Source organism: Crotalus tigris, unplaced genomic scaffold (assembly GCF_016545835.1).
Source record: "Crotalus tigris isolate CLP2741 ecotype Arizona unplaced genomic scaffold, ASM1654583v1 scf7180000024434.1680833, whole genome shotgun sequence".
NCBI lineage: Eukaryota > Metazoa > Chordata > Lepidosauria > Squamata > Viperidae > Crotalus > Crotalus tigris.
The window spans coordinates 590608-734786 of record NW_024100602.1 but is presented as its reverse complement, the minus strand read 5'-3'; the positions used below and the strand labels follow the sequence as shown (position 1 = coordinate 734786).

Below are 144179 nucleotides of genomic sequence, written 5' to 3'. Positions count from 1 at the left end.
AACTCTGCAAAAGAAATCAAATCTTTCTTTTGGGTTTCTTTTAACTCTTAAAATTAAGCAGTTATTTCAGAGTTGCTATGTCCACCCTGTACTGTCATTGCCATAGTTAAATTTCAGGCTGGGATTTACATGAACAATGAAGAAAGGAAATTATTACTCCTCTGCTTTTGCATATACACTGTTCCAGATCCACATCGGAAACCTGCATGTGGACAAAAACATATCTGAAGCACTGCAAGTAGCATTCTGCCCAGAAAATGTGAACGATTGTTGCCATAACTTTCTCTACTGCTTTGAATTTTATGACCCCCCAAAGGGCTCTTGCCTTCTCTTTCTTTCATGCTTTATTTACTCAAAAGTTCTTTTTTTTTTTTTTACAAACATTGAAAAAAAAAGCATTTCAAGTATTTCATGACACTTAAAAAAGCTTCTTGCTAATTGAACTGGCCAGAACTCCTTCATGAATTCCTTCTTAAAATATCTTTTTCTTCTGGAATGGTATACTGACCATTCTAATTGGAATTAAAGATTGATGGAATCTATATTATTCTCTTCCTCTCACCTCACCATTTGTAAAAAAAAATACTTTATTTTATTTAGATCAGGATAATACAAGAAAAAAAGTTGAGACATATTTCTGAGGCATATGCACTGCACCTTTTTTCTGAGCAAATTAACAATTTTTAACCTGAAATTGATTAAATCAGATTTTTTTAACATAAGATGAAATTCATTTGAGACAGGTCATTTTCAAGAACATGAATGCAATCTATAATACAATTTGACACACATCTATCCACAAATAAGGTAATATACAATCCAATAGTTGCTCTCAGATGCTCTCTGAGTGGCACTGATTTTACCTAGTTAGGTAATTAAATATTTACAAACAATCAAGCTTACAGAACACCAAGAATTCCACAGTTCAAATCTGAATTACGGATATTATCTTCCATTAGAATATATCTTTCTTGAAAGCCGAATGTTCAGTTGCACATACTTTACACTGGAAAAACAACGGCTTTTAATAATTAGAAATTTTCTGTTTGGAAATTCAGTTCCAGAAGCATAACCTTTAAAAAGTCAATGTTTATGTGTTATAAACCCCCCATTTGGTGTTACAAACCAAACCAAAACTGAAGACACAAAAATGGAGAAATTTGTTAACAAGGGTCCAACGCGAAGAATTATTTAATGTAGAAATTTCACATTAACAGATAGGGCAACATTAAAAAAAGTATTATTTACAATATTGCATTGCATTGGTAAGTGAAAAGTTCTCCATAGCACAGATGAAGTTTAGAATAAAATGTAACAGTTCTTGGAGGCAATTATTCTAGCTATGTTCTAGAATTGCCCATTCTAAGATTAAAGATCTGAATTACAAATGAGCTTAATATTTTAAGCATTTAGGCAATGCTTTTTCGGGCAGTGTCAAACAGTGAATTCCTTGCATGTGACAGAGCAGTTCACATATCACTAATAAACTGCACATTCACTTTCTCCTCCTGCACAGCACGCTTAGTTATTTCATGGCTTGTACAGGACTACACTTTACAGTTATATCTGAACTAATGAGGTATAGTTTGCATTTTTCCCTCCAAGAGTTTGCAATTCTGATATGGAGGAGAAGATACCAACTAGACTTTGCCAGTCTGAATAGCAAATAATTAAAAAAAAATGGTTTGCCACAATGTAATCACTCATTTGCAAAGAGCGCATAAGAAAGATTATAGTTAAGTATAAGAATACAAATACCAAATAATGGCTTGGTATTACATAAAATATGAGAGTGATTTGTCCATGGTGCACAAGAAAACTTTGCTTTCAAGATTTGGACGGATTTTTTGATATCTTTTTGTCAGATTCTTCTCAGTGTAGTAAAACATGACCAAGTTAAGGTAAGAATGAGAACTTAAAGAGAGTTCCTCTCTAATGTTTCAGTTGTTTTTGCGTAATTTCAGCCTTAACTATGAACTCACAATGTTAGCAACCATTTTATTGTTTGGCTCAAATTACTGACAAGTAGATTTGTGGGTATTGTATTTTTAGCCTGCTAGAGAAAACCTGGTATATATCAGATTTAGAAGCCTACCCCTTTAAAAGAGAAAATATCAGTCCTTATATTTAAGGAACCCAACTAGACACCCAATCCTAAAAATCAAACCAGACTTTGTTGCATACCGCTTCACTTTTTGGGAAAAAATAACTTACTGAAATTTAAAAACAAAATAAAACCTCAGCATGAAACAAAAGACAACACATATGCTTTTCTTTGGGGGGGGGGGGGTAATGAAAGTCATGTTACAAAGCTTTCTGACAGCAATGTGTTTTCTGGTAAGATGGCAAAAGTGTTCATCTAGCTTAGTGCTGATTCCTGATTCTTCAAGAGCAGGGAGAAACTTAGCAGTTTCAAGCAGCTGCAATATTGCTGTAGTCTTTTATATATTTTTTTTACTCAAACAGCAGCACTGCTGTATCAGTGCATCCTCCTCCCACATGTGTTTGTCTGTTATTGACAAAAGAAAAAGGAAACATTTCTTTTAGTAATTTGACAGCCTCCCCGCCTTCCCAGTGAGCAAGTCAGCTGCCTTCCACATTAACAAGCTCTTCTGCCTTTTAGTATTCTTCCAGTAGATTGTTAGTCATTAAACTGTCAGCTCCTTGGCCCTGCCTGAAAAATGTGAGTCAGAGCCTGGATTGCAAACAATTGAGATATAATGGTGGTGCTGGGGAGCTTCATCCAAAATGTTTTCTCAGCACTGAGGAGAAAATAAGAATGGCACTCTCGGGACAAGTACATTTAGCAATAGAGTCACTAGTCCTGTGAAAGGAGAAAGATATAACTGATTCAGAACACTGAGTAGAATTCAAATCAAGAGACCTGTTATATTTTGTTAGTGAGGCACTTTCTGGAGATTGTGCACAGCACAATTTCTCCACATTTTTGTGGAGAAGATAGCTCAGGGATTGAAAAATTGGTGTGAGAGTGGCCCCAGCAACCTGTGGGAGATAGTTAAATGTAAGACTCCTTTTCCAATTCTGGTCTTCCAGGATTGGAAGAGGAGTATTACATTTAACTATCTCCCACAGAATTGCCATTTCCAAAGGTCACAAGAGGAACGTAGCTGCAAATAAGAATTAACTATGGTGGATGCTAATGGGAACTGCCAGATTATTAAAAAAAACCACAGCCCTGCTAAAAACAAGCTTCACCAGTAAACATGAGCATAGGTGGAGGATGCAAACCAAGTCTCCAACAGTTGTCAAAATAGTGAACAGTTGGTAACAACAATAATACTACTACGTAACAACAATAAAGAGAGGCAACACTACAAATATCATCCAGTGCATCAACATATGGACAGACAGAAATGTCCTTATGAAAGAGAAAGACTTGTTATTCTGGAAGGCACATAGCTGTAAGCTCCAGCAAGTGAAGTTAGAGGCACCTAGGAGTCCTGACACTTAGCTCACAGCTTGGAGTGAACAGGTATTATTCAAAGGCTTGCAATTTTCTTTGGGCATATACACCATCAGCTCAACTTCAATACTCTTGAAGTTCCATGAAATCAAGTATTTTTAGAGGCATCCTAAATCAGAAGAAAAAAAAATTAACAGATCTGTCCCATGCTTCAAAGGACCACAGACACACATAATAAAAACACCCTTATGAGTTAGCTTTTACTTCCTATTGTAAATACACCTGGGGCACTAATGCATATACATTTTTTAGTTGTATGGGACAAGTTCACATGCAATTACAGGAGATCAATCTATCCAAGATACTTATTATAAATATGAGTGTGCATACAACTCCTTTACATATTAAAACTCTCACCTCTTTCCTATGTTCAAGAGATTTCAGCTTAGCTCGTATCATGTTAATTGCTGGAGAAGAAGCAGGTATCTGCAATTAAACAAGATGCAAACTGAGACTCTTCGAACTTCACTATCACCTCTAAAACTAAAACAGTTTTAAAGTCTCCTCAATTATCCTGACCTTAATTTAAATTAACTTATTTAATCAATTTATTAGTTCCCTTGGTTGCAAAGCAGTTCTTTGCATTGATTTAGCTGTTGCATTGCTTTACACAACAAATCATGATCATATCAATCCAATAAGCTGGGAAATTTTGTCCTCTCAGGAAGTCCAATGAAGTTTACTCTAGCATCCCCCAAACCCCAAACTTGCGCCTTAAGGTACATTAAACCATAGCTGAAAACTTCGGTATTGGCCAATAACTCTAGGAGTTGACCAAGGCTGTTTTATTGTGAGGAAAATACCTAATTCCAAATATATTAATAAAATAATATAAAAGTTTAAAATCTAACAATTTAGGAATGGGGAAAACACTCTTAACTACAAGAGGAGAAAAAAAAAAGAATTCAGGAGGGCAGAGCAGAAGAGGGCAGATGAATTTAATGTTCATCCATTAAATGATGAGCTACATAATTAAGGAACAGCTGTATAATGTTGGTAAGACACCAGATATATTACTAGGAGGACTGATATGCTGGTGAAATGCCTCAAATACAAAGCAATTGGACAATTCCCATTGGAGGCACCATAGTTGAAGCATTATTATTATCTCTTTAATCCATAGATATAACATCACATCTGATGTACAAAAATTCCCTTAAAATTGCTCTATGGTCAACTAAAGAACTTGGAAATTCTTGTACCATAATTCATGTTATTCAGTTTAAAACTACAAATACGCCACTTTTTGTTATTGTTTGATGGAATTCGGTGGATTGCATTTATTTTTCCCACTATGGCACAGCGTAAAACTGTTTCAGCTAGTCTTAGGATCAGACATTTCAAGACAGCTTGATGTTAACTGGGCTCAATTACTGTTTTTCTTCTGATGAGCCTCTCAATGTACAATAGGAGTTAGAAGTTGTTGCTTTTTGTCTGAGCCCATGGGCTGTCAAGGAAAAATTGATTGAATTCTCAGACTAGGATATTCAAGATCTCAAGCACATTCCAACAGAGCTGCTTGGGCAATATCAGAACATAGGTGATTTTTTATTTGTACTATTAGACTTATCCATTTGGAGCACTGCAATATTATACATATCTTCCTTTTTGAAATGTGCTTGCAACTTATCCTCACTTAACAACTATCTTGTTTAGCAAAGTTACAAAACACTGAAAAAAATAACTTTATGATTGATTCTCACACTTACAACCATTGTAAGATTGGGGTTTTTCACAGCCAGCTTACAACAAGCAGAGTTAATGGCAGGAAAATTGCAAATAGTGCTCATGTGATGTCTCACTTAATGACTACAGATGATTTATTTAACTACTATAGTGCAAGTGAGGCCATAAGTATGCTGTGCTCATGTGAAGTCACACTGTGTCACATAGCAATGGAATTGCCAATCCCAGTTATGGTCGTTAAATGAGGGCTACTGATATTCTTTCCTTTCCTTTCTGCTACATTTTCTCCTCCAGTATTGGCTGAGTACAATTTGGATATGGAAGCTATTTTATGGGTGCACTTCCAGCCCCTGTATAACTAAAGTACAGGATTAGTTGGTGTATAATTTATTTATGCCAATAAGACTTCTAAAAAATAGTACTCATTCTAGACTCTCATTCTCAGGATAAATTAAGGAAACAGAATAATGTAGATACACAAGATAGGAGATGTTAGTAAGATCATATGCCATACACAGAAATCCTCATCTAGCAACTGCGTCATTTAGCAGCCATTCAGTTACAACTGGGATGAAAAAGTAACTTGGTAACTAATCATCACATTTATGACTTTTACAGATTTGTAAAACAAAGAAAAGCTGACGCACGTTCATGAGCACAGTTGCTGTTTTGCTTAGTGACTGAGTTGTCAATCTCAATTGTGGTTACTAAATGAGGACTTCCTATACACAGTTCTTTTAAACAAATTTCCTCTTGCCAAATAGATTCCATGGGTTAATATAGGAGATCCTTCTTCCAGCAAACCTTACCATGCTGATATTCTCCTTGCTGCCATGCTTTGAATCCTGAGTGCCTGCAGGTTCTGTAACAATATCGTTTTTCTTTTTGTCTAAAATCACTTGACTTCCCAGCACTTTACGCTGCATTTGGAAAAGAAAATTATTTTGAATTGTGATAGGGAGCAGGAAAGTAATGGAACAATATTTATTCATGGAAATTTCCAGCATAATGGGAGGTAAGTTTCTCTGGGTAAAACTTCAGTGAGTTTTTCCCTATATTTTCTGCAGAGATGTTTTGACTCTGGATCCCACATTTGGTCAAGCAATAGGATTCCTTTGTGCAAGAAGATGAAAGGTCTTATACTGCCTCTCTACACCACGGAAAATTTATTAAAATAAAGTCCTATTACTTCTGATGAAGAAGTGGAAGACACGGGAAAAGAAGACATAATAAAATGAGATGGAAGAAAATATTTTCAACTTTCTTAAGTGCCCTTAATGCAGCAGCATCTAAGGCAGGCGTGTCCAAGCTGTGCCCCACAAGCTGTGCATGCAATCTTGGATAGCTAGTAACGTAGCCCCCCAAATTTGTAAACTTTTAAAGGAAGTTTGTTCTTTATATACATTGACTGGATTATATATTATATGCAGCCCAAGATAATTCCTCTTCGCTCAATATGGGCCAAGAAAGCTCCATAATGTTGGACACCCATTATCTAAGGCAGCGGCTCCCGACCTTTTGTATACCCCGCGCCCCTAGAACACTTCTGATATAGTCTCACACCCCTTACAAAAGTTTGAAACAATGGCAACGAATTATGCAAACACACTACAGTTTTGAAATCCCAAGTTTTCACACTCCCTGGAATATCGTCTTGCACTCCTGGTTGGGAACCCCTGATCTAAGGTAACCAAGACACATCTCATGCAATGCCTTCCTTTACATCAGAACATTTTGGTGACAGTAGAATGGATTTTACCTTGATTAGGCCGCTGAAGGAACGAGTTCGGGCACGTTTCTGAATCTGTGTGGATATAGCTGTCTGAGGAGTAAGGGCTTCAGGATGCTTCTGAAACTAGAAGAACAAAGCCTAATAGCACAGTTCATTCCACGATGATGTCCATGCCAAAGCCCAGTTCTACTTTCCACTCATGCCTTTTTGCCCCAAAATCTTTTACAAAGGTTCCCATGCTTTAATCTCTCTCATGGAGACAGAGATATCTAAAGATTGCTTTTTCCCACACATTACCTTGAGCCTGAAATATTCCTTCTGAAGTCTGCTGCCAAGGGGACTAAGATAAATAACTGCCAGATAGCTTTCTGCATGGATGTAAAGTTGCTGTAAAATGCCTTTCTTAGGAAACTCATCCTATAGGATCAATCTGATACAGTATTAGATGCCTTCAGGTCTTTTAATAAAGCTGTGATCTTTGTTATTTGGAACCACCATACAATATAGCCTATACCAGGGGTAGGCAACTTTGGCTCTTTTATGACCCGTGGACTTCAACTCCCAGAATTCCTGAGCCAGCCATGCTGACTCAGGAATTCTGGGAGTTGAAGTCCACGGGTCATAAAAGAGCCAAGGTTACCTACCCCTGGCCTATACCTATATTATTGTAAAACTGTTTTTATGGCACTCTCTCTTTCCTGGGAGCAGTCTGTTGCATTTGCTCTTTCATGACATGGTGCGTTACCATTATTTTTATTTTGTGAGATGAGCCATAGTCTAAATACCAATATCAAAAATAATCATACCTGCTGAATAAGCTTCTTTTTCTTGGCGGAGTCTGGCATATTATGAACATGGCAGAAAAGCTCTTTCAGTGCTTCTTCTGTATGGTGCTGTGTGTCTTCCAAGTGGGCAGAAGGATCTAAGAGCCCTCGCTTCTTGAATTTCAGAAGCTGAAAGTCTTTGAAATTCTGGGGCATTGGCAAATCCAGGTCATCCTTTGGAAATTCAAGCAGGCCATTAGGCTGTTGGCTCTAACTAGCTTGATTCTATAAAGCTGGTTAATATTCCAGTGAAAATCTTCCATGAGAATATTTCCAATTCGAACCTTAGATTCAGTAATAGAACAATATCTGCCTGTCCCGTCTGGGGCCTGATCCTCCTTTCTCCTCTGTTCAAATATTGTGCATTGTAACCAAATTCTGTAAAATGGACTCATTTGGTTGATAGTTGAATAAAAAGTTGTGCAATTTTCCAGAACCTTTTTCCCAGCTCATGAATGGGGAATATATTTGTTATTCCAAAATCTCCAGAATGGTTTTCAGCATATGGCCATCCCTCACTCACCCCGTAACTCCAGCACACCTATCATAGAGCTGCCATTGTTTATTTAGGCCAAGGTCTGAAATCCAAATATATTTATTAGATTTATATTTTGTCTTTATTTTGTACAACTCCAGGCACTGTACATAATGCTTCCTCCTCCTATTTTCTCACAATGATTTACGAGGTTGGTTGCGCTGAGGACTTATGACTGGCCCAAAATCATCCAGCCGGCCTCCATGGCTGGATAATACAATACATGCTATCCTGGTTTCTAGTGAAGCACCTTAATCATTACACCAAATTGGCTCAAATCCAGAAAGGTTGTCTAGGCTGTCATATATACATACATCAGTAGGTGGCTGATAGCTGTCATGTGTATATTGGATCTCTCATTTTTAATCTAGCACCAGACAGCTTTGGGATTAAAAAAAGATCACCCATCATATCATATTTTGTAGGAGTATACAGATAGTTCTCAACTTACAACCACAATTGAGCCCAACGTTTCTGTTAAGTGAGTTTTGCCCCATTTTTCGACTTTTCTTGCTTCACTTGTGTTTTTTTTTTTGTAAAAAATTTTTATTTTCCATTTTGCAATACATTACATTCCTAAAAATACTTCAGATAAAAAATAAAATAAATTGATACACACAACTTTCAGTATTGCTCACCCATTTCCCCCCAAACCGCATCCACCCTCTAACCTACTTCCCTCTTTCCCTCTTCTTCCTCACTCTCCCCCTCTCCCCCTTCTCCTCAACCTTCCTACTTGCTTCTCCCCTTCTTCCTATCTTCTCGCTCCGGATGCGGTCCAGGGGAAATGCCCGTTGCTTCACTTGTTAAGTGAATGACTGCAATTGATAAGTTAATAACTCAGTTGTTAAGTGAATCTGGGTTCCCCTAGACTTTCCTTGTCAGAAGGTCACAAAAAGTGATCACGTGATCTTGGGACACAGTAACAGTCATAAATATGAACCAGCTGCCAAGCATCTGAATTTAGATCACATGATCATGGGGATGCTGCAAAGGTTGTAACTGTGAAAAACGGTCACAAGTCACTTTTTTTAGTGCTGTTGTACCTTTGAACAGTCACTAGATCAGTGGTTCTCAACCTGTGGGTCGGGACCCCATTTGGGGTCGAATGACCATTTCACGGGGGTCACCAAACCATGCTGTCCGCCATTTTTTTCCCTTTTCCCTAGCTGTTCTACTCCCTCTTATTGGTGGCCACACCCACTTGGGGGTCACCACAACATGGGGAACTGTATTATGGGGTCATGGCATTAGAAAGGTTGAGAATCACTGCACTAGATGAACTGTTGTAAGTTGAGGAGTACCTGTGTAATGAGCTAAATGCTAAATCTAAAATTTAATTCTGCCATTTCCGTTTTCTCCAAACATGGATCTCCACAAGACTCCATTCTCAGTATTTCGTGTTATCATGAAGAAGTCTGTGATCAAAGTTCTATTCTTCCTTCCATAAAAGATGACAACTACGTACCTTTGAGGCATGAGTTCTGGAATCCAAGTAATGTAGCCTGGCATATTCCCGGATATATACTGGAGCCTTACAGTGAAAATGAAAAAAAAAAAGACAGGCAAAGATGAATCAAAATGTTCTTGATATTCAAAGAGACACATAGGAACTGACTAGAGATTTCCAAGGATCCTGCTGATTATCTTGCTCCTTGAAAGAGATATCAGAGATGGCTCCAATTAGTTCTTCACAAAGAGCAGTTTCGGTTTGACATAATTCCAATATGATCAAGAAAGGGATTCTGTGGCCTGTAAGTCACACACAACGCATGAGCCTTTGGATCTCATCTCCAACCTTTTCTCCTTCACTTTATTTCCCCTAGTATAGCAACTGGGCTTAGAAAAAAGTGACTTTTCTTCCTACTTACAAATCAGAACTTAATTTTTCATAACCAGAAATGTTATGTGGGGTTACCAATTTTAAGGAATGGTTGGCAGTTACAATTAATATTTTCTTCATCCTTCACACTGCCATATCAGCCTGCTGCCATTGGTTTTAGAAGTAAATGGAGGGTTTTTTTTTCTCAAAATAAAACTTCTGCAAAGTGAAGGGGAAAATGAGAAATGAAGGTGATTTTAATGACTGTATGTGGACAATTGCACACAAAAAGTGACAATTTTCATTTTCCCCTCATAAAGCAATACTTTCTACCCATAAAGTAGGGATGCTAACATCCAATTCCTTTGCAGCAAATATAACTTACAGATAAATCTGGAAAATGTTGCCCATCCTTACTTCATGGATAGAAAACTAATATTTTTAATTACATTTCTATTGAAAACTTTACAAAGAACATTAAAACTAACACAAACTATATGGGGATCAGAACTTCTGTTGCTAGTGATCTAATCATTAGCCGAGTCGTGCCTGATTTTATGATTTTTTTTGCCATAGTCATTAAATGAAACATGCATTTGTTAACTGGATTGGACTTTCCCATTGATTTTGCTTGTTGGAAGTCCCTTGAGAAGATCATAAATAGCAATTATGTGGCCTCAGGATGCCACAGCCATTGTAAATATATGCTGATTGCCAAGCACATGAATTGTGGGCACGCTGCAATAGTTATTAAGTGCAAGGATTGGTTGTAAGTCACTTTCAACACTATTGTAACTTCAAATGGTCTTAAATGGTTGTTAAGTCAAGGACTATCTGTAATAAAGTGTAAACATAAGAAAGAAAGAAAGAAAGAAAGAAAGAAAGAAAGAAAGAAAGAAAGAAAGAAAGAAAGAAAGAAAGAAAGAAAGAGGAAGGAAGGAAGGAAGGAAGGAAGGAAGGAAGGAAGGAAGGAAGGAAGGAAGGAAGGAAGGAAGGAAGGAAGGAAAGATGGCAAAAAGTGCAGGAAAAAAGAACAGAAAGAAATAGAAAAAAGTTTCTAATCCTTTTTGTAGCAATCCTTTTTACAGCAAACTTTATTCTATTCAGTTTCTTTTAATCATCAAAACCTCAAATCATAAATGCATTTTTCATTTTATGCAAAAAATCTATAAGGGTTTCCAGTCAGCCATAAATGTCCATGCCAAAGCCCAGAATCCATTTTTTTCTAATCAAAAGCTTAATTTAACTATCACTTCAAGTTCCATTGTCTTCACTGCTATTCCTCTCTGGTGGCTAGTGTCAAGCCTTTCCACTTTTAAGCATATAATATTAAAAGGCCCATTTCTCAAAGAGTTCAGATCTGTGGTGTACTACCGTATGTATTGTATACAGCCAGATGCTGTTTAATAAATAAGTTTCCTAGGAAACTTTAGCCTAACTAAAGACATCATATATCATCCCCCCCCCCAAAACAGAAAAGTCTTTAAAGGCCTAATAACCAAATCAATAACTGATAAGAAAGAGGCATAACAGGACTGCTTAGTAAATACAGAGTTTAGGTCCATCAAAAACCCTTAACAACAATGAATATTACCTACTGTATATCCTGCATTCACGTGTAGAAAATATTTTTTTAAATTTCCACATGTGAAAGATAATTTTGTAAAAATATATAAATGCTAGAGAGCTCAGCAACAGAAACAAGTAACACCTCCAAAGCAGCACCTCCAAAAAAGCAGAGTATCTCACAGTTTGTTCATAGCCACACTTTCGCCCAATGTGTAATGCCCTTGGACAATTAGGCAACAGAGTTGGAGATTAGTTCCTGCCTCTATGTGATCTTACTTTGAAGAGTTTTTGTGAGTGCTTGATCATGAAAGCCATTCCATTATTCAGTTTGTTAATGTTTTCCTGCAGATCGCTGGCAGTCACCTAACAACAGATGAAGAATGAGAACAGGTTAAGTGAGTTGCAAAATCATAGACAGAGGAAATCTTATTTTAATAGCGAATTCCAGCAGTCAAACTATTGGGCAAATCCATCCTTCCTAGCCTGACCATCTCCCCCACGCTCCCCCTTTCACTTTTATATGAAACAAAATACTTACATTTCGGGGCCACAAAATATGAGGTGAAAACATAAGAGCAAGGTTATGTGCTGACATCTTGTTCCTATCCTGTTTCTTGGCTGTTTGATAGAGCAGATCCAATAGCAATTTGAGCAGATTGCGATTGGCAGCTGGTAAGATCAAGAAGAGCAATTGCAGTGCTTCAATTTGACGCTCTTTATCTGGAATAATGGTCTTGTTGCCCTTGTCATCAAACTGCATCAGGTCTATAATCCAGGAATCAGGAAAATATCTGTTAAGCATCGCTGGCTAAAAGAAATCTCAGCCTCAGGAATTCTATCCAGTTCTTAAAACTATTTATTTTCAATTTCTGATTACTCTTTTAAAAATCCCCAAAACATATTTAAATATCCTTGCCATTGGTTTGAACTGGGAAATATCAGGGTCTCCAAACTTTTTAAAGCACCAGATTAGCATATGGTGTTGTGGTTAGAAAACCACAATCATATTGCAGAGTAGTAGTTTGGCTCACCAAAGTACCAGCCCTGTTATAGGATGCTTGCACGCTTCCCAAGGTGTGCCCCAGGAGGCTTCGCACCAGAGTGAAAGACAAGCGGTTCTTCCTGCTGTGTTACTGATTGCCCTTTTCCTTCCTGGAGCTGCCCCGCAGACGTGTGCTGCAACCAGAAAGGTTCCCAGCCATCAGGAATCTGCCTGCCTGCACAGAGCACCAGCTTGTCTCCCCACCAAAGTGATATCTATCTATCTATCTGTCTATCTGTCTGTCTATCTATCTATCTATCTATCTATCTATCTATCTATCTATCTATCTCTATATCTATCTGCATAGAACATGCTTTCAAACTGTTAGATGGACAGAAGCTGAGGCGAGTGACAGGAGCTCACCCTGCCATGCAGTGCTTGGGCTCGAACCGCTGGAGTTGAGACCATTTCCAGCGTCATTAAGCCACCGAGCCACTGCACCTCCAACCACCAGATGAATTAGAAAAATAGATATTTTGAAAGATGGATCTCTTTCCAGGGTGCCTGCAGGAAAAAATACATACTTGATAAAATTGTCTAGTTAATGTTGATTACCTGAAATTTTAAGGTGTGCATGGAAATGTTTGTGAGTCAGCAAAGGCTCTGGTAATTCTCCCAGGAACATCTTCAACAAAGTGGCCACATCATTGGAATGAAACTCGCCTGAATCCAGGTCAATTTCTGTTCCGCTATTCAAAGCTTCTTTCAGGTTCTGTTGCCTGGTACTGTTTCCTGGCACTCGGAACAAGCCTTCTGTCCGCAGATCTGCACCATGATGGGAGGGGTATTAAACATATGCCAAATACAGTAACTGCTACTATTCTTAATTTTGAATCTAGATCTTGATCTAGATCTAGTGATTGTCTGATTTTTTTTGCAGTCCAAGATATGATGGCCCTATTTACATCTTTCTTCTTCTTTTTAAATCTCTTCAGAGCCCTAATAGAAGAGTCAATGAATTGCACAAAAGCAAATAGAAGTAATCTGGTTATCTTTTGGGGGTTCAAGATTACCAAGAACAATAGAAACTATGGAATGCAATGAAGGGATTTTTTTAAAAGTCTAATTTAATGACTAATGCACTCTTTCTTGAGTGCAAACATTTGGGTGGAGTTCACTTGAATCCTATTATTCCAATGGCACTTGAAAGAAGCAGTCCTGAAAATTATGAAAAGCTGTTTTTAAATATTTACTCCCTCCAACTTGTTATTAGCTAATGCAGAATTATAGTTTTATTCATTTACCTTTAATATACTTTTGTCATATCTCATTTATAAACATTTTTGTGGCTGAGCCCATACGTTCTCATGTTATATCACAGAATGATTATTTAAATTTATTTTCAGATTGTGTTCTTTTTTAGTTATGACTATTAGTTTGTCAGAACAAAAGAAACATAAAATAGAAACTATTTTCAGAAGGAGAGATGAAAATGTTCAGATCTAGAAGCATATGTAGAAAGCTTTTATGAATCAAATTTGTGCCTCAGATTATTCCACAATTGCTAACTTAAGAAAGATAGAAAGACCTCCAAAATTACTTACTTTTATGCAAATACTCAATGAGTTGAGATATTTGAGCAATGCCTTCTTCAGTCAATGGTGTTCCAAATACCACTCCTTTCTCTATAAATTAAAAAAAGCAACAAATTATATGATCAAAGAGAATATTAACTGTTTTATTGAAACTCTGATTGATTTCTTCACTATGCCAAAACGTCAGAAGTAAAACTTGGGCCAGAATATATGTTCATTCAGTATCCACTTTCAAAAAATAAATAAAACCTTACTCTTATTATTAGTGCAAAAGGCATCAGATTGGAAAGAGATACTGTTTGTTTTCTATAAAGGAAATTGTGTCACAAAATAGATACTTTTTATCTATATTTATGCCTGGGACTTGTTCACATTGTAGTATTCATATTGTGTACTTTATTAAGGAATATCAGCAAGATATTTTTTTCTAATTAAGATAAACATCTATCTAATCTAACATTCAACTTCTAATATTTGGTATTTCTGGGTACTGATATACAGAACATTAGTTCATAGCATCTGGGATTCATAGAAATATTGCATCTGTATACGGGAGATGCTTTCCAGTACTAGATCATCTTTCAATATTTTAACTAATTGAAATTGCACTGTACTTGGAAAATGCTATCTTGCTTACTTTGGGGCAGGTCTTGATTCTTAGTCATCTGCTAAAGGCATCATAGCTAGGAATAATACTTTGGTTACCCAGATGTGAATTTTAATCTGTATCATTTTCACCACCCCCACCACTCCAATACTTCCTCTAGGTTATTTGAAATGGTCCACAAAGTTTATTACCCCAAAAGCTTCTGCATGTTCAGTGACAAGAAAATAACTTTGTACTGCCATCTTCCAATCTACAGAAACGTCTGATGATTTCACAGACATATGCAATTTCCTTGGCATCACTATGGAACGGTTCTCACTCCACTTTTTCGGATGTTTTTCAACTTCCTAGCTGGCTTTCATCTTCTTCTGATCCTCTGAGTACTGACTCAGTCTTAACTACTTAGCTTGGATTCTAGACAAGGTTGGGCAGGTGCTGCCACCTGCTGAAACTACATACAGTATACATATACCCCACTTGAGTTCAACTCCTGATAAAAATGTTTTTTGAGATAAACATAGCAATAACAAGCTCTTTAATCAGAAAACTTCTTCTTTCAATCACTTCTGGAACAATAAAAGGGAAGGAACAAATCTTATTTCTCAGGGAAATCTATTCTACAAGACCAAAACGACAACAAACAAACTGCAGTTCCAGGCCTCCATTCCCCTTTTCTTCAAGAAAGTGGAGCATGATCAAAGCTTATCCAAGCCAGAACGTATCAGGCAGGCTGATAAAAATAGCAGAAAGTAGTCCTGTAGGTACTTATAAAGCACTTTATGGCTTGGTGTCCATCAAAATCAGTACTCTGAATTAGAGCCCAAAACCTGTCCGTAACCAGTGGTTGGTAAGAAACACAGGGATAATATAATACTGGTAAAATTGCCAGTAAGTAGGCTATTGCATTTTATACCACTTACTAGATGGTCTTTAATAGCTTTAATAGTGAAGTAGTTTAGTCCAAGAAATGACTATTGCAATGTAAAACTAAACCAAGATTTTTCTAGTTAGTATTTGTAATATTGTGACTACTTAAACATCACTTAAGCAATCTAAAATGTCAATTCTTAAATGTGTCTTTGTCATTATACTATGGGAGAGAAAAGAATGGAACTTCTAATTACACTGAGAGAGGATACTGTTGCATATTTGAATTCAGTTTGGAATGAAGTCTAATTAGATTACAATGTGATTCCATAAACATAGCAAAATATAAGACAGGATAAGAATTCAGGAAAAGAATGCAGAACTCATTTTCTAGACCAGCGGTTCTCAACCTACGGGTCGCGACCCCATTTGGGGTCGATCGACCATTTTACGGGGGTCGCCAAACAATGCGATCCGCCATTTCCCCCCCTCAGGGGCCCCCGCCGCGCATGTGGCCGCCGCCGTGCATGCGTGCCGCGCATGGGGCCGCGCATGGGCGCTGCGCATGGGGGCGGCGCCGCGCATGGGGCGGCACCACGCATGCGCAGCACGTTCATGTGACGGGGGTCGCCGTCACACAAACGTTGAGAAACGCTGTTCTAGACTGACAGAAACATTTCTTTACTATACCAAAAAGAAGATATAAGAAACAGTATAAGAAGTTAGTAATTAGTGGTCAGCTCCAAAGACATAGAATGCTACCTTGCCAAAAATGTTTTACAACTTCACTCTGAGATCTGGACATTTTTCCAAACCTAGTAACCCAAGAAACATCCAAGATTCTTAAGCCGCGTGATGGGATAGCAGGTAGAATGAATATGCCTACCTATAACAGAAAGTATTAGATAGCTGTTGGATGTAATTTTGTCCATCTAGTCTAATATTATCTTCTTTGAACTTTTATATACTTAAAAGAGCTGTTGTATCACTGAACTAGAGTTCTCCTGTTCTAAAAACATAAGGAACAGGATGACTTTACTCCTAGAAACACCTTCAATACTGACTTATTTTTTTCCCCAATTGTGTCATCTGTTATTAAAAAGAAACATTACTATTCTTTAATTTCCATAGGGAAAACTAAGGGTTGATTGTAATAGATATATTTGTAATGCTGCTCTTCTAATTTTTACTTTGGAAGTTTGTTAATAAAGTTATGGGTTTTACTGTAACAGAAGAGCCAGTTTTAGGGACTCATTTAAATAAGGTCAGAGTATGAATGTATGAATCTTTGGGGAGATATTATTTTATCAATTTCTTTGAGCGCGGTAGCCCACAAGGTTAGGCCACTGGGCTGATGATCAACTTGTGTTCAAGACCCAGTTGCTGCCATGGGATGGGGTGAGCTCCAGTCACACATTCCAGCTCTTGCCAACCCAGCAGTTCGAAGGTAAGAAACTGCAGGTAGATAAAGGGGTATCACTTTGGTGGGCAATTTAACCAGGATGTGGAAGGATCCCCCATCTGGCGTCCCCCGGACAACGGTGAAGTCACCATTCAATCCTTCAACCCGGAAGCAATTTGGCGCTCCTGACTCGATTGTAATAATAATAATATCAATTTCTTTGGAGACCCTGTCAGTTATAAGGGTCCAAGATATCACTTTATCATTGAAAGCCAACAGAAAGCACTAGCAAACACATCATGCTTACCTTTGCGTTTAAGAGACATCAAGGACCGGAAAAAACCTGAGGAAATGCTAGGCCCACCAGGCAACTGGGGCTCTTCCTCACCCATCAGTTGAGCAAGTTCTGCTCCAGGCAAGTCAATCAATCGGGTAATGTTGCTGACCACAAGTTCTGTGAATGCCTCAGGTTTCTCATGTCTCAGCTTCTCCACAAAGAAGTCTGGATTAAAGATGATCTGATGCCGCTGAAAGGAAGACTCATTGCAGATAACAAAACTGCAAATGGCATCACTGTGGAAAACAGTCATGCATTACTTCATGAGAGACATGCATATACAATATAGGAATAATCTTTAGCCATGCTGGTAGTTAAGGTAAAATGGGTTTAAATTGTAGAGATAATGTTTTTACATAATCTTTTAAGGATTCCATTTTACCCATTTCTGCAATATCGCAACATATCAGAATACTGATCATGCTGGCTGCATAAGAGAGAAACTACAGAACAGTAATTTGCATGTTACACTATCCCAAAGAAATACACATTCTCCTGTCAAGTGAAACAACAAACTGTATAATTGACCGACTTTGGGCAATTATAGTTTATACAAATTAATTGATATAGAGCAGCAGTCCCCAACCTTTGTGGCTTGGTGGCCCGGCTTGTTGGGGGGGAGAGAGGAACTGGGCCACATGAGCAGCAGGCCAGCGCACACATCCACACATGCAGCTCGACTTGCGTGACCAGCATGCCGGCATGCATGTGAATGTAGCTCTACTTGTGCAGCGTGCTAGCCTGCCACTTGTGCAATTCAAGCTGCACTTGTGTGTGTGCCGGCCTGCCGCTCACGTGGCCCGGTTGCAAATTGGCTACGGCTCAGAGGTTGGGGACCCCTGATATAGAGAACATTAAATGTAAGATTTAATTCATTCAATCAGCTTTTAACAATCTTTTCTAATATATCCATAGAAACATTTTTTAACAAGAATAATATTCTAAAACAGTAAGAACGTTTGGAAATTATTCAGAACAGAGTTAGCATGGAAGTTACATCAAAGGTACGTACTGTAAGTATATCATTCTGTAAATATCAAATATTTTCTGCTCTTACTGGGTGGAACATTAGGGAAGCATGCAGTAGAAATATAATACAGTTCTTTTCTTAGTGGAAAGTTATGTGTCATTTGTTAAGTTATATGCTATATAAAAAATAATGAGTTTCTGAAATACACAATGCATGCAGAAAAAACTGTCGATTGAATTTATCCTTTTTTTGAGAATTCCAGTAGTCCAACATAGTGGAATATTTTTATCAAAATTATTTAGAACTACCCTAGATAGACTATATTTGCTACTGTGGAAAATTGCAATAGATATTTTTTTGCAGTTCCAGCCTAGGGTTGAAGTGGCTAATAAATCTGCGCAGAGAAGTTGGCAAAATCACTCCAAAAGCAGTAAGCCACAGAAAAGAACAGTTCTCTTCATCCCTGAGCGAGTAAGCTGCCAAGAATAATCTAATTCCAGCACTGCTTCATAAGAAACCCTGCCATTTGATATGCTTAACAAGCTGAAAACAAGATGGAGCCCTTCAGTTCAAGCAGCTGGGGATGAATGTTGATTGACCTCATACTTGTCTCCATTACACTTTTAACATATGCAAGTCAAGCAGGACAACTTAAATATGACTTATAAGCTAATCATGGACCTAACATCCCCTTCTAAGGAAGACCAATGTGATGTCTTGCCCCAATGAAACTGCTAAGTCTGCATAACATCTGTGTCACATATTCAAACTCTCATCCCTATGTTCTAGAGTTTAAAGAATCCCTAACCAATTTTCAAGGCATAGTTAATAGCTAGTATATACCTGCCTATTTCAGTTCTTAATTTCCAGGAACCCTCAAAGCAACCATTTCTGAAATAATAAGAAAGACAAATCTCTTACACAAGTGCTGAAAGTTTCTGGCGCGGCATTGGGAAGCAGAGATGTAATGAGAAGAACTCATTCCTTGTTTTCAGAAATAGAACTGCCTGCTCCAACACAGCCTATGCAAATTCCACACACAATAAACAAGACAAAGACTCATTTGTTGGCCCTCTTCTCACAAATAATCAACTTTCATTAATGTCAGAGCAGAACTCAGATCAACCAACTTGGTGCTTTACATTAAGGAGTAGTAGAGAGTAGACCCCATCCTTGAAGAGCTTACCATTTCAATTGTCCAATTTATTCAGGGAGAATCTAGTATTAAGCTCCCAAAGTTTAAGACGAGATTTATTAATACTTAACCCAAGATTTATATGTATTCCACTGGTTTTATCTTCTCTTTTAAAATCTTCTTTCATGACTTCCTCATTTGATATCTAGTTTATGAAGCCAAATCTTATAAGAGGTTTTCCTTTAAAAATATTCCCTTCTGATTTCTAATTTTTCTTGATGCATAAAATTGAGCTGTAAATTTTCTCCTCTTTCCTTTACGTCTAATATGTCTTCATCCTAATTAATCTTCAGAGTATGTTTTGTTGTTTGAAAACGTCAATCATATATAATAAGCTGTATTGTGGAGTATTGCTGTCTGCTTTTATACTCACGTTCCCATTCCTGTTTTATGGTGAACAGTCTCACAGTATGAGCAGCCCCTAACTCTTTACTGAATTCTGTGCTAAACATTACTAGGCTTTGTAATTTTGAAAGGTCATTTTATCAGCAACACTCCCTCGCACAAAAATATGCTTGGTTATTAATGACACTAATGAAAGTCTGAACTCTTTTCAAACAATTCAGTCACACACTATCCAAAGGTAAGGAAGAATGTGAGCTGCCCATTCCCATTTGCATACTAAAAAGAAAGAAATGGGAAACCGGAGAAAGATAGACAACTGTATATCTGCTTTCATAGACATATTTGACTAAAGAATTAGTAAGCTAAAGATTTGCTCAAGTTATCAAGAAGAGAATGGCCCCATGGATATGAGATCCTATCAAATAGAAAAAGGAAACCAAGTTCAAGGACAAATGAACAAAAGCCAGATTGGATTGGCTTCATATCTAAATGTCTAATAATTTATGGAGCAAGCTATAACCAATTATTTTCCTTAACACAGGATAATGCTAAGGAGCAGGCAAACTTTGTTCTGATTTTATGGAGCATTTTCCATTGGTGCTTTCAAAGGGAGGCTAAGTATCAGATGACATCAGCCATTCCCATTACCTTACAATTTATAATTTTATACAAGTGTTAGAAGTAAAGTCTTCATCCTGGTTCATCCAAGCCGGGAATAAATAAGCAAACATGGCGATTGCTTTGGGAAGAAGGTTACAGTTTATTGCAGAAAGATGGTTCTTCAGGGGAGGAGGAGAGGAGAAAAGAACAGAGAGCGAGATTGAGCACATGGGCAGTAGGTTTTATACCCCCCCTAGCCTTTTGTTTGGAATAGTTTCCTGTTCCTGTGGCATGAACCTTGAGGCTGTTTCTGAGTGTTTGTCTAGACCTTGATATCTGTGGTTTAATTCTATTATCATATCCTGCTTCCCAGGTGATGGGGCTGACTCCTAGAGTTTGGGTGGGGTATGCAGATCTTCTCCTTTGTCTTCTTGATTGCTCTGGCTTCAACTTTCTGATGGTTTTACATTTACATTTGTATGGGCCTAGCTCTTGCTTGGGGCAGAGAGATAGATTTGGGGCCAGGTTTGGTTTTAAAAAGTCCTTTTGAGGAAAAATATATTTTTCTGCCCTTTTTAATATTTCTTCTCTGGGCTAACTTTCATCACAAGCTAAATATAATTTTACTTCATAGAACTGTTTAAAATGTATTTAGCACACTTTTGAAAGAATGCAAAATGTGTTTTGAAAAGTAGCCCACAAAGACTTGTAATGTACTCTATAGCAGGGGTTCCCAACTTCTAGTCTGTGGACCAGTACCGGGCCGTGGCATGTCAGCAACTGCCCGCACAAACAAGCAAAGCCCCATCTGCAGGATGAAGGCAGCACACAAAACCACGCACCCTCCAGTCCATGGAAAAACCTTTCTCCACGGAACCAGTCCCTGGTGCCCAAATGGTTGGGGACCTCTGCTCTATAGGCTGGTTTAACTGCCTGGTCCCAGAGCCTGGGAGAGTATCCAGGTCTTTAATGCCTTACTAAGGTTTAGGGCCATCCTGATCTCTGGCAGGATGCTGTTCCATATGGAAAACTGGGAGAGAGAAGACACAATTCACAGGACCCAGAAGATGACATTTCCTAACAGAAGAGACCTGGACTATGCCAACCCTGCCAGTTCTGATAAGCTGAGCAGAAACGATAGGTGACAGATGATCCTGCAAGTATCGTGACCCAATGCCATGTAAGTATTTATAGATGATAGCCAATACCACCTTGAAATGCACCAAGAATATCACTGGGAGCCAGTGCAGCCCCCCAAACAGACATGTCATATGTATTTATCACAAAGTGTCCAAAAATGCCTATACTGCTGTATTCTGGATCAGTTGCAGCTTCCAAATACTCTTCAAGGGCAATCCTAAAGTATAGTAATCCATCTGGAAAGCAACTGAAGCATGAATTATCATAAATGTAGTCTTACAGCTTGTACTTGTATTTACTTGTGAGAGGAACTTGTACTTTACTTGTACTTGCGAGAGGGACCTCGGAGTCCTAGTAGACAATCACCTAAATATGAGCCAGCAGTGTGCTGCAGCTGCCAAAAAGGCCAACCCAGTGCTAGGCTGCATTAACAGAGGGATAGAATCAAGATCAGTGAAGTATTAATACCACTCTACAATGCCTTGGTAAGGCCACACTTGGAATACTGTATCCAGTTTTGGTCACCACAATGTAAAAAAGATGTTGAGACTCTAGAAAGAGTACAGAGAAGAGCAACAAAGATGATTAGGGGACTGGAGGCTAAAACATATAAGGAACGGTTGCTAGAATTGGGTATGTCTAGTTTAACGAAGAGAAGGACAAGGGGGGACATGATAGCAGTATTCCAATATCTCAGGGGCTGCCATAAAGAAGAGGGAATTAAGCTATTTTTCCAAAGCACCTGAAGGCAGGACAAGAAGCAACGGGTGGAAACTAATCAAGGAGAGAAGCAACCTAGAACTAAGGAGAAACTTCCTGACAGTGAGAACAATTAATCAGTGGAACAGCCTGCCTCCAGAAGCAGTAAATGCTCCAACACTGGAAGTTTTTAAGAAGAGACTGGACAGCCATTTGTCCGAAATGGTGTAGGGTTTCCTGCCTGAGCAGGGGGTTGGACTAGATGACCTCCAAGGTCCCTTCCAACTTTACTATTAGTATTATTATTCTTTGCAAGGAGAGAGAAAATGCCACTTTTATGCTGGAATAGCTGAAGATGACTATAAGCTGCCTCCACAATAAAGCGATAGTGTCACAGGGGGAAATGAGCACTACACTTCTAATGCTTCTGGATTGAAAGGATTAGCCAGCTATAAACTGTTGCCCAGAGACACCCAAATATGTTAACAGCACTCATTCTCTACATAAGATCTACCACCCAGCTGGCATTGCCCTGCCTGCTCTTCTGCCTGCTGTTCGCAGAGAAGAAGCAGCATACAGAGAAAGACTCAAATTGCCAATATCTCTAGACTCTCTATGCCCTACAACCAACTCAGCAGAGACTAAAATCCAGGAAAAGCTTCCTTAGGTCGATGGAAGACTTAGAAGAATTTGAAAGCAGAATGATCTACGGAAAGCTACAAAGAACCAACACTGGATGGAATCAACAGAGAAACTGGCACCTGGATCTGATGAAAGCTGGGAAGTATGGAAAGTATTGAATAGACAGCACATGGGTACAACAAGATCCAGAGACACTCTGAACAAATGCGGCTATCCTGTGGCTTCTGTTTTTATTGTGGTGACATGCAGACAACACATCCTTGCCCTTTGTGTCCCGATCAGTGTACAGTTGAGGACCTCATGGCAGCGTGAAAGAATGCAATTAATGTTGCCAGTTTCTTGACAAGATCTGTTTAATTTGTACATATTTTAATCTTGTATTTTATATTTTATGTCATATAGTATCCTTATTTTAATTGTGATGCTTCTGACATGAATAAACAACAAACTATAAGGTGATAATAAAATCAAGATAGTCACAAGAATATGTCTTTTAAAAAATGGCTATGACACTAGGGCGTTTTTAGGCCATGGTTAATGAAATACAAAAATGAGTCTTATAACTAAATATAGACCAACCCATACCTTTATTTTTGCTTTATTATTTTAATTGAGAGGTTTTCAAGCTGCTCAAATAAAACTATCATCTAAATATGTTTCTTGTAACAGCACTATTTTGACATTTTAGTCCAATTTCATCATTATACCTACATTTTGTATTTAGTCTGCTAGAACTATAATTCTATCTGATCTTGAACCCCCTCAGAATCTTTCTCTCCAAATCCCCAATCTAGTGGTCACCCAAGATTATTTCAAACTCATGGTCCCTAGCTATTTTCCTCTTTGGGTACCAAAATAGTTTTCTCCACTTATGTCCTATTAATATATGATTATTATACTCAAGCACTATATTGGCTGAGATTAAAGTTTATGTATCATATTTTGTGGGCAACTGGCTAGGAAGGGTGATCAAGACAATGGAAGGAAATACTTCCATCTTCTTCCCTGCCCTCTTTGATGCAGCAAATTTGTGTATTAAAAAATGATGGACCTACTCTCAGGGAAGCAGCATAGTTATAAAACAGCTATATATGTTAGTATTATAATTCAACTGCCACACAGGAAGTTGTTTTATAAGAAATTGCATTGGCAAATCATCTAATCCCATTTTCTTGAGAAAAACTAGCTAACGTTACACATCTTATCAATCCATGGTTAACCAAATGACAATTTACCAATTTATCTGTGTGCTGAATTTCCATAACACAAGTAAACTAACACATCATCTTGGTTCAAACAGTATAATAGGGTAACATGTGCTGTAGTGGAGTGTGCAACCACAGCTAATCTAGTTTATGGAGAGGGGGGAATAAAATCATATAGTATTCTAATGAAATAGGAGTGTAATTATTTAACATACTGGGTGGGCTCATGACACACACTGAGCCATAAGCTAGTCATATGCATTTTAGCCTATAGTACTACTGGTACAGCCACAGATATTGACTAGCAGTAGTTCTCTGTTTAAAGTTTATTCTTAGCTGAAGACCCCAGGGATCACACCTAGCGCTTCTTTCACACAACTTATCTAGTTTATTTCTGAAATATAGTGACGTGTGGAAGGGACTAAGTAGAAAATATACTGCTGCTTTAATTCACCACTAAAACAACCACGGAGGCCATGTCTATTCGTCCATTCGAAACTCGACTCACAACATCTTTTCTACCGTACTCCTACATCAAACGCTACCAAACCGCTTTCTTTATGCATTTCAGTGCCCCCAGCCCTTTCCAGGAGGCCGCGTTATCTCCGATGGGCGCGCTTTGTCTTACCTATACGTTTGCCCAGCTGCACCTTTTCTCCCAGTCAGTTCCGTCGCCATTTCATATCTGCCGCTTTGCTTTCCCATAGGCCATTCAATCGCAAAAGTCAATTGGCTATTACCAGAGCAGCCTGTTTCCCCCACCTTTTCTTCATGCAGCCATTGGTTTGTTCGAACGTGGCAACAGCTTAATGATTTCTCGCGGACCAATAGGAAAACCGATAAGAAAGGAGAAGCAAGGAACTGTATTGCGCTAAGTTACTTGGGATTTGTAGTTTTGAGGCGACGTCTATAGTCCCTATGGTCAGAATCGATAGAAGTGGCTGTTGCATTTTTAATAAGAGGTGGACATCTGCGATGAAAGGACTCACGTGCAAGCCTTATATGCTGCATTTAGGTCACTAGAAATATTTGGGATATAGGAGCACCCTATCCCCAAAGTTAAGATTATAGGACTTGGATTGCCCACAAACCATTACAAAAGTTATGGAGCAATGTCCAGTTGAAATTAAGGATTGCGCCATCCCTTTTAACATTTCAGAAGTTACTTAAGACTAAATAAATAAACTTAATTGATTTTCTGGGCTTTTGTTATTTTACTTACATAATTTTGTCTACTGGTTAGTATATATTTTACTGTATGAAATTACTGATTTCATAACTTTTATCATAAACCATGAATTTTATCATTCACCTGCAATGAGTCTTTATAGATTTGGCAGTGCAAACAGAATGAATAAATAATTCATGCAAAGAAATTGACAATTTTATATAGAATGGAAATGAAGTAACAACAACATAAATCAACTGGCTGGCTGGTTAATTCAGTGCTTTAAATTTAAAATAGCACAGATTGTATTTCAATCTGCAGAACATACTACATAAAGAATGAAAGACCTGCAGATCCAGCTGAAAGTTTAAAACAATGTAAACAATGTGGCAGAAAAATTATGCAGATTAGATTTTAATATACCATATTGAACTTTATTTTGACAAAGTGTACAATGCAAAAATTATGACATTGTAGGAAAATGAACTGTGAAAATTAGAAGTATGGCTTCTGTTTTAATAAAAACATGAGTTTTATAGTATAGTGTTTGAATAATTAGAAATGTAACCTTTTTAGAAATTATAAAGGGACAAGAAAAATTGAAAGGTGAAAATGAAAACGTAGAAAAATTAAATATGTACAGTTTAATACTTCTCTATCAAATGCATTGTTAATTTATAAAATGTATTATTTATTATTGGTTGTTGTATTAAAGTATAGTTAGTATATAAAATTGAAAAGTATATTTTGTTTAAGCAATTATAAACTAATAATGTATTTAATAAAATGTTTTAATTTTTTTAAATGGAATTACAAACTGTTGAACCCCAAGGATGTAACTTACCTGCTTTGGAGGTATGTGGACAAAAAACAAAAAGAAATCAACTCTGTAGTAAAACAAAGAAAACTATATATTCTAGATTTTTCCACCAATATCTCAAAAATACCTACAGAAAGCAGTACTTTTCAGAATAAAGCAGAACATGTTTGGCGTTGATTTGCCCAGCTTGTCATTATTTGGAATTCTATCACTTAGCAGCTTCTATTTTGATTTTGATAATTTTCAGGGACTCTGTAAACTGAAGCTTTGAGTACCATATTTGCCTTTTACAAAATTATTTCTAGACCATTTTCCACATCTTAAACATTTCACATTATTGAAAAATAATATATTAGGAAAATTTCATAAGTTTTAATTTTTTAGAGAAAAAATGAAAATATTTTGAGAAAAAATATGGGTTATGTTTCCAGTTCTTTAGTGAGGCCAGAAGTAATTCTCAATGAGAAGTAAATTTTAAACTGGGCAGCAATTTAGTACCATGTTCACATTATTTCACTTTGCATCTTTTTTTAAAACAGCTTAAGAAAACCATTGAACATTCCATTTTAGAATAATTTTTAATTGACAGTACAAGAAATCATTTTGAGAAATCAAACTTCCATGAGCATGTTGGCCTGCTTAGCAGATGGTAATTTCATACTTATAATTGTTTTGAGGTTTTGGTATGTTAATTAATGACTAGCATTTCTGGCTTTTGGGGGGAGGGGTATCTTAAATTTGCCAGAATAGATTTGTTAAATTCCTGTACTTCGATTTTTCAGATAACATTTTTTCTGCTGCAAAAATTAACACTGGAGTTAGGTAACGAATATAAATAAATGCAGTACATTTCTACATATCTCCCTCCCTCTAACTATACTGATAGCTCAATTAATTTTCCTAATATATACTTTAAGAATCCATAAAGACCACACAATCCTAGTCTGTAAAAGAAATCTTTCAGGTGTCAAATTGCTTCCTGAATGTAGCACTTTGATTTTCAGAAACAGGAATGATAAAACTGGACTCCAGAGCATGATTAATTACTGGCTTAATTTAAGCTTCTGGCCATAAGACCTAGTCCCCTTGTAGATCAGGGGTGTGGATTCTGGCTGGCTTATCAGATGCCCCTATGGATTGAAATGACAAAGTGAAGATAATGGTAAAACAGAAAATAATACTGATAGCTATAGACTCTCTGCAAATGTAACAATTGACATTTGGATGTACAAACCCAACATATTTGGAATATCTTTTATACGGTGGTGGGATTCAGCTGGCTTGCACCGCTTCGGCAGAACCGGTAGCTAATTTTTTGCTGCCCAGGTCCAAAATAGATTTCCAGAAGCAGCATCCACAGAGAACTGATTGTTCATTTGTTTGAATCCCACCATTGCTTTTATAGTATAGTGTAGTATTGCAGAGCTTTTAATGTCCTTCCCTCAACAATCTAAAGAAAGACAGAAAATTGCCCCAAACAGTGCATTGGACTAATTGTTAACAGAATGGTCCATACGCACTTAGTAAGGGTTATGCTACTTTATTTAATTTTATTTATTTATGCAATAATTGCAGGCCACCCTGGTCACTTAAGACTCTGGATCAGTGGTTCTCAACCTTTTTAATGCTGCGACCCCCAACAGGTCATATGTCGAGAACTACTCAACCGGTCGTAAGTCGAGGACTACTCAACTGGTGCAGCACCGTTTGCAGAATGGGACTTTTGGCAGGCTCAGCAGGGCAGAGACAGCCTGGACAATTCCTATTGGCTTTTGAAAGTCGATAGAATTAGATTCTATTCAAGAGAGTCTATTCTATTGTCTTTCAAAAGCCAATAGAATAAAAGGGAGTAGCACAGCTAAGGAAAAGGGGGAAAAAAATGCCGGACTGCATTGTTTGGCGACCCCCGTGAAATGGTCGTTTGACCCCAAATGGGGTCCCGACCCACAGGTTGAGAACCACTGATCTGGATTGTGAATTACAAAGCAAAATATGAATACTACCAAATCAAAACAGTACAATACTGTACATGACGAACATCCACAGCAATCAGTTTGAGGTAAACACATTGAAACAGTATGACTGTAACTACATTAGGTGTAAAGTGGAAGGGGACTGTCCAGAGTTGTTTGTGTTGTCTATTGCAAGCATGAACTGAAGTATTGTTCAGTAATTATAATAAATTGAACCTGAGTATTTTAACATACCTGTCAGCCAAGTTCACATACTATTTAAGGTGACTTCTATCTACAGAATTCTATCTATACTAAATATATTTCTAAAACAGAATGAAGAACCTGTGGTCTTCTATGTGTTCATTTATTCAGTTGTGGCATTATAATGCCTAACAAGCTTAACAAGCATGACTAATAGTGAGGGATCTTAAGAGTTGTAGTAGCAATATGTGGACGCTACTAATTACCCATTTTTGCCCCAAGCAATTGAAATACATCCAAAAAGGATGTATATTAACTGCCACTTATTAAACCAGATGCCCTGCAGAGACATTTCTTTGGAAAGATGACGAAGAAAAGGTACAATACATTCACCAAAATCTTATTAGAAAGGGTCAGATAGTACAAAGTTCGCAAAGCCTTGTAGAACATAAAGTCTACAAACCAGCTGAAAAGAATGTCCCCTTCCTTAGTCAACCTATTACTTCTGAACTTTCTTTTAAACTTCCCTAAAACTAGTCGCAGTGAAGATGGCTTAGAAGTTCGGATAAGATCAGGAACGGCACAAGCTTGGAGTGTCTAGTTTTTATAAGCACATAAGCAGATCTAGCAAATACCTTACATGAGGGATGGGATAGATAATGCTTAGAAGTTTTAATTAGTTTTATTCATATGCAGGATTCACATTTATCAAATAACTTCCTCTATAGGGAAATGGAAAACTTCTAGGCACTATTCCAGCAAGTTTTTGCTTTAAACAAAATTGGAAGCAGCTTCTGTTTGGAGTATAGTCAGATTCAATTAAGAAAATAAAAAGCTTGATTGCTTCCAAGCTTAATTAAGAAAAACACAAGCAGATGGATAAACGTGCAGATTTTACTCTTATGGGGGAAGGCAAAGTGCTGCCGACCAAAACTTACGATAATTCAAAATTACAAAATATATACCCTTGGATTCTAACTTAATTTTTGCTTGCTTGCTTCCTTGAAAACAACTGAAGATATAAAGAATATAATCTACATAACATTTTTATGAACTGAACATTTATTATGCTAATTTCTTAGAACAGCGACGCAGTCTATATATTTCAGTCACCCCTTAATGTTTCATCGACTTTTCCAAAGCTTCTTTGTTCCATAAATGGGAATAATTACCTAGTCAAAAGTCTAAAGAGGCCAGTGCAACTTTTTGAAGATGTGGATGGTCTGCAGAGTTCCATTCCTGTTCTTGTTTGGATGATGGCATCAATACCAGCAGTGATACTCATCAGCAATCCATGACTCATTCTACATTATTCCAAAAATCTGTAATTCCTGAATGTCAAAATATTGTAGTTTTATCATTTTTAAATAAGTTCTGCCTCTCAAAAAATCTTTTCAATGTTTGTGATCTCAGTAGAAAAACATTTATTCTGTATATATAGATCTTAGTATCAAGGAATTAGAGGAAAAGAAAAAATAATTTCCAGTCATTATTAGGTCCTTTTTACTTTATTTTCTCTGAAAACAGGCAACCTCTTTGTTATTCCACCTTTCAGTGGCCTCCTCCCTGTGAAGTCAGTGCCAACTAACTCAATCTGAAAATAACAAGTGCACAGCTGCCATGCAAGCTGTTATTCAGTTTTATATTAAGCTTTTTAACCAAGTTGATGTACTCCAACAAAGAATATCCTCCCAAAGAACGTAAGGTTTCCATAGCAAGCAGGGAGTGAATTAGAAGCAGTTGTTCAAATAATTCCAAGCACCCTCAAACACCTGCAGAAATCCTTCCTCTTGAGTGGAGATATCTTTTAACCTCTTTATTGTTCCCAAAAACTAGAGGGCTATTGTAAGTCTGCCCCTTTTATACAGTATTATAGTTTTGATCCAGAACCATAGTTCTTCTGTAGTTCAATACAGAGGAAAAATATATAGGCTCAACACAGAAGTCTCTACCTTCCTGTGTGGCTAACAGCTATCTGTGGACATACACGTATCAGAGACTAACCAGAGATTTTGGTAAAAAATTAGGGGTGAAAGTATTAAATTCCTCTCCTTGATACCGCAGCAGTGAAACATAGCCACTAGGAGGAAGTAATGAGAAAATTACTTCATGCGTCATTAATAGTATCCAAAACAATGCCCAGCATACTTTGAAAGCACCATCCTATATCTAAGGTGTGCTTTTCTCGGGAGAAATAAGGTTTTACATCCAATGTAGCATTTGTCTCTGGTTGGGAGAATTTCTAGACTCTGATTCTTGTGACTTGCAATAGTGCAACCAAAATAGACTGTGGTTGACTACTGGCGTATTTTCTATTCTAGGTCTCGTATCTCCAAGAAGGTAGCTTAGATCAGCGAAATAGCTGGAAAAGTCTAAATCTGCCACTGAACAGTTTCAAAGTCATCCTCAATGCCTTAGATGAAAATGGAGAATCAATAATGGAATTTTACATTTCCTTTTTTTTCAATATAATAGAATAGAATTATTGCCACTGGTCACTGTTTTCATGTTTAGAAGGCAGGGTTATTTTATTATTTTTGCATAGAACAAATCAGAAAATGAGTGCAAAACCTAAATCACACATTTGGTTGTAGAACTTATCTTTTCCATATGACAGAGTCTCAGATCTGGGGCTATGATCAGAGTTTTCCAATTAGTCTAGTCTTGTCTGATAGTAGCAATAGAAGTACCAATAGAACTATTATTCAGAAGCTAAGATCATTATTCACCGTTCTAAGTTCTCCTTGGAAATAATAAATCCTTTCTTTTGTTTTTATTACTATGAATCATTTGTTCTTACCTACTACCAAATAAATCTAGACTTCTTGGAGAATTTCTAGTCATTACCAAATAAACAAGTTGCTTCAAATAGAGAAAGGCAATAGACAGAAAAGCAGGTTTCACAGAACCAGTGGCTATATTATACTGAAGAAACAGAATTTATTATACTATGAATTGCTCAGGTGTTCATTGGGAAGCAATAATCAGTCTCTTACCCAAATTTCTAGATTTGCTCACACTGCTCATAGCTGTGGAAGGAACCAGAGTAACAACTGGCAAGAAAACCCCTATTACAAGGATCCATAAATAACAAAAGGGAGGATGTATAGATTTTTTTACTACTTTTTTTGCTGAAAATAATATGTATAGCCAATATGCAGGAATAACGAGCAAATTCCATTTTTTAAGAATTAACTCAGACTGTGGAATAGCAGCAACAAGATCCACAGCCCAATGACATAAAGGGACTGCTTTCCGGGTAAATTCTGAATGGCCTTTTCTCCTTCAGGTATGGGCCTGCTTTTTGAAGAGTCTCTTGCCTGCTTGGGCACCTCGCTGAGCTCCCTTCATCAGATTCGTGTAGTGTCCTTGAAGTTTGGCTTTTTTCCTACCAGAGAGAACAGATGATAATCAGTACTGAGGCTAATCAGTTTTGCCTACATTTGATCAGATAAATGTTTAAGGGAGTAAAAAAGGAATTTATGTATTTGAAGATAAAATATATGCATTATAGTGAGCCATATAGAGTTTTGGGTTTTTCTGAATCTGGAGGTTATCACTGGTTGCTAGGTTTCTAGCAACCTTTTACACTCTTCTTCACTACTCTTACCTCCGGTTTAGGTTTGCTCTGTTCAGTGGGATGTATGCATAAGGATCGAGCCCACCCTTTTTCTTGATGTCACCTTTGCCTTTCTGTAAGAAACAATAGAATCTAAGCTCAGTGATAGGCAATCTAGCAAAAGTACATGGTAATAGCCCTAAGTCCCCAAATCCATTCCTCCACTAGCTTTCCAAAAGACTTGATATTTAAGATGTCAGTTACTTGCTCTGAACATAGAACTTTTTAAAAAGGAAATAATTTTTTTTCCCAATATAATGCTATTATATTGGATTATCAAGATAATCCTGTTTTTACCAATATATATATAATAACAGAAATGGAAAATGAATTGATTCTAGATGCAGGATATGATTTTTTTTTCTGTCTAATCTACTCGTCTCAACCTCCCTAGAAAGTGTGCAAGAAGTATGGACTGTCACTTCTTAGGCCTTGGGTCTATTTTCTTTCCTACCCTCCACTTAGCAAAGGTTGCTAAAAAGTTATGAGAGCTTTGAGGAATTGTTGAAGAAGAAACTTTGGAAGCTGCTTCAACAACATAGAGGAGTTGGTGGGAAAGAGTGTGCAGGAAAAGTCATAAATGAGGATCTTAAAACTCAGTTCCTAAGGTGGAATTCCCTACTGTTTTAAATTGTGCCCAAAGAATACAGTATGTCCCCAAAGATATAGACTTTTCCATTTCTGTTACAAACCATCTGAGGATATCATAAATCCATGCTTCAATTGACAAGATTATAACACATGATTCTACGATAGGAAAACAAGTAACTTCTTATACCTACATCAGATTTGGGCCTTAATCAATCACCTTATGATTTTACCTTTGCTTTGTATTCTGCCCCAGGTGCTGCATTCTTGCTAACAGGCCGATGAATTCCTTTGCCCCCCGCTATAAAGAATAAACAAACAAATTCTACCTATAAGTTTTCATGCAGAGTTTGTGACCTTTTTTAACTAACATTTTATTAAAAGGCATATTCTTTCATGAAATGCAGCTTACTTAACATGGGTCTCCAAACACAATTACATAATAATTTATGTATCAACATGATTGACTGAATGCATCAAGATTAGAATGGAAGCAGAGGAGGTTCCACTGAGATTCTTTCAATGGATTATCATATAGATGTACAACACACAACTGATTTTAATCAAGGTCTTATTTCTAAGTAACTATTTCATTCCCCCCCCCCCCATGTCAAAATAGACCAGAATCCATGCAGTGGTGGCTCATTCCATAACAGCCCCCAAAGAGCATCCCAACCTTTGTACTGTGGCTGTGTATCAGCAGTAAGCCCTTCATCATCTGCCTTTTCCCGAAATCGACGTTTTCGAGTCTTCTTCTGCAAGACAGATGTCATACATCAAAGCAACACTTGATAAGATCAACCATCTTCTTTTCTGTGCCTTCTTCTTTCCTACATTATTTAATGGAAATAGGGAATCTATCTGATAAGTCAATTGTAATTCTCTCCAAATGTCCGAGATCCAGCCATCACAACCCTAAGGCAAAGTAGAGACACACAACTTGTGAAACCACATTTGCATTCAGCCCTGACATCTACCACAGATGTCGCCAAATTTACCAGGAATGTAACATAAGGGGAAAATATGTGTCTGCAAAGATCATTTCAATGTCATTTAATTTTAATGAAATCAAATTTAGTTCTTTGAGTTGATTCAGATGGTCCCCAACTTGCCATTCAACCTCAACTCTTAAACAAATTACATAGTATTGGTATAAAGACTTCTTAATATTTAAAGAGAATGCCAACAATTCTTTTTCCTCCCCTTCTTCACTTACATTGATTCCAACTTCCTGCATTAACTCGGCTGACTCCTCATTCAATCCTGTGGTAGACAGCATAACATAGATCAGAGACAGCATAAAATGTGTACCATAGTTTTTTTTAGGCCAAATCCTTTTCATAAAACTTATAGATAAGAGAAAGAGCAGAAGGGCTGGAAGCGATCTTGGATGTCTTCTAGTCCAATCTCCTGCTCAAGGCAGGAGCCTTATATCATCCTAGTCAAATGATTGTTTGATCTATTTTTGAAAATTTCCAGTGATGGAGCACCCACAACCCCAGGATCATCCATTGATTAATTGCTCTGTCAGAAAAAAAAATCTTTATTTCTAGGCTGGATCTCTCTTTTAACAATCTTCCACAAATTATTTCTTGTCCTGCCTTCTGATGTCCTAGAAAATAACTGAATCCCCTCTTCTTTGTGACAGACTCTAAAGTACTGGAAGACAGCTATCCTGTGTCCCCTAATCTTTCTCTTCAATAGGCTAGATATCCTGTACCTAGCTCCGTAACTGGAGGTTATAAAATTTAGCCTCCAGACTCTTTATCATCTTTATTACTTTTCTCTGCACTTTCCACGGTTTTTTTTTTTAATGCCTGCATTAAAAATAATCTCAATTCTGTACTGAGAAACTATTGGGTTCTATATTCCATAAGCTCCACAATATCACATTACAGAAATTCTAGATATATAAATCTAAAATGCTTCCTTGTATAACTCATTCTGTTTAAACAGCTTTTGTTATTTCTGTAATCAATTGAGAAAGGAAACTGGAGTTATGGAATGATCATTGGATAGTTATTTGATGTGCATTTAATCAACCGCTGAATGTTTGTACCTGTAGGTTCTTCTTCCTCTTCACATATGATTAAGCGACCATCAGCTGATAATTTGAAATCATGTTTAACTTTTCCAGTTTGGGCAGTGCCTGGCCTGGTAGCTACATGACAAAACAGCACAAAAGGCTTATGAAAAAAACATATCTGGCCCTCCACCCTAGGCATACTGATCTATCTATCTTCCCCATCAAATTAAAGTAGTAAATACTATGAACTTAAAATGGGCCATCTTCAAAATTCCTCTTACCTAACACCCTGTGTGCCACATTTGGATCCAAGAAGTTGAGGGGTTCATCACTTTCTCCCTCCTTAAGCCAAGCTTGGTTTTGTTGCCTTTCCACTTTCCTACTCGTTCTTCCTTTTTGTTTGCCGGTCTCGTCTTCTAGATCAGAATCTGAGTCTGCCAAGACATTCTCAATGCTACAACCAAGGGCATAGAAACCACACAAGCTTATTTATGGAGAGTCCATAGATCATTTCAGGTTCCAAAGCACTAGGAACCAGTCTTAAAAATATTCTTAATCTCTATTCTAGTATGACATCAAGATTCTGAGCGTGCACCTCATCCGTACCTGTCTCCCTTAGATGGTGCTAATGTTTTTTCTTCTTCTGCAGAAGTGGCTGCAGTTCTTTTCACAGCTTGTCTCTTGCGGTGTCTTGATTCTGCCTTACGAATATTAAGCAGTACTTTGTGATATGATTCAGGAAGCAGAGCCTGCAAGGGCTCAAACCTAGGAAGTGAAAATAATAATCCAAAATCATAGAAATCAACTTCTTTCATAAACTTCACTCCCAATAATGGAATTTAGTCAAATATCCATGTAGTCTCATTTAGCTTGTAAAAGCTGTTACATTTTCAGCCAAATTACACAACCTTTCAACTGTGCAAATACTGGTCAAAAAGAGACTGAAAGTAAACTGATTTCTACAAAAACAGGTTAAAAATACCAATTAAAAGCAGGCTTCCACCAACATGGTTGCTTCTCTTTCCCTTAACTCTCTGAACATGAAGGGAGACAAAGTGACTGAGATGAAAGAATTCTTGTGGTTCTATTTGTCTGAATATCATAACTGAGTTATACAACAAGCAATAAATTAATCACCATGCACTGGATTTTTGTAAACATATTAGGCATAAATGCTAAGAATGTGGATAATTTAATTTTACCGTACTTTCTTATCTTTTCTCTGATTTATAAATGATATTTAGGAAATGTTTACCAAAGAATTAATCATAAAGGTTCGTCCGTATCTTATAAGTGATATAATCTGCAAGTCTAGAATTTATAAAGGAAAATCCAGCTTCAAAGGACATACTGTACTTGACTAATTACAAATCTTGTTATACTGACTGATCCTAACCAGTGGAACAACCTGCCTCCAGAAGTGGTAAATGCTCCAACACTGGAAGTTTTTAAGAAGAGACTGGATGGCCATTTGTCTGAAATGATATAGGGTTTCCTGCCTGAGCAGGGGGTTGGACCAGATGACCTCCAAGGTCCCTTCCAACTTTATTATTATTATTATTATTATTATTATTATTATTATTATTATTATTATTACTACTACTACTACTACTACTACTACTACTACTACTACTACTACTACTACACCTGGGCTTTTAAAAATCTATGTGATCTTTGCTATAAAAAAAGCATGACTTTGATAATGCCAAGCAGCAACTCTTCAGTAATATTTCAGGGTCTAGTTCAGTGGTTCTCAACCTGTGGGTCGGGACCCCATTTGGGGTCGAATGACCATTTCACGGGGGTCGCCAAACAACGCAGTCCGCTATTTTTTCCCCCTTTTCCTTAGCTGTGCTATTCCCTTTTATTCTGTTGGCTTTTGAAAGCCAATAGAATAGACTCTCTTGAATAGAGTCTAATTCTATTGGCTTTCAAAAGCCAATAGGAATTGTCCAGGCTTTCTCTGCCCTGCTGAGCCCGCCAAAAGTCCCATTCTGCAAACGGTGCTGCACCAGTTGAATAGTCCTTGACTTACGACCGGTTGAGTAGTCGACTTACGACCGGTTGGGGGTCGCGGCATTAAAAAGGTTGAGAACCACTGGTTTAGTTTAATATCATAAGTGTGTCAAGCATTGGGAAATCAGAAGATTCAGGCAGTTCAAATTAGTATAAAGATTTATTAGAAGCTTAAGTTCTCTACAAAAATCTGAGCTACTAACGGTCAAGGAAAATGAGCGGAAATTAAGAAGGCATTCAATGTGTGCTGGACTTAGATCTCTTGCGGACATGCAGGGACTCATGACTTATGATGCATTTGACCCCTCCCTTGGGCTCAGCCTGGTCACCTCTTATAAGTATTATTCTCAGCACAATATAAGAATTATAATATAAAGCTAATTATAAATATTTATTTTTTTTAATTTAAATTACTAGTATCAAGCTACCCATGGGGATAATTGAAAATAGAGGGAGAGGGAGAGAGGGAGAAGAGGGGGAAGAGTGGGAAAAGGGAGAGGGAGAGAGAGAGAAAGGCTTTGTTCAAAGACATGCTCCCTTTTCAAATAATCTGTTAGCATCCTTCATTAATGCTATGAAAGAATGGTGACTATAACTAGGAAAAAATACAGCCTCACAGGGTAAAAAATACAGCCTCACAGGCTTTTATCAGGGAATCCACAAGAGCAAAAACAAAAAAACTTGTGGGGAAACATCCTCTGAATATTTCCTGTCTCTCTGCATAAAGTGGTAAGAATGGAAAGGACCATAGAGAGTTATTTTCTTATCTGGGATTAGATTAAAAAGCACTTTCAGTGGAAGGAGGAATGCTAGACAAAAATGAGCAGATCCCCATGTAATACCTGCAAACCTCAGTGCCTCATTTTCCACTGCAAACTTCTATTTGTGTATGTGTGTTTATTTATACACATACTCCTGTATCTAAAATGGGCTATCTCAAGTCCAGCCAATCAAGATAGCAAGGCTCTGGGTGAGTTATATTTCTAGAATGTAATGAGGCGGATTTTCATCTCTCTGATCACCAAAATATTAGCCCCTTCCCTCTTTAACTTCAGCACTAACCCAAATTTCCGGATCAATTTGGAAAGGAGATTTCGCAACTTCATACGAAAGTGGCGCCTCATGTCATCTGTCAATCGTCCAATGGCTTCTAACTGTAGAAAAACACAAAGTTTTAAAGTTTGGCCACTCTCTACACCTCACTTTCTCATAAGCCATTCCTGTCAATCTGCTCTGACATATATTGACACCTTGGACTGGTATCTTGCTACTTCCCAATTGCAATAGGAAGGAAAGAATACCACAAAGAACTGGATTAAAGTTGAATTAATGGACTTTAACTGACACCAAGAAACTGAGAATGACTTATGGCAGGTTCTAAGAATTCAAATACATTTCCATATTCCTCTTTTTTTAGTTATGCAAACTAGATATGCTATCTTTATTCCCAAGGTGCTGATCCCTCAATGTACTTCCTCATTCTCACCATAGTTTCCAAGTGCCGACCCAACAATGTTGTGTCCAAGAGCAGGACTGTCACTTTAATGAATCCTAGAGCTGATTTGACAACATCCCGAGTACGTGAGCCTATCATGAGGCAAACATGTTTCACCAGCTGCTCGAGGGCATCTGACCCAATATGTTCTGCAATAAAATGGATTGTATTAGAAGTATCAACTTCAATTCTTCAGATTCTCTTCAAGTCTTAGGAAAACAACAGCATCCTTCGAGTTACTACCAGGCACAAGTAATTCTGCAGCTAAGTAGCAATCTACTATGACTTATAGTGCCAACAGCAGGTATTGTGCTGGGAAACTTCAGGTTTACAGTTCGTTGTTCAAGACAGTCAGTATACCAGAAACACCATCTTAGCTCTATCTGAACAAATGTTCAACCCAGCTCAGTTCAAAAGCAGCCTCAAACATCAATTAGTATTTTTATCTTAAAGCAGTTGCCAGTATTAGGAAGATGTTCTGTTCTGAACTGTTGCTGGTATAAACTGTTAGTCAAACCAGTTGTCGGTCTCTATTTTCTCACCTTTGAACTCATATAGTAGACGGGTAAGAGCAAGCACAGTGCAGCTGATCATAGTGACAGAGCCAGTTAAGCCTGCATAGATCAGGAGGAGATAACGCTGTATTCCCTCTGAAACGACACATGCAAGAGTTTGTATTGTAGTTATATATCAAGAACACAACTTATAACAAGATTAATGAAAAGCCTCACAAGAACACAAATAATTGAACAGAAATTTGTATAGGGGGAAAAAAAACTATGGAGACAATGTTAAAACTCAAGTCTCAAAGCAAGTATCTTGGGATATCAGCATTCATCCACCTCTAAATGATAACAGTCATAGGTTCAATCATGGAGCAATTACTTATATTTTATATTTTTAAAATATGACAAAGTTCCTAATGTCTCTACGTAGGATGAATCTGAGGAGCCACTAAGGTGGGCGGTTCATGATCTGATCTAATGAAAGGCAGCATTGTAAGATGAGAATGCAGGAGACAGGCAATATAGGGGAAATGATGGGAAATAATGCACATATGAGGCTGAGATGATGAGTGGAGAGTTTTAGTCATGAATATATAATCTCAGACATGCAATCTGATGTCCCTAAGGATGTGAGGAAAATCTAGGAAATGAGCAGATTATGCCAATGGAGACCGGGGTTGCAGAAAAAGGATGAAATACTTCTTAGGTTGGAATTCAGATCTCTACAGAGATTGGTTTGTCCCATAACTCTTTTTTTTAACAACTTGGAAATTCTTAGATTGATTCAGAAGAAAAAAAAAGACATGCTATTGCTGGACCTTTCCATTTGGCACATCCCTATTTTGGCTTTCAACTTTCTATATATGCAAGTATAGGGAAAGCTATGATAGCTAAACAACATTATGCAAAATAACCAGATATACCTGGATTAATTAATTTGCAAAAATTAATCAACATTTTAGAATTCTGCAATCCTGTGTTTAACTGGGAACATTAAACATATTCAAACATTATACTAGACCAGACTTGTTTTAAGCAGGGCTTGTTGAAGGAGTGATTCACAAAAACTAAAATTAAAGAAAAACACTGCATTATGATTTAAGGAGGAACAGTTTATTATATAGGTAGACCACAACTGAGCCCAAAATTTCCACTGTTAAGCAAGACAGGTACCCTATTTTATTATCTTTCTTGCTACAGTTGTTAAGTGAATCACTACACTTGTTAAGTTAGTAACCTGGTTATTAAGTGAACCCCCATTGATTTTGCTTGTCAGAAGGTCACAAAAGGGACCTTCAAGATAATCCTGAGACATTCAACCGTCATAAGTACATGCCAGTTGCCAAACATCCAAATTTTGATCACGTGACTATGGAGATGCTGCAATTGTCCTAAGCATGAAAAACAGTCAAAAGTCACTTTTTTCAGTACTGTTGTAATTTCGAATGGTCATTAAACAAATAGTTGTAAGTTGAGGACCTTCAGTACAGACTAGCAATAGGGAGACGTTCAGTAGTAAAACTGAGAAACATGAAGTACTCAAGATGAAAAGGGATGCAAAGTGGTCTAAATGAGAAAGGAGACAGAGTAGAGCAAGCTTGGCAAAGAATGATAAAAAGAAACACCCTTTGCATGCAAACACCCACATAAGCAAACTGGGACTCACCATTTGGAGTGAGACCAAAGCGTATAAAAGTGTGACCAATTTCTACCAACAGATTGTAAGCATTTTTGCGGGCCCCCACAGAGACTTCTTTGGTGCAAAGGATAATCTGGAGAGAGCAAAGTTATGGTCAATAGTTTGATCATCTACCTATTGCATCCAATCTGATTTTAATACCTGCATCAGTTATCATCCATTTAAGGAGAGAGGGAAGAAAAACTAAGAGTCTAGAATTCTAACCATTATTCTAAAGCTTACAATTACAATAACAGTAACAAAATTAAGCTAATTTAGAAATGTCTTACCGCGGTAATTGTTTTTTAAGAAAGACTCAACTAGGTGGCTATAAATTTTTTCAGTACTATAGGCAATTTTCTTAACTTTGAGGAATTTACAATTCCATACTCCTATCTTACTAATATTGACTAATTACTGAGAAAATATTTTTAATTATTGCTGAAATGTTATTTAAGCTTAAAGATGGATCTATTAACTCCTCAGCAATGTTTACTGCAAAATAGTCAGACTGAACACTGAATGAAGGGAGCTACTCTTCCCACTGTAAAGGATAAAGTTGCTATCTTTAATTTGCATAACCCCTGCAAATGGTAGCAGTAACACACTCCAGGATATTCTGGTGCTAACTCCATTACGAGAGTGCTGAGGAGAAGTACAACCCTTCTTAAAGAAAGACCTAAAGTTTGCAATAAAGAGAAAGCAATGTAGAAGAAAAGGTGATGATACAGTTTCTTTTCCCTCTTTTACAAGTTTGCTAAGAGCCTTACAAGTTTTCATAGTCAACTTGATTCATCCAAATTTATATTGCACCTTCTGATTTTTTTTACTGCTGTTTTATGTTTTAAGTACATTACCTATGTTGTACAGTTATATTATTATTATTATCCTTCCCATCTTCTTTAATACCTTATTGGTATCATTATTATGATTATTGTTACTCAGTTGCTTTGCATGTACACTGAGAGCTTTTGCACCGGAGACAAATTTCTTGTGTGCCTAATTATAATTGGTCAATAAAGAATTCTATTCTATTCTATTCTATTCTATTCTATTCTATTCTATTCTATTCTATTCTATTCTATTCTATTCTATTCTATTTAAATAATTTTATAATATTTTCAGAGATGTTTTATTGTGAAATTGTTGCATTTCAAATTTGAAGTTGTTTTAAACTTACTTATATATTATGGCCAAAGGTCAGGGATGGTTTTATAACAAAAAGCAGATCTGACATTTTATGAATGAATAAAATAATATTTAATTCCATGCACTTAATTTTTCACCATCTCCTGACCACATAATTCTATACTCAAATTTCCAGTTTCTTCAGGGCTACGCTCTCTCACCTCTGGCACCAGGGCTGTGACAAAATCTTCATGTTCCACTGTCAGTTGTTTGATAACATGGAAGAGGCACTTCAGACGGGGCTAATAACAACAAGAAAAAAAAGTGATATGGAAATATACTCAGCATTCCCAGACATCATTCTTTGATATTCATCATGGTTTGCATCTTATCTACTTTGGATGGTAAAAAGATTTTTCCTTACTCTCTTGGCAGGTGAGGTTGCCCTGGTTAGGGAGTCCAACAGAGCACTCTTCAGTTCCTCCAAATGACTTTGAACAAAATTTTGACACGCAGGTCGGTCAGAGGCACACACTTCCTCTAGCACCCGATAAACTTTTTTCTGTATTCTATGATCTTTATTCTAGGATAATCAGATCAAATAGATTATTCAAAATATATAATTTGCATACATAAAAGCACAGGGACTCAATCCTCATAAGCTTAAAAGGGAAGACACCATATCCACCACCACCACCCGTTGTATTTTGGGCACTACTTCTAAAGACCACCTGGAAAGTGCAGTTGGTTCACAATCAGTGATCTGCTTATTGGCTGGCGCTTCTTACTTTGAGAATATTACACCTATTTTGTAAGGTTACAGAGTAGCCACTAGGTTTCGGGTGCAAACTGCTACTTTTGGCTTATGAAGGCCTACAAGATTTAGTGCCAAGACTCCAACCAGACTCGACTGAGACAAGCCCTGAGAGAAACTCCAAGTGGTGCCTCATTTTCATGAGGTAAGAGGGCCAAGACCCCAAAATGTAACTGTTCAATCATCTTACCTCTACCATGCCTCCTTGTAGAAGGGCCAGTGGCCTCTTTGGCAATGGCCTTCTGAAAACTGACCTGTTTTTGTGTCAGAAGCACTTACAGAGCTAACCGTAAGGGGTTTCTGGGTTGAAAGGATTTACTGGTGATAACATTGTTGCCCAGGGGACACCCAATTGCCAAAAATAATGCAATCTTTATCTTGGAAGATCTCTGAATTTTGGGCATTTTAATGCTTTTAGTTTATTTAGCTTGTATTTTATTGTTTGGTGTGAGTGAGGTGTTCTCAAGCTATTACTTTGGATATAAATTGTTCAGTATATATTATCTATTCTTATAAGGTCTCTGGAATCTTGAAGGATTTAGCAGCATACAAAACAAATAAATTCAAGAAATAGCTACACTCCCCAACAATCAAATAAGTGGCCATTGCTATGCTGGCTTGGCCTGGTCTAAGCTATGTGGAAAATGCTTATAAATGAGCAATTTCAAGTTGCTGAGAGGATGTTTAAATAAAAAAAAACCCACATATTATATGGATCTTTCCAAAAAAAGCAACAGTTCAAATAATTTTTCCTATCAGTACAAAATTTAAAAATGTATGGCTCCCTCAGTTAATAAAACATTTTTTTCACTAGCCCCATGAAAAAAGGATTACATGTAGTCATGCCTCTTAGTTTTTTAACTGAAAAGGACAGCAGTGCATCTTAGACCAACAAAATGCTAGATGATAGGATTGTGCCTACTACCATGGATAAATTCATACCACTGTTTGCACCTGCCAAACAAAGTTTTAATTGCAGTTTCTTCAAAAAATGAATGAAATGTGTTATCTAGAGCTCTTCCTTCAATGTGATAGCCCCATTGATCAAAAGCAGGAGGGTCACACTGTGAAGTGTCACAACACAGAACCCAACAGCTGAACAGTAACTCACTTGCAGGGAGGAGTAGATGCTGCCATACAGAGCATGCAGAGATGACTCATCAGCATAGGGAGCCATAGCAACCACAAGATCTAAAATGGAAAGCCTGCAGCAAGAAGGACACAGTTAGAGGAACACAATCCTAATAATCTTCATGAATTTGAACTCTTTCAGAATAGAAGACTAACTCTTCTTATAATGGCATAAAGCTACCAGGTCTAAACTAGAATTAGCAATGGAAAGACTATGTGGCTCACCCTGAAATTTATTTTACTCCTTGTTTCCTTCCCACCTTATCTAAGGGAATGGGACAAAATCCCCCTAATTTTGACAGAAGATAACAGGACCAAAAATAAAAGATGTCTGGATGTCTCACAGATTGATATACATAACTGAGATGTATGTCCTATCTTCTGCAGCAAATAGAAGATAAATGCTGAGCATACCCACTTGAAGTGTAGAAGAAAACACCATAAGATAAAGCCTATCGCTCTGGTAACTTTACATCTAGACAAGATGGATGGCACACAAATCTAATAAATAAATAAATAAACTTTACCTAGTGAATTCTGAACTATCAGAACTGATCAGTTTCTCACAAGCTTTCTCCAGGAAGGAATTCACCAGCTGCCGTGAAAGATAGAAGAAAAAACTCCATATAGAAGGATGTTTTTCCAGGACCAGTAGCACATACCACCATAAATCCCAAAATCAGTTTAGCTTCAGGCATCGTCCTATTTTAGTACTCCAGCAAATGGTGATTTTTTTTTTTCAAAGACTGCTACTCACCCCTGCTTCAGTAACTGTCAAGTAGGCTCGGATGGTGTCCAACAAAGAGCGCCGGTGCACTGAGCTCTCACTATCATCACCCTCTTGGCTGTATACATTGAACATGATGGGCAGAAAGTTCTTTGCAAAGCGCCCAACCTCAGCACGCTCAGGCTCTGGAAGCAGAAAATGGGATGAAGAAAGAGTTACTGTGAGTGCAAGGAATTTCAGACAGTTTAAGCAGGACTCTTGCCAGGCCTTTCCACCATAAAAGCTTCATCCTCAGACAAATCTAGGGAAGATTACATCATAATCCTTTATTTCCTAAGTCTAGGAACAAATGGAAATGTGGTGAAGAAGTTGCCAATATGGCAATTAACAAGTTATATTTACCTGTTCGGCAGCCCTTATTAATTAGCCTGCGCAAAGCTTGGCACACTATCTGCTGCAGTTCAGAACAGTCGTTAATGGCCGTGCCTAGAGTGCGTGCCAGTCCTTTGAATGAGAGTACCACATCTGTAGCATGGCTGCAGAAACTAGGTAGCAAGGTCCAGATCTGAAAGACAAAAAAGGCAAAGTGAACACCTTTTACCTTCACTGGTATTTCCTATGTCAAAATCGTAATATGCTTTATACCAATATGCTTTATATTGAAAAAAAGAAACCAACCAACAAGCAAAATTCCTCACTTGCCACTGGAGTGTATTGTAGATCTTAGCTTCTAAATCCTGACCTGCCTGGGCAAGCTCTGTGGCTGCAAAAAGAGAGAGATCTATTCGTAATTGTGTTTTAAGAGGCACAGGGATAGGAATGAGGAACAGATGACTCTTCAGATGCTACTGAATTCTATCTCCCAGTTTTTTCATTGTTCATGACTATAATAGCTGGCATTGCTGGAATTCAGCAACACACCATAGCATAAACCTCCATCCTTGCATCTGAAAAAATAACTGACACCATTGTGTCTGCAAAGTATCTGAAATATACATACTAATGCAATATCACAAGGATAAGGAAATTATCATGAGATATTTGACACATATTTGTTTACATTTGGTTGGTAATCAGTAATTTGCTTATTGAATACCTTCCAAAACTTTTCACAATGTATAAAGAGAAAAAAATGTAATTAACCTACAATTTTAAACCTTGATTTTTATAAAATTATATATACCAAGTAGTCCAAATTGTAATCTCCTAGAAAAAAAAATCAACTTAAGAGACTAGGTTTTATTTTTGGAAACCTCAATTGTAAAGGTGATGGATTCTCCAGGTTTATTTTGTCACATGGTTTTTGATGTCCAAAACTTAGGTTTACTTGCAAGTATTATAGCTTATCCTAACTGGATATCTAATTACCTCTGTTTTTTAAAGAAGCAGCAAGTGGCAGGAAATGACTGGAGAAGAAAGCAAGTGGTGCACTTTGGATGTGGTCTCGGAGCACAGGAAGGAGCCAACTGCGAGGAAAATCCAGTGTCTCCCTGTAGATAATATAATGGTACAATTAAAAGGCATCAGGAAATGTCACCAGTGAGTATGCCTGATTTATGTGCTAATATACTTTTCTCAATACTTTCTGTTTCTAGCCACAAAAATGTCACACAGAACCATAGAATTTAAAGGGACAATGTAGCATTCTTGTCATATGGCTTCCTAGTTTCTCTTGAGCATACAGATAGTCCTCAACTTATGACCAAAATTGGGAGGAGAACAGTAGTCAATGGTGAAGAGGCTGTTAAGCAAAATGCCCACATGACCCCTTCATTCAATGACTGCAATCTTGGCACTTCTGGTTGTGGTCATTAAGCGATCTCCTGGGTTGTTAAGGAAATGAAGTGAAAGGACTACCTGCCAAGAGGAAATCTCAGCTCAGTGTGGACCTGAGATCCTCCCCACACAAATACCCTCCGACAGGGAGGCAGACCAAGAAAAGGGCAAAGGAAATAGGGAGAGATGCATTTTGGGCTCCATGCATGCTTGGATTTCAGATGTCCAAAATGGATCTGAGATTTCAGATTTATGATTGTAAGCTGCCCAGAGTTACCTTGAGGTAAGATGGCGGAGGCTATGAATTTTATGAATGAATGAATGAATGAGAAAGAAATCCAAGCACACACATAGCTTCAAATCCTTCCCACCTCTGCAGAGAACTTCTCAAAAGAGGGGAGAGAGGGATTTTGACCTCTGCAGCTGCTTGAATTTTGGTAACAGAAGTCCGCATGCAAAGAACTTGGGCTTCTTCTCCCTCCACCAATGCAGATTTCAGCTATTGAGATGCAAACGTCATGGGTCAGCAGGGAGCTCTTTCAAATCCAGAGTCATGTACTCAAACCACAAGAAGAATCCTCAATCCAATGACCCCTCAAATACCTCTAGTGATTGGCACCCTGTTTTATTAAGCTTAAATTAATAATAAAAAGATTAAGTTGTGGAGCATGAAACATGGCGAGTGTCAGGGTTGCATGCCTAACAGGTCTATTTCGCCTATCTTTGCTTTGTATGATGGTAGGATTTCAAAAATGCCACATAAAACATAACACAGATGCTTATTCTGAGAGTCACATTTTTGTCCCAGTTACATGCCCAGCAATATCAAAGTAACTGTATAAAAATCAACTGATAAAGGAATAAGCTACAGTTTATGGCCACAGCTCAGTGTTAAAGATGTGTTTAGCACGTAAAAGTTCTATTGTGCATGTTTGAAAAAACTCTTGCCTGAAAATTGCTGCCAGTCCATGCCAATAATATTAAACTACTATAAATGGATCAGAAATCTCAGTCTAGAAAGGATAATTTCTGACATTCCTTATAAAAATTAGTCATCATAGAATATACAAATTGTTAAGGAAATCAAAACAACTATACAAAACCAAAAAAAACACTTTACAAATAAATTTGTAAATTATTTATTAAATTATTTATTAATTTATAAAAATACACTTGTTTCTTATTTGTCCCTTCAACCTATGTATTTATTTCAATGCATATTTCTCTTTTTCACTGCTAGAGTCCTTAAAAGCAACTAAAAGCACAATCAAAACTTACAAACCAGATAAAAATGATAGCTAAAATAATATGAAAGCGATGTTTTTTTTCTTTGCTGAATTCATTAATTTTGATTTTTGATGAAGTAATTGGCAGGCTCTGGTTTATGCCTATATTAAACAGCAGATGCTCCCTTAATGCCTTGTGCAACTGCAAAGAAAACCCTCTATGAATAAGGGTAAACGAATAAGGGTAAATGGGGGCATTGCTTTGAAGAAGCAACTGGATTTCAGAATCTTTGAAAAATCAATGAAATTACAAGTCATATTGTTCCTTCCTCTGTAACTTAAAAGTTAGGGGCATACTGGTTTAAAAAAATGTTTTTGGGACTCTGCTTCAGATGTACTGTATACTGAAATTAGTTCAGAAGACAGAATAATATAGAAACTTCACACACACTGGCCTTGCAAATACAAAGATGGAAACTGTACTCACTCTGTGCCATCAATATCTAGGGGAACAGCCTCCAGCACCATTTCAGGGCCCATAGTGGCCACTGCGGCTCCCAGAGTCTGATCAAGCAACACAGTGTGGGGAAAGTGCGAGGAGCTACGCAGGTCAGCTAGGGACTGTAGACACTGCAGCAAAAGAGAAATAAGAAAGGATCACATAGAAAAAGAGCATCACCGTTTTTCATATCCTCTAAGCACAGCTGGCAACCTATGGGTTTTAGAGTCTCTTGGCTGAATTTCAGCAATACAACTCCCAAAGATAAATCTTTTTTTTTCTTTTGAAAAAAGGAGCACAATAAAATAGTGTAAATTTAGGACACGTTTAACAAAATTAAGAACAAAAGATTAAAAAGAGAAGTCCAAAGCCTGTTTATTCATACACTGTCTCATTTGTTAGAGTCTTCTCCCCTGGAAAATATGAATTGTGCCTGGCTCTGTAGGCGCTCAATTCTTTCAACTGGGTGCCTGCAGAAATTCCAACTGCAACGCCTTCATTTCCACACTGGGGGAAAATCATTCTAAAAAATCTCCCCTGTACTGGTTCAAATCACTAACCTTCCAATACTAATTGTATAAACTCACATTTTGTCTCCTTACCTAGGTTCTTAAATCCAGATAACAGCAACCAATAATCCGAAGGCGTTACTCTCTACAGATTTTTTTCTTAATCTGGATACTTGGGAATGCCCTGCTTGTCTCATGTGCCATAAATGTTAATGACCCACAGCATTCCTTTACCTTTTGCATTATAGGATGACACTGCTGCCCACATGCTTCAAAGAAAACCTTCAGCACTTGCAACACCGAGGCCCAAGCTGCATGGTACTGGTATGTCAGACCTTCTTCCACTGCTCTGAAAAGAACCCCCATTGGCAAATCAAAAAGAATCTCAACATTCTGTTTGTAATAAACATAATAACAATGTAACAACAAACAGGTTGTTAAACTGCTGCAACCAAGCAAGCTATTTCATATACCTGAACATCTTGCAAATCTGAGCAGCAGATCCAGATGGAGTTGCGGATGAAACAAGTCCTAGTTCTGTCACTTGAGGGGCCACACATTCATTGAGCAAAACCTGAATCATACAAATTCACATCTGCATCAGCCCACGTTCTCTACAGAGCAAGACCACATAAGCCAGCAATGGCTATGCAGGAAGTTCTTCATCACAAAACTGCACATAGAAATGCCCCACAATTCTTACATTAACAAAAGTTACTAAAATATAGTTCCTGCCAGCTTTGCACTCTACATCTAGAAGTAAGGGCAATGTAATACCATTAGGGTTTGGGCAGCAGCATCCACCACCTGGCTGTGAGGAGAAAGGAAACAGTTCATAGCTACGCTGAAGAGACGAGGAAGATGAGCCCAGCACAGATCCCACTGCAGCCTAAAATCCAAAGAAAAGTTATTTCTGACTATCTGAATAGCATTTCCCAGTCCCCACACAAATCTGCCCCATTATTATCTCACTCTTACTTTGCTAGGTTAACATGTGCCCGTTCCATGACAGCCAGCCAGGCCAACAGAGGCTGCAAGTCATTCTCACTGGGTACATAGTCATAAAGAGCCTGGTGGTGCAGAACAACAGAAAGTGTTACTTGAACAGCCAAGGCTGGCTAGGCAACTTTCACCCAATCTCTGCACTACTTACCATGATAATCTGGGCATTAAGTTCAGCTGGCAGACACACTGGAGATGACTGGGCAGCAAAGAGACTATGAAAAGCTTTCATAGCACATGCTGTCACTAGCTGGGCAGTGACGGGGAAAAGAAAAATAAATAACAATTAAACTTAATAGAAAAATAATTGCTCTTGCTTTTCCTCTTTTCCCATCCTGTAACTAGGACATCAAGTATGATGCAACCCCTCCATTTACGACGAAAGAGGCATTTGGGTTTGCAACTAGGCTGAGCAAGGTACTTAAAGAGAGTAGATAGAGATCATCCATCTTTGTTGTTCATTCCCACTGAAGCTCTCTGATCCTCCAACTAGCTTACACAGTTGTGGCTATATTGCATTCAAAAGACAAGGCAGCACAAAATCAACCTTCAAAGAGGAGGAACACTTACTACATGGCTGAGGGTCATAACTCGAAGCAAGGTTTCACAGCAAGATTTGACAGCTGGAGCAGGAAAACAAGGCAATAAATCACGCAGCAGAGTCAGCATATGCAAAGTTGTTGTGGCCTCCTTAGCACCTGGGGAGCCAAACAAAAATTAGTCCTACTATTCTCTCAATACACAACACATTTATTATTGCTCCTTACAAAGTTTGCATTCCATTCTACAAGTTAAATTTTACAAACATCTTGGGATTGTGCAAAGTTGTGGAATAAATATATAATATTAAAATCCTATAATAAACAATCAACATGAGATTTTTTAGGAAGAAGCATTGTATTTACTTGAAATGTTGAAATTAAAGTGATCCTTCTTCAAAAAAGGATGATTAGACATAAATTAAAATGGGAAAATATTTCTAAGAAGCTGGTCTTTCAGCAAATTTGCTTTAGAGGATAAAAAGAGGAATTGACTAGTTTCAGATAACTTATCCAGCAGTTCTGCATGGGTTGCAGAGTTGTCCTACTGCAGAATACCTGCAATTCTCCTGCCTCTTGCCCTTTCAACCAGTTTCTGAATCATAGCCACAGCTCTCCTACTAAAGGGTTGTTGTTTTTGTTTTTGAAACCAGAATAGATGGTTCCAGGGGGAATTCAGGGGAACAAGGTAGGGATCACAATTAGGGCCAAACAAAGATAAATGGAACAGCTTCTCATCACATGAATTAGATACCTCCAGATTTCTCAATTTGTTGAATGCAGAACTTAGCAGTAGAAATTGCAGCTGGGTGATGTAAAGGAGCTCCATCTCCAAACAGGAACTCACTACCCCTGAGGACAGAGCAAACACCATGCTGAGCAGCCTTGCGGACCTAAAGGAGACAAGCAAGATGGGAGAGGCTGCAGGCTGGGCTAGAAATTTGCCAGAAACTTAACAATTTCAAAAATTGTGAACCATGAACCATATAAAATATATGAACTCACTTTGGGCTTGACATGGACAGTGAAGCTGAGAAGACCATGAAAAACTTGCATTGTCACAGGGTAATTCCATGTTATCAGATTTTGTCTTTGCAGCAATGTAGCTAGACAGGAAAGGACCTGATAAAGAGATAAAATAAGGAGAGAAATGAGACATTGTCCTATAAACACTAGATATCAAGAAGCGTCTTTCGTGACATGTCTATAAAACATCTGATCCAGGAGTTCAGTTTAAATTTAATGTACCTGACAACATGCATCAAGCAAAATCGTGTACTTTTCAGCCCAATAGCAGCCTTAATTCAATCCAGCATTCCTTCACAGTACAGTTCAAAATGCTGAGCAAAAGGGCCTCTAACAGATTTGTTCTCTTAAAATATATAGAACATTGCAGGAAGCATTCTTTTATTAACAAGAGCACCCCACACCTAATATTTAGATAATGCATAGATGGCTACTTTGATGTACTTACCCATCGTAGAGCCAAAGTAGAGTCTCCACAAGCTTGTGATCCCAGAATTCCCATAAAAGCCTTGGAGGTATCAGAGAACTTTTTGATCAACACAGGGCTGGGTACACTGGAGAGGATTCAGAATATGAGAGGAATCAAAGAATTCCACTGCTTTTTGCATTCAGTGATTTCATTCTTGTACAACCAAACTGTGGTATTCTGCATTTTAATCATCCCTCATCCACCCACTACAAGAACAAATTTAAGGAGGAAGCAAACTGGACACAGTTATAGCGATAAGGGAGCATAGCAGAAGAAATGACTAATCATTTCAAAATGTTTTACATAAAAAAGAATATATATGTAAGTCTAAGATATTTCCTTTAAGTAACTTAAGAAAGAAGGATATCTATCATTGACTTCTGGCAAGATCTAGACTCTAATTTGTAGTAGGATCAAGCACATAGGAAAATTATGTCTTCTTTTCATCCCAGCTGAGTCTTTGTCCAAAAAAACCCCAACTTTGTTGCACACCATTTTATAGTGACCTCCTTGATTCCTTTTAATTTCTTCTCTGAATTATCCTAAAGTGCATCCCCAAACTGCATCAAAAATGGTTGTCATGTTCTTAGAACTCACCGCTTCAACACTAAACTTAACAGATAAGCAACAGCAGCCAGGGATTCAGGAGATTCCACAGCTTCCAGAGTAGTCATCTAAGGAGACATAACATAGCTCAGGAAAGCAGAGAAAAGATGGATGCATGGGACTTTATCCTGAAAGAAACTGATCTCTACATTAGCCTACCTAGACACTTTTTTTGATACTTGCTGGTTCTCCCTGCCTCATCCAGCAATCAAAAACATGGAGATGTTTGCTCTCCAGCTTCAGATCACTGATCAGATCACTGACATTTATAGTACACAATGAAAATCCCTGAAATCAAAATGTGGACAGGGAAGGGTACTTTTTAAAAAAATAAGCTGACTACAGAATATATAAGGGAGCAAAATGAAAACTTGTAACATAAAGAGGGAATTCCTGGCTTTTCAGATATTTTTAGATTCTCATCATTCTGTTTTTAGTAAACATACTGCTCTGTATATTTTAGTGTTTCGGAATTGCCGGACTTACATTTGGATATATTTCCTTTGATACTTACCAAGACACCAAAATACTCGGTCTCACTTTCTGTACCACCCTGTGTTCGGATTACCTCTGTGACTGCAGCCAATACTGCACATATCTATAAGAAATCCAACTTAAAGAGTCAAAAACTCTATTCACTCAATTAAAACACCTTGTGATATATTATACTTCTCAATTTATACACAAATCTTACTGATCCTATTCATCAAGCTCTTACAACTGCTGTGAACAAAGAAACATTTATTATCCAGATAGTGGTATCAAAGATGAGACATCAAAGAAAATTCAAACCTTGGGAATCCTCTGTCCTATTCTTTTCTTCCATGAGAATAAAAGAAGAGTGGAAAATATTTGGCTATTATATAATACACATTTCTTTCTGTAATTTATACTCCATCCATATCAATATAGATTTTGGATAGCTCCTATTAAAATATATCTAAAACATTAGGTTCAAAAATAAATTAACCCAGCCTGTGAAACTTTATCCAAACATGGTTTAAAGTCACACAAATCTCCAACCCCAAATGCTTGATGGTCAACAAGTTTTCATCCATTTCCATAATAAAACTATTAGGGCTCAGGGGATAAACTGTTTCAGAGAAACCCATCACATCCTTTACTAGGCTGACTGAATTGAAGAGGCAGAATCTATAAATATAACCTATTCATTTAATGAATGGTAGATGGATACAATTTCTGGAGGCCAATGAAAGATATATTAATCATATACAGTACCTTTGGCAGTTATTATAACCAATGAACAAACAGCAAAGAACAAACGAACCATTCCATCCATTATCAGTTAAGTCTTGGTGGTTCAACAGCTCCAGTCTACTAGTACTATTGCACTTCACTATCTCCAGTATTCTCTTAAAAACTTTTGGTTGTATCTCTAATCTAATTTTTCTTGGGTTTTTCCTCATTATCTTTGCACCTGCTCCTGTCACCAACTATCCTTTTCCTTGCCCTTTTCATTATTTCATGCCCATCCCACCACACACATCTTTCTGTGACATCGTAAGAGTTATATGTGCCTTCCCCCCCCCCCATCAATAGTATCTGTCTCACAGAAGTCAGGCATCAAGAATGTTGTACGCTCTTCCAAGAATATTCTTATGAGATTTCAGTGTGCCACTACAAACATCTCACCCTATTGTATTACTTATCCATAAACAGCTACAAGATCAATTAGGATTATCCCTCCAGATATTCTAGTTTTTAAGAAGTTCAGACTGCTGAACTTCAAAACCAACATGTATGTATTGCTGCCCGATAAGCTCTGCAACATGGATAGTAGTATGTTTCTCCAACTACTGAGCTGACCAGAAGAGTATCTTTTCAGCAGACAGGATAATAGGTTTGCATCTGAGAGAAGTGGCTGGAAAACTGAAATCACTGGGACAATCTAGAAATATAGTGATCTTCCCTATAACTTCAATTATCTAATTAAGTATTTGAATTTTCAAATTCACACATTTCTCTATTTTGTTGAGAATACTTACATAGAATGTCTACTCTGCACAAAATTAGTCGGTTAAGATATTGAGAATCTAAGCTCTTATCAAGCATTAAGAGGACCGCTTGCTCTTTGCTCGTATTCTACTCCCCTTTTATATGTTCTATGCTCTTTGCAGAACAGAATAATAGAGATGGAAAGAACTTTGAAGATCTTCTAATCCAACCCCTTGCTCAGGCAGGAAACCTTATATTATTTCAGACAAATGGTTGTCCAATCTTTTGTAGAAAAAAATTAAAATCTTGTTAATCACAACATTTGTTGGTTTTCATAAGAGTTGGCAGCCACATACCTCCTTATGGGCAGCAGAATTGGATTCCCAAAGACGCTGCACTCTGCTGAAGGTGAGATTAGTACAGTCAGTCAAACCACTCAGGAAAGTTGCAGATGATTTGTGAGTCTTAGCAGATTCACTCTTATCTTCCACCACAAAAGGCTTTGCATTCTCTCTAGACACGGGTCCTGATGACTGCAGTTCATTATGTAGTTTCAAGGCATCTACAGTCAGGTTACTGTTTTCTGTAAGAAGGGCAAACATTGAGCTAATTCTAGAAGCATCACTATCAAATAATTAACCCAAAGAAATTCGTAATAAGCTACCTAAAGGGACCCAAAATAGAAATTTACACACCACAGATTTTCAAAACCATATCCTAATTCAAGATTAAGTAACGTATTTGTAAGCATTTGAACAGGAATGCAGCAATTAACTAATCTATTTTTGCTCAAAATTCATAGAACTATGCGGAATAGTTATTTCTGATTAACGCTCAAGGAACTGCTGTTACCGCCGAAAAGAATCAGCCACTTCAACAGAATTAAAGCCATCGCCTCCGTGACTCCTGCGGCTGCTGCTTTCCTTTACGTACCTGACCGGGGGGCGAGTAGACGACCACGGGCGGCCAGGCGGTAACGTCGTCCCTCCGGATTGCTATCGCTGCTGTGCCCTTTACGCCAACGCTTAAGTTTACCGGCTGTACCAGAGCGCAACTTGCCCGAACGACCCATTTCGCTCGGTTCTCGCCACGGCTCGCCAAAGCAAAAGACCCAAACCACGTGCCGAGCCTACGTTACTCTATTTTAAGTAGTTCCGGTTATCCACTTCCGTGCCGAAGACCAATTTCCGATTCTTCCATTTTGCGATCTACCGGTAGTTAGAAAAGTAGAAGGCAAAAAAGCTCCGACCTCCTTATTCTTTTCCGGCTTGGCTTATAATTCGTTGTGGTCCTACAAAATGGCTGTGGCCTGTACGTTCATGTAAAATTAAATCAATGTTTTTCAAAATTTAGCAATTTTAACACTGTGGACTTCAAATCCCAGAATTTTCTTGCCAGCATTCTTCTGGAAGTTGAGGTCCACGCAGCTTAAAGTAATTAAGTGATTCTGGGAGACGAAGTCCACACTGATGTAAATAACATAGGCAAAGAAAGAAGCTTATTTTTTCAGTTTTTTGAAAACTTAACACAGAAAATTCTGAAGTTTTCTGATTGACTCTACATCTATGCTGGCTGTTCTGAATAGAATTTCTTTTAAGAGCACAACCAAGGTAGCTTTGCTATTATTCAGATGTGATGTTCTGAGGGATATGCAAGCTTGTTATTACACACCTCTCTGGAAAGCTGTGTAGGAAGATAGCACACACCCCCAAGAAAAATATTTTGGAGGATATTTTTAAAAAGCACAATATATTTCCCCAAAGAATAATAGAAAATCTCAGGCAGACACCCAAGTCTCTCTGCCCCAAGCAGAAACCAGCTCTGTAGAAATGCAGATTTGATAATGCTTTCAGAAAGACTGGAGCCAGGAAACTTGGAGCTGATGGGTTTAGAAAGACAAAGATCCTTAGAACCAACAATCGCTTACCCAAAGAAAATCCAACATAGGACATAGCTGTCAACCACAGCCCCAGGGAAGCAGGACATGACCTTTGGGACATAATAGAATTAACCCATCACCATTAGAATACCAGAAGGGCACACTGAACCTCAGGTCAAATTTCATGCCACAGGAACAACTCCAAACACAAAAGCCCAAGAAGGTATAAAAATACACCACTCCCAGCTCCACATGGTCAGCCACCCCAGAAACATGCTGCTATCACTGAAGTTTCTGGCAACTCAATAAACAAGAGCAGTCTCCATTTTGTTTATTCCCAGCTTGGATTGGGCCCTGATGAAGATTTTTCTTTCAACAGGTGGTTGAAAGAGTTTTGGTAAAAACTTAAAGCAGTGGTTCTCAACCTTTTTAATGCCGCGAACCCCAACCGGTCGTAAGTTGAGGACTAAACTGGTCGTAAGTCGAGGACTACCCAACCGGTCGTAAGTCAAGGACTTTCCCTGTCTGGGAGCACCGCACATGCGTGGTGCCGCCCCCTGCACCAGCCGAGGCGTAGCTGACAAGCGGCAGAGACGAAGCAGGCCGACCACCGGCTGGGCCACCAGCTGGCCCAACTCATGGGAGGTAAGGCACCCGCCGGAAAAGGGGGAAAAAATGGCGGACAGCCTTGCTTGGCGACCCCCGTGAAGTGGTCGATCGACCCCAAATGGGGTCGCGACCCATAGGTTGAGAACCGCTGACTTAAAGAGACATACTATACTCAACATCAGGCAAATTATTTATTTTGGCATTCAAGAAAACCCCAAAACACTTCTCCCTGACGGTAATGTTAATAACATTTCACACCATCAAACAACAACATCTGCCTATCCCAGAACCTTGGGAAGGACTCGATAGGTGGATAAAAATGTCAAATCCCGTTTAAACATCTGGCTGACTAAGAATAACAACAATAACTGAGTTCCATATGACTACATAAGATGATCATCTTCACTCTAATAATAAGACTAACCCTATTTTTCTGAGTGGTGGATATAATCATTTTAAAAAATAACAAAAAATACTATTTCTGTGCCATTAAATTTAAGTGCATGCCATTGTCTGCAGAAGGTGATAATACTAAAAAGTTAATCATGCTGTCACATGAAGCTTGGACTCCTGCTGACTACATTGAAATATATATGCAGAGGTCATCAGTGTAGTGATCTGAATAATTTATTTATTTGTTCAATTTCTGCAGCTACCTACCTCAGTCAATTACTGGACAACTTACAATAAAAAACATTTTAAAACAGTAAAAACAGTAAAACCACTAAAACATTAAAACATCCAATTCAGCATACACAAGACAGCAGTAGCAACAGCAGACTTATTTACCACTTCACAGTGCTTTACAGTTCTCTCTAAGCAGTTTACAGAGTCAGCATATTGCTCCCAAAAAGGTGGGTCCTAATTTTATCAATCTCGGAATGATAGGAAGCTGAATCAATTCTGAGCTGGTGAGAATCGAACTGCCAAACTGTAGGCAGCTAGCTGTCAGTAGAATTAGCCTGCAATACTGTGTTCTAACCACTGTGCCACTACTCAGTTATTTGGCCAGTTAGCAATTTAGCCAGAAAATGGGGCCCTTGGCACATTCAACCAAGATTTTTATGGGAGCATAGCCAGGTTTTTAGGGCCTTATGGTCTTATGAAAGGCTAGCAGAGTTGGGCTCTGACCTAAGAGAGGATGTTCCATAGAGCAATGGCCATTGCAGAAAAAAAAAATCACCTGGGTCCCACCAGTCAATAGTCTTTGGCTGACGGAATCTTCAGCATGTCCATTCTGCATGTCCATTCCACCTTGTTGGACAGATAGAGATTCTTGAGAAAAAACAATCCCTCAGGTACCTCAGTTCCAAGCCATGTAGGGCTTTATAGGTAACCATCAGCACTTTGAATTGCACATAGGAACACACTGGTAACCAGTGCAGCTCACACAGGAGTGGTGTTATGCTATATATCTGGCACTATTTACAGGTAGTCCTTGACTTATGACCACAACTGGATCAAAAATTTCTGTTGCTAAGTGAAATAGTTAAGTGAGTTAAATGAATTACTGCAGGACTTCCAGTTTCGCATGGTAGCAACCTGTTGCGGGCTTGCAGATTCTCTGCACCCCCACGGTTAATTTCGGTGTCCCAGGGGACCCTAAATGTGTCTAAGTCTCCCCGGAGAGGTGGTGAAGAAAGAAGGGTGCTCCACCAATTCTGGAACAGTGGTGGCCATTCTGTTCAACTTGGGGAAAACCTTCTAACCCAACAAGAGAAAGACTGGCTGTATTGCATCAACCAGCCCAAGCTACTAGCAACCAAAGTCCAAAAGTACTAACCAGCACAACTGTGAACAGCGTGCTTGAAACTGGGTGAGGAATTCGATCTTCTCTTTTCTATTCTATATTTAATTTCCTGGAAAAGATTTCCAAGAAGCAAAATATCTCCGAAAGGGAAGGAGGGGGATTTCTGTCCCACCCTTATACTAACAGAAGCCGCAAATTAATCTTTTTATGGGGGATCAAAATATATAGAAGTGAAATAAATATAAAACCTGAAATTTAAAACTTAAATCTGGATAAATCTAAAATTGTTTGAATGGTTAAGACTCTCATTCTAAAGATAATTGTTCATTTTGGAAATTGAAAAACAAATAGTTGCTGACACCTAGTGGTGGACAAAGACTATGACAGCTATGACTTTAATATAAGACTTGGCAAAACCTGGGAAAAGCTAATCTGTGTTTGTGACCTTCAAAGCTTTAACAACAAAGAACAGCTGTGACAGAAAAAGACAATCATCTGGGCTGTAGACAAAGAGAACATTATAAATTTCAGGGAAAAAATCATTTTGAACTATTTGGATTACAAATATCTATTTAATTGGGACTATAAAGCTATTTGCAGAGAAAAGAAAGGAAAAGAAAAACTCAAATTTTTGGCTATCATGGATCAGAGACATGTAGAAAGAACATATCAAAAAAACATAAATACTTCACAGGAGGAGATATATAGTATACTGCAACTAATTCAAACAACAATGACTTTAAACCACAAAGAAATCCAAAATAACTTTGAAAATATAAACCAATTATTTCCAAGTTAACTCTACAACAAAAAATCCCTAGAAAATAATAACAGAGAAGGAGCAGATAAAACAGATAAATGGATATAGAATTGAAAATAGAGACTTAAAGATGGAACTTAACAAAACAAGGAAACATGATTTAATCCTAGTGGAAAAAAATTTACAAGAATTGGAAAAACAACTTATCCCTTAAGACTACAAAATAAATCTGAGGACAAGAAAACAGATTGGATAAAATGGATTGTAGAGATGTCAGGAACATCGGAGAGAAAGGAGAGAAAGAAAGGAGAGAAAGAAAAAGAAGATTTTCAACAAACATGGAAAGGCAGAAGCCCTGTACAAAGACACTTCACCTGATTTACTTTTTATATCTACAGTAACATTTATGAACATACGAAAATTTGTTTCAGCAAAATACATTGATTAAGAAAGATGCTGGGCAAAGGAAAAAGATTAAAGTGGAAACCAAGAAAATAGATGATGGGACTTACTAGAGAGAACATTTAAAAAAGAACCATTTGTTTGAATATGGTTAAAGAAATAGAAAAGATTTGGAATATATATGTCATTCCAAAAGGGATGAATTCTCTAAATAATATAATATGCTTTTTTCCCTTTTACATTCTCTTTCTTGATAGGAGTAATATAAAAAAAGTTGAAATTACTTAGATAAAGGAAATGTTTTAGATATTTAAATGTGATTGAATTTAACAAAATTATAATGGATAAAAATGTTTTGAATAAGAGTTAAAGAACTAGATGACTAGATGTATTAAATGGAATATTTAAAGATTAAATATATTTTTAATTATGGTTAAAAAAGAAATTTTGGAAACAAATATATATTAGCTCCAGAGGGATATATTTTAAGTAGTATGTTATTTTTTATGTTTCTTTACTCTTGTTCTTTTTTTTTAAGTTTTATCTATTCCTTAAGAAATGTAAAAGTGTGAGATGGTTCTTATGAAAAAAACAGAGTTAAATTTTTAAATGTAATTAATTTTTGAGAAAATCTTAACCAGTAAGAATACTTAGATTAGAATTTGGTGGGAGAAACAAATTAAAATAAGGACTATAATAGGATCTATGATAAGGCAACCAGAATAATTGGATAGAAAAGAAATATTATATTGATGTGATTATTATTTTTAGAAATAGTGGAAAAAATATATATTTAATTGTTATCTATCAAAATAATAAGAATTGTATTAAGTCAATGTTTGCAAAAAAGGATATTTTGGGAAAAGAGGAAATCAACCAAAACCGTTACGTGGATTATGGATTATAGAAATCAGTTGTTAGTGATTGTTTTACAAATGTAAACCCAGACAACACACTGTTCACCAATTATTAAGTGATTTATTTTTTTTAAAAAAATCAATAAAATATATTAAAAAAAAGAATTAGTGCAGTTGTTAAGTTAGTAACATGGTTGTTAAATGAATCTGGCTTCCCCATTGACTTTGTTTGTCAGAAGGACACAAAAGGGGATCACATGACCCTGGGACACTGCAACCGTCATAAAGGTGAGCCAGTTGACAAATTCTGAATTTTGATCACATGACCATGGATATGTCACAACAGTTGAAAGCGTGAAAAAACGTTCATAAGTCACTTTTTTCAGGGTCATGGTAACTTCAAACGGTCTCTAAATAAACTGTTGTAATTTGAGGACTATATGTACTACATGCCAGCTGCATTCTGGCAGTTGGAGCTTCAGAATGGTCTTCAAGAGCAGCCCCATGTAGAACATGTTACAGTAGTTTAATTGTTGATGATATTTGATTATCCAGAGAGTGATCTGGATAATTTTCCTAAATAGGCTTGATAAGACTTAAAGGATTTTGTGAGGCGGGACAAACTAAAAATAAAAAGAAATCAAGTTCTAGGCCTCTAGGGTATAGTTTGAAGATATTACAGATCAAAATTGTTAGGAGTAAAAGGAAGGAATATAAAGTTTGTTTAAATAATAATAATAAGCGCCTTGGATGCAATTCCAAAACAACTGGAACACCACTTGAACACCATTGGCACTGACAAATTTGCCATTAGTCAATTGCAAAAGCGGCCTTACTAGGAACCGCCTCCATCCTGCGACGATATCTGTAATAACTTCAAACATCCAGATCTGCCTATCCCAGGTCCTTGGTAAGGACTCGATAGGTAGACAAAATGCCAAATCCAGTCTGAACATCTGGCTGACTGTGCGATGATCCATAATAATAATAATAATAATAATAATAATAATAATAATAATAATAATAATAATAATAATGATGATGATGATGTTGGAAGGGATCTTGGAGGTCATCTAGTCCAACCCCCTGCTCAGGCACGAAACCCTATACCATTTTAAACAAATGGCTGTCCAGTCTCTTCTTAAAAACTTCCAGTGTTGGAGCATTCACAGCTTCTGGAGGCAGGTTGTTCCACTGATTGTTTCTCCTTATTTCTAGGTTGCTTCTCTCTTTGCTTAGTTTCCACCATCTGTTGCTTCTTGTCTTGCCTTCAGGTGCTTTGGAGAATAGCTTGACTCCTTTGTGGCAACCCCTGAGATATTGGAACACTGCTATCATGTCCCCCCTTGTCCTTCTCTTCATTAAACTAGACATACCCAATTCCAGCTAGCATTCCTTATATGTTTTAGTCTCTAATCCCCTGATCATCTTTGTTGCTCTTCTCTACTCTTTCTAGAGTTTCAACATCGTTTTTACATCATGGTGACCAAAACTGGATGCAATATTCCAAGTGTGGCCTTACCAAGGCATTGTAAAGTGGTATTAACACTTCACATGATCTTGATTCTATCCCTCTGTTAATGCAGCCTAGCACTGTGTTGACTTTTTTGGCAGCTGCAGCACACTGCTGGCTCATATTTAAGTGATTGTCTACTATGACTCCAAGATCCCTCTCACAGTTACTACTGTTAAGCAAGGTAGCACCTATACTATACCTGTGCATTTGGTTTTCCTCACCTAAATGTAGAACTTTACTTTTTTCACCACTGAATTTCATTTTGTTACATAGCACCCAATGTTCAAGATCCTTCTGTATCTTAAGCCTATCTTCTGGAGTGTTGGCTATTCCTGCCAGCTTGATGTCATCCCTTAATGGCTAGTGGCTATTTTTTGCAATATACAGATTTAGAATAGAATAGAGCTGGAAGGGATCTTGAGGTCTTCTAGTCCAGCCTCCTGCTCAAGCAGACGAATCTATACCATTTCAGACAAGTGACTGTCTAGTCCAGGGGTGTCAAACTGCCGGCCCGCGGGCCAGTTTCATCATACCAGAGCCGCGCCCACCCCATTGCCAACAATGGTCTAGTCTCTTCATCAAAATCTCCAGTGATGGAGCGCCCACGATTTCTGGAGGCAAGCAGTTCCACTGCTTAATTGTCCTCACTGTTAGGAAGTTTCTCTTTAACTCCAGATTGCTTCTCTCTTTGGTCAGTTTCCAACCATTGTTTCTTGTCTTGCCCTCTAGTGCTTTGGAGAATAGTTTGATGCCGTCTTCTTGGTGGCAGCCCCTCAAATATTGGAATACTGCTATCATGTCGCCCTTTTCTTTAGACTGTCACTAGCCAAACCCAAGTCCTGCAGCCGTTCTTCATATGTTTTAGTCTCCAGGCCTTTGATTATTTTAGTTGCTCTTCTTTGAACTTTTTCCAAGGTCTCGACATCTTTTTTGTGGTATGGTGACCAAAATTGGTTGCAGTATTCCAGGTGTAGTCTTACTAGGGTTTTATAAAGCGGTACTAATACTTCATGTGATCTTGATTCTATGCCTCTGTTTATACAACCCAGGATCATATTAGCTTTTTTGGCTGCTGCTGCACACTGCTGGCTCATAGTCAAGTGATCATCCACTAGGTAGGACTCCAAGGTTCCTTCCTTTTATGTAGCTGACATTCACCAGACAACAGGAGACTCTGTTGCTCAGATCTTTTATTATTTCTTGCTGTGTGGCACATTCCGATCCCTTAGGAAGTTTTCAGAAAAAAAATCATGGCTCATCAGCTGACGCCACGCCATTTTTTACATGCCTTCATGAGCAATGATTCTGAGGGACCAATGAGATGCTACACCTCCTAAACGCATGAACAAAACTTTTAGTGTCTTAATGACAACATGCAAATAGCTCTTTCTATGCATGTCCCACACGCCCTGCATCTAGAGTTAATACCTTCTTCCCCTCCCTTATAAAGTGGGAATCACCCAAATTAACCCGCAATCTCGGTAGCTGCTGCGAGTCTACAGATCTGAAAGATTACGGGAACGCCTGCGTCCTACAATCATAGGAGGGGCTCCTTTTTGGTACATGCGCACTAGCCTGTACAGAGTCTACTTGGCTGGGGGAGCGAGAGGAACCTTCATTCTCTTGCGTTGCTGCTCTCGTTTCAATCTCTTCGCTTCAGAGTATGGCGGCTGCCTACAGGCTCGTACTGATTCGGCACGGGGAGAGCACCTGGAACCTAGAGAATCGGTTCAGTGGTTGGTACGATGCGGATTTGAGCCCAGCCGGGCAGGAAGAAGCGCGGCGCGGCGGCGAAGCGCTGAGAGGTGAAGATGCGGAGGAAGCGGGCAGACGGAGGGAGCGATGTGGGTGTTGATGCTCTGCTGCGGGGGGCGCCTCTACTCATTTTCACTTCGAGAAAATTGGGACTGTTCTGAAATTTGTGGGGTCGTATAGGTGGATAATTTTGAGTTATTTATAAAGGTCATAAATGTAGCCTGTAATAACAGTGCTGAAATTGTGGGATGGAGAATCCTTTTGACTTGAACCACCCGATATGGAATTTTTTTAAAAAAATCCCTCTCCACGGGGGTTAGTGTCCCGGGCCAAGTTTTACCTTGGAAGGTAATGAATACTCCCATCCGTGTGTTCCTGGTGTCCTTTGAATTAGGTGCAAATGGGATTTTGCATAAAATCGGCGGATACTGGTTCGCGAATGCAAAAATGCTCCCTATCCCATGCTAAGAGCGCGCAATGGAAGACCCATGAAGTAACTTGGGGTTGGCGTTTCAGAGAAATTGGTCCTGAGGCGCCCGCAGGTTGTGACCGCTGGAACTTGGTTAGAGGACAAAGACTGAGATTTTGTCTGGGCACGTGCTATCAGCCTCGTCCCTCTCGACGGAGAAACGCGAGACGGCGCCTTCCCGCCGGAGGCGAAAGGGAGGAGTCCCAAAGTCGCCCTAACCCGGTCCTTTACCTTTCAGAGTTCATTGATTCCGGCAAGCCCTTAGCCAAGCGTGCCATCGAGCCTTTTTGTGATTTTGCTAAGACTACCTAACATTCAACTCCAGGATAACGGAACAAACCATTCTGATTGTAAAAACGATATTGCGCATTAAAAAAGGGATGTTTTAATTTGAGTAGGTGGCCCCTGCTTCTTTTTAAGACTCCCTCTCGAGCTGTGCATATTTGGTAGTCCCCTTGAGTTAATTATTTTTCCATCTGCCTGAGAAGGCACAATGATATCTTACCTATCCTCAAGGAAAGCATCCAGCAGTTAGACTGTCTAGATTCATTGGTAATTGGGTAGATACTTTGTTAAAGAAATGTACTAGAAGCTGAGTCATTCAGTACTGCAAGGGAGAAAGGAGAGCTTGTGCTCAATACAGGAAATGGGGGAAGGCCAGGAAACATTTATTAAGGCGTGCATCTCTGCAGGTTCAAGAAACAAACCGATCTCACTCTTTAGTTTAGTTACTTTAAGGCCTGAAAGAGAGCCCCAGTCCTCAAAAGATGAAGATAACCTTCTGCATTATCTACAACTGTGGAATCTCCCCAGAGTTTCATCTGATTGCTCTCCAGCCAGTTATAAAATCTGTAGAAAGTTTTTAATTATTAAAAATGTGAATATTAAAATTATATTTTTAATTTGTTGATGGACTTGAAAGCCCATCTAAATAGAATGTAAAATTGTAAGTTTGGCCTTTTCCTGGAAATACTATTTAAAACAAACTTATTTGAATTCAGCTTGGTATCCAAGGAATAAAAAGTTCATTCGACAATTCTAATATCATTCATGTGTGCATGTTCTACCTTTCATTTGGGAGATTCTGGCAAATATTGTTCATGCTTATATGTCCTCATTCACTCTTCTGTGTTGCACAATTGTTGCTTTCTCCACCATGGCATTAGTTTGCATTATTGCACAATCGTTTAATTTTTGTGCACTCTAGACTAGCAACAGGAAACAAGGGAGCACAAGGTGATTATGAAGATCTGTTAAAGCAACCTCTCCCCCAAGATATTTAGTTACAGCACATTAGCATCATCTTTTGTTCTGAGATTTTTTATTTTCTTTTATCTTTTGCGAGATTATTTTATTTTCATACAGGGAAATTTCAGTCTCATGCTAAATGAAGATGCCACATGAATAGAAGGGCCACTATAGTGATTATTTTATTATACACACACACGCGCGCGCACACACACACAAATACACTTTTTGCTGGAAGGGCAGTTCAGTTTGTGAGAACCCTTTCCATCACAGACTAGGATTAGGCTGGAGAACACCAGATGGATGTCCTTTCAGAGAGCTGGTGGCAGGAACCAGGGCATGAGACTCCAGAGTGCTTCTGAAAGAGGAGATTTTAATCTTCTATTCCCTGGGTCCGTTTATCTGCTGCATAGAAATATTTTGTCAGTGCTCATTTTACATATTATGGCAAGTGATTAATGGACAAATGTGAATATATAAGGGTTCCACACTAATATGCTATTTTACAATGATTAGGGTGCTTCAGAACTACAGATTAAATGAGTCAAGATGGATTAGCTGTATGTCAGCAATAATTGCTGTAAAGATAAATGAGTTACAGTATTATGCTTTCTGGCTCTTTCAGATTCTAAATATGAGTTTGACATCTGCTTCACATCTGTGCAGAAGAGGGCCATCCGGACCCTCTGGACCGTGCTGGATATCCTTGACCAAATGTGGTTACCAGTAGTGAGGACCTGGCGTCTCAACGAAAGGCATTATGGTGGTCTAACAGGCCTTAACAAGGCTGAGACAGCTGCTAAACATGGTGAAGCCCAGGTCAAAATATGGAGGCGTTCCTATGACATCCCTCCACCTCCAATGGAGTCTGATCACCCTTTCTATAACACCATTAGCAAGGTAAAATGAGGTACTAATCTATTAATCTGATGAAGATAGCTGTTGCTTTGAGGTTATTTTAAAGTAATTGTCATGCTGGGATTAGGATATAATTATTGTGTAATTTCGTTTGCATTTTGCTTTTTTTGATTTCTGACTCAAACTATAGTTCCATTGTAGTTCACTTTTATCTTGTTTGACCTGTATTCATATAATATTCTCACTGGCCCACTGTTCTGGGCTTTCTGTGGATATGATTACATTGCTATATGTTTTGAGCAGAATTTTAAAATTTTAGAATACACATTGCTTTCATGCAATTAATCATTGACATTGGTCATTCATGAATGTTTATATTCTATGGATGGGAACAGTCAAGGCTATTCTTAAACTGGCAGAATTTTCCATCTATGCAATATTTGTTAATGAATTAAGAAATAGCTAGAGCGTTGGCCTCACATGCCGTTTTAAACTTTAATAGGTTTTGATGTACTGTGGTAATATAATTAATGTAGGATATTATTTTAAATATTTAAAGACTAGTTCACCAGAAAGCTACATAGTATAGTTAAACTGTGAATAGGGCTACTAAAGAGGCAATCAATCCAGATAAGTTTGGGTATGAATCCAATGAGTAAATGATATTCAAGGCAATTTTTCAGTGGCTGAAGATAGTAACAAGTTAAGACATTATTTAATGTTATACAACTTCATCAGGCACCTTAAAATTATTTATTGCCTAACATATGGGTGACAATAATGATTGTCACAGTAGCAGTTCTAAAAATGTCATTGAGCGGGGATTACAAAAAAATTACAATAGCCTATACCAGTGGTGGCGAACCTATGGCACGCATGCCAGAGGTGGCACTCAGAGCCCTCTCTGTGGGCACGCACGCCGTTGCCCCAGCCCCGCCTCCCCCGCACAACCCCCTCACCAGCAGCCTGCCGGAGAGGCTCCCCCAGGTGCGACCCACATGGAGCAGCGCAGTCAAGCACATGGCAGCCGGGCAGCAGGGGCAAGACTCTGCCCTCGCGCCCCATGACGCTGCGGGGTGTAGGCGGAGGGTGTGGCCGCCATGGCGCTGCAAAGCTGCCTGGGCGATCTGTGGTGAGTGGCCCTGTGGGTGGGCGGAGCAGGGGCAGGGCAGGCCAGTTTTTGGTCACCCAATCTCTAAAAGGTTCACCACCACTGGTCTATATGATCACTTAAGTGCCTAAAGTATGGTGTCAAGCAAACAGGTAGTTTGAGACACAACTTTTCTAAAGCATTTTTTAAAATGAAGTACAGGAGTCTATAACAAGTCTTGAGAAAATATGAATCAATCACTGTGATTGTTGCTGCTGCCTTTCCTACTCTAGGATCGCCGCTATGCTGACCTTACTGAAGATCAGCTACCTACATGTGAGAGTTTGAAAGATACCATTGCTCGGGCACTGCCCTTCTGGAATGAAGAAATTGTTCCTCAGATCAAGGAAGGCAAGCGAGTGCTCGTTGCTGCCCATGGTAACAGTCTCCGAGGCATTGTGAAACATCTAGAAGGTAAGTATTCTGTTTGTAACTTTGGAACGAAAGCTGATTTAAGCCTGACTGAATCTAAAAAGTTAGTTGAAGCAAAGCTCTCTGGTAATAGGTCCTGAATAGGATAATATAATCAAGCTTTTTACTTTGTCATACATTTTCATTTATTTTATTCTTTGCAGGAATGTCTGAGGCAGCAATCATGGAACTCAATCTGCCCACTGGAATACCAATAGTCTATGAGCTGGACAAAAATTTGAAGCCTATCAAGCCTATGCAATTCCTGGGAGATGAAGAAACTGTCCGCAAAGCTATGGAAGCTGTGGCAGCTCAGGGCAAAGTTAAGAAATGAGGGCAGGCAAAGTAATCAGTAGTATAACCCCTTTCCCCTTCCTAGCACATGCCTCAAGGGACTGGGCTGAAGAGCCAGAGATGGTGAAGTTTATGAGAGCCATGGCTTACCCTTCAACATTCACATTTCTCCAGCAGGATCTGGCTAGATATTTTAGAGGTGTGGACCATAGATCAGCAGGGTTACTGACAGAAACAAATCCCAAAGCAATGAAATTCAATGCTGCTGAACTGAAGGGGAGACCAAGGTTTTCCCAAAAGAACCTTTGCTATCTTCACATGAGAACTCCAATTAGTCAAGTATTGTTTCACTTGGTTTTGCCATTCAAGATGGTTTCAAGGACCAATTTGAATTTGTTTTTTTATATATATATTTTGCATAGGCAGCACACCATTTCACTTAAGCTAGATGAAAAGCCAATTCTTATTTCATTGCTTTCTGAATGTAGGAAAGAAGGGTGAGACTAGAAGAAAGGACTATCTCCCCCTCTGGAATTTCCACCTGTGGTCCAATAACTTTGTGTAGTGCCAGTAAACCCTGATACTATGTATCATCACGTTGCTTTTCTATCCCATAGTTTGTGGTTGTCTCTGCCTTCTGGATGGCAGATTTACAGTAGAACTAATTCCACTGTACAATGGCTGAATTTGCCCTAGTCTCAGTAAAATAAAGGAATTATGTGCAATAGCTGCTGTGTCTGTATTACTTGTAAAAGAGGGTTATTAATATAGTATTAAGAAAAATGTAACTATTGCAATGAACATCGCCTGAGTTGCCAATTTTAGGTGAAACCAATCTCCTGTGCGTATGAGAGGGTGAGACTTAAACCAGGAGTACAGATACATGACTATACATACTTTTCAGAGGCCATACTCCCAAAAAACAGGACCAGAATAAAAATAAGTAATTGAATAATTACTAATTAAAAGCCATTTACTATAAAGTAATTTATACATGGGTAGCTCTATTGGGAACAGAAAAGGGGACAACTGGATAGAGGAAGCAAAAAAAAAAGCTCAACATGAAAGGCAAGAATAGGTCTTATTAAGGTTGATAAGAAAATATTTGTCAGATAAGCAGAGAAAGAACTCTGGATTTTGCAACTTGATTGGGGGAAAAAATCTCATTTGTGTGGCTCCTCAAATGCCACTCCAAAGCAGTATGCAACACTTTGAAAAATATTGTGCATCCCACATGATGTCAAATACAAGATACAATATGTACAGAAAATACAAGGACATGGATAGGTGGAGGAAAACATTTTGATGTGGGATTTTATTAAAAATATGGTCAAGAATTATCTGTATTGCATTCACCTCTGGAAACAATTCCAAAGTTTGAGCACCAGAAGGATGCTGAAAAATGCATTATTTGGGACTCTGCATATCTCACTATCATATATACCAGTGATGGCGAACCTTTTAGAGACCGAGTGCCCCAAAACCACCCTGCCCGCCATCCTGCCCCCCGCCTGCCTGCAGGGCCACCCACCTCCACGGCCCGCCACAGCAGATCGCCCAGGCAGCCCAGCAGCTCCATGGTAGCCACACCCTCCACCTGCACCCTGCATCATCTGCTTATGACGGAGCGCAAGGGCAGAGTCTTGTTCCCGCTACCCGGCTGCCGGGTCCTTGGCTGCGCTGCTCTGCGCAGGCCGCACCCGGGGGCAACTCCGGGGGGGCTGCTGGTGAGGAGGGGGCCATGGGGGGAGGCAGAGCTGGGGCAAACACACGCGTGCCCATAGAGGGCTCTGAGTGCCGCCTCTGGCACGCGTGCCATAGGTTCGCCACCCCTGATATATACTGTCAAAAGATGCAGCATTGCATAATTTCATATGCCAGAGGTTGACTGAGTGCCACTGTATAGACTGCCTCAGTAATTTAATCAAAATATAGCTTTAACATCTTTTTCAGTCAAGTTCCTAGTTTTTATTCCATTTTTTTTGTGATACTGTGATAACTTGAGATTCAAAAGGGCTTACAATTAAAGTACAGTATATTTCAAGAGAAATGGATATTGATTTAGGCTTACTTCCTGGGCAGGCCAATGACTTGTAATTTACAAGGGAAAATGCAGGCAGGCAGCCTTTATGGATTGTTTTCTTGTCTTTTTGCTTTTCTAAATCAGAGTTTAGCTGCTTCAATTGAAGGCAGAAATCAGAGTAGAAAGTTTTCTGAATTACAAAACAAAATTAGGTTGCCAAATTGAAAGTAAAAAGTTCTAATCATAATCTCCTTCACTAAAAAGCTATGCAACATTCCTGAAGTTGCTTTCTTTTTTCTTTCAACTTCCTCTGGTTCTTTTCCTAGGATTAATCTTTCCTGCTACCAGTAGTATGCTTTGGTGTATGCATCTTTCACTATGTCTGCAGAAATTGAGGCTGAACACGGGCTACTTTGCGCAGCTCCTTGCCATGTGTACTGGGACACTGCATTTCACACCAGCTTATTGGCACCATCTGTACACCTGAGATAAAAAAAAGTCAATATTTATATAGACATAAACTCCTGAGGAAAAAGAGTCTTGTGCTTTTGAAAATTACCCTGCAATTAATTTCTGATGTTGTCACAACCTTGCTATCTTTAAATTCAATAATTCCAGTTCAAAACGACTCACCCACAATGAATAGCTTTCACTTTGACACTGAAGAACAGCTCTTCATGTGGACTGGATATTATTCTAGATTTTCCCAATTAGATATAGTGACATTTATGGCATCCCTGATATTTCCTACAAAATCACATCTGCAGAGAGTTGAAACTTAAAAAGGTGCCAGTGTGTACATTTAAGTTATGGTTTTTCAGTTTATTCAGAAAATAATTGTTCTTACCTGCTTCACTGTGAGCCACTACTACTCCTAGCTCATTTTCTGCTGTGGTCAGCAAATAATTTGATTGTGCATCCCCTAAAGAGATCTAGTCCACAGGTTAAGAGAAAAAGTGAAAATTTCCACAGAAAATCACAAATGCAGGCAAAAAGACAACCGCAGAAAAAGGATACAACTTTGGCCAGAACAATATCTCCTGGCCGGAAACTCTTGTAAACTTCTATCTATCAACATATAAAGTAGGAGGAAAGAGAAAGCAAATGTCAAAATGCAAAGACAATTTTGAGGGACAAATGTCTCTGGCAAATAGAGCGATAAAACAAGTCCAGTTTGGATACAGAAAGGTTTGAAATAATTATGACATTTTTAAAAAAGTTAAGTGGCCCTTGCTTTAACCACAATAATTGAGACTGAAATTTCCATCACTGAGCGATGTAAAGTGCAATATCACGTGACCACACTCCTTGGCAATGGCATTCCCAGCAGTCTCCAGCTATTGTCATTAAGTGAATTACTATGGGCAGTTAAGCTAGGACAGGGGTAGGCAACGTTGGCTCTTTTATGACTTGTGGACTTCAACTCCCAGAATTCCTCAGTAGCCATGCTGGCTCAGGAATTCTGGGAGTTTAAGTCCACGAGTCATAAAAGAGCCAAGGCTGTCTATCCCTGAGCTAGGACCTCATGTGATCCAGACTTCCTGCCAGCTTCCTCATTGACTTTGCTTAGGGGAAGTCAGCAGGGATGATTGCAAATCATAATCAAAGGTCCAAAATCTAGGCCATTTGCCAAGTAACCGGATCATGATTATGTAAGTATGGGGAGGAGGGGGGCTGCAACACATGGAACTTTGAGGACTGCTCATAAAGTATCACTTGTTCAGTGTCATTATAAGTTCAAATGGTCGCTGAATGAGTGGTCGTTATCCATCGGTATTCTTACCCTCGGAATCAAATTACTATCCCAAATATGCAATTTTTGTTCCTAACAGGTTTTAGCAATCACCTGGAAACTATACCAATACATGTGGAATAAAATGAACATATCTGTAAGTTCATAGATATTAATGTAAAAAAAGTGCTTCTCTGCCATATTTTCTTCATTTGATATAACCAAATATAAAGCTATCTGACCTTGTCTTTCTCTGTAGCTCGGATATCTTCTCTGCTATAATGGAAGAAAAGATGAAATCGTAATTTTGCCAATTTCTTCTCTCCCCTCTTCAACTAATCTTACAGAACAAGGCAACTTTATCCCCCCACCATGCATCCTACTCCCTCCCTTCCCATCTTTTAGTTACAGTTGATGTTTATATTTTTACTGCATATGGGCTTTGTAATATTTTATCTTCTAATATTGTAAACCACCCAATTACCCTTGTGGTAAGGTGGGCAGTCAATAACTTTAATAGATACATAAATAAAATAAAACATGTATATTGTGTAATAGTATAATTTAGAAAGAAGTTAGCTAATTATATGAAAAAAATTATAATCAGCAGAGCTTAAGAACCAACAATATTTCCAATTCACATTATCACTCAAATATCAATGAGAATCAGATGGAATATTAACATACTGTAGTTTGCTTATTCTCTCATCACTAATGCCACCTTCAAAAAATGTCCACAAAATAGTTTTCTTCATACCGTATTGTTCCACGGAATGGGGATTTTAATGGTGTAGAACCAACATATAAAATATGCACCTTAGCAAAACGAGAATTAATACTGCAAACCTGAAAAAAAAGCAATTTTTAGCAATGATCTGTTCTCTCTTATAACTTCAGGATTGTAATTGATAATACTTCAGTTCTACATAATGAAAATAACCAAGCTAGTCTCCAAGCTGGGATATATAAGCCTTTTCTCTTTCTGCAACATCACAGTAGGCCTGCTAAATATTGAATGAAGGGACTAAACAACTAAAAAACGTAAATAAAAACAAATGTAGACAGCAATACTGGCAATATATTATGATTGTGACTTAGGTTTCGCATACTCATTTTATTGTAGGGAAAATGATCCCACATTTAACCAATACCAGAGAAAGATTAGACAAAAACCTTATCTGTTTCATTCATCACACTGTTGGTAAATCTAACATGAGCTTCCAAAGATGAATGAACTGCAGGGGGGGGGAAACCTACTCTTCACTTATGGGTAAATACAGCATTCTACCCATTTGTAATACCTTTTATTTTCTTGATACCAATTGCTGGGTTAAAAATAACAATGAAATTATTAGGGAAATCTGCTGATTTCCTTCCTTACCTTGCAGGTCACTATGGCTCCGACATCGGGCAGTAGCTGAGATTCCACATCTCTCATCACAGAAATTACCGGGAGCTATAGGGAGGGTGCAAAACCAGCAAGATTCATCCATGCATTGAGCTACCACCAAGAGATAAGTTGAAGTTCAACCCCTTCTGGATTGCCTGTATGTCATGTTATTCAAGACATGCAGTCCTTATCATTATCCCTCCCACTGTCATCCATAGCATATACTGCTATATGCAGTCCTTGTTTAATGATGTTTCACAAGTTATAATGGCCTATGGAAAGGGTGCTTTACAGCCCATAAAACACTTCTGGCTATTGCAGGGGTAGGCAACCTCGGCTCTTTTATGACTCGTGGACTTCAACTCCCAGAATTCCTGAGTCAGCTATGCTATGAAGTCCACGAGTCATAAAAGAGCCGAGGTTGTCTACCCCTGGGCTATTGTAAAATGTTGCATTTCCCCCCCCCCCCGGTCATATGACTGCATTTTAGGCACTTGGCAGCAGGCTCAAATATACTCAATCATGGTCACATGATTGCAGTGTCCTGCAATCATGTGACCATAATTTCCAAGGTTATTTTTACTGGTTTCCAGCATCTTTTGCTGTTTTTGGATTCAGACTTATAACCGCAGGATTCATTTAACAAACATGTGATTTGGACTTATAATTACATGATCAGCTTAATGACTACTGTAAGTAAGATTGGTAATAAAATCAGGTCCAGTGACATAGGTGCACGCCTTACAACTGAAATCCCAGTCACAATTGAGACGTTAAGAGGCTGAGGAGTATTTCTATGCAGAAATATTGATTCTCACCATGCCATTCTCACTTTTCTTCACGAAACAACCAGCCAGAGAGGCAAAGATAGAACCATGACGTGTATAGGTGCCATTCCCAGGGGTTCCTTCTTCCAAACTGCAGAGCCGCTCTCCTGTGAAATAGAAGGCAAGACAAAACAGCTTATTTTCCCATTGCCCCATCTTCTCGTATTCTAAATACTCATTATCTGATTGCTCTCACTGGAAATTACTTCCTCTGTGACATCTGTACATGAGTTTGTGTGTAACACTAATAGATACTATAGATAGAATAAATGAGTAAAGAAAAAAAATAAGAACACAAGAATAGCCCAACTGGATCAGGCCAATGGTTAATCCAGCACTTTGTTTCTCATCATGGCCAAACAGAAACCTCTGAAGTGTTTTCAAGCAGATGGCATTATACCTACCTGCAACCAATACTACAGTAGAGGCATGGAGTCCCTAATCTGGAGGCAACAATACATCTCAAAACTGGAAGGCTTTGATTAATGTCATCCATGAATTTATCTAATCCAGGGGTTCTCAACCTTGGCAACTTTAAGACTTGTGGACTTCAATTCCCAGAATTCCTCAGCCAGCTTTGCTGGCTGAGGAATTCTGGGAATTGAAGTCCACAAGTCTTAAAGTTGCCAAGGTTGAGAACCCCTGATCTAATCCCTTTTAAAACATCCAGATGAAATATTTTTGTCCAATCCTGTAGAAATTAATTCTGCAAATTAATTTTGCACTATGTAAAAAACAATACTTTCTTTTGTCAATTCTAAATGTCTTTCTAATCAATTTCATTGGATGGCTCTGATCCTAATATTTTGAGGTACAGATACTTTTGTTTTAGTACTATCTGCATGGTATACATGATTTTGTACATCTTAATCTTGTTCCTGCTCAAATGACCTTCCAAAGAAAAAAATCCTACATGTTCTAGTTTGCTTGATTCATCGGCAAGATGTTTGTTTTCTACATTTTTTTCCAATCTATTTTATATAATTTTTCTCAAAACGCATACCAAAAACTTGTCCATGGGCATTACAATTTGCCAGTTTTAATTTCAGTCTGTTTCTTAATGATCCCTAGGTATGAAGGTGATATCTTCATTGAGTTATCCACTACGATTTCAAAATCAGTATCAACTGGAATTTCTTTCATGTATTCATAGTTACTGTGTTTTGCCTAAAAGCGATTTAAATTGAATCACACTTTATTAGTGTTCAGCTATTTTAAACAGAAGGGGACGACAGAGAATGAGATGGCTGGATGGAGTCACTGAAGCAGTAGGTGTGAATTTAAATGGACTCCAGAAGATGGTAGAGGACAGGAAGACCTGGAGGAATGTTGTCCATGGGGTCGCGATGGGTCGGACACGACTTCGCAATTAACAACAACAATTTTAAACAGATCCTTCTGGAACTTTTCATAATCACTTTTGCTTTTGATTATTCTAAATATTTTAGTATCATCTGTAAATATGGGCAGTTCCTGTACTTATATTTAAGATTATTAATGGATAAGCTTAAAAGCATTGGTCTCCGCATGGAATCTTGAAAAATTCACTCCTTATTTCCCACTTCCCATTTCTAATTTCTGCTTTTGATTTTTTTTTTAATTAGCAATTCTTAAGAAATAGGTCCTCTTATGCCACAGTTGCTAACTTTACTCAAGAGCCGGTGATGTAGAACTATAAAGGTTTTCTGAAAATCCAAGTACATAAAATGCTCGGGTTGAAAGCTTTCCCGAAGCATCAAACTAAATCACTGGAGAGGAGAGAGGCTGCTAGATTAGATGGTATGGACCGATAAAATGTGTAATATTCTGTCTAGAACCAAGAAAGGTCTCTGCTAGATTTTCAGACAGGGCCGAATGGCCATTTGTTGGGGAAAATAGAGGATTCCTCCACTGAACAGATGGTTGGTCTGGATGATCAGATTCCTTCCAGTTCCATTCGTAGATATATTCTATGAACTAACACGCCTAACAAACCCTATGATCACGGTTATCCGTGTCCTACAAACCAACTCACCCAGCCCCAAATTCAGCCTCTTCTCGCTCTGGGGCTGAAGCAAATGCCAGACATTTCACCCACAAGACTCTCTGGAGCTGGCCCAGGAAATTAGCTCTCAACCAAGGAGCAGCTCTTCTTAGAGCGGACCCCATCCCGCCCTCTCCCGGTCACCCACCAGGAACACAGTAGCGCGCAGGAGCCATGCCAGGCGACGGAAAGGACTTCGCGCTAGGCCGCCTCTTCCCCGCGGGTGGCTGGAATTTTCATTGGGCGATTCCACCCTCACATTACTTCCTCCAAGCACACGTTCTTCGGAATACCAACCCACGACCGAGACTCGGATGTTGCAGAGTAACTGTAACTAGAAGGCCGGCGGAAAAGAATGGCCCTTGAAGCGCACTGAATGATGGGAAGTGTAGTTTCAGTTGGCTTAGCCAACGTGTAGTCGCGCATGTGCGAATAAGAATAAGGAGGAAAAATGATGCCGGGAAGGCTCCGGTAGTCGAGGAGGGGTCTATAGCGTGGGGTTGACCGAGCTCCCAAAATGACAGCTCCAGGTAAGCAGGAAAGAGTTGAAAGAAACCTATTTTCCAGTGATGTCTATTGGGTTAACGCCTTTGGGTTCCACCGGCTGGCGCCTCCAGAAGTTCCTGCATTGCTGTTTAGGGCTTAGCCTTCTTGCTGAAGTCTCTGATAGTACCGTGTTTTCTTGCGTGGATATTGCTTGTTGCTGTGAAAAGAAGCTGGGATGAAGTCTCCTTCGCGGGCCGAAGAATTGCCTAGCCTTCTTGAAATGCATGCTGGCAAGATCTCTTTAAGATGCTTTGTTTTCTCGCATTTGTAAAGGGACGATTAGCTGAAGCAGACGTGCTTTTATTTCTTAAACCCTGGCCCTCTCCAAAGAGTCCGTTGAATAGATGCGACAGTTCTTTTCTGCCTCCTTCTCCATCTGCGGTTTTTGTTACCAGAGTCATACATGTGCCTAAATAGCTGAGGTTTGCACAGAGGCGGAGTTACAGCCCGAGCACCACCTTGTTCAACTTCGAAGAGTCAGGAAGTGTAACAACCTTTAGAAAGCGGTCCATTGGCTCTTCTTCGCGGGTTCCGTTATGTCGTGGGTGTCTTGGTGCAAATTTGGTTGGCAGGCACACAAAATACTTAAGTGTGAGCGTAAATCTACGATATATGCTTACATGATTTTGTTCTATAGCCTATGTGTGCTTATTGCATGAATGCAAGCATTTTGGCCTGTCACAATTACCAGGGTGTTCTAATCTTCCCTCTCAATATCCTACCTCAAGAAAACTAATTGAGATCTGTTCTTTGTAAATATTATACAATTATACAATGATCTGACAACATTGCTTTTTAGTGGATATTTTTTTGGACAAGAACTGTACTACAATATTATAGTTCCTACACCTGCCAAATGAAGTGGATTCAGGTAATTCTTGACTCACCATGAAATATTTTTGGGCGAGAAACTGATATCCCTGCTTAATCTGTGCAGTCATATTGTATCTTTACAAAGGATGGGCAACCTTTTAATATTCAGGGGGGGATTATTGTATTTAAAATTGATAGTGGGAGGCCTGAAAATTTGAGCAATGATGGAATGCAAGCAGACAGATTTAGATTTTTCAGGATAGTCGATTTTTATTGTTTATAATTTTCAGGTTGGTTTTGCAAGCCTAAAGCTTTCCGCATATTTATTTGGTTGATTTCTTCTGAACTTAGCAGGAAGCCACACTCCTGCACTTGGTGAATTACCCTCAAACGTCAGAACGAGGTTCCTCAATACCAAAGAAAGAATTCCACTCCATATGCAAGGATAAAGTTAAAAGTAAATTATATATTTTCTATTAATTATAGCAGAACTCTTATTTGAAATAAGAATTGAAGAAGAGAGAGATATTAAGATTTTGTTGGCATAAAACCAGTAATAGTTGCTGCAGTTTTAGACAGAAACATGTGGGTCTAATTTTACATTGGCTAAAATTTAATTTGATCTGCCATAGCATCACCTTACTAGGATGCTTTTGGCTCCGACAGAGGACTTCCCAGAGTCATTCTCACTTAATATTAATTGGCCAAGATCAGTTTTCTCCAGAGCTGATCCAGCTCAAGTTCCTTCCTGCTTTTTGATTAGCAGCTGCTTGATGCTGGAGTCCTACAAACAGGTAAAAATCAAATTTTAAATAGTTGGCCTTCCTTGGTAGCCATAGGCTAGTCTAAGTGGGATGATTTGCTCCAGTGAGGCAGAGATGCCAAGGAAGAGATTAGTTTTGAGAGGGATTAATGATTATGGAATACTTTGGTATTTAGAAAAGAGAGATGAAAGCAATGACCTTTTAGAAAAAATTCTAACTACCTTATTTGTCCTTAAATCTTAAAGTGCTGTATATAGTATATCCTATTCAACGATATTGGGCTAAATTCCAGTTATTTCTTAACAGTTTAAATGATATTCACGTTGGCTATAGAGATTATAGAGAACTGATGTCCAATATCTCAGAGAGGAGCCTAATCCTGGATTAGGATTCCAGACCATGCCAGTTTCATCGGCTCTATTATCCTCATCATTTGCTGTATTTTTGGCTTCCTCTGAGTTCGTTCTTTTTCCCCCTTTATTATGGTTCTCTGCAGTTATGCAGGGGAAAAAGAAATGCAAGTATAATCATAAAAGATGTGTTATTTGGGCAACTGTCAAGCAGGTTCTGAGTACTTCTTGCATTCTGAATACAATAAGCATGTGGTCTCACACAGTGCTTTTTTTCTAAAAAAAATAGGTGCCAGAACTCACACACGTCATACAACCCGCCTTCCTTACCCTACAAGGTTCCATCCAAAAAAGGTGCCGGAACTCCGTTCTGGGTGTTCTATGAGAAAAAAAGCCCTGGCCACACAAGGCATCTTGCTGTTCAGCCTAGGAAAGTGAGCAGAAGCATCAGCAAAGTCACAATCCTCATTTCTGTGTTATTATCCCCATTGGTATTATGGAAGAGAGCATAACTCTTCCACTACTGCTGTACTGGAGACATCCAAAGTGAGAGTGATTCCCCAGCCACAATGCTAACTGCAATTGCAAAGATTTCTTCATCTACTTGCAGTGAAGCATTACCTAACAAGATGACAGTGGAGCAGTACCCAGAGCACTGCTCTGAATGTCTGGTGCCAAAGTTTTCTCACCAAGCTCTGTCAAATACTTTCTGACACTTCCTCCTTTCTTCCCAGGTTCTGAGCAGCAGGGATGAGGAGTCGCCGGCGGATGTACTCCGCTGTCATGCGTCTCTTCCTGAAATGTTTGCGGATAGGTCAGCGGCGCCGGTTCTGGCTGACCCAGCAAGTGGAACAACTGTGGCTATACGGGCATCTCTGCCTGCGCTCTCTGTTTTACAACTCTTTTGCTGATGGCGACACAGCTCTTGATGCCCTCTTTGAGCCTATATACTGGCTGGTAGATCATGTCACTCGTTGGTTTGGGGTGGTGAGTACTTAGAAAAACAAAAGTAAATTTGGAGTTTAAGGAGAAATATTTTCTGCATTAATAAAGTTACAGCTCCAGTTTTCAAGCTACATACATAGCTATTTCAAACTACTAAGTAAAGCCAGGAGATTAAAAAAAAAGAACTGAATATGTGTGAAGACGTGACATTAGGACTTCATAGAATCTGTTTACTATCTCTTTCAACTTTCCAGAAAACAAGAAGGGCTTAGTTAAGAAATGTATCGGGCACAGGCCCTTTCTCTTCCGAAGAGCAGATTTGGAATATAGTGTCTTGCTAGCTCAAATTCTTTTATCCTTTCAACAGGTGTTTGTAGCTCTGGTGATTACATTGACCAGTTCTGTGGTGGGCATAGTATACATTTGCCTCCTACCAATAATTATCCAGACCTACCCCATTGCCTGGATCTTCTGGCACGTTATCTATGGTCATTGGAACCTTGTCATGATTGTTTTCCATTACTACATGGCTATCACTACTCAGCCTGGTTATCCACCTCAGGTAGGACAGAGGCTTTAATATTTATGTTTGGACTTCTTTAGTATTTAGTATTTGTTTTATATTCATAAGCAGGGCAGCTCAGCCTGGTTTCCTATCTTTTTCTGTCTACCTGGGTTCACACAACTTAATGAACTATCTTTCAGCCAACCACATTTCAGCCTTGTGTGTGATGCAGACCACAGTGTTAATTTATGATTCAGTGTGTTGTGTAAACCCGGAACATTGGACTCAGTTAACTATGGATAAATATGTTATGGAAACATGACCACTAGTGATTTTACTATGAAATGTCATGGACCCAAAACAACTGGTATTGTTCACATGCTGTGAACAACACATACTCCAGAGTAGTGTTTTTCAATTTTGGTGGCTTGAAGTCCACATTCTTCAAGTTGCCAAGGTTGAGAAACACTGTCCCAGAAAGCTTCTGATCATTATCTTTGGTAAGAAAGAAAAAGACAATATCTTTGCTACTCAGTAATACTTACAATTGATTTTAGCCAAAAGACTGAGAAGCAATGCTCCATCATGTTCAAAAACTGTTGCTTTTCCCTTCCTACAGCACCCAAAGAACGATCTTGCTGCTGTGTCAATCTGCAAGAAATGTATTGCCCCCAAACCTGCCCGGACCCACCATTGTAGCATCTGCAACAGGTGAGCCATCATTGTGTTAATTTCTTTCATTTGCCATCTATAGTTTTTTTGGGGCCATCCTTGTTATTTGGGAAACTTTGAAAAGCTCTACTCTAGTCTTAGCCTCTTTTGTTGCAAGGCCTACGGTGACCCATAAGAGCTTCTGCAAGTCTCATTTCTTGCTGCTTCATCTCAAATTATGAAAATTATTAACTAGGTTTGCTTCTGCAAATCTGTGAACATGAAATATTAGACATACAACTCTTGTCTAGCAGAAGTTTTTAAGAATTTTTAAGAATCTGTTAGTCTTCATTCTGATTACCAGTTTCCCTTCAGTGTATTCCTGTTTGTTATATTTTAATCAACTGCTCAAATAGTTGACTTAGAATAATACAACATGAGCATCCAATGCATGTATTTATATGGTGCAAAGTTTCTCTGAGGTAGAAGTGAAGTGTTAATGGTAGCATTTTTTAATCTCATAATTGTCTCAACAGTAGGACTGATTTTTAGAAGAGAATATTTGTAGCTGAGGGTTGAATTGGTGAATTGTGGAGACCTGAATGCTCACTGAGCTTGTTTTCTTGCAGACCTTTCAACTAGATAACATCATCAGCAGTCTAATTTTCCCTGTGTTGTGTTTCAGCTGCGTTATAAAATGTAGAAGTGTGATAATTTTTTTTCCAAAGTGAAATTTGCACTGACACAAAAAGCAGGGTTGTTTATAAGAAGAGAAAAAATTACACAAATCCAATAAATTCCTGTGTATTGATCTTGTATGAGTTCCGTTAACCGCTGGGGTTACAAGTATATTCTAGCTTTAAAATCTAAATCTACTTCTCTTTCTCCTGTTGAATTTGAATTTTTTTGTACTCTTCAGCAATTAAAAAATATTTAATTTCATCACCTAAAGCAATAAACACTAGACATTTGCTTTCAGTTTTTAGAAATGAAAGTTAGCATTTCCAAACAGCTAACCCTATACATTTTACTTGTGTTTATGCATCTGTAGAGTACACACAGTCTTATCTTTGGGCACAGAAACTTAACATTAGCTTTTGTAATATTAATTATAAAGTAATCAATAAATACTTCGTTATTAATCATAATATGTAAGCTGCACTGAATTCCATTTTGCTTCTGGGTGCAATTTAAGGTGTTGTTTGTTATCTATAAAGCCCACATGGCATAAGGCTGGGTTACTTGAACAACCGCCTGTATTCTGTAACTGCTGACTGGTTAGTTCAAACCTGCAGTGGTGTATTCCAAGTTTCTTTGAGGTCATCTCTCTGGACCTCAGAAGTATGCCTTTTCAATAGCAGCAACTGCACTCTGGAAGAGGTCCCCCCCCCACAAGATTTGGATGACCCCAATTCTCCTGTTTAGAAGAGCCATGAAGACCTGGCTCTTCACCCAGGCAGAGCGAGACCTTCTCACCATCACACTAGCCATCTTTCTTGCATTTTATTGATTTTATTGCAGTTTCCTTGATTGTTACGAGCCAAAGTTATTGACAGTAGGGTAGTATACAAGCTTAATAAATTATTATTATTCCCAAGACTGGGAACTAATGATCATAGTCCATTAAGTCTCAACTAAAGGGTAATATGGCCTTAGCCTCTCGTTTATTTCATTTTTCATGCTCTGTGCTTTAACTGTTCTTTTGTTAATAGTTATGCTGCATATCAACAACCCTTTTGTGATTAAAATTAATGCTGTTCCCCTCCCACAGGTGTGTGTTGAAGATGGACCATCATTGCCGTATCCTTTTGCAGATCTGCAATAGGACCAAGGATAATGAATCAGGTTCAGGTGGACTGAAGAAATCTAAGGGATTCTGTTCCCAGAAACAGAATGGGATCTCTTGAAAATGTGGCCAAAGCAAGTGATTGGGGAAAAAAAATTCTCATTTTAACACAAGTGGTTCACGTTGAAGGTCCAAAATGCTGTGGGAATTAGGCATGAGTAGGTTTTGTAGGCTGGGCTATTTTCTGTTGTAATGGGAAAAGGTTGGCTTTCTCCATGGAGTTAAAGATCTTTAACCTGAAGAGACAGCATGGCTTAACAACTGTGTGGGACACTACAATCATCGCTATTTCTTCTCCTTCATGCTTTTCATGACCATGGGCTGCATCTACAGCAGTGTCAGTGGCTGGGACATGTTCTGGGAAGCTTATGCTGCCATTGAGGTGAACACAGGAGGCAGTCTGTTTTCTTTAGGGGAAAAGGCCTTGAAACGTGCAGAGGTGCATATAGGCCAGTGATGGCGAACCTTTTAGAGACCCAAGTGCCCAAACTGCAACCCAAAACCCACTTATTTATCGCAAAGTGCCAGGGCTGCATCAGCATTGTGGTGCCCTTGGGGGGCATGGGGGCGTGGCCCACTGGGTGGGCATGGCTGCGGTTGTCACGGCAGACTGAGTGGGCGTGGCTGGGGTGGCCACAGCCACCTCGATATTGCTCATGGGACGCCTGTGGGGGCCAGACAGGGTTGGGGGAGATCCAGGGGGTCTCTGACAGGTGGGGTGGTGGGCAGGAGGCCTAGAATAGATGGGGAGGCACGCAATCCTAGCTGGGACTGGGGGGCCATGGTGCCGATGGGGATCCGGCTTTCCCTGATTGGGGTGGCTTTTGGCTTGCAGGGTGTGGGCGTGCTCTACACTTCTACAGCTTGCTAGCTGGCCGCTTCACCTCCTTTGTGCTGGGTGGGGCTGCCGCTCTGGGCAGCAGCAGCGGCCTAATGGACCTGTGCAAGCTGCTAGCAGTGGTGGCGTGCATGCCCACAGAGAGAGCTCTGAGTGCCGCCTCTGGCACATGTGCCATAGGTTCGCCACCACTTATATAGGCCAAGAAGAATTAAGTAAGGGTAACTGGTGGCCTTTTTTCCATCCGATAGAAAATGAAACTACTTGACAAGGAGAAACTGCACGTGACAGCCAATCAGGTGGGGTATCTGCTCATCAGCTGTTCAAGTCAAGGACAGGACAGGGCATATAGTTTACCATTTTAGTTCCATTCTGATTCTACAGAAGTGATTGTCATAAAAATCCACTGTTAATTTCCTGGGGAGACACACTCCTTCCGTTCTTGCTCACAAGAATGGAACACCATTCTTGGCATTTTGTCCCTATACATGGAGGGAATATTTCCAGAACCAGATTGTTTTATCTGCTTTTGAAAGACAAGTGCTAATGGGGAGTAAGGAAAATGTGTCCTGGGTCCCAGTGCTCTGCCCATCTCTCTCATGACCATGGTCTTTGTGCCCTAAAAATGTATCAGGCTTGCTTGTTGTGCTTTCCATCCCAATTTTTTGTCCTAGAAACCCCGTTTGCTTTCTTGCATTCTTACTTTCAATTGTGGCAACATCTGCTCTTACTTGCAGACTTACTCTCAGACACCACCACCCACCTTTTCCTTCCGCCAGCGAGCTTTTCACAAGAGCATAGTGTATGCCTGGGTCCTCTGCAGGTAATTGATCTAGTTCTTTGGTGGAAAGTGCTGGGAGGGGAAAAATCTACTTCAAGAAACTTCCAGAATACTGCCAAGTCAATTTTGGAGTGTCCCAGTTTGCATGATGCTCCATCATTCATTGTCTTTACAAGTCTTCCTCTTAGCAGAGTTTGACATCCTTGTTTTTTAAACTGCTCTCTCAGTTCAGTAGCCTTGGCGTTGGGTGCCCTCATGCTCTGGCACTCAGCCCTCATCACCCGTGGTGAGACCAGCATCGAAAGACACATCAATCGCAAAGAAAAAAAGAGGCTACAAAAAAAGGGCAAGGTAAGGGAAGAGGCTGAATCTCCAAAAGGTAGAAAGAAAAAGGGAGACAGGCCCACTCAACTGCTGACTGAAAGTTCTGTCTAGAATGCCTTTTAAACTTACAAATCTTTTAGATTTGCCTGTTTCACTTTTCTGTCTTCTAGGAACACACAGCATTTTTACACTGCAGTTCATTGTAGCTTTAAATTTTATGCTACTTTATTTGGGTAATTTTAATGTTTAAAATTCTATATACATATTATCACCATATAGTAAAGGGTTTAACTGATTTTTTTCCCTCAGTTGTTTCTATAGTTTTTGATGGTCTCTCTTATAAGATCTATGCATCACAGATAAACTATAGATGCCTTTCTTTACTAGCAACTTAGAATTCATCAAGTAAAATTCAGATCAAGATACAAGGAATTTTCTATGGGCCATACCATCGCATGCAATAGAAGGGATAAGGAGAGGAGTTAAGATGGACAGTGTTTCTTACGTACAATTACTTAGATGGGATGGTAAAAATTGGCAGTTAAAATCTTTGGAAGATTTAGCACAAGAAAATATTATATACTCATGGTTTCAGTATAGACAAATAGTGGATAGGTGGAAGATAGATCGCAATGTGGGTTTGCTTAAAGAAGATGAGAATTTGTTAAAACAAATAAAAGATCAAAGACGAACTCACATTAAGAGAATTTATGGGGTGTTAGTAGAATTGGATTCAGAAGCAGAATTAGTCAAAGAATGTATGATTAAATGGGCACAAAATCTTGGTGAACCAGTTCTACTAGATACCTGGGAAACTATTTGGGTGAGGAATGTCAAATTTACACAAGCCCAAAACTTAAGGGAGAATTTTTACAAAATGTTTTATAGATGGCACCTTGATCCACAAAAAATGTCTCGTATGTATTCTGACTTAACAGCCTAAATGTTGGAGATGTGGATGTTTGGATGCTACTTACTATCATATCTGGTGGTTGTGTAAAAATATAAAAGCTTTTTGGATTAAGATATGGTGGAATATTCAAAGAATTTTTAGAAGGAGGGTAAAATTTATCCCACAATTGTTCTTGTTAGGTATTGTTACTGATTGTGATACCAAAGAGACTACATTGATGTTAAATTTAATTACAGCCGCAAGGTTGTTAATAGGGCAATGTTGGAAGAAGGAATCTTTGCCTACTTTGCAAGAGTGGTTTTTTAAAGTTTCTTATTTGGCGGAAATGGCAAAGATTTCGGCTTTCTTGAAGGATCAATCGCAAGAGAAGTATTTTGCGGTATGGAAAAAATGGATAGATTTTATACAATATAAGTTGGATATAAAAAAATATTATTTAGTTTTTCAATAACTTATATTTAAATTTTAATATTTTATAGACTTTATTTTTTTATTTTTTTTTCTTATATCTTTTTTCTTTTTTCCTTTTCTTTATTCTTTCTTTTTAAGCATTTTTTTTCTAATATTTATGTTTTTTATACATACATTATTGTTAATTATCTTATAATTTGTTTAAGTAATGTATTTAGATTTATTTATGGTTTATATCTTTTTTAAAAATTTTTGAAGAAATTTCAATTAAGCCTATATTCAGCTCTGGGAAGGTCGGGGGAGAGAATGGGAGGGTCGGGGAGGTTTGGGCAAGGGTTGTTTTGTTTTTGTAAAAATTTTTAAAAATTTTCAATAAAAAAAAAAGACAAGGAATTTTGAAGGCAAAAAGCTGTTTCAAGAGCATTTTTTTTTACTATGGTTGACACTTTCAACACAAAAATCCAATGTCAATGAGCTTTCTTTATTGTATATTTTAAAGCTGCTTTGTATGCAGTTTTGTTATTGTTAAGTATCTGAAGTCCTTGCCAATCATACTGAAATACACACACCTTTTCTCCTCTATAGAGGAAGGAAGAATACTTGAGTTAAAATCAAAATAATTGAACAGTATTTCATTCTCCTTTTTTCTCTTGGCTCTAGATATTTCGAAATCCATACAGCTTTGGTCCACTGGGCAACTGGAAGGTTTTCCTGGGTGTCGAAAAACAGAGGTAACAAATGTGCATGTACTACATATATTAGAATAGGATGGATGTTCCAGTTGAGGGAACAAATTTTCATAACTGGAATTACTTAGACTCATAACCATATAGTCATTGTCTAAGTACCTGGCAATTAGAAAATGCTAATGGAAGCAATATTAAAACTGACTTGCATGTCTTCCTGTACTACAGGTAGTTCTTGATTTACAATTGGGACCAAAATTTTGATTAAAAGTCAAGGCGCCACATTACCAGACTTGATTTTATGACTTGTTTCTATGATGATCAAGCGAGTTACTATATCCCTTAAACAAAATTACGTGGTCAAGTGTGAACCCATTTTATCGACTGGATATTTTTTGACGGAAAATGGCAAAAAAATTTGTAAATGCTATCACATGATATGGGATGCTGCAACCAATGTGAGCTGGTTGCCAAGCAACCAAAATATGATCATGTGACCACAAGGGTAGTATGGCAATTATAACTTCAAGAATGGGTCATAAGTAACTTTTGAGTCCGTTATAACTTCAAATGGTCATTAAACAACCAGTCATAAATTGTGGACTACTTGTACATATTTCTTACTGAAGCCCTGCTCTTTTTCCCAGACACTGGATCACTCGAGTTGTACTACCTTCCACACATCCCCCTTATGGATCTGGCTTGAATTGGGAAACTCCTCCCTGTGTTGCTCAACAGAAGACGCCTCTTTTGGCAATTTGAGTTGGATGAAGAACAAAGTGTACCAGCCAATGGAAGACTTGAAACCACAGGCTTCTTTCATTGGGAAGCATAACAGAAGACATGGTCCCTAAATTGGCAGGCTAATATCAGAGTGGCATATCTGCAATGAACTGCTCATCCCACAGGAGACCGGAATACCTCCAGTTGCAGTCAGGGATCTATTGCCTGTATCTGTTTTGTTTTGCACATAGTCCAATGGGGCTGGAGCAAAGTATGGTCAGTTTTGAGAAGGGGCAAGTAGTTCTTTCCATAACTCAAGGAAGTTAACTGGCATATTAGGTCTTGTTCCTCTTTCTGTAAGGACTGAGATTTTTTTTAACATAAAAATAAATATATATAAACAATCATCTCCTCATTAGTGGGAAAACAGGCAGTGAAAAGATTTTAATACAAACCGTTGATTCATAACTAACAAGACTAGACTATTTTTTTTGTTTTTTAAAAAATAGTAATTCTTTATTTTTAATGCTGACTTCTGATTCAATAGTTATTTGAAGCAGCAAGCAGCATTGATACTAAGCAACATGTCCATTACCAATCTCTATCCAGGCTATATTCAAAAAGTTTTTCCAGTCAGTGGGATAAATTAATGTTTCTACATTGATTGGCAATACTGTAGTTCTTGCCAATTCAGCTGCAGCTCTAGAACATGTATGTTTCTATAACACACTTAACAAGGTTATTTAAAGAGACAGGAGTCTAGAGTTATCTTTTTCCCAATAGGCAGAAATCTGTATCGGATCTGACCTAGTTAAACCTTCACCAATATAGTACACTAATAATCAGAACATGGCACTATTGGCTAGTATCCCAACTCTTTTTATAGTAAAAATTACACATCCCAGTTAGCCATAATGGCCTTGCATTTCTCCAACTATTTATAAAGAAAGCACCAGATAAGCAGTTAATTCAGAGTATTGAAACCAAATAGTCAAGCATTTAAGCCTGGAGCGCCACAATTTATTAATTGATCTATGTTCAATGAACCGAACATCTAAATATTATTTTAAGTAAAAAAAAAAAAACCAGTTGAAATGGTGTGGTCTTTTAAACAGAACTTTTCAGCAGTCCTTCCCAGCTTTATATCCCAATATCTTTTACTCTTGTAAAGTACAGCTTTTTCCTAATATTCACAGTAGCATTCACTATCACTGTGCAGTGATCTATTCTTATCCACGTTCTGTTGCAGTTCTGCTATATTCATTGATGAGATGTCATTCAACAGTACTAAATCAAGGATTCCTGTTTCTTAACAGTGTCTTTTACAGCAGGGAAGTATCCTACTGTTAAGGCTTTTCAAAATTAGATTGAATAGGAAATGCTTCATAAAAATCTAGGTGGAATACTATATTCGTACTTTATAAAAACAGCACTAATTAATATAAGAAAGGGATTAGTTGTTGCCAATTTTACATCAAAACAACAGTTTCATCCTGATGGCTAAATACTAAACTAGCTTGGAACTGTTCAAATCAGCATGGTGGATGATATTATACTCACACCTCCCTTACCATCCTCCCTGCTTTATTTCAATTATTTCAGATAATTTTTTAAAATAAATGGGAGACTAGCTTACAGCAAAGAACCAGGCTTCATCATTTTTATTTCCAGTATATTTTTCAGCTCCAAAAGTAGTCTTAGAGAATAAAAATGATGAGTAGTTGCAGCCCAGCACTTTTGTTTCCTAAAGTATCCAACTTATTAACACCCCCCCCCCCTTGCAGAGACAGCAAGTGGCAATGTATAGTTGGTAAATTGGTGTTTTATAGAATACCACATTCCTATTGTCAATCATACTCTCAGCACTCTAAATGAACCTTACGTCTGCTTTCACCAGTTTATATTTTCTCAAATGTAGCTACCCAAGATAGCTAAACAACTGTCTAAGTAACCCTTTCCATAGTTCTTGCCATTTGTATTTAGAATAATTCTGAATTTCATAATTACCCCAAATTATAATAATTTATTTTATGACTACATGCATTTCATGTGTGCAAAATTATTATAAATGAAAATTGTTTGAATTCCTCTAATAGATATTCGCTATGATTTATAGTGGTTAATTTTTATGCCACTAAATGAGGAATATAAGAATGATGAAGCATGATGAAGAATAGCAGAACTGAACTCACTTTGCTCAATGTCTTTCCCTTAAGAGGCATCTTCTCCAGAAGCTTTCAACAAATGGGTTATTTATTTTTCTAACCCCACCTACTGCAGGCAGGAGATTCTGCTACCTCTATGCCATACTGCACTGCAGTAAAAAATAAGGCTTGAAGGTTGCAACCACTGTGGTTAGGATTCCAGCAGCCTATAGAAAAGGCAGCCCACCCCTAAAAATAGGAAGGAAACTCCTCCATTTTTGTCCAAAGCTTTGCTGAACTGCAAGAAAAGTGGTCCAAGGCAAACTGCACAAAAGATTGTCAATCAGGATTCACAGAGTGATGTTTCACCTGCCAGGTGTCCCAAGCAGAAACCTGTAAGGAATAGATCACAGAGTTAGATGAGAAGAGGAAAGGATACATACTGCAAACCATGCTTTCCAAAGCTTATTATCAAAGACAAATTATTCAGGGCCATTTTAGCATTGTATGACTAATTTTATTACAGAGGCTTTTTAAACAGCTGATATCAAGGAGGCCTAGTTGATCAGGGCTGCTATTCAAAACAAAAGAAACAGTACTGCGGAATAATGTAAACCTTACCATTCTCCTCGTGCTATGACAGCTTCTTTACGTACAAGGCGCTTTTTGTCATCCAAAGGCTTGGCCAATGCGCGAATGACTCGTGGCTTGAATGGGATCACCTGACAAGAATTGGAAAGCATCACTTTAATGAGGATTTAGCTACAGCCCCACTTATGAACTAATGAGGGAGATGAACTGGCAAATTACCAGCCACAAGTGCTTTCATCACTTACCACTGGGGTAGGTAAGGAGGCAAGTGCATGGAGGCATTGAAGTGCAGCAATACGGATTGCCTGCGGCACATAAAAGGCATGTAATTAACCTTCTAAGCTTCTTCCAGATAGAAAAGGAGAAAATAATCTGAGAAAGGAAATACTACTCTACTCACCATGGCAGAGTTGTCTGTTAGGTTAAGAAACTTGCACACAAGTGTGTCGATGTGGAGATGCATAACATGAGGTGCATCAAGTAGCAATGGCTGTATGCAACGTAAAGTTGAAAGCTGCACCACATGGTCAGGACATGACAGAGATTCTAGCAACAGAGGCAGCAACTGTGGGAATGGGCAAATAAGAAGGAAAGGGTCACATTTCCTTTACTGTTATACGCTTGAATTTAAGGAATCCCCAACAGGTAAAGAGAACCTTGGCCATCGTTTCACACTCACTGTAGGCAGCTCTGTCACTAGCACTGGCTTGGGCAAGTGATTTAATATGTGAGACAGGCCTTTCAGGTAATTTGGTTTCACATCTAGGAGGAAAAAGACAGTTTAGTTAAGATTTTTCCAGAAAAATATCATCGCAACATCCATTTGCAATGGATTCCAACAGCCACAGACCGAAGCCCGTAGTGAAAACACTTGTTGACAGCAAAGAGAAAGCCACCTCATTTTTCTATTTCTCAATTCTTTCCCTAATCACGGAGCTGGCCAATTAAGGCTGCAAATTCTCCTGTCTGTCCCTCAAGCAATAATAGAAAGCCCAAACCTTGCAAGAAATAAATAAAGCAGGAAAGAGTTCCTTTTCTCCTATGGAGAGAGTATACTGACCAGGAAATGCTTTTGAATAAAACATAAAATTTCTTACCAGGAGTGGATGTGTGGAAACTTTGCACCAACTGTGGCACACAATCTGTGAAGAAGCGCTGGCGGAACATCAGGCGCACCTCAGCATGACAGCTCTTGCCCAATACATCAGTAGAATCAGCCATGAGCAAGGCAAAGCCATCACCAACTGCAGGGCCAAGAACAGTGTCCCCCAAAAGCTGGAGTAGCTGTAGAGCAAACAACAGCAAGACATGTTTAAGGAAGAGGTCAAGGTATTTGGCCTTTATGACAACTCTAGCTTTTCTCTGGAGCTCACCTTATCAGTCAGCTGTGTGATTAATGGGTGGTAGCGTAGCAGCAATGCTTTACTCACCTGCAAAGACAAAGACACAATAAACTCTGACACTAACATGGAGGAAGGATGAGTGTGCATACAACATTATGCAAACTTACCCACAATAGCAGAGTAAGGGCCTGGTGTTGATAGGGACCTTCATTCAAGCCTTGTTCCAGCATTTTTATGGCCATTTCCAAGAGCTGATCTAAGTGTGGCCCTGAAAACAGTAGAAATAGAGTGAGCAACTGTTACACTTGTGTTACACTTTCTCACAATTAAACTGAGTAATATGTAGCACAATCCAGTTTTAGGGTTTCAGTAGCATGAGTGTATTACCCTAATTCTATGGCATTCACTGTTTTATCTAGGTATTACCTTCTGGGTATTTGTTAATCAGTCCTGCAAAGCATTTTGCAGCAGCAGTAGCAGTGAATGGGCAGTCACAGGAACAGCTAAGAGCTAGTAGCTCACGCAACAACCGATCCTGTTGAGGAATTACCACCTGCAAGGAAAGCAGACATTGCAGAAGGAAGGAAGGTAACAGCAAACTTTCCACCAGCACACTGGCTTCTCGCCTTGGCACCACATAGTGCAGATCTACTCTCAAGTAAATTTCCAAATGTTCTTGATCTACAATATTCAGAATCCCCATCATCTGCAATGTTGATTAGTAGGATGGAAGTTGATGTGTAGATGTTTGAAAGACCATAAATTATCCCACCCCATTCTCTAAAACCCTGCTGAAAATTCTCCCCAGGACTTACTGTTCTTGGCAGTGAACATACAAAAGCCATAAGGAGAGCAACCAGTCTTCTTGGGGCTGCTGCTGGACATAGCCCATCCTGTAGAAAAGACATCATTTTTACTAGGCAAGTTATCCAGAAATTTTTAGGCACACTTTTCCATACAAGAGCCACTCTGGTGTGGTGCTTAAGGTGCTACATTAAAACATAGGAGATCATGAGTGCTAGCCCTCCCTCAGGCGCAGAAGCTGGCTGGGTGATCCTGAGACTGTCACTCACTCTCGGCTCAACTCACTTCAAGGAATTGGTGATATGGGGAAAATAGAAAGAGGAAGCTTTATGTACACCACCTTGAATTGCATCAAATAAATGGTTAGCAGAGATTAGGCTCAAATACCTGAAAGGGCTGAAAAGAGCTGAGATAGTTGTTTTCAGTCAAGAAGGAAAGTTCTCCATCTAGGAAGAGAGGTACCACTTTTGACACACTCTGAGCAGCCAACCTGCCATGATATAACAATTGACACTATATCAACACACAGAAATGTCAGAGAGTAGTGAGAGAGATTACCAACACCTCTCCTAATCTTGGATCTACATCAAGCAGAAACCCAGTCTTATCCAAATGAAATACTAAATTGTACAGCATCAGTAACCACAGGAAGGGACATGTTACTCACTCTGGGCTTAAGTGCATGCAGGCTGCACTGATGACTAACACCATGGATGACAAAGCTTCTTCTGTTAGCAGAACTTTGTTGGGTGTTGTTTGAGAATTTTCTGAAAGTGGTAACAGAAATTGAGATGTTAATTCTTATTGGTTCTTTTCAGGGGTCCTTCCAATGTATTGTTAATGGCTGTTTCATAGAGAAGAAATTATAACATAAGAAGCAGCTCTGAACAGATGAAGAAAGAATAAAGGGCAGCCCAACATATGAATTTAAATACACAGAACATCTCTCTTCTTGCTCAGAACTCAGAAGTATGAAGACAAACAATAGCATTAGTCAATCTAGGACTGGAAAAAAACAATCCAACCTTAAGTACAGGTACTGCTTTAGTTGAGAGGGTGTAAAACCTTGAGTATTTCTGCCATCCTACCTTCCAAAGCAGCCTGCACTGCTAAGCCTAGCAAGCAGGGCACCACCGCCTGATGGAAGTACCAATATGTCTGAACATTTTGCTGGCATTGAAGGGCGACCTGTTGCAAGCTGTGGCACACAGATACCACTGAATTATTACTTGCTGGCATTTTGCCTGCAAAAACAAGAGTAATTTTAAAACCCACAACTCATAGTATTAAAAAAAGTACTTATTGATAATTCATATATTTAAAAAATGATCAATACATTGTCTGTGATTATCACACTGTGGCATAATGATTAAAAATGCATCATTAGCAAAGCTGTTACGCATGCAATCATTTTGGTCCTCTCCATTGCAAGTAATCAAACCAGAAAGTCTATAATTTCTATAAAATGAATCTACTCAAAACAGTAAATTTTAAATCTGTACTGACTTCAAAACCAAACATTCAAAACATATTTGTTTTATTTCATACTTACAATGTTATACCACCATTTGCAGACTGGAATATTTTAAGGTCAAGCCTATAGTGCACATAGTCTTAAAAATGATTTCTCAGCTTAATAAATCAAGATGTGAGTTTTAATAAATGAGATAATAATTTCTTCAAAGACACTAAACCATGACAATAATAGGTTGCAAAAATATCCTGACAGCACATCTCCCTCACTACATGATTTCATTTCTCCATTTCCCATAAAAAAAGTTTCTAATCTCTTATTTTCCCAGGCTGCAGTTATACTTTGTTGATGAACAAAGAGTATGTCTGCATAGCTGCTGCCCTGCATTATGGAAAATTTGAATATTTTTTATTGTTTTTCTTATTTATTTAATAAACAACATAAGATCAAGTAAATAATAATGAAATCACAGGAAGTTTAGAATTAGTCCAAACTTTAAAATCCTTCAATATATATTTATAGAACAATGATTTACCATCTGTAGCAGAAGACACTAAGAATTTTAAGAGTTCAGTGCTCTTCCCGTGGAAAGAGTAAGCTATATAAGCACACACAGATTCTACTAAGTCTTTCCACCTTTTAGAACACCACTGTTGCATAAATCTGGGTCTTTCTAATACAATCTCAAACATCAGATAGAATTCCAGTACCGCTTACCTTTCTGAATCTGCTGGAGATGTTGCAAAAAGACAGGAACAGTTTGCCTTACAATACTTGGATGGGTGGACACTGCTGCCAGAGCTTGTAGATGTTTATGATGGGATGAAATATTGTCCTGAAGTTCTGAAACGTATCAATCATATAATTCGTCTGGTCACAATTCAACTTTCTCAGGACAGAACAGCAATCTTTTATGTGCAGGTTAAGTTTATTTACAATAAATCTTATTTAGAAGGCATACATGACTATTGAGAAGTTCGAAAAGGGAATTAGCATTTCTGTGCAATCACTAACAAAGGAATCCACTGGAAAGATTCTACCTGAGTCCAGTCCTTTTGAAAGCTTCTGAACTAAACACTTGCTGAAGATTTCTGGGTAGACAGGAGCAAGGGTGCCGGCAGCATCCATAGCTGCCAAACTAAGAAGATACAAAAAAAGTAAGAATGAATGCCATAACAAAATACACAGATCGTTCTGTGGGGATCAAATTTTTGAAACTGTAATACCATATATTCTATGTGTGAGGTTTTATAAATACCGTATATGCCGGCGTATTAGGCGACCCAGCGTATAAGATGACCCCAGTCTTTATCGCCAAGTCGCCTTCCTAGAACGTCGTCTTATATGCCGGAAACTACCAGTATTTCCGGCGTATAAGACGACCCCTGTCTTTGGTGCCGAGTTTAGCACTTCCGGAAGTCGTCTTATACGCCGGCATATACGGTATTATAAACACTCTGAACCACTGAGTGATACCAAATGCCTAGATTTTGCTAAATTCTATCCAGAAGTGTTAGACTAAAACCTGGTAGTAGAGGATAGGGATTTTTCACTAGACATATTATCAGATAATCTGACAGGCTTTGAATCGTGGTTAGATGGTGGCTTGAGCAATTGGAAACTTAACTGAATTAACTGGTACTCCTATGGAAAAATTAACAACACTACTGGCCAAGTTCCATAAAATATTAATCTGGAAATGCTAATGAGGTGAAAGTAGGTCTGTGGTTAGACCTTTACTTTACTTTTTTTTTTTTTTACTTTGTTTTAGCATGATATGAGATACAGGACTTCACACCGAGCTATAACATGGCTTATTTCTTTGGGCATTATCTTGTTATGTGAACCCAGCCTAGAGTATTCAGACAGAAATTAATACCAGAAGAATGGCTGTACAGATCCAAATATGAGGAATCAAATGGGATCACAACAGCAGTATTAGAAATGCCATTTTATGTTAATTAACTTGTGTAAAAATCTTAGATCAAGATATGGAAATCTGAAATTGAAGAATTTACAGTTAGGCACTGACTGTTGGAATTCTTTTTACTATTTGCAAGCAAATTATAATAAAATATCCAATATCACAACAAAGAAAAATGCTTTTTCAGAAATTCTCAATAGTTTGTTTGTCTGATCAGGAGAATTGTTCTAACCTGATCTGGGAATCCATTTCATTCAGGATGAACTGTGCAAAGTGATCTGCAAGCTTTTCCACATCTGCAAGATCTAGAAGCTCTAAAACAAGGGGGGGGGGAAATCGCTATATTATGTTCTGTTTCTTGTGAAGTAGAAGTAATCGCAACATATACAAAGTCCATTAAAATGATCAATTTGCTGGAAGCTCAGCTGTTAACACTAGGAAATATGCTAATCAGCAAACCAGACACATGTATACCCACTAGCATCTAAAAATGCACTTGAGAGAAAAAAAGAATGTGATCTTTCCTCTACCTTCAAGGAATGCCATTTCAAACCAAAGAATAACCCATACTGTCATGGTTCCGACAGATGAAACTCTTCAAAGAACTTTGAGGCATTGTTTACCTTAAAGAATCTTTGAGAAGCATAGCATCGGCGGAAGCCAAAAACTGGATTCCCCTCTCCTGAGCACATAGTATCAAAGCACAATTCCCTCCTCCAATTAACAGTCATAAATCACATTCTCCAATTTGTTTGAAATGCAGGCTTTCCCTCCAGCTCTCCAGCTGCCAAGTCTTATAATCTTTTATTTCAATAACCTTGGTTCACACACTAGATTCAGTATTATTATGTCTAGCTAAACTCTCATGCACATTCCTCCCCCCAGCATCATTTAACTCTAACTCTAAGAGTAAAACATAAGAAGAAAATAGTTGCATCTCCATCTGTTGTCAAAGCAAAAACATCCGATGTTAGCAGCATTGACACATACCTTGACGAGATCCTAGAAATGTCAGAATCTGGATCCCAACCAATTGAAGTTGAATATTGGGCTCAGCTAAGGCAGAGAATACTATAGAACACAAAGAGTCTTTGCAAGAAAGCAGTGGACTTTTGTCTGCAAAGGAGGCAGAAAGAGAGAGTTACATGTAATGAAACAATCTTGAGTATATCAGATACTCAAAACTAGAAGCAACAAGGTTTTTGGTAGCATTGTTACAATAATGATAACCTTCTGTTTCAAACCAGTGGTCTATGAAAGTTGCAGAAAAATTATAATTTTAAAGAAGTGAAAACCATCTAAAGCTAGTCTAGGTGATACAACACTACCATCTTACCTACAAATTACTGGAAGAATTAAAAATGAGCTCCAGAAAGGAGGCATCTTGAGAAAGATAACAGAATTTGAAACTTATGCAGACTCAAGAACATCTGAGACACATTTATAAATTAATGAACTAGAATATGGTGACATAACAAATTTAAAACCATTACAAATGCTAAAAATTTCCTATGCCTCTCCTCTTTCCCTCTCAGACTACTGTTCAGTCCCAACAGATGAAAATCATTTATCTCTGCAGAACATACCTCTGGGTAACATGGAAGCACAATAATATAAAGAAGCTGTTAAGAACAGTCTTGTTAGCAGAATACTTAAGTAAAAGAAAATTCTGTCCTGGAAGGTAACTAAGCAGCAAACTCACCTTCCTCCTCAGGACCCCACATTTGCCGTAACTCCAAGAAACCAAACAACACCTCCAAGACTGTCCTGTGCTGACTACTCTACAAGAAATCAAGAGGACACAGGATGGATTGGAGAAACTTCCCTAGATAGCGGAAAAGACAGGATATGCAGACTTTTGCTCTAAATTGGAGTCCAACCAAACTATAAGCCTAGGCCAGGGGTAGGCAACCTTGGCTCTTTTATGACTCGTGGACCATCTGGCGTAGGGCATGACAGAACTGCCACAAAATATATTGAGTCTGGAATTACAGGACCTTTTAACCCTGCTCGTCAAATACAATGTTTTCTGCCCCAATTTCTTCTCACCTGTTCATGCTTGGCATACTGTTCCAACAGCAAAGGAAGTACACTACTTGTGATCTGATAATAAGCCCGCAAAGAAGCTCCTGCAACTGCCTGCAAGAGCTTAGCGCTTGGCCACACCAGTTTCATGTCAGGCTCACATAGATGGTGTCTGCAATCTAAAATAAACAAGATTGCTTAGCAGTAATCGCATGCCTTACGAAGCAATATTTTATTTATTCCACTAGGAATATTTATTCCACTTATGCCAACAGCATTAAAGTTCAATAAATTTGTTCTCTGTATCTTATTTCCTGATGCCTTCTCCTTTTTCTTGAATGCTGAGAGCCAAATCATGACTGTAACATTAAAATGAACTATTTTCTCTTCAAGATGTTTACTTCTTTCAACAGCACGTTAAGGAGGATAAACATAATGCCTATCACAGGACTGAAAAACCGATATAAGAGCTCTTTGGGGCTTACCTTGCAGAACTCCCCTAAGGAAGGAATCCAGAAGATCCTCCTCATCAGTTCCAAGCACCAAACGGGACAGACACGCTGACAGAGCTCGCAAAGCAGACAAGCATTCTGCTTCTATCTTCTCACTTGCTGTCTGGAACACCTATAAAAAGGTGAGTCAGATATTCTTGTCTAGTATTATAGCAAGTCTTTAAAAAGCAAGCTTAATCTATTCCTCCCATTTTTCTTTACAACTTCTTTAAATGTTATACCACTTGCAACTATTCACTGTAAAACTACAGAGTCTTGGGTGCAGTACATCTTCAGAAAGGCAGAGTGGGAACAGTTCAGAATGCACTGCTCCCTGGAAGCTCAGTCTATGTCCCTCCCCTCCCCAAAATAAACTACTTCCTCTTACTTCTGTGCGCAAGGATGACCAAAGGCTAGGGAGGAATTCTTTCAGTTCTTTATGCCCATAGATCTTACATGCAGCAATCTGTAAGGGGATCCACATAGAAATAATTAGCTGTGTATCTTAATCGCCAAATAAGAAGGAACCCCACTGCCAATACATTTTACCATTTGGGCATTAAGTAAAACTAATTCACATGGCTCGGGCAAATTTAATTATCACTGTTGAGTGCTCTCACCAGCGTCTGCAGGGAATCCAGCTTGGCACTTTGTACATCTGAGTCTATTTTCTCAATGAGCAACGGAAGTAGGAACTGTAGGAGGAAAAAGTAATAAAAAAAACACATTTTGGAGAAAAAAGTATTAAAAAGCATTTTTAGAAGTTGGGCTTGAAGGTGAATGAACTAGGAACAATTTCCCTTGCTATTAACAAATCAGAAATCTTTCCCAAGTATTAGTGTTGATGGATTTATTTTCAGTCTCTGATGATGATCTGAATGATACATTGGTCCCAAGGCTGAAGGTCTTTTTCTGTGTGCAAAGTAGCATGTAAACACTGAGAAACCTCTTGCCTAATTCGGGCACCTGTTACCAATGTATGACAGAGCAGATCTGTTAGACAATGGTGGGGACTGATGTATGTTGTTGGTGCTGTATTTATATTGAGTGGTTCCAAGCATATAGAAGTTGGAGGAAGAATCTGTAGTGAAACCCCAGCAGGAATAAACAAGTAAAGGCTGCTGTATTAGGAAAGAAACCATTTGACTAATGTGCTGGAATTCCAAAACACTCAGAAGAGAGTTATTTTGCCTCTTTCTCCTCTTCTCTTTAAGTTAAAAGCAAACCCAAACAAACAAAAAGCACTAGAGTGAGCGTACCAAAATTGTAATAAGGAATACCTGTACGAATCAGGGACAGAAAGAGGACAGTTACAATTTACTTGAAAAGCACTGTAACAATACGTTTCACTGTAATTTAAGTGAAAAACAGTGTCATGAAAATTCATTCCCTTTTCCCACCATCCAACACTCCCAATAGCTGAACACAACTGTCAAACCTCAGCAAAAACGGGGGTAGAGGTCAGCACTGCCCGCAAACTGAAAATCAGGTCTTCTCTCTGGATTCCATGAGGATCATTGGAGGGCTAGAACAAACAAGATTGAAAACATTATGGAAGTCACCCACCAGCGTACCCACCCTGGGTATGCTGAATAAATCTCTTCATAAAAAATATCCTTCATAACAGATATTGTTATGTTTCAGCACCCATATTTTAATTTGAGAACTAATTATAAGACAGACTTGTCATCTGAACAATTCACTCACAGGAGTAAAGTCAATAGGGAAGTAGCAGGAAGTCACCTCAAATAGCTCTTCTGCAAAAGGGCCTGAAAATTATAAAAACAACAGTATAACATCTGAGTGTACATAATCACAATTTCATATTAAGTCATTGCAAATTATAGAAGCTCAAATTCTAGACAGGAGCTACATTTGAAGTTCACCTAGTAACATAGCTTGATCGCCCACAACTCAGAAGATTTGTCTTAGAGCTTGACACAAGACAATCTACAACTTTGATCCAACGGTTTTTACTTTAAGTGTATTTTAGGTATTTGCCATGTTCAATATCTCTCATTACAAGAATACATTCTCATAACTAAAAGGATAGAACTATGGATCTCTAAAATCTTCCAATCTGGATATAGCTCTTGTCAGATAATTCCAGAACATTCTGTTTCCATTTGAACTAGGACATTCCAGAGGGTTGATTGACAGTTTTCACAAACAAATCATCCAAACTGGAAGTTGCTTGAGATATTTTGAGGGGTAAACTGGTTGAAATACCCTCATTTCATTTGGAACACCTCAAACGGCTTCTGGTTTGAAGGACATGCTTCTGAAACCAATGAACAGACCCCCAGGTTTGCTTCCAATGGGATGAACTGGAAAGTAACTGAATATTATGGAGTTCTCCAATCAGTTCATTCCCACATTAATATATTTTGCACATGTTATAATGGTAACACAAGCTTTTCTTTGGATGATTAACTTCACCTTGAGCTGAATTTACCTATTGCATAGCCTTTTACAATGATGTCTCGAACAATCTGGAACGCTATTAACAGATTGCGTGGATCTTTCTCTCCATCCATCACTTGGATGAAGCCCAAGGTGAAATCAGCACCTAAACCTTTTAGCTCTGTAGGGAAAAAAAGTGGAAAATAAGATCCCATGGTTTCCGAGTTGGACGTGTGACTCAATTACTTCCAAAAATAGTTTCTCACCTGCTTCTCTGTTGCTCATGAAATTAGTGATGATACTATAGACAGTATGACGATTTAACTGTAACAAAGACTAAAATAAAAGATAAGAATAGCATGGCTATGAAAGTAATTATTACTTATTACATTCACATAGTCTTAAAAATCGTATTTTATTAGACTCATTTGTTATTTCCATTTCTTCTAAGGTAAGTTTATTTGTACTTTATCTACTGCTACAGAGGACAATTCAGGTTAATTAAATGCAAGTCAAAGCTTATGCCTACAACCTGTATTAGTACGGAGATGGTCAGTACTTTTCTTCATTCCATTTCTTTCTCTCGTTTTTAGTCCCAGTTGCTGCCTTTTGTGAACCCCAACATATTTAATTCCAATTTAAGTGCAATGCACATAAGAAACTTCCATCCACACATTACAGATAGTTCTCAAATTGCAACTATTCATTTAGTGACTGTTTGAAGTTACAATGTCACTGAAAAAAGTGACTTATGAACAAATACAGCATCCCATGTTGCACCTAATTAAAATTTGGATGTCTGGCAACTGGTTGCAGTGGATATTTCTGATTCCTGCAATGTCCCAGGGTCATGTGATCAGCTTTTACAATCTTCTGACAAGCAGAGTCAATAGGGAAGCCAGATAAAGTTAACAACCATGTTACTAATTTAACAATCACAGTGATTCACTTAACAATTGTGGCAAGAAAGGTCATCAAATGGGGCAAAATTCACTTAGCAACAGAAATTTTGGGCTCAGTTGTGACCATGCCTGTATACACAACAGTAAGACCTATGATACTAATATTTTTAGATTTAATCTCAAAGCTCAGTTACCCAGCCACACTTTGTCCCTGCTTTAATTATGCTATCACATAAGGACACCATTCAAGAAATAGAATGTAAGAAAGAACACGCCAGAAGCAACTAAGCAAGTTTATAGAGACAACTGATTTGAACTGACATTTAATGTAATATTTAATAAGTCACATCTGCATTATACAGTATATGCCTCAGTCATTGAACAGACGATGGAGACCATTCTTTCTTTAATAATATTTCAGGGGATCCGAACATAATTTCAACTTGCGAAGTATAGCGTTATAAAGATTCTTTAGCAAAATGTGACATATTTAGTCTCTGACACCAAAACAAAGGAAAAGCCCTAGCTACTTATTAATAGGAGTCGCTGCAAGCAGAGTAGGCCTAGGATGCTCGTATACAGTATAACCAGTGCAATTATAATGATTGCTGGAAGGAATGTTGAATCACATATACAGAATGTAAAGGACTTCCATGCTCACCTGAACGTGAACTTCCTGGAAGACAGCTTTGAGAACAGATACTGCCAGTCCTGGAGCTAACACTACACATTTGCTCTAAAAAGAAGAAAAATTATGATAAATGTCCATCTTCATTAAGAAATGGCTATCTGCAATAGCTTCCAGGAAAAGCAAAGTAGACTTAATTTAAATCTTAGTTAAGTCATTAATCTCTGTTAGGAAGATTTTGCTACTTATTTTTTTATAGAAAAGGTGTACATATTCTTACTAATAATTTTACAAAGATAAAAAACTAATATAAATTAAGAAAAATAGGAAAAAGTCCAGAGAAAAAGAAAACACAGAAAAAAAGATACAGAAACATGACTTTCCCCTTCATTAAGACAAATACACATAGTAACGTATCACTTTAATACTTCAGCAAAAAAAAATCTCTTTCCATATCTCATCTCTTATCTATAAACAGTTTTTAAAGTTTTGTGATACAAACTTAGCCAGCAAAAGTCCATCAAGAGTTACCAGAAATAACTATCTCTCATAAACACAAACACACACACACACACACACACACACATACACCCCTTGATCAAATAAAGCTACTTTGTATTCTTTTTTTTTTTTAATCTTCAGCTTTAACTCCTTTAAGGTCTTGCCATTTTTTCTTTCTCTTCTCAGAAACTCCTTTATAAGTTTAAAACATATCTTTTGTAAATCCAAGAAAAGAAAGTTATCCAAGTTACTCTTCTGATTATTTGTATGACCTTTTTAGTTATAAAGTCATTAACTGGTTTCATTTGTAAATCCAGTGTAACATCTTTTTCCATGTCATTTTTATAGCTTGGCACTCTTAAAATCCACATTCAAATCAGCTTCAGTCTCTATTTTGTCCAGTAAAATATGTTCCTCTAATCTCTTTTGTATCTGTTTTTATAATAACAGACAATTTTAAGAGTAGTTTCTGAGTATTGTTCCCAAATATCCTTGAATTCTTACAAAATCAAAGATTGATTTGCTACATTTGTATTAATAGATTTCTTCTCTTTTAATTATAATCTTTAGTTCTTTCTGGTCCCCTCTTATGTTTTCTTTCTAATCCACAACATTTTCCCATGGAAAGGTTCCTTACACTTACTTTCAAAATCATATTAAAATTATATTGCTTGTGATATTTTTGAGATACTATGTTTTGTTGAAAAGAAATGTAAGAACATTTTGAACACCAATTAATTTCTTATTAATATTTTTCTGGGCTTCAAATCATATGTATTTAAGACATAAATCTATTATTGAAGATTTGTTTACAAACTGTAAAATTTCACCATAGATTGCCATAGAAACAGATAAAATAAATCATTACATTGAGAGAAATGAATAAGCACTGCACAAAGGAGCTTATTTGTACTAAGAATATTCCCTAAAATTGTGCCCTAGTCAGTTAATTAGTTGCTCCCAAAGCAATTTCTGTTGGCCTAAGTTAAATCAGCCAGAACAGCCACTGTCTTAGAACATCTGTTAATCCCCTTTAGTTGCTAAAGTCATGTAGCCATCTCCATTTTGCAGCCTGAAACCCCTCTGGTCCTAGTTTTCGATGGTGCAATTGTCAAAATTGATGGTGTGTTTTTCTGCCGTTTTCAATACACCAAACTGCAGAATAAGTCCTAATAAAGATTTTTGTTAAAAAAGAAACCCAATCTCTAGGGGAAAAAAATCTCAGTTCTGTCCACATATAAGGCAACATCCCAACCATTTTATATCATCATCCCACCCGCTTTCCTTGATCCCTTCTAGCATTTTAAGTGTGGCTCTCAGCCACCAAAAGATTGCCACTGTCATTTAGATCCTGGAAATTTCACAAAATGAACTATATATCACTGACAGTAAATTCTCACCAAAGCGTTCAGTCCCTGCAGCACAGAAGGAATAACAAGGTGATTATCTTTTAGACGGTTCTCGTAGAACAAGACAAGGTGGGTCACTGGAATAAAAAACATTGATATTACTATAATTAACAATAAAAACATTATTAATCACTGTGCTATATTAGTAAGCAAGTTTTCAAATCACACATTGGGAATTAAATGTAACAAACTGACATCTTGGTCAGGCTTAGAACCACAGGACAAAAATGGGCAATAAAGAAGTATCACAGATTGCTCAATGATGCGAGACTTGTCTTCCCTTGGGTAGTCCCATTTTCATTAAAACATTTAGTGATGATAAATACAGAATTCCTATAACAAAGAAAAATCCCAGAAGGCAACGTGCACATAACCGACCACTTATCATGCTCTTCAGTGCAGAATCACAGTTCCAGTCATTGTTCTTAGCATAGCAAACAGTGGAAGGAATGTTCTCTTGAAAATAGCAGTAAGCCACATTAAGAAGTAGAGGCCCTGAGAAAATAGTCAGTGATGAGCACTGTCAAGGATTACATGAATTTATGGATGGAATTATATGTTTGCAAATAGAATCTGAAATGTCAAAATTCATAATGGATTGATTCTCAATACAGGAACAGCCAAACACTTCATTCAATCCCTCTTTTTGTGTCACTACAGTTCACTTCCCCATTAATCTTACACATTATTCACCTCACTCTTTTAATAGGAGCATATAGTACTTTAGATTTCCAGGCAAAAAATGTGCCAAAGTAGGCAAGTGCATGAACTATTATAGCAATATAATTTTTTCAGGGATTGTGCAGCTGCCTATCATAGTATCACACAATAGTGCTCTGCTCTCACTTCCAAAATATCTTTTTGCCTTCAGATCCAAAAAGTTGCATAGTCTACTCTTCTGCTGAACACATGAGATATTGTTTAATATTAAGATGCTTCTCATTTTCTCCAAATAAGTATAATTGTTGTTCACATATGGACTAGTTAATAGTAGTACAGTGGTGTAAATGCCTTCAGGCACTCAAAACTGCCACAAAGGTAAGATAAACTAAAAAGTAAACATACTGGAGTTTAAGTATTTGTAAAGCTAAAATTAAAACATTCTAAATTTTATATACACAGAGGGTGTCTAGTAGTCCTCAACTTATACCCATTTGTTCAGTGACTATTTAAAATTACGATAGTGTTAAAAATTGGACTTACAACCCATTACCAAAGTTATAGCCACTGCAGTGCCTCCATGGCCAGGTGATCACAATACGGCCATGTGGCAGCCAGCCTGCGCTTATGATCGCAGGGATGTTTTAACTACCCACCTGCCTATCTCTACTATCCCTTTTGGGGGAGGGGGCTCCCTGTGCTCTGCGGCCCCTGATGCTCTTTACTATTTTCTTATGCCTGCTGCTAACCAAGCAGGCCGGGCCTGGACCTTTGCAAAGCAGCAGCTGGCCAGAGAATTCATGCGGTCTTGTCCAAATTGTATGTGGCCTTCTTCTTAGACTTTGAAACCTTCCAAATCCTTGTGAGAAGGACACATGCTATTTGGACAAGTCTGTGGATTATTTGGAGAATGGCATCAGGGGCCTTGCAAAGATGGTCTGGTGTGGCAAGCACCTTTGTGCAAGTCCAGGATGAAGAAGACAGTGAAAGTCAGCGGGCATGGCAGAATGCAGGACAATGAGGGTGGCTAGGCTGAGGTTCCCTGTTGAGGACTATCTGTATCACAAAATATAAAATAGTCTAGTTTTGCCCCACAAGGCTATGCATGCCAAAGGCTACCAAGTCATTGAATTATAGTTGCCTATACATATGCTCCTGATCGTTGAATAACACTGAATAAAAACTGAGAGCAGTTCTGTGCCTGGTGAGGAAATCTAGCTCATTGTGAGAATTATATGTCCCACCTTCCTGCTCTTGGAGGAGGGAATAACACTGTAGGAGGACCTCAGAGAGAACTTGAATGCCTTGTGCCCGCACTTGAGGATCTTCATTCTTCAGAGGAGTTCTGCATTAGAAAGAAACAACAGAGAATCATACATACAAGTAAAGAGAAAAATATTGTATTACCAGGAAGGAGTTGGAGTTGGATTTCTCTTACCAGATCAATCACAATTTAAATTATATTGCATCAGAAAATACCCTGATAAATTATCGTTAACATATACATATGTTTTTCTGAACCCCCACTGCCATTCTTTCTTTATTCTTCTCAGGCAAGAAATGTTCTTTGAGATGTCCATATTACATTCTTTGACTAATTCAAAGTATTTCTGGAGCCCATGCAAAAGTAGGGGAGGGTAGTGGCTCAGCGGTTAAAGACGCTGGGCTTGTCAGTTGGAAAGCCAGCAGCCCAGGTTTGAGACCCGAGTGCCACTTGACGGGCTGAGCTCCCATCCTTGCCCCAGCTCCTGCCAACCTAGTAGTTTGAAAGCATGCAAATGCAAGCAGATAAATAGGCACCCCTTCGGTGGGAAGGTAACAGCACTCTGTGACATCATGCTGGTCACATGACCCTGGAAATGTCTTCAGACAGTGCTGGCTCAATGCCTTGAAATGGATATAAGCACTGCCCCTATACTCGGCAATGACTACTGGAATAAAATCCACAGGGACGCCTTTTCCTTTATGCAAAAGTGGTCACCTAAGTTGCCAATTCCTTCCCTTTTATCTGGCTATTGACAAATATTATGTTGGCTTAGTAGCCAGCTACTATTTTTTAGTACTAAAGTGTGCTAGAATAACTGAACCTGTAGACTGGAAAGTTGGAACTCTCAAACTCTTCCTCCCAGAAGCCCTTTGAGCTTTCACATCCTGATTCCACTTTCTGCTATGAGGTAACAGCTTGGTAAATTCCCACTGATACATCCCTTTTTGGGGGGCATCTCATTCCCTTATACTTAGTCAGAACAAAACTCTCAAAACCGGTATTGCTTTTCTATTGAAAATAGCTTCAATAACAATCCCTCCCAGCAATGTAGCATAGAAGTATATGAATAGCAAAGTCAGGTCTTTCTTTTCTCAAACTGTTTAAAAGAAGAAGAAATATATACAATTGCATTTTTACATTACACCCTAAAATGCATACATTCAGTGTTGTAGAAAAGGATTTACATAATTGTCTTGTTCAAGCTCAATAACTGAACTGAAAATCTATAAGACAATACAAAAGAAAACTTTCAGGGAGATCACAAGATGGTGCTGATCTGCTACAAAAGAGGAATTTCTTGGCAGAATCTCAAGAAGAAATGCTGCGGGGAGTTCAATTTATTACAGCTCATAATATTATACATACAAATATCTTCACACTCAGCCTGAAGGCTGAAATTATGCAGAATTCACAGCTTACACAGAAAAATAATAATTAAAAAAACCACAATTAGTTGTGACTTAACGCTACACAGAATAAAAATAAAGAAAGAACCTAAAGAAAATGCTGGCTCAGATGTGTATACATTAAAAAACAACAACAACCAAAATAACCATTTTTAAAAAGCATATATTTCCTGCTTCCTTTTATGTGAAAATTCTAACTTTAACCTTGAGCTCTGACGGAATGTAGTATTCCTTTCTCTCTTTAACGTTGGCCCAAAATCAACTATCACAATTCCCTTCTCCTGTTTTGTCTCAGATTTAAAGAACTCACATTTTCTGCTCCCAGATTAGAGAGATTTCTGTGTGACAAAAATGTATGACTTCTCATGGAAATGTGGATTCTAAGTCTGCACTGTACGAGTGTATTTGAAACATCTGAGATGTCCTAACTGGCAAAGAAAATATGATGTAAATCTTATCCTACAATTATACTCTCAGAAAGACTCAAAATATTTCTATCCAGGAAAACTTATAAGGCAGAAGAGATTAAGACTTGTAACCAAACACAAATAGCTGTGTTAAACAGGAGTTTAAAATATTCTGTATATAGCCAGAATCCAGCCCAACCTCAACCTCAGAGATTTAGAAGTTTCAGAATTCTATATCTTCCTTCCCCTTGAGAAATCACATTAATTAGCATGATCACAGTCTGTGCCATTACACTGTTTTCCTTACATTCACTCTCTACATTTTTTTTTTTGCTAAGTTTGGACAAGAACAGTCATTTTATGCGTATTTATTATAAAAGTTATCCTATGAAGTTAGAGAATAATTATTTTAGGTATCTGGAGCAGAACAGAAGACAAGTTTTCAGACTGATATCAATGAGCTATAGTTTGTATAATTTCCAAAAATTTCCATGTGCCTCATGGAAACAGCATGTTTGTATGAAATAGTATGATAGTATGAAAAAGAAGTAAAGGATATGCAACTACATACACCTCATTTCAGAAATGAAGAAACATCTATATGATCCTGTCTTTTCCAAATGATGCAGAAAGGAGAAAACCATTTTTATTAATGAAAACGACAGGGTATCACATAAAGCAGAGTTCTCCAACCTTTTCAGCTTTGCGGACTGGGGGCATGAGAAGATGGGGTGGCACACATGCCTGCTGCTCACACAGAGAGAGCATGTGTGTGCTTGCCTGCATGAATGGGGAATGTGCACACACATTCACTTCCCACTTCCACAGCCTGGTTCAAAAAGGTTCAAGGCCCAATAGTGGGCCGCAGCCTGAAGCTAGCCATTCAATAAGAATAATCGTATGGGATATATTTATTATTAACAGTTCATATAAAGAAAAATGTATTTTACATAGGCTAAATACACTGTATCTGAGAGATTCGGCCAAATCCCAGCAGGTCATGGTCCAGTCATTTAGTGTGATGAGTTTTGGTTACAACAAATGTAGAGAGGTCTTAAGAGGCACATTCAGTATAACATGTGCGTCAGCCCATCGGTCAAATCTTCCCATCACTGTCCTCCCTAGAATCATTTTCACACTGCAATTCAATTGCTGAATACCCACGTAAGTCCATCTAATCTTCCCTCCATCTTCCTTTCCACCCCCACCTCCACTAGTCCTTTATTCAACCTCAAAATCGCAATCCTTTTAGTTCTACTAAAACTAATTCTTTACTAAAGAATGTAGTAGTATATGTACACTTCTAATGATTGTATCTAATCTCATTGTACATATTACATGAATTAAATCTTGTGAACATTTACTCGTACTTCATACTTCCTTACTTTGGATAGCATAGTATACATCAGTGGTGAAAAAGACTGCAGAAAAAATTGAAAGAAAAAAATCACAATATGAAGTCAAAAACAAGTTTAATGATTTAAATACAGAACGAAATGGGCAATGTTGTCTTTTTTGTTATGGTTGTCCTCAGAACTACTTATGATTCAAACACACCTGCTACTGATCAATATTCACTACTGCATTCAATCAGACTAATTTCTTAAAATTTTAGTAAATTTTTGATATTATGTTGCTCCGTTGCTCCAATAGTACCCAGACATGCTGGACACCAGAGTATATACTATGTAGAACAAAGATTGTTGCAGTGATCTACTTACCCCAAGATTTCCACTACATCTAAAATGGAGCATGTTCCAGTCTTCACTCCTAAGAGAAAAAGAATTGAAATTGTTAATTTCTAGTTCAATTTTTACACAGGGAAAAAAATGGGAATATACGTACTTTAAAGCCCAGTGTATCCTGTCACACTGTGTGCTTGTTCAATTAACAATTAAGATACCATTATCTCTCATGAAGCTTAGAATGTCTTACTGGCCCAATTTTCATGACATGTGTAACTGAGACATGCAAAAAGACAGGCAGGTTTTATTATCTCTCTCCTGCATAAATATCCCACTTAATTAACCAAGAAGGGCTTAGATTTTGCACCCAACTAACTCAATCTTGCCTTGAGTTAACCTAAATTGTCTTATATCTCCAAGCTACCTACTAGCGAATCAATAATTTGCTGGTATTATATGTTATTGATATTCAAAGATGAGTCAGGAGACAAAAAAAAGGGTCATTCAGGTTGTGGGAATATAACCTTATACAATCACAAATTGAGGAACATTTACAGTATGCTAAGCAGGTAGGTTTTTCTAACAGAGGCACCTTTCTATGCTTTTAGCTTGTTTTCTGTGCTGGGCATAAAGAACAGGCCAAGAGTCTCATATCTCTGTACCAGGTCTCTTGCCTTCTCCTTACAATTCCTGATCATCTAGGATTACACTAGTGCAGTGGTTCTCAACCTTTCTAATGCCACGACCCCATAATACAGTTCCCCATGTTGTGGTGACCCCCAACCACTTATACATCACCGGGTGCCAGGGGCGTGGCCAAAGAAAAGGGGGGAAAAATGGCAGACAGCCTTGCTTGGCGACCCCCGTGAAATGGTCGTTCGACCCCAAATGGGGTCCCGACCCACAGGTTGAGAACCACTGCACTAGTGCTTAACACAAGACTAATTCTTATTTTTTTGCCATAATGCATTGCCTCAGGTGAAAGCAATCAGTATAATGTATTTTATATCATTTGACACTAGAAAGCATCCAGGAATACCTCCAATATGCTTTCAAGACACCAAGATTAACTATACTATATTGCTAAACATACTGCCAGTTCAGCAGCACAAAACAAAACTTTCTTTGCAGAAATCATTTGACACTAACAGGAACCAAATGGATAAGTGATGTGTTGGTATATAGTACTGTATATATTCCCACCTATCTTTAAAGTGACCAGATTGTAAGAATAAGCTATATGGGTTGGCGTTTTCAGCCTACATGTACTATCTGAGAAATCATACATACTGTTTGAGAATCATGCACACCTATTAAGACTGTAACAAACCAATTAGGTACTTATATTGCCTCTTTAAAAACCTATTAAACAAGGGTTATAGATGATTGTGAACAGAAACATCAGCAACTCTTATAGTGGACAAAGTTCACTAAATTTCTTTAGCTTTTCATCTAGAATTACTCTCTTTGGGAAAGCAGCTTTAAATCATTCAAATATCCGCTCATAGGCCCAGGTTACCAGGAAAAAGTATTATTAAAAAGTATATATTTATAAAACTGAATATTTTAAGGCAAGCATTGCCTAACACTTTTCTTAAATATGACATTTTCATGACAATATATTTTGTTACATATGTAGAAAAAAGGCATCTGAACACTGAAGAAATACATTTTCCAATTAGCCAAGTTCAAAACATTCCCCTCTAATAAATATCCTTAACGCTTTCATTCCCAGAAGATCATACATCCAAATGTATTATTATGCTTTACAATATTAGTAACAATAGAAGAGGCTTGGCTTTCATCTCATGAAATACAGAGTTAAGTCATAGCACCAGTACTTTAGAATTAGACTTGAAAATTCACTATGAAGCCTATTTTGTAATGGTTATGCAGGTTTGCATCTCAGGCAAATGGAAGATTGAAACTTACACCTGCAGTATAATTATTTTTACATTCAATATATATTTATTATTCTTGTGCCATGCACTTATTTGCAGTATATTCGAGTCATTGATTATATGCTGAAATCCCATACAGAAGCGGATAAAATGCATTTACTATAGATGGGGAAAGCCACTCTATAAACCCTAGATTTATTTTTAAGGGTACCATTGAATTATACTACTGAGCATAATTTCCGAAGAAGACTCTTTACCCACCCACCTAACTTCGGCACTTCTCTTTTCCTCTTGATCTAACCCAGACCATCCTGCGTTCCTCTCCATTTTATTCACCATTTACTTCAAAGCGCCGGGTAGTCCTTCTTGCCCTACAAATCTCGTTTTCTGCATGCACTGCCGAAAGACGCGTGCTCATTTCCATGCCATTTCTGTTCACATTCATTCCCTGACCATACCTTCCGCCGTCTGCCTGGCCGCGTTTTTCCATTCCCAGTCCTGTAACAGGGAGGCAGGTTTTCCTATGCCAACGTGAGCCCCTCCGGCCGCCATGATAACCTGAGGAAAAAAAGGGGGCGGCAAGAAGCTCCAACAGCGCGTGCGCGCCTCCCTATCACGTGTACCGAGGTAAACTTGTACCACGTTAAAAGAACCGTCTCCTGCTATTGGGAAAAATAGCGGCGCGAGGCTCTAGGCGGGTCTGTTGGCCAAGGTTGTGCCAACCAAGCCGAAGGGCAGAGAAGGGCGGAGTAAATTTATCCTCTTGCTTAAAGAGCATGCAAATAATATGCAAACCATAGACATTTTATTTTCTACGATACTGATTTTGGAACAAGATGGGAAGTTGTGTAGAAAAATCAGAAGTCATTTCTGAATACCCAGACGACCTGAATCTCTATTGAATGTACAGAGCTACGAAGTAGTGACTCTTATGTTTTTTATGTTGAATCGCTCAAAATGTAAGGCAAGCCAATGTTTTAATTAAAACTGGGAAATAGACAAAATTGTTTTTGATAGTCCCCCAAAACTTGGCTCACTAATCAGCTCAAACAGCATTTGCCTATTGTTGAAGAATTTGCCAACCACATATTAGCATCATGCACCTAGCCCATAGGTTTCAGTAAATCATGCAAACCAATAAAAGTGGATTGAGTAAGCCATGATTCATCAGCATCTGGTAACATCGGATCAACTTTGGCCTCTGAAGCTCAGTAGGGATAGCCTGATTCTTGGAAATTCACCAAGAAATCTGGGGGCTGTAAGCTAATTAGAGACACTGGGAAAAATATCCCCAAAGAACAAATCACTTCCATACTATAAACACTACACATGACATCTCCCCCCCACAAAAGAAAAGTTTGATCATTTTTATGCAGTGATCTGGAATGAAGCTTGACTTGAATCCTACATATATGTATATGTATGTATGTATGTATGTATGTATGTGTATATATATATTATATAAAATAAAATGAGCACCAGGGTAGTTAAAACTATAAAAGCTTAATTAAAAACGCCAAGCTTTCTCCGTCACCTGCTGGCATCATCAGGGCGTTCTAAGCCCTGATGATGCTGGCAGGTGTCGGCGAAAGCTTGGCGTTTTTAATTAAACTTTTATAGTTTTAACTACCCTGGTGCTCATTTTACTTTAAATATGAATATACCTAGGGTTCACATTTTTAATGCTATTACCAATATATATATATATATGTGTGTGTGTGTGTGTGTGTGTGTTTTCTGAGGTTTTCGCGGGTGTTTGTATGTAGGTCTTTGGTTATTCGGGTTTTCTCCCGCGTCAAATTGGAAGTGTCTTGGCGACGTTTCGACGAAGTCTCATTCGTCATCTTCAGGCTGGTGCTTTCGGCTTTGTGCTTCTAGGAGCAATGTGTGATCATGGCTGTTTCTTCCTTTTAATTGCCAGTGGGGGTATGAACTGATTGGATGATTTTTCTGTTTGTGCAGAATGCTGTGCAGAATGCTGAAAAATATCCACCATCCTAAGAAACCCCAAAGATAAAATAGAGTTAGAAAATCAAGGAGTATATGAAATCCCATGCACCGCTTATCCCACCACATACATCGGACAAACCAACAGAAGAATAAGTGCACGCATTGAAGAACATAAGAACTCAGTCAAAAAAGAGGAACCAACTTCTTCCCTGGTCCAACACCTTAAAATCACAGGACATGAAATTGACTTTAAAAAGACCAGAACTATCGCCAAAACTGAACACTTTAATAACAGAATAATCAGAGAAGCCATCGAAATAGAAAAACGCCCACACAGCATGAACAAACGAGATGATACCTCCCGCCTACCAGCCATTTGGAAACCCGCCCTTATTGACAAACGAGTCCCTAGCACAAAGAATGACACCAGACCCACACTCACGAAAGCCACACAGGATGTCATCACCACACGTCCACGCAAAAAGCAAACCCAAACCCATACTGATGATGAGGCACAACCACAAACCAGAAGCCAGACCACAGCTGCATCATTAGCTGCTTTAAACCCCTCCAATCCATACATGAAGCAAACTGACACCCACCATGAAGATGGGGCACGGCCACGGACGCGAAGCCAAGCAATGGCAATGCTCACCATCTCACATCCCCCTGCAACTCAGATTAACCTGAGCACAACAAAGGCCCCACCCAAACAGAACACTCCCTCAACCAATCGGAGCACAGCCAACCCCCCATCCAATCAGAGCACAGCCAAGCTCCCAACCAATCAGAACACACCTCCATCCAATCAGAACACAGCCAAGCTCTCATCCAATCAGTTCATACCCCCACTGGCAGTTAAAAGGAAGAAACAGCCACGATCACACATTGCTCCTAGAAGCACGAAGCCAAAAGCACCAGCCTGAAAATGACGAATGAGACTTTGTTGAAACGTCGCCAAGACACTTCCAATTTGACGCAGGAGAAAACCTGAATAACCAAAGACCTACATACAAACACCCGCGAAAACCTCAGAAAACAAATATATATTATAATATACATACATACATACATACATACATACATACATACATACTAGCAACCAGGTCTCATTTCTACCAAGAACAGAGTTAAGCATCGCAGCCATCAATTTTGCACAGAAGCCAAGGAACTTAATTCATGTGCTCACATGATATGTTGAAAGCAAACTAAATACATCACAGGTAGCAAAGAGGAGAACTCTTAACTATAGAGTAATAGAGTAAATTTAGACAGGGATAGCTGAACATTTTTAAAAGGGTAAGAGAAAGAAGGCATTGCTTTTATTTCACTAATATTTCTTTTAGATTGTGTGCTTGATTCCTGGTGATTTCCTGAATATATCCATGCATTTGTCTTGGGTGCAATACCAAAGATTGGTTCTGATAAGTGCCTTCTACCAGAATATTTTTAAAAATTTACTTCTCAGTTTATTGCTTATATTGAACTTATGCATAAATATGTTTTGTTTTGGACACATAAAACAATGAGCAAAAACTCTTTCTGAAATTCAGAAGATACAATGCAAATTGATAGAAGCATTGTTGAATTATTAGATGGACCTAGGCTTCCATGGGCAGAGTTGCTGGTCAGTGTAAACATAGGAAAAGAACCAGCTAAAGATTTAAACATCTCATAAATCATTTTTCTTTTTAAAAATGATTTGAAAGATGAAAGAAGTGTGGCATCAATTAAATCTCTATTTCCTAACTTTCACAACTAAGATGTGCTGACTTCAACTTTTTGAATTCCCCAGTCGATGGGAAGTCCACATATTTTAAAGTTGTAAAGGTTGGGAAACAGTTACCAAAGGAAAATCCATGCACAAAAGGAACAGGTACCAAGGAGGCAGTTGGAGCACTTTCAGTATCACATATGGCTTTTAATATGAATTACGTATTTATACATTATTAACTAAACCATAAGTGAACTCGCACAGTGGTGTGATTTTCTTAGCAATTGTATGGGAGTGGTTTGCTATTGTTTTCTCAGGTCATTGACCTACCAACCTGGAATTCTCCGGTAATCTCCTAGCCAAGCACTAACCAGATTTGGTTTGGCTTAGCTTCCCAATTCAAACAAATCAGCCAGCTGCTGCCCCCTGCTAAGAATTGTTTATTCAAAGCAATATTATTGATTTGTATGACACATTGAGTGACCATAGAGGCTGACTATATGTAACATTATTGTATAAGCTAAAATGAGGCTTGTGATTCTGTGGGTCTTGTAGCTTCGGGAAATCACGTTTTCACTGAGTATTTTGGCATTTCGGAGGGAAATGCCTATTTCATCTTAACTCGTCTGTGTTCTTGTTCGTGGGAAAAAAGTCCTCTAGGAGGACCAGGAAGGGGGCTGTCGATACTAGCCACCCTGCTTTGGAACTAAGCCTCTGTTGCCTTGCTTTCTCCGCAGCCCCGTTTCGTCCGTTCCCTCGCTGCTTGAATTGAGGCCAGGATCACGGACTGCCCGCTTCATGGCGGAGAGGGGGCGGAGCGGGGCGGGGCTTGAGCTCTTGCCGCCGAGTCACATGCTCACCTGGAGAAGGAGGAGCCCAGAAGTGTCTCCCAGGCCCGCGGGACTCATCCCGGCTCAGAGCTGTAGGTTTCTGTGTGGTGGTGGTTGTACTACTGTAACGACCGATCTCTGGGCCTGCCTGGTGTGGATCTCGCTTCAGCAGTACGGAGCCTGCTTGCGGGCTTCCTTTTTTGTAAGGAAAACCCGAGGCTCTGAAGTGCGGAGGAGAAAGCCCCAACCGCGTCTCACAAAGTTTGTGCGTCCGGAGGGCGAACTGGGATCTTGCCTCATGCGGAGCGAGAGAGCCCTGAGCCGGGCTCAGGCACGTAGGTCCCTTGAAGTTACACCCTGGGACGTCGGCCATGGGCAGCTGCATGGGAAGACAACGCAGAGAGGGGCCGATCACCCCAGGAAACCCGCGCAAGCGAGCAGGTGAGCTCCCCAACTAAACCAGGCGACCACGGGAAGGGTAGCTCAGGCGCTGCAAATACTGAGAGCCGGTCTCCATACAGCGCGTATCCTTAAGGCCTACAGGGGGAATCACAATCCTTACTCTACAGTGGGCACTGAGCGCGACCAGTCCCAAGCGCTCTTTTCCTGCCCAGGTGTGTGGCTCTGATGAGCGTGCGGGGAAGCGGGCATACCTGTCTATGCCGTCCCTCTTGCTGGAAATAGAGAAGTTATAGAGTTCTGTAGATTCTACAGAAATGTATCTGTGTGTGGGTGTAGCTTTTGGAGCAATCCCAGTTTTAACAGGTCCCTTGAATACCTTGTCTAGGAATTGGGATGATCTGGAAATTTGCCTACTCACTTTATGTAAGAGCCAGTTCCACCCGTCTCACCAGAAGGGTTGAAGTGGAAACTGCTGTGCCTCCTCACTAATACAGACATGCTAGCTGGGTTAAGGACTGCTTTGGAGCTAGCAGGGTTTCAGCACACATGCTCGATTAAAATGTACTCAAAGAGAGAAATCGGAATCATTTCTGGTTTCACCCTGCCAGAAACATAGATTTGGCTTTGCTTTCTGATTTTTATGCGCTCCAGAATATGGGAACCCTCAAAATACATCCCAGAGAATTATAGTATTCGCTACACTAAAGGAGTATGGCCTTCACCAATATTTGGATCAGAAATCCTTGTGTTTCCGTGTTCAAAGTTCCTGTGTAAATCTTTTGCGAGATGGAACATAGAATCTGTGCTGCTTGAATGCATGCATGTGATCTTTTGTGATATAAAGCCATGTACATAAGACCTGCCCTGATTCTTTAGCCCATGTCCATCAATAGCATTATTATTCCCTTTCTAGACTGCTAAGAACTGTCTCACTCTGCTGTAGTTGCATTAGTTGGATCAATAGCACAAACAGTTCTAACCTAAGAATCTCATCAGCAGTATTTGACACTCCAAATATTGTGGTATATAAATAGTGATAAAGGATTTTTGAGGATGGAGCAGTCCTGACTTCAGCAAAAGAGAAGCCTCAGTAATTAAATAGTCAGAGGAGGACAGAAAGTTTAGTTTTTGTGTTTCACTGTTCAAGATTCAATTTTGTTTTTCAAATTGCAGATAATCTCCCCATATCCTTTTAAACAGATAAAAAAAGGGGAAAGAATGACCAATGAACCCCTGCTATTTTCTACTTCAAGGAACTCTATTGTGAGAAGGATTATTTGTGGGTTTCAGACCAGGAGATTTACTGCTGCTATTCTGCTTTCATTAAACAGCTTGTCCTAAGATGCCCCTCCAAGATAGAGTAAGACCTCAGACTTTGCTGAAATTTGTTGGGAGACCGATACCATTGGTCTCACACACACTACTGCACTCTGATTCCTACTATTTTTTTTTTTTTTAACAAGACTTACTTACTTATAAAAGAAAAGAACCAGTCTATGAAGGGCTAAGGCTGGTTTGTAACTACTTGGAACAGAGTGAAAAGAATAATATTACAGACTGTCACAAACATATCTGGAGTTATGCTAACAGGGAGTATGAAAAATGATGAAATGAAAGATTGTGGATAAGAAAAATAAATATAAGAGAATGATTGTTTAAAAAACAAGAATGTAAAAATATTGTATAATTGTATAGAGGGAAAAAAAAGATAATTGCAAAGGATGTAGTCAAAGAGAACAGGAAACAGTCATCCTTAAAAGAGACAGAGAAAATGCAGAGCAGTTTTGATGGAGAAAAGAGATGAACAAAGAGCCTCAAGCAGAGTGAATAGAACTAAAAATAGATCTGATATTGTGATTTGGAATGAAACTAAAGTGACCAAAAGCTTAGAGGGGTATGAGAGATTGTGATATGTTAAACAGTAGAATTAAAACAAATGAGATTGTGATATGTTAAACAGTAGAATTAAAACAAATGCTATAAACAGTAGTATCAAAAAAAAGGAAAAAATCATGTTGGCACATTAAAAATAAGTCTGTAAGTGTAGATAGTGTAACAGGAGAAATACTAATTTATAAATGTGGTTTAAATATTGAGTGGTTATGTGACTTGTGTAAATCGTATGTGAAAACTGCATCTCTGCTGGACAATTAGAAGAATGTGTTGTTCCCATATAAAAAGGGAAAGATAGCATGAGTAAATGCAAAAACTACGGTTTTGTGGGGAAATGTTTAGCAGAATTCTGATTGAAAGGGTATGACTGGGAGCAAAAATCTAGGCTTGCTTTATGAAAGACAAGAGCTATGTAGACCAAACTACATTGCATGTTTGTTGAATTGGAGAAAAAAATAGATAAAGTTAATAGGTATGAATTATGAACTTGGGTGAAGTTGGATTGCTGAAAATGATAGGAATGGTATATGATGGAAGTAAAGATATGTGATAATAAATGGAATGTGTAGTGTTCAACATTGAGCAAGAAATATTACAAATATGTGTGATATTTCCTTGGTTGTTTAATGTAAAGATGGGTAAATGTTTAAGGAATACTTATGGTAACATTAAGAAATATATGGATTGGGTGTGAGGCGGTATATACTTTATGCAGACAGTGTTATGAGAACCTGAGTGATTCACACTGTATAATGTAAAAGGGAGTATGGAACTGAGAATTGTTATTTCAAAGACCAAAGTAGTTTTTCTTGACAAAGTAAATGGAATGAACAATTGCAAATTACACACAAATAGTGAAAAACTAGAGCAAGTAAATTGTATCTTGGTAGAATATTAAGTAAGCAAACATAGATGAAGAAATGTTAAGGCATGCAAAGGCTGGTAGAATAGTACTGGATTCTATGTGAACCGTTAGAAAGAATGTTGTCATAAGAAGTGAAAAATGCTATGTATAAGAGCATGCTTCTATCTAGTTATGTGCTTGTGAGATTTAGATATATTAGAATAAACAATAAATTGAATGCCCTGGGAATGAGGTACTTAAGAAATGTGTGTGGTCACATAAGAAGAGATAGGATCAAGAATGAATGAATGCTGACTGGGTGTAGAAGGAATACAAAAATGGTGATCAGTATGGAACAATTATATTGAAGAGAATGAAGGTCAAATTGCAACATAGATATATCAGATATATCAGAAAAGAATGAATGGGCCAAGAGAAACTGAGCAAATCATGGTTGCATAGAGTTGATGTGATCCTCAAAAAAGAGAAGTGAGATGTTTAAAAAGCAGATGGCCCAACAATGTATGAAGCAATGTATAGCATGTCAAAAGCAAAAATATAAGGATAGGAAGATGTGGAGAAATATAGTGAATGATGATAGCATAAAACTAGATTTAACTATATTTCCCCTTTTTTTCTGCTTATCCCATGCCATAAATTTCTTTAGTTTATTATTGTTTCCTTTTTAATTTTACTTTTTTTGGAAGATCTGAGCATGCACTTTAAAATGAAAAGTAGACTTCTTGACATTGTTTGCAAATCTTGGGCAAGAATATCTAATTTTCTTCATGGGGATCACTGAAATAGCTATTATTAATAGTTAGATTGTGAGAAATAGGAAGGTCTGTAGCTCAAGGTCCCAAGATATTTTTAATGTGATTTTTCAAGATTCAAAGTATGAAAGTTGCTATTGTATAGTTTATATTGAACTTAGATGGTTCCAATAACCTGTGGTTTTCTGTGTTTCTTAATATATTTCCTTCCAATGTTACATTCTTTTACTGTTAATTAGACGGTATCTAATGATTTTCTGATACAAGATGGAAGTATTGTGAGAAGTTACACTCTTCCAGAAGAAAAATGTATCCACCCCATTATTATTATTGGCCTAAGGAATCAATACTTTTATGTATTAGTTTTTATAAACATTACAATTTATTTGCTTTAGGCTGTAATACTAGTGGGATGGGTCTTACTGTGAGGTAAAAAATGTAAGATTGTGATGTTAAGTAATACACTGGCTGTCACAGAAAGCTGAATACCTACGACTTCTTATAGCAGTGGTTCTCAACCTGTGGGTCGGGACCCCATTTGGGGTCGAACGACCATTTCACAGGGGTCGCCAAACAATGCAGTCCGCCATTTCCCCCCCCCCCTTTTCCTTAGCTGTGCTACTCCCTTTTATTCTATTGGCTTTTGAAAGCCAATAGAATAGACTCTCTTGAATAGAGTCTAATTCTATTGGCTTTCAAAAGCCAATAGGAATTGTCCAGGCTGTCTCTGCCCTGCTGAGCCCGCCAAAAGTCCCATTCTGCAAACGGTGCTGCACCAATTGAGTAGTCCTCGACTTACGACCAGTTGAGTAGTCCTCGACTTACGACCGGTTGGGGGTCGCGGCATTAAAAAGGTTGAGAACCACTGTCTTATAGGGTGGCACTCCAATATGTATTGCTGGCATTTTGCAAATATGAGCTTGGATGAATATTAAACACATAGCACAAATATACCTAGTAATGTTTTTAAAAAGTATTAGCTAGAAACTACTCAGTAAAATGACATTTTTGGACTAAGAAAAATATATCTAAAATAGTGTGGAGTATGGATAGTAGTAAAAATTCAAAGAGTGGCAGGATAGTTCTTACCCCTTTTTTCCAATAAGAATGAAAGCATTCTAATTATTTAAAAATGCTGAAGTTCTAAGGAATTCAGAGCTAAAGCATTTGTACCCTCTAATTATCCAAGTGTCAAAGGCTCTTATTCTGATTTCCGGTCCTAAATTATGGGTCCATTGTTGTTAGAAAATCATGTGCTCCACCCAGAGATGGCTGCATTGATGTTATGTATGGGTGGAATGATAATTCAGTCTCCATCCAATAGCATTGTTTGGGCCCAAACTATTTTGACAATGCTCCTGCATATTCAGAGTCCATTGGAGCTGGATGGCTATAATAAACTGGAATAAACAAAAAAAAAAATCATTCTTGTGTCTACATAGATGGATAAACCTAGTGTGCAAATGGCTAACATATGGATTTGATGTACTGATAGGTCTGTGAAATTCCCTGACTGGGAATTCTGCATTTCAAAGATCTGTTCAGTCAGCTGCATCTGTTACTAATTTATATATCATGATCCATAAACTCATATAAGGTTCTAGAATGCTACAAGTAAAGCATACATATCTATTCTAAAAGTAGCTTGTTACCTAGTTTGGGTGCTATATGATATGATTGATGTGTTTATTCTCTTTGAACAGTGTGATTCTGGAGTACACCCTGTTAAAACAAGAAACTGGCCCCACCAAAGGACTGTGGAACTGACTCATGCCTTTGCTTTGCTCCTATAGCTACTGATAGCAATTGCATGTCTCTTGCTTCCAGTAATAATTACTATTTTGTAGGAGGCAAAAATGAGAAACAGGAAGCAGGAGGAATGAGTAAGTGGGTTAAGAGAAATCCTTGTAAGCTATATTTTTTCCAAAAAGGAGGCTGACTACCTCTCATCAGATGCTTGTATATGATGTATGTGGGGAGGGAGGCATTTCTTAATAAAGATTTCTCATTCTCCCATTGCAAAAATATTGTTCCCATCTGATAGAAATAAAGGCAGCAACATCAACTTCCAATCTTGGTAATGTTTAATGACTTAATATTTAAGAAATTTATACCCTGTATTTGCTTTGCAGAAAATAGTCGCAGACAGCAACATAAAGTAAGCAGTATGCAATAGTATTAGCCAATTTGGAAGCTAAGGAAATATTTGTCTTTGTTGGTACTTGACTGGTGATTATCTGGGAATATCAGAGAGGTTGGCTAGACTAGGTAGTTTAAAAATACCGTTAATAGAGTTAAGCTCAATTTAGATGGATCTTGTATCTTTCCAAAAAATAGTCACTGCAGCAATTTACAAATATAAAAACATAAAGACAATGGCAAATCATTAAAACACAGTTGCAAAAAGCTGAAAATAACAACAAAGATAAAAACTCTGAACCAGAATCAATAACTACATAAATAACAATAGAGTCAAATGCTTACTTGAAAGTAAATGTCTTCAGTTCCTGGTAGAAGATGTCCTAATCTCTAGGGGCAGGAAACCTATGCATAATTGATCTGGACTTCCTGTCCAAGAATTGTAGTTTCAGCATTAGATCTATTTTTACAGGAACACAGGCAATATGAGTAGTGCCAGTTAGGATAAGTGGTCTTGTATGCCTATAGCTTACAGCACTGTTGCTTAAATTGTGAAAAATAAAACTTACTAGGTTTTATTAGCCATATCATGAGTGTCTTGCCCACATGGAATTTTCATTGACCTTAATCCAGACATATTAAACACAAGGCCCGGGGGCCGGATGTGGCTGCGAAGTGGTTGCCCACATGGAATTTTCATTGGCCTTAATCCAGACATGTCAAACACAAGGCCCGGGGGCTGGATGTGGCCCGCGAAGTGGTTTCATGTGGCCCGCGAAGCCATCCTGGAAACAGTGAGGGAATGGCCCCCGCTGCCTTGGCCCTGGCCCAGGCCAGCCGGGAGCCAATGTACAATTTTTGGTGGCCAGCTTGGCACTTGCCCCGATGGACCATGTCTTGGCACTTGCACCAGTCCCACCCCCTTCTGCCAGAGACCCTCAGATCTGTCCCAGTCCTGCCCAGGCCCCCATAGGCACCCTTGACGCGAATGACGTAGAACTGGCCACACCCCCCAAGTAGCCACACCCACTCCATCCATGCCCACCCAGTAGGCTGCACCCACTCTAGCCACACCCACCCGGCCCCCCCAAGGGCAACCGCAATGCTGATGCGGCCCTCAGTGAAATTGAGTTTGACACTCCTGCCTTAAACTAAAGATATTTAGATTGCAACATGTGCAACAAATTTCCTTGTGATGTTTCCAATGATGTTTCTTTTTCAGCTTCTCGGATCCTTCCTTTAACCCTGTTTTCTGGCTCCTACATTCTCCCTCCTAACTCCACTGTTCCCTGGTGTGCTGCTTCTGTCTCAGGTATATAGGTCCAGTGAGTTAGGAGGTTAGAACCTTTTCAGTAACTTCTAGCACACTTGGATCCCCATCCTGTTAATATATTTAAAACTGCAATAAATAGGTATAACTTTTGTTGTAAAGCACATTTAAATTGGAAAAATACATAATTGGTTTTGAAAATTGTCATTTTTAAATATTTGATATCTTCTAGTTTAAAAGCACCATGAATAGTCAAAAAACTCTGAATAAAATAAATCAGGAAGACATAGGAATAGAGGGCCTGGATTAAATTTGTAAAATGACAGTTAGGAGGACAAACTGAAAAATTCTGTTTTTTCCATCACCTTTATTTTTTATTATTTCAGTCTAGGCATTAGAGAGGCTACATCAGTACTGTATTGGTAACAAAATTATATGGATATGCATATCAATTAGAAATTCATGTCAATTTTTGAAAGTAATTTGTATTCAATTTCTAAAATATCTTATTTGACATTTGCAGTAATGTTCCTGGTTTCCTCTCCTGATTTCTTTTTTTTTTGCACATACCATATATTCTTTTGCATGCATACTTTTGCTGATCCTAATTTTACTACGATATTAGAGTGGAAATAGGTTTCATGCCATGGTAAGACTGATCTTTGTATCCTTTTTTGCATGCCATATAAAGCTCATTAGCGTGGATCTACTTCTTCATTTCTTAGTAGTAATGATAAGAATCTATTTCTCACCAATAGCGGCCATCAATTAATCCCCATCTCCCAGGCCTGTTGTTTATTTTGCTCAGACAGTATTACCCAGATGTCTTCCCATATGGGATCCAAGGTAGCAGTCTCACCTGGGATCCTAAATTTAGATTGTGCTGCTTGAAGGCATGGCTCACCAGTTCAGTAGAGAAGAATTTATGTTCTTAGTTTAGCAACTAAAAGGATCAGTTTAAGTGAATCTTATTCCAGTGTCCAATGAAAAACTTTTAATGCAGCAATCTTACTTTGACATATTCTTAGTCTTTTTGCAGAATAGAATTACCTATAACTGTGTCACTCTGAACTGTCAGACACAAATTAAGATGAGTGTTGTGCATCTTTGATAAGTCATGTAAAAAAGAGATTTTCTCAATTGCAGCTGGTCATGTCATCATTCAGCTGAACTGAGAAATAACACTAATCAAAATTTTCTCTCCTATTGTATGAAATGGTAGAATTGGAGTTCCGTCCTGGATGGCAAAATACGATGACATTAGCTCCTATCTCTCCTGTGCTGAATGAACCATGTGCCAAGTTAGAGCCAAGCATCAAAGGAGAAGCAATGGTGGCAAGGCCTCTGTTGATGAAGCTTTTTCAGCAGAGTATTTTCGTTCTCCTGCTTATTGCTAAATCTGTTTGGCAGTGTTGCTGCTGGTCTGCTCCAGTTTTACTCAGTTAAGCCAAAAGATAATTGAGGTTGAAGAGAAGAAATATTCTGTGTGACATACCTCAGCACAGCTTAGGATTCTCACGCAGGTAGTCTTGACAGATCCCAACACCATATAGCAGTGGTGGCGAACTATGGCACGCGTGCCACAGGTGGCACGCAGAGCCCTCTGTGGGCACGCACACCATCGCCCAATCCTAGGTCTTCAGCTGGGTTTTATAAAACCTTTTCGCTTTAGGCCTCTGCCGCTGTGTGCAAAAAAAAAAAAAAGGTTCAATCAATCAATTTCAACTTCTTGCGGGGAAAAAAAATCTCACAAAGTTGGAATTGATTGATTGAACTTTTTAGTCCACCCAGTCTGCCATTACCACCGTAGCCATGCCTACCCAATGGGCCACGTCCACCCAATTGATCACACCCACCCAATGGGCCACATCCACCTGGCACCCGATGATACATAAGTGGGTTTTGGGTTGCAGTTTGGGCACTCAGTCTCTAAAAGGTTCGCCCTCACTGCCATATAGCATTCTTTAATGGACAGGGTAGTTCTTGGCTAAATCGTCATTTGCAGCTCCTAGAAGTGCTCTTTCAGGGGAAAATGCTGATCTGTCTATTTTCTTGCAGAATGTCTCTTTTATATAAAGTAATTTGTCTTCCAAGGTCTCATTCAGGACAGGAAGAAAGAGAAAGTGGGCACAACAGTGTGCAAAGGACATGTCCAGGCAAGAAGCTGTGGAATAGAATTTATATATGGTAGTACACACAGCATCTTGTTTCAAGCAAGACAAGTAGAATGCAGTATGCATTCTCCCTTTCCATACCAAAGAAGTTGTATTTATACTACAGTGTCCATGACTGTGATGACTCCTCCAGAACCTTCCCCAGATGCCTTTCCAGATGTTGGTTCAGAGGAGGATGAACCAGTCCCGGGTTCTTAGAGGGGAGTTAGTCAATGGCTCCGAGCAGCTGACTGAGAGTGATTTGGTTGAAGCACAACTGCAGCAGGACAGCCCTGATGCTTCAACTGGAAAAAGCACACAGCTGCAGCTGGTTAGTGATGAGAAGGAGGAACTGCCTTCTGCACCTCATCTGAAAACATGTAGGGCAGAGAAAAAGCAGGATAGTGAAGGTCAGCCTGATTACCCATGAGGAGGCAGCCTCGTCCCTTTTGATGAGCTGCACCAGAAGCTGGCTATTTAGCACAGTAATAGATGAAGACAATGCTGGGAACAATGTGTACATTGCCTAGCTGATCATTGTGATTCTAGCCTTGCCTTGGATCAGGGTGTCAAACTCGCAATGTCACATGACATGTCACGACGTATTGTGACTTTTTTTCCATTGCCAGCAATGGGGTGGGTACGGTTTCATCATGACGCATCCGGCCCGTGGGCAGGCAGTTTGACACCCCTGCCTTGGATTGACCCCATGCCTTGACCTTGGATCATGCCTTGTGAACTCTGGACTTTTCTTGCCTCATACACCCTCTTGTATTGTGGATTTAATTTTGCCTAGTGCAGGGGTGTCAAACTGCCGGCCCGCAGGCCGGACGCATTATCCGAAAGCTGCGCCCACCCCATTGCCAGCAATGGTAAAACCATCCCGATACGTTGTGCAACATCATGTGATGTTGCAAGTTTGACATATCTGGCCTAGTGGATTTATCTGGTTTGGTAAATTTCAAGTGCCTTGTGGACTCACTGATCATTGCTGTGTGGACTACCCTTGGTCTGCTTTTGGCTGGACTTAATTGGGATAGTTCTGGGTTTTTAGTAAAGGGAAATGCTGGGGAATATTAATAAACCTGCCATCCCACTGTTACATGTGCTTGTGAGTAAGTGGGACAGCACAATGACTTCTCTTTAGTACTGTACAGGTAGTTCTTGACTTACAGTCACAATTGAGAGCCCAAAATTTCTGTTGCTAAGTGAGAGATATTTGTTAAGTGAGTTTTACTCCATTTTACATCCTTGCTTGCCACAGTTACTAAGTGAATCACTACAGTTGTTAATAACACAGTTATTAAGTGACTGGCTTCTCCATTGACTTTGCTTGTCAGATGGTTGCAAAAGGGGATCACATGATGCCAGGACACTGCAAACGTTACAAATATGAACCAGTTGCCAATATGACTTTGAGGATGCTGCAGTGGTCATGTGAAAAACTTGTCATAAGTTACTTTTTTTCAGTGCTGTTATAACTTCAAATAGTGACTGAATGAACTGTTGTAAGCTGATCACCTGTATTTAGTATCACAGTTACCTTTTGGATACTTATGAATATGTTTGTTGCTATACTTGTGTAATCAGATTCCTGATTTAGGGGAATTGTTTTAGTTTGCTGGTTTTAAAATAAAAATATTAATCTCTTCAGGATTTGGAACTCTGGAATACATAACCCTTCTTTTCTTGATTCACACACAGCACTCCTTCTGTCGATTATATCACATGAGAAGTGGTTTCACGAAGCTCCTAAACTGCTCTTTTGTGGTCATATTTTATAGGGTGAATCTAAATGCCCCCCCCTTCCTTAGGGCTTCTCCCTGTTCTCTGGGTGGAAGAATTGCTCTCTGTTTCCTCCTTTTGTGTTTGTCTTTCTATTGTTTTTCACAGATATATTCATGAGCTGCAAATATGCAAACCAACATACTGTACTGTATACACATTTTATAAATTTAACTTCATATGCACTTTTACCAAATCAGTGCTGTAAGAACATAATAAAAGCTATATTTAATCTGAAGAAAGGCCTGACTGGTGCAGTAGGGGTTGTCCTCAATTTACAACAGTTCATTTAGTGACCGTTCAAAGTTACAACAGCAATAAAAAAGTGACTTATTACCGTTTTTCACACTTATGACCATTGCAGTATCCCCATGGTTACATGATCAAAATTCAGATGTTTGGCCACTGACTCACATTTATGATGGTTTCAACTGTCCCAAGATCATGTTATCACCTTTTGTGACCTTCTGCCAAGACAATGGGGAAGCCAGATTCACTACACAACTGTGTTACTAACTTAACACCTGCAGTGATTCACTTAACATCTGAGGCAAGAAAAGTCGTAAAATGGGGCAAAATTCACTTAACAAATATGTCATTTTAACAACAGAGACGTTGGGCTCAATTGTGATCATAAGCTGAGGACTACCTGTATTTTGTTTTTGAGCCTATAATGTATACAGGAGGTATAGAAGCAGGACTTAAAGGTAATAGGTTCATATCAACTGGTTCTCTGTGTGTGAAATTCAGTTTATGTGGTTCAAAGAATTCAAAGAATAAAAATGTTTTCAATGTAATTAAAATATTTTTTTCTCTAATGCCCCACTTAAGTTCATGAGTTTAAGGTTACCACCTTTGTACCTACCTCCTAGATTCACACCCCACCTCATTTTATATGTTTTAGGATTAGGATGTAAGATGATGCAGAGCAAAGGGTGAGCTGAACCTAAATTTTGTTTGCTATGAATGCTTATGAGTCTTGTGTATGCACTGAAAACATTTTAAAAGATAAGATAAAAAAGAATAAGGATCAATATCCCAGTGCTTAGTTTAAAAGTGTGCCCACCTTCCAGATAAAAGGTAGAGGCATGTTGAGCATTTAGAGTGCATCCTGGTTAGAAGAAGCCGTGGAGCAAGTGTATTACTTTGCATTGTGGTAAATGGGTGTTTGTAATTAGCCTTGGCTAACATCACATTCCCAGTTGCAATGTATGGCTGTGAAAGTAGGACCATAAGAAAGGCTGAGTGCCAAAGAATTGAGGCCTTTGAACTATGGAGAAGACTCCTGTGAGTCCCCTGGATTGCAAGGTGATCAAACCAGTCAGCCCTAGAGGAAATCAACCCTGACTGCTCTTTAGAAGGCCTGTTGAAATTCAAATACTTTGGCCACCTAATGAGAAGGAAGGACTCACTGGAGAAGAGCCTAATGCTGGGAAAGATTGATGGCAATAGAAGAAGGAGACAACAGAGAATGAGGTGGCTGGATGGAGTCACTGAAGCAGTTAGGCGTGAGCTTAAATGGACTCCAGAAGATGGTAGAGGACAGGAAGGCCTGGAGGAATGTTGTCCATGAGGTCGCGATGGGTTGGATACAACTTCGCAAATAACAACAACAACAACATCACAGTATCTTGTGGGAGAGACTATAACATCCTTTCAACAACTTTCCAGATATGTCTAGACCCAAAATAGTTGGGTCTGATGTATCCTATAAATGAAGAAATGGAGATTGGATAGAAGCAGGAAAGGTACTGCATAGGTGTCATTACTGTGTTTTCTGCAGATTTTGTTATTGACAACAGTAGGTACAAATTCATTTAAATAGTTCTTATCTGAAATTACAGCAGTTCATGACACCTTAGGCACTTACTTCTCTCTTATTTATTCTTTATTCTTGGTTTTCCTTCACCAGTGAATGTCTTAAGAGCATCTTTTATGCCAGTAATCTTTATGGTACCTTTTATTTTGCTTGCATGTTGCCTTTATGAAGCAATTCCAAAAATCCAGTTCAATGGCTGTTCTAACAATATACAATCAAATTGTTTAATTCTTTGAAAACAGAGCACACCTTATAAAGTAATGAGCTACTGTAATTCTTGTTTCAAAAAAGCATCTGAAGTATTTTTGTAATGTTATGGTTAAACCAGTCTAGCAACTTGAAATGAAACCTGTCTTCTTCTCACACACACATGAAAATTTTGCTTGGGTAGCTCTGTTTCCTTATTTATTGGAAATTAGATATTTAACATTAGATATTTACCCTATTTTAAAAATATTTTTATTCTATGAATTTTATGATTTTATATATTTTACATTTATTCTGTTCAATTCCATGAGATTCTTAGTATTTAATCTTCTATACAAATGTTACCTTTTATTCCCTTGCTGCAGCTTTTGTTTTTACATTCTCTCAAACCCTGAGTGATGTAAGAGATGCCATTATTTGTTTTTGCACCACATATACCACTATAATCACGTGTACCATATGCTCAACCTGTTCCTTTATCATATATAATTATAATTTAGATCTTGCTTGCCACACAGAGGATTGAGCTAGATGTTGATAAATAAAATATTTTAGTTATTAAGTGCTGTAAAGCACTATGGAGGTGATATATAAGTCTAAGTGATGTTGCTATCTTTCACCATTTGAAAAATACCAACCTTGGGGCATTGACGTATTCTTTTTTAGAATACTCTAAATATTTTATATATGGCATCCAAACAATTAGGCTGTGGCTATATACCCTTATATCACACTTGCATTAAACTATAATCTATCGTCTATCGATCATCTATCTATCTATCTGTCGGCTTAGCATGTTGTTTATAGTGATTTGTAAATGATGCTAATATATATATATATATATATATATGTGTGTGTGTGTGTGTGTGTGTGTGTGTGTGTGTGTGTGTGTGAGAGAGAGAGAGAGAGAGAGAGAGAGAGAATCCAGATTTAGGCTTCTGAAAAGTAGAGACAAAAACACTAACATTAACATTACAGTTAATAGAAAGAGGAAGCATGATTCTGTTTTCTGGAAGGGCAGCTGAACTGTATAACATAATGTAGGAATGGTGTTTAGGCCTTTCTGAAGTTTATACTGGAAAAGCAGGCTTGTCTATATAGGGTAAATATGACACAAGTTTATATTTTCCATTTCAGTATAGAAGAATAATTTGTATTGGTTATTCGCCATTTTTCCTTTATCTTTCTTCCTTTTCTTCCTCCTTTTCAGAGGATTGAGGGATTTTAGCCTTTAAAAGAGATCTCAAGTGACTAAATGAAGAAGGCTAGCAGCTCATTTTTGAACCTTAGGCTGAAGGTTTCCATCCCATTAAATAAAAGGTTACTTTATAGAGAATTTAATTAGTTACAATATAAGTAAACTAACCTTTTGCTGGGATTTTCATATAATTAAGTTGATGAATTTACTTAATACTGGACACATATAATCTTTAAATAAAATTATAAAGGTAGTTTAGCTTTGAAGAAGGATGGTTGAGATAATGCATCTTCAGGGTGGTATTAAATATCTAATGGCGTGAGAATGACTGGCATTGATAGTGATCATTACAGTGATTCAGCTAGTGTTGATTCACTAACATTTGTTGATATAACTTTTGTCATATCTGTCCTATATGACCTGGGCTGTAGCTTGGTTATAGAGCCCTTGAGTGTAGGAAGGTCAACTGTTTGATTCTTGGCATCCTCAAGAAGGACTGAAAAGACATCTGTCTCAAAGCCTAGAAAGCTCGTAATACTTAGCATACATAATATTTACTTACGTTTGGTCTGAGGTAGCTGCTTGTACTTCTTTCTCTCTGCAGATGGTACACTTCAGGTTAGATACTGGTAGTCCTTGACTTAACAATCACAGTTGGGACCAGAATTTCCATTGCTAAACAAGGCAATTTTTAACCGAGTTGTGCCCAATTTTATGAACTTTTTTTTGCCACAGTTGTTAAGTGAATCATGCAATCATTAAGTGAATTTGGCTCCCCCATTGCCTTTGCTTCTCAGAAGCTGGCTGGGAAGGTTGCAAATGGCAATCACACAATTCCAGGATGTTTCAACTGTAAATACCTACCAGTTGCCAAGCACCCACATTTTGATCACATGCCTATGGGAATGCTGTGACAGTTGTAAATGTGAGCACTGGTTGTAAATCATTTTTTTCAGTGGTGTTCAGTGGTCACTAAACAAATGGTTGGTAAGTCAATGATTACCTGTACTTTTTCTGAAGGTTTATAGAGGCTGGTTTTCCTTATATCACCTTTGGCTCAATCATAAGGTCAAAACGTAGTCCAACTTGGCTAATTGTAGCATTTTGAAGGCAGGCATTGCATAATGCACAAGGAATAGATAAAAATCTATTCCAGACCAAAATGATTGGAAGTGCTTTCATAACTAACTAGCCTCAGTAGCAATATCAATGTACATTGTAGCCTAGACCAGGGGTAGGCAACCCAAAACACTCAAAGAGCCACTTGGACCCGTTTCGCACCAAAAACAAAACACTGGGAGCCACAAAACCCTTTTGATATCTAAAATGAAGCTAACATTGCATATATCCTTTTTTACCTTTATTATTTTTGTGTGTGTGTGTGTGTGTGTGTGTGTGTGTGTGTGTGTGTATCTCCCTCTCTCCGATCTTCTCCTTACCTGGCAAGCTGGCTTCAAACTGTTCTCCAACAAACTCAGGGGTAGGCAACCTCGTCTCTTTTATGACTCATGGACTTCAACTCCCAGAATTCCTAAGTCAGCCTAGCTGGGCTAGCTAGCTCTCTCCTGCCCTTCCTGTTTCCTGCTTCCTGCAGAGACGCAGCAAAGGGAGGAGCTCCGCCCAGTAAGCTTTTCAGCTCCTCAGACAACACTGTGAGTCCACTCTTTTTTTTACACACACACACACACACACACACACACACACACACACACACAGAGAGAGAGAAAGAGAGAGAGAGAGAGAGAGAGAGAGAGAGAGAGAGAGAGAGAGAGAGAGAGAGAGAAGCATGGAAGTGCAAGAACATCTCTCTATCTCTGTCTCTCTCTGCAAATGGCAGAGGAGGCTGGGAGCCGCAGGGGAAGGCTCAAAGAGCCACATGTGGCTCCGGAGCCGCAGGTTGCCGACCTGTGGCCTAGACCTTTTTTTTTTTTAGGATAAATAGTTTACTAATAAATGATGTTCATTGGTTAACACATTTTTCTCTTTCCCATTCATATATTTACAAGTTGAAAAATATGACTACAATTGAGCCCAAAATTTCTTTTGCTAAGTGAGATGGATGTTGTGAATTTTGCCTCATTTTACATTCTTTCTGAACAACGTTAAGTTGTTAAGTGAATCACTGCAGAGGTTAAATTAGTAATACGGTTGTTAAGTGAATGAACCCAGGACACTGCAACTGTCATAAATATAAGTCAGTTGCCAAGCATCTGAATTTTGATCATGTGACCGTGGGGGGATGCCTCATTGTGTGAAAAATGGTCATAAGTCACTTTTTTCAGTGCCGTTATAACTTTGAATAATTACTAAATGAACTGTTATAAGTTGAGGACTACATTTTGGAAGTTGTAATTCTGCACATCTGGAAGTCTCTGGGCTGAGGAGCTAACTAGAACAGTGGTGGCGAACCTATGGCACGCGTGCCAGAGGCAGCACTCAGAGCCCTCTCTATGGGCACATGTGCTGTTGCCCCCGCCTCGCCTCACCCCACGACCCCCTCCTCACCAGCAGTCCCCCTGGAGGAGAGTTGCCCCCGAGCATGGCCCACATGAAGCAGCACAGCCAAGGACATGGCAGCCAGGCAGCGTAGACAAGACTCTGCCCTCACGCCCCATCCTGCACAGTTGATGCTGCGGGGCGCGAGCAGAGGGTGAGCCGCCATGGTGCTGCTGGGCTGTCTGGGCGATCTGTGGCGGGCCCTGGAGGTGGTGAGTGGCCCTGGGACAGGCGGGTGGGGGACAGGATGGGGGCGGAGCAGGGGTGGGACGGGGTGGAGCGGGGATAGGGCCAGTTTTGGGGCACTTGATCTCTAAAAGATTCGCCATCACTGAACTAGAGTATGCAGCTATGACAAAAAAACATGTCCATATAATTTCTTTCTCCAAGTCTTGAAGTGGTAGAGAGAATAATCTGAGTTCTCCCTGATTGTCAGACAGGCACAATTTGGCATTGGGGATTAGCAAATAAAGAGCTAGAATTTGGAATTTAATTAATTTTAGTAGCTTGCTGACATTCCCATCTCTCGTTTCAGAAGTTTCACTTTAAATCGTTTCTTAACTGACTTTAAACTGACCTGGGCGTGTTTGCCATTAGTTCAGGATTTATTTTTTATTTATAGGTCAGCTTTAATACTAGGCAGTAAATAATACCCTATTCAGGACAGTATTTCTTCTCTCCCTGCCAAGGCAGGCATAAACCCCACAAGAGCTACACAGTCATCACCCATAATGAAATTATCACTTTGGAGGCTTAGGGAAAGCAGACTGAGCTTGAGACTGAGCTTTTTTTTTAATTTAATTTTATTTGCTATTACAGCTTTGTCCTGTCTTGAGAATATGTTTTACTGTTCGCTTTCCCTCAATTTACCATCTTATTTAGATTTAATCTGCAACACAGGCTTCTTATACAGCTGGCTTGTAATTCAGTCTCCTTGTATAGGCAGTCTAGATAGGATCAGTTGAGGAATCTGACTCTTTCTTGCCTCCTTTCCAGAGAGAATAAGCCTGCACTATAGGAAGGACCACTGGGAAAACCCCACCCTGCCTTGAAGGAGATAGTCTTGCTGGGCAAAAGATGGAATGACGATGGAGTAGGAATATGTTTATTTTTTGTCTGGAGTTTAATAATCACAGAATTTGGCATCCACAGATCCTCTGCTTTTATTTTAAAATAATGTTTTTCTAGCTGCCATAGCTGGAACAAAAGTTAAAATACATGGCCAATGATGTCCTAGAAGACTGTAAGGAATCCAGCTAATGGGGCAAGAAGAGCTTTCTGGCTATCCTTTGTGTACACTGTATCTTAGGGTCTATCCATCTGTTCTTTCTTCCCAATCTTCAAAACTATTGTTAATACTGTACTCTTCTTCAAAATGGAGAACAAAAAATTTGAATGATTTCCTTAATGTATTTGTGTCACTGACTTTGGATCATCTTGTTGCAGGAGTATGCACATTCATGTTTTTGATCTGTGAGTGCCAAAGAGGTTGTTGCTATCAAATAGTGTTGATTCTCTGGTAGCATTGAGTGGGTGTAATCTCTTTCGAAGGAGTTGGTGCCTTGGCAGCCCATGAGGACCTATCCTCTGAAATGCACTGCCTGATAAAAAGAGCACAAGTTGATCAATTCTGCTATATAGTGTCCTTTATGGAAGTGAGTGAATAATCGATGGGCAGGGTAGGGTGGTACTCTTATTGGAAGTGCAGGTTAGTATCGGCTCCTATTCCAATGAACTCTGTGGAAGAGTTGATGTCTTTGAAAATTGCTCTCCGGCATTCTTGCCCCAAGCACTTCTTTATGTACACCCAGGTCAGAAAAGTTAACTGCCCTTATATCAAGTCCCAGGAGCTTAGTGGTCAGCACTACACGCTAATTCCCTGAGTCAGGTTGATGACTCTCTGTTTTGTGGCAATGAAGTGCAATTATTCATCCAATGTCATGTGATTTTTCTGGCCTGATGCTTGTAAGCAAAGCTTTTAACTATATACTGTTTGGGATGTGTGGATGTTGTAAAGGAGGGAGCCACAACTAATTATTTATATCCTTGCAGAATTTCCACTGACTGCAGTTAGTGGGGGTTGATCAGATCAGAATTAATCAGATCAGAACAGTGTCTTCCTGCACTTTAACATTTGGACCTGTCTCAGAGGTTGAGCATTGCAAGATGATAAAACGTACATTAAGGTACTTGGCAAATAGGAATATAATGAGGACACCTGGGGATATTAATGAAGATGCCTTAGAGCAGGGGTGTCAAACTGCCGGCCCGCGGGCTGGATGCATCATAGCGAAACTGCGCCCACCCCATTGCCGGTTATGGCAAAAAAGGCATGATATGTCATGAAACATCATGTGACATTGCGAGTTTGACACCCGTGCCTTAGAGTGAACCAAGCCATTGCCCCCATAGTTTAATATCTTCTACATACCTCTCCTTTCCCAGCTTACAAATGACATGGATAATAAGCACATGACTTGGAAACTCCTTAGATTTGTTTTCTCATTTTTTTTGTGACTCTATTAGCAAACATGCCAAGGTCCAATTTTCATTGGAGCTACAGTTCAGAGAACCTTAACTCTTTCCACTCCAGAATAAATCCAAGGGCAAATAGTCCCTGTCTTGCTGTTCCTAGCCTTAAAAGAAAGGGTTCCCATTGGATTCCATAGCCTTTCAGATTTGAGGCCTTCCTTGGCTGGCAAGGGAGATTGATTATCCAAACTAAGAGGTCATTTTTAGCCTTTAGGTTTTCTCTTTGATTTTTTTATTTATCTTTATCGTGCTTTATGTTTTTCCTTACTTTATCTTTATATATTACATAAAAGAATGAATGCTAAAATGCTTGCTTCTTGACGACCATTCTCGGGCTCTTCCAGTTGAGAATGAAAAATTCTGAGGAATATGCTAGGCATCTCTGCTCGGCTGGGCTCCATAGACATTTGATCCTAGCACCTCTTTTTCACCTCCCCCTGTAGATAACAGGTATGCTTGTTTGGAAAGGCGTTTTAAAAAATGCAGGCAATAGGCAGACTTTGTTTTTTCCCTCTGTTTGCAGCTGGCTCTCATTCCTCTGTTTGCAGCTGGCTCTCATTGCATGGTCTCCTTAGCTAGCAATCTTCAGAGCAATTACTGTACAAGGGGCCCCTCCCCCACTGTGGCAGCCATGGAAGAACAAGAGCCCTGTGTGAGAGGAGGAGGAGGAGAAGGAGAAGGAGACCGAGGTCAAAGAAGACATGCATCACATGCCTATTCTTCAGTCCATTCAGTTAACCTCTCTCTTATCACAGGGACAACAGCCTGTGGAAGCCAGCAAGGAGATGGGCTGGGAGGGAGGGGGGAAGAGTGGCAAGCAAAGGCAGTGGCAGAACTGCTCTCTCCGCTCTAGCAATTCTGCTGTACCCACGATGCTCCTTTAATTAAGTTTACCAATTGTAAATTACAGCCAGGTTGCCCTCTCCAGTACTCCCTTCTCTACCCATTTTTACCTGGTCCCTCATAAACTGGGCTTCTCCAGTCTAATGCCCTCCATATATGCTAGGCTAAACTTAAAATTTTTGGTGTAGTGGTTAAATCAGCAGGCTAGAAGCCAGGAGACTGAGTTCTAATCCTGCCTTAGCTGCCCAGCTGACCTTGGGCCAGTCACTTTCTCTCAGCCTTGCTGAGAGGAGGCAATGGCAAACCACCTGTGAAAAACCTTGCCTAGAAAACTGCAGGGATGTGTCCGAGTAGTCTGTGAAAACTGCACAATTGAACAAGGGGAAAAAAACTCCTTGAAACATCCACTGGCTAGAAATTCTGCCAGCTGAAATGTTAAAGGTTTGGCAATTACCAACAAAAAGAAAATTGCCGCTAAAGTGGAATTGTTCTGAAAGAGCCACTTTGGATCTATTTTGATAAAAAATAAATGATTTTAAAAGATTTAATTTTAAATTTTAATTTTAAAAGAAATAAAAATAATAATTCCAGACTAGAGTTGATTTAAGGAGTGTCTTTATGACTTGTCCTGAGTAATACCGACACATGGTTTGGCTTTTTAAAGCTCTGTCTTTCAGTATTTTACACATAGCAGTGAATTTTTTATCCCTTTCTCAGTAACTGTACTTTTCATATCTGAACTGTTAGTTTTCAGCTTCTAGTTTTCCCTTGCTGAGCAAGGAATGTGAGGAGCATCTTCTGTTTTTAAATCCTGTTGACCTTGGCATTTATTTTTTACTTGAGTTTTAGCAATCTCGATCTTTGAAATAGGATATTTATTTATTGCTTTTGACCAGGATTTTGTGTAATGTTGAAAGAATTCCCGTTCTTGAAAATATTAATTCACATACACACACACTCACAGATGGATTGGGATTAAATATCCAGAATTCCTCCCCTTCAATCTGTCTGGGTCATCTAGATTGAGGCTATCATATCCTATTTAAATGTCACTGATTTTGTTCTTACCAAAGCTTTCCTTTTTAACAAAATCTTATAGAAAATTTAGTTCTGCTTTCTCCATCTTGATGACTTCCACACATGTTGGATTTTAACTACCATAAGCCCCATAATATTGGCTGAGAATTATGGAAGAAAAAAAAATCTAGCAGACATGGAAAGTACAGGATAGGAGAAGGCTGATTTAATTTTTTCTTTACGGTGTTTTTGGTAATGTCAGATGCTATAATCTCTACAAAATTGATGTATGCTGCATTCATTGCTTTAAGCAACAAAGGCAAATATTGTCACTCAAAGTGCTTCTCAGTTCAATGATGATCTCATCTTTCTCAGAATGTATAGCATTCTGTTTTCTATTAGTTGTTCCTCAATTAAACCATTCGGCAGTTTTTTGATGACGCAGCTAAGAAAGAAAAAAGCAGAAACAGTGAAGAGAATTTAAAAAATGCAAGATGAAGTTTGCAGGATTTATATAGAGATGGGAGTTGATGAAAAGTTGCTGTGTTCAGATCAAAACATATTAAGGCCTTCATAAAAGGAGATTGTGATTACACATATACAAAAAAAATTCAGTCAGAGTTTAATTCTATCTCTGATAAAGTAGTGGGACTTGAAAAAATTAACTAGGAAAAACTGTCACAACCTCAAGGAGTGGTGCAACTTGCCAGCATTTGATGTAAAAATAAAAATGAAGCAGTGGTTGTAAGAACATGTAGTTAAAAGTTCTGAAGATTCCTGGTTTGAAATGTCCCTATCTCTTTGCAGGTCGTAATGAACCTCTAAAAAAGGATCGCCCCAAATGGAAGAGTGATTATCCAATGACGGATGGGCAACTAAGAAGCAAACGGGATGAATTTTGGGATACAGCCCCTGCCTTTGAGGGACGCAAAGAGATTTGGGATGCACTCAAGGCTGCCGCCTATGCTGTGGAGGCAAATGATCATGGGCTAGCACAAGCCATTATTGATGGTGCTGGAGTTACCTTGCCTCATGGTATGTCCCTCAGTGCAGAGCAGAAATGGTGTGCTAACTTGTTAGAAATTGAAGGATGTTGCTCCTCAAATCAACTCTTTTTCATTCTACTAAAAAAAAAAAAACACATGCATTTACAACCATAATAGGTGTAAGGAGCAAATCCATGTTCTGTGGTTATAGGAATAAGCAGGATTGGTTGTATCTTTGCTATAAGTTGTATAGTGAGAGGTCCAGCTCACAGCTCCTGCTTTGCGGGGTACCATAGAGTTCAGTGCTGTCTCCACATCTGCCTGAAACCACTAGGTGAGATCATCCGCCATCACAGGATGAGGTATTGCCAGTATGCTGATGATAGCTAGTTAAATATCTCCATCCTGCAGTGGATGTTCTTTTGTGGTTCCTGGAGGCTGTGTGGGCCTAGATCAGGGGTAGGCAACCTGGACTCGTGGACTTCAACTCCCAGAATTCCTGAACCAGCATAGCTCAGCTTGGAAACTCTCCCTTTCCCCTCAGCATGGCTGGCTCAGGAATTCTGGGAGTTGAAGTCCACGAGTCATAAAAGAGCCAAGGCCTAGATGGGGAACGACAGACTCCAGCTGAACCTGGTAAGCAGGAGTTGGCTATGAGTGGGCCCCTCTGTATCCAGGACCCTTATCATCTTTGGTCCTGGACAGGATTGCACTACCCTAAACAAACCTGGTGCATAGTCTGGGGATCCTTTAGGACTTACAGCTCCTGCTCCAAAAGCAGGTGGCAGCCATGACTAGGAGGGCCATTGCTCAATTTCGTGTTATATATCAGTTACACCCTTTCCTGGATAGGGAGGCTCTCATGCCCTGACTATCTCCCATTTGGATTGTTGCAATGTGCTCTACATGGGGCAACCCTTGAAAAGTATCCAGAAGCTTTACCTCATGCAGAATGTGGCCACATGAACAATGTTGGGTGTCCAAAGAAGGGTGCGTGTAACATCTTTGCTCTGAAAATTCCACTTGGCGCCAGTTTGCTTCTGGGTCCAAATCAAGGTGTTGGTTATGATCTATAAAGCCCTGTGCAGTATGGGCCCAGGCTACTTATGGAATTGGCTTTGTTCCCTTACATCAGCCCATCCCACTCAGTCAGCCAGGGAAAGTTATGTCAGTTAAAGAACTTAGGTGGGGTCCAGGACGAGAGTCTTCTGTGCCATTGCCTGCACCCTGTGGAATATTCACCACCCTCCCGGCCTTCTGAAAAAGAATCAAAACATGGCTTTGTAGCCTCACATGGGAAGCCCAGAGAAGCATGCAGCCATGGGGCTTTCAGTACCTTGAATTTTAACAGTGTTTTATCATCCTTATCACTTTCTATTTTTTTTAACTTTTATATACTCTGCTTATATTTTAATATTTTGATGTCCCTCTCTGAGGAAAATCAGCAGTTCAAAAGTGTAAAAAATAAAATGATGATGAGAAACAGGCTTGTTGCTACAAAATCGCTATTTCCAAGAGTTTAGAGATAATGATATTATTGCCATTACGGAAACTTGATGGGATGAAACCCACAAATGGAACATACAACTAGAGTGATTTAAATTATTTAAAAGAAACAGACCAAACAAAAGAAGAGGTGGAGTTGCTCTCTATATAAGAAATAACTACATCTGTACAGAAATAAAGCACAACAATGATGAAAGCTGTCTTGAATGGGTCAATATAAAAGGGGGGGAAAATGACATTGCCATAGGTGTATACTATAGGCCGCCCAACCAAACAGGAAATAATGAATTTTTTGCTAATCAGCTAACTAAGGTATGTAGGAAGCACATCACAATAGTAATAGGGAACTTTAACTACCCTGACATCAACTGGGAGACAAACTCTGCACCAAGTGGAAGATCAAACAGATTCCTGACAAACCTAGCAGACAACTTTATCTCCCAAAAAGTAGAGAAGGGAACATGGGGATTAGCCATATTGGATCTAATCCTCACTAACAGAGATGAAATGATAGAAGGTGCTGAAGCCACAGGAACCTTGGAGGGAAGTGATCATGCAATATTAGAATTCAACATTATGGAAGCACAAGCAATAGAACACAGTCAAACTAGAGTCTTGAACTTCAAGAGGGCTAATTTCAATAAACTTAGAGAGAGCTTGGGTAGGATTCCATGGATGAGAATCCTCAAGGGGAAAACAACTCAAGAAGTTTGGGAAATTTTGAAAAGTGAGATAATAAAAGCCCAATCTAGCACAATACCAACAAAGAGGAAAAATAACAGCTCTCAAAAGAAACTAGCATGGCTGCATAAAGAACTCTCTGATAAATTGAAAGATAAAAAGGAAAATATAAAAAGTGGACAGAGGGGCACATAATTAAGGCAGAATATCAGCAAATAGCTGAGCCTGCAAAGATGAAGTGAGGAAAACTAAGGCTCAAAATGAACTAAGGCTTGCAACCAAAGTCAAAAATAACAAAAAAAAAGCTTCTTTCAATATGTAAAAAACAAGAAAAGGGTTAAGGAAATGATTGGTCCATTAGTGGGGGAAAGTGGCAAGAAGGTGACAAGCAACAGGGAGAAAGCAGAACTACTCAATTTGTTTTCTGCATCTGTCTTTACACAAAGGGAAAAAACAGTTCAACCTATCAAAAACAGTATGATAAAAAACAGATTAGAAACACAAGTTAAGATAGGCAAGAAAATGGTAAGTGAGCACCTGTCCAGCCTAGACGAGTTCAAATCACCAGGACCAGATGGATTACACCCCAAGGTTCTTAAGGAACTGGCAGATGTGATCTCAGAACCACTGAACAATATTTTTCAAAGATTCTGGAGCAGTGGGGAACTACCAGAGGAAAAGAGCTGATGTATTCCCATCTTCAAAAAAAGAGGAAAAATAGATCCAGGAAACTACAGACCTATCAGCCTGACCTCAATACCTGGGAAGATTTTGGAAAAGATAATCAAACAACGAATCAGTGAACACCTAGAGGCAAACAAAGTCATTACTAAAAGCCAACATGGGTTTGTCAAAAACAGATCATGCCAGACAAATCTTATTGTATTATTTGACCAAGTGACAAAATTAGTGGACCAGAGGAATACTGTGGATATAATTTACTTGGACTTCAGTACTTGATAAAGTAGATCACAACCTACTATTTGATAAGATAGAAAAATGTGGGTTAGACAGCATCACCACCAGATGGATTTGTAGCTGGCTGACTGGCCATGTGGTCCTCAATGGAACTGCATCTGCATGGAGGGAAATGTGTAGTGGGGTGCCTCAGGGCTCTGTTCTAGGCCCAGTGCTCTTCAACATCTTCATCAACAATTTGGACAAGGGGATAGATAGGGAACTTATCAAATTTGCAGACAACACCAAGCTGGCAGGAATAGCCAACACTCCAGAAGATAGGCTTAAGATACAGGAGGATCTGGACAGATTTGAACATTGGGCACTATCTAACAAAATGAAATTCAATGGTGAAAAAAGTAAGGTTCTACATTAGGTAAGAAAAACCAAACATACAGGTATAGGATAGGTGGTTCCTTGCTCAATAGCTCAACTGTGAGAGGGATCTTGGAGTCCTAATGGACAATCGCTTAAATATGAGCCAGCAGTGTGCTGCAGCTGCCAAAAAAGCCAACACAGTGCTAGGCTGCATTAACAGAGGGATAGAATCAAGATCATGTGAAGTATTAATACCACTTTACAATACCTTGGTAAGGCCACACTTGGAATACTGCATCCAGTTTTGATCACTACAATGTAAAAAAGATGTTGAGACTCTAGAAAGAGTACAGAGGAGAGCAACAAAGATGATTAGGGGACTGGAGGCTAAAACATATAAGGAACGGTTGCTGAAATTGGGAATGTCTAGTTAAATGAAAAGGACGAGGGGTGATATGATAGCAGTATTCCAATATCTCAGGGGTCAAGATATTCTCCAAAGCGCCTGAAGGTAGGACAAGAAGCAATGGATAGAAACTAATCAAGGAGAGAAGCAACCTAGAACTAAGGAGAAACTTCCTGACAGATAGAACAATTAACCAGTGGAACAACCTGCCTCCAGAAGCAGTGAATGCTCCAACACTGGAAGTTTTTAAGAAGAGACTGGATAGCCATTTGTCTGTAATGGTATAGGGTTTCCTGCCTGAGCAGGGGGTTGGACTAGATGACCTCCAGGTTCCCTTCCAACTTCTTCTTCTTCTTCTTCTTCTTCTTCTTCTTCTTCTTCTTCTTCTTCTTCTTCTTCTTCTTCTTCTTCTTCTTCTTCTTCTTCTTCTTCTTCTTCTTCTTCTTCTTCTTCTTCTTCTTCTTCTTCTTCTTCTTCTTCTTCTTCTTCTTCTTCTTCTTCTTATTATTATTATTATCATTATCATTATTAGAGAAATTTTGATTCTTTCATAATGCTCTGCACCACAATTACTTTTGATACAAGGATAATAGTTCACTGGTACTAGGACCTGAGTACATAAATGCATTTTTATCTGTCACATCAGCTTCAACAGCAAAGACAAAAAACTGTAAGTCTCAGTCTGTCTTCATTGGACAGTGGCTGCTAGACTGACTTCTGCAGAATGTTGGAGTGGCTTTTTTCATTTTTTTCTCCATTTCCTTTCACATGTAGAATTCCCAAGGATGTGTATATCTTGGGTGATGATGCAGATTTTTCAATCATAATGGAGACATTTCATCAATGGTCCATGAGGCCGGTCTTTCAATTTTTGTACTTGCTTCTAAACCAAGAGGTGATCTTTCAAACTAGCAATTTGTCAACCTCATATATACCATAGGAGAGCAACTTTAAATGAAAGTGGATTTTGTGTCCAGGAATGGCCTTGGATTGCACATCTAGTTTCATGATCAAAAGGAGATTCTAGGACTTTGTGATAAAACTGGAGCATACTATAGAACCGGAAGTCCGGCAATGGAGTCCATAGCATCATGGTATCAGGAAGGAAGCCAAGTTCTGGATAGGAAAACTGAAAGCTTACACTTGAAAGTTTTAGTTTAGAATTAAGATGATCTCAAAATATTTTTTTTTATTTCTTTTTCCTTAAGCTTCTCACGCCCTCTAATGGTGTTTTTATTCCTCTACAGGCTCACTTACTGAGTGCTATGATGAATTGGGTAACCGATACCAACTTCCTGTATATTGCCTGGCACCACCTATTAACTTGATTATGGAGTTGAGTGAAGAGGAGGGTGCAGAACCTGCAGAGCCAGCACCCAATACCCGCCGTGAATTCCCACTGAAAGTGCGCCTCTCATCTGGCAAGGATCTACGTCTGAATGCCAGCATGACAGACACAATTGGACAACTTAAGAAGCAACTCTATGCCCAGGAAGGACTGCAGCCTGCATGGCAACGTTGGTTTTTTTCTGGCAAGTTGCTGACAGATAGGACCCGCTTGCAGGAGACTAAAATCCAGAAAGACTTTGTAATTCAAGTAATTGTCAATCAGCCCTCTGCACCAAGGAACTGAGCTAGAGATAGTTGGTGTGACCCCCAGTTTGTCTCAGAGACTGAACGAAAACCTGTATGAGCAGGTATCTGTTCTATGCATCTAGAGAAGCAGATAGTGCACTTAAAAGCAGACTGGCAGAACCAAATCCAAAGCCTTTGAAAAGCTGCACATGCTGTCTCACTGCAGACCACAGTCGGCAAGCTAGGCAGTAGTACAGATGTGCAATGTTCAAAGCAGTTTCTGTTTCTCCCAATAGTTTGCTTCTCATGTCTATTTGGGCTAGATTTTTATTTTCCCCAAACTCCAAAGAACTAGTTTCTTCACCCATTTCTAGGCTCGGCTGGCACCGAAAGAATCCCTCCTTCCTTTCCCTTCAGTTGGAGCTGCCCACATTGGGACTGTAAGCCTGAAATGATGGATTGTGGGTCTAGTCCTTTTCAAGGACTCGGTGGAGCTCCCATTTGAGTACTGAAAAGCTTTTAGAGAAAGCATGAGACCAAAGTGTCTCTCACATGAGAGACTACTGCCTCTGGCTCAAAATAAATAAACCAATGGCCAGGGCTAATTATTCCATATCTAGGCTGTTGCTTATACTGACGTTGGCATCAAGGATGGCTGTACTACAAGTCAGCTCGTCCTAGGTCTACAGACGCCCTCATCCAGATAAGGTGTGGTAATGTGGAGAATGGATCGTGTATATGGGTCCTAGTGTAATTTATCAATAAAATCTTTTTCCAACTATCCATGTGCCTGTTTCAGTGAGGATTTAATTACATTCTTTCATGTCAGCGATTACAGTGTGTGAAGGGATAGTTACACCTTGCCAGAAAGAAACTGTCAGCATGATGGATTAACCTTTGTAATCGTAATGCGCTGCCCAGAGAAATGAAATGATAGTCTGCATGAGACAAACAGATAGGAATGTGAAATTACAGAAAAAATATGGCTATATTATATGTGATTGGATTGCTGAGCTAGAGAAAAACAGGTTTAAATTCTCAGTCATAAATTTCATGCAAATGACTTACTTTCAGCCCATCTTACTCATTATTGCAATGATACACTTGTGTACAAATGGCAGAAAACCATGTAAGCTGCTTTGAGTATATGGGG

At 38.7% G+C, this 144179-nt stretch overlaps 7 protein-coding genes across 13 annotated transcripts; 3 read left to right on the top strand and 4 right to left on the bottom strand.

The window, feature by feature from the left end:
* Window positions 1-490: 490 nt before the first annotated feature.
* ARHGAP19 (Rho GTPase activating protein 19) lies at window positions 491-24956 on the bottom strand. Of its 2 annotated transcripts, none has more exons than XM_039331114.1 (12): window positions 24867-24956; window positions 17413-17678; window positions 14239-14319; window positions 13250-13459; window positions 12191-12417; window positions 11929-12015; window positions 9730-9795; window positions 7709-7900; window positions 6930-7025; window positions 5980-6090; window positions 3842-3910; window positions 491-3593 (listed from the first exon to the last, which is right to left on the bottom strand). In XM_039331114.1, exons 1-12 carry the CDS (start codon window positions 24941-24943, stop codon window positions 3573-3575), a joined length of 1503 nt encoding a protein of 500 aa, XP_039187048.1. In that variant the 5' UTR covers window positions 24944-24956; the 3' UTR covers window positions 491-3572. The 2 variants fall into 2 exon arrangements, with proteins under 2 accessions (XP_039187048.1, XP_039187050.1); XM_039331116.1 differs by lacking the exon at window positions 24867-24956 and adding an exon at window positions 19334-19391.
* Window positions 24957-29874: 4918 nt separating this feature from the next.
* Window positions 29875-54844, bottom strand: RRP12 (ribosomal RNA processing 12 homolog). Its single transcript, XM_039331110.1, has 34 exons — window positions 54652-54844; window positions 54075-54301; window positions 52277-52360; window positions 51754-51830; window positions 51136-51241; window positions 50667-50783; window positions 50416-50554; window positions 49693-49820; window positions 49274-49372; window positions 49099-49190; window positions 48898-49009; window positions 48594-48694; window positions 48355-48469; window positions 47600-47742; window positions 45479-45600; window positions 44809-44873; window positions 44513-44675; window positions 44141-44295; window positions 43911-43978; window positions 43364-43457; window positions 41863-42021; window positions 41660-41740; window positions 40299-40404; window positions 38669-38776; window positions 38118-38275; window positions 37694-37785; window positions 35222-35380; window positions 34897-35069; window positions 34649-34750; window positions 33806-33852; window positions 33266-33344; window positions 32823-32890; window positions 31993-32075; window positions 29875-31770 (listed from the first exon to the last, which is right to left on the bottom strand). Exons 1-34 carry the CDS (start codon window positions 54788-54790, stop codon window positions 31668-31670), a joined length of 3864 nt encoding a protein of 1287 aa, XP_039187044.1. The 5' UTR covers window positions 54791-54844; the 3' UTR covers window positions 29875-31667.
* Window positions 54845-63058: 8214 nt separating this feature from the next.
* On the top strand, window positions 63059-68403 carry PGAM1 (phosphoglycerate mutase 1). Of its 2 annotated transcripts, none has more exons than XM_039331178.1 (4): window positions 63059-63335; window positions 65589-65863; window positions 67205-67385; window positions 67547-68403. In XM_039331178.1, the coding sequence occupies exons 1-4, from the start codon at window positions 63155-63157 to the stop codon at window positions 67714-67716; spliced, it is 807 nt and encodes a 268-aa protein (XP_039187112.1). In that variant the 5' UTR covers window positions 63059-63154; the 3' UTR covers window positions 67717-68403. The 2 variants fall into 2 exon arrangements, with proteins under 2 accessions (XP_039187112.1, XP_039187113.1); XM_039331179.1 differs by having other exon boundaries at window positions 63062-63296.
* Window positions 65121-75998, bottom strand: EXOSC1 (exosome component 1). 3 transcript variants are annotated; one of them, XM_039331183.1, is made up of 8 exons: window positions 75820-75998; window positions 73640-73755; window positions 72813-72887; window positions 72189-72277; window positions 71674-71707; window positions 70717-70767; window positions 70547-70631; window positions 65121-65368 (listed from the first exon to the last, which is right to left on the bottom strand). In XM_039331183.1, exons 1-8 carry the CDS (start codon window positions 75845-75847, stop codon window positions 65337-65339), a joined length of 510 nt encoding a protein of 169 aa, XP_039187117.1. In that variant the 5' UTR covers window positions 75848-75998; the 3' UTR covers window positions 65121-65336. The 3 variants fall into 3 exon arrangements, with proteins under 3 accessions (XP_039187117.1, XP_039187116.1, XP_039187114.1); XM_039331182.1 differs by lacking the exon at window positions 65121-65368 and adding an exon at window positions 68621-70182 and having other exon boundaries at window positions 71674-71704; window positions 75820-75997; XM_039331180.1 differs by lacking the exon at window positions 65121-65368 and adding an exon at window positions 68621-70182 and having other exon boundaries at window positions 75820-75988.
* Window positions 75999-76049: 51 nt separating this feature from the next.
* On the top strand, window positions 76050-87852 carry ZDHHC16 (zinc finger DHHC-type palmitoyltransferase 16). Of its 3 annotated transcripts, XM_039331175.1 has the most exons (12): window positions 76102-76201; window positions 77382-77487; window positions 78879-79131; window positions 79457-79651; window positions 80214-80305; window positions 82017-82045; window positions 82340-82473; window positions 83181-83228; window positions 83667-83752; window positions 83938-84061; window positions 86019-86089; window positions 86692-86806. In XM_039331175.1, the coding sequence occupies exons 3-12, from the start codon at window positions 78895-78897 to the stop codon at window positions 86804-86806; spliced, it is 1131 nt and encodes a 376-aa protein (XP_039187109.1). In that variant the 5' UTR covers window positions 76102-76201; window positions 77382-77487; window positions 78879-78894. The 3 variants fall into 3 exon arrangements, with proteins under 3 accessions (XP_039187108.1, XP_039187111.1, XP_039187109.1); XM_039331174.1 differs by lacking the exon at window positions 77382-77487 and having other exon boundaries at window positions 76050-76201; window positions 86692-87852; XM_039331177.1 differs by lacking the exons at window positions 77382-77487; window positions 83181-83228 and having other exon boundaries at window positions 76050-76201; window positions 86692-87852.
* On the bottom strand, window positions 87766-111319 carry MMS19 (MMS19 homolog, cytosolic iron-sulfur assembly component). The gene is made up of 31 exons (XM_039331173.1): window positions 111191-111319; window positions 108868-108916; window positions 105311-105411; window positions 103398-103483; window positions 101530-101604; window positions 100233-100302; window positions 100019-100147; window positions 99271-99332; window positions 99002-99088; window positions 98184-98258; window positions 97952-98029; window positions 97558-97696; window positions 97097-97251; window positions 96750-96828; window positions 96038-96163; window positions 95280-95361; window positions 94164-94261; window positions 93841-93966; window positions 92738-92893; window positions 92317-92416; window positions 92037-92139; window positions 91661-91738; window positions 91272-91398; window positions 91013-91113; window positions 90876-90932; window positions 90600-90786; window positions 90182-90264; window positions 89903-90067; window positions 89748-89807; window positions 89533-89633; window positions 87766-89304 (listed from the first exon to the last, which is right to left on the bottom strand). Exons 1-31 carry the CDS (start codon window positions 111282-111284, stop codon window positions 89277-89279), a joined length of 3057 nt encoding a protein of 1018 aa, XP_039187107.1. The 5' UTR covers window positions 111285-111319; the 3' UTR covers window positions 87766-89276.
* A 3965-nt stretch (window positions 111320-115284) lies between these two features.
* Window positions 115285-143809, top strand: UBTD1 (ubiquitin domain containing 1). The gene is made up of 3 exons (XM_039331144.1): window positions 115285-115667; window positions 137405-137632; window positions 142699-143809. The coding sequence occupies exons 1-3, from the start codon at window positions 115598-115600 to the stop codon at window positions 143082-143084; spliced, it is 684 nt and encodes a 227-aa protein (XP_039187078.1). The 5' UTR covers window positions 115285-115597; the 3' UTR covers window positions 143085-143809.
* Window positions 143810-144179: the final 370 nt, after the last annotated feature.

Coding starts and splice junctions, on each gene's coding strand:
- EXOSC1 (XM_039331180.1), bottom strand. CDS start 75,847: ATGGCTCCTGCGCGCTACTGTGTTCCTG. Junction 73,756..75,819: donor TGCGCGCTACTGTGTTCCTG/GTGGGTGACCGG, acceptor TCTATTTCACAG/GAGAGCGGCTCTGCAGTTTG. Junction 72,888..73,639: donor AGAAAAGTGAGAATGGCATG/GTGAGAATCAAT, acceptor CCCTCCCTATAG/CTCCCGGTAATTTCTGTGAT.
- ARHGAP19 (XM_039331114.1), bottom strand. CDS start 24,943: ATGGGAAAGCAAAGCGGCAGATATGAAATGGCGACGGAACTGACTGGG. Junction 17,679..24,866: donor GCAGCTGGGCAAACGTATAG/GTAAGACAAAGC, acceptor TGTTTTCCACAG/TGATGCCATTTGCAGTTTTG. Junction 14,320..17,412: donor GATGTCTCTTAAACGCAAAG/GTAAGCATGATG, acceptor TTTAATTTATAG/AGAAAGGAGTGGTATTTGGA.
- UBTD1 (XM_039331144.1), top strand. CDS start 115,598: ATGGGCAGCTGCATGGGAAGACAACGCAGAGAGGGGCCGATCACCCCA. Junction 115,668..137,404: donor AAACCCGCGCAAGCGAGCAG/GTGAGCTCCCCA, acceptor ATCTCTTTGCAG/GTCGTAATGAACCTCTAAAA. Junction 137,633..142,698: donor TGGAGTTACCTTGCCTCATG/GTATGTCCCTCA, acceptor ATTCCTCTACAG/GCTCACTTACTGAGTGCTAT.
- PGAM1 (XM_039331178.1), top strand. CDS start 63,155: ATGGCGGCTGCCTACAGGCTCGTACTGATTCGGCACGGGGAGAGCACC. Junction 63,336..65,588: donor GGGCAGACGGAGGGAGCGAT/GTGGGTGTTGAT, acceptor TGGCTCTTTCAG/ATTCTAAATATGAGTTTGAC. Junction 65,864..67,204: donor TCTATAACACCATTAGCAAG/GTAAAATGAGGT, acceptor TTCCTACTCTAG/GATCGCCGCTATGCTGACCT.
- ZDHHC16 (XM_039331174.1), top strand. CDS start 78,895: ATGAGGAGTCGCCGGCGGATGTACTCCGCTGTCATGCGTCTCTTCCTG. Junction 80,306..82,016: donor CATTGTAGCATCTGCAACAG/GTGAGCCATCAT, acceptor CCCCTCCCACAG/GTGTGTGTTGAAGATGGACC. Junction 82,474..83,180: donor AAGCTTATGCTGCCATTGAG/GTGAACACAGGA, acceptor TCCATCCGATAG/AAAATGAAACTACTTGACAA.
- RRP12 (XM_039331110.1), bottom strand. CDS start 54,790: ATGGGTCGTTCGGGCAAGTTGCGCTCTGGTACAGCCGGTAAACTTAAG. Junction 54,302..54,651: donor TCTACTCGCCCCCCGGTCAG/GTACGTAAAGGA, acceptor CCCTTCTTACAG/AAAACAGTAACCTGACTGTA. Junction 35,070..35,221: donor GCACCATCTAAGGGAGACAG/GTACGGATGAGG, acceptor CCTTGGTTGTAG/CATTGAGAATGTCTTGGCAG.
- MMS19 (XM_039331173.1), bottom strand. CDS start 111,284: ATGGCGGCCGGAGGGGCTCACGTTGGCATAGGAAAACCTGCCTCCCTG. Junction 108,917..111,190: donor GGCCAGGCAGACGGCGGAAG/GTATGGTCAGGG, acceptor TTTTTCTCTTAG/GAGTGAAGACTGGAACATGC. Junction 95,362..96,037: donor ATTTCTAGGATCTCGTCAAG/GTATGTGTCAAT, acceptor CCCTTGTTTTAG/AGCTTCTAGATCTTGCAGAT.